Consider the following 121,466-nt stretch of genomic DNA (forward strand, 5'->3'; position numbering starts at 1 on the left):
CTCAAGAAAGGGTGTCTAAATTGACATTACATCAACAGAATAAATTTGGATTATAACAACATAATTAGTAAGTTTGTTGAAATTAAGGCAAGAAAAATAAATTTTATGAAATAAACATAAAATTTATAAATTTCATATTTATTTATTTTATTAATCATCCCAACTTCACTGACTGGTCAAGAGAACACCCAGAAATGGGCAATAAAAATTACTTTAAGCCATTTTGTTTCATATGACAGATGAAATTTGTCATGATGGTAAAAGTAATGAAGAGAAATACTAGTATCAAGGAACAGTGAAGCCAAAGTTTTTGAGTAAAATTCCAAAGTGATTAGAATTATCTCCCCCAAATGTTCATATCCTCCCTCTATTTAAACCAGTGCCCCTCAAACATTGGACTTCAAAGTAAAAAATATTTTTTATCCAAAATTACTGATTTTTTGCATAATATTATCACTAAGGTAACTATTTTTGTGTGCTTATTTTTTCTTTGCATATGGAGAATTACATTGTTCCCAGAAGCAACCGGTTCATATAGTTAATCACTGTTTCTCTCATTCATTTATTCAGTATTTACTAGGAAAGCCAAAAAGTCACTTTATATTTTTATAGCCCAGCTAAGTGAGCATGACAAAGGTATGTAACCACTCTGAGCTTCCATTTCCTATGAAAAATGGAAGTCCTCATACCCACCTTTCAGAGTTGTTATCAGTATGATAGAAGGAGACTTGACTAGGGATTGTGAACACACAATGCAATATACAGATGATGTATTATAGAATTGTACACCTGAAACCTATACAACTTTATTAATCAATGTTGCCCCAATAAATTCAATAAAAACTGTAAGAAAAGAATTGAATGAGATATCATTCAACCTATTGTATTGTATCTAGTACATAAGTACTCAATAAATGACAACCATTGTTGTTATTATTTTAGAAATTTTGTTTTTCTTAAAAATACTGCATTCCCAAATAAATGACTACGTTTTGGAATAGAGCCTTTCTGTGGTTTCTAAATCACCGGATCCACATTTCTATCCTATTTCTATCAGATATGGGGTTATGGGGAGGACAGTAGAGATAATAGGTCAAGATTCTGAGTGTTTCTAAATTTAAGTAGTTACGAAGCTCAACATTCTGAGTGTTTCTAAATTTAAATAGTTATGAAATTATGGAGTGCTTGAACTGTGAGCTGCTTGGGTCTCTAGTGCTGGGAACAAAGCCTAAGATACAGACTGGAACAGGACAGCCAATCCTTGCTGGTGTTGGCAGGTTTTCTCCCTAAAGTAGCTGGGGGAGATTGGGAGCAAAGCATGTTAAATGAAGAGTCTTTGTGATTGTCAGAGAGAAATAAAAAACATGATTTTGTAAATTCCAGTTGACCTGAAGAATTAATAGCTGGGAAAATGACTGTTTCTGGGAGAACAAATGACAGCTCATTGAGACAGAGAGAATGGTAGTCATCCCTTGGGAATGAGCAATGATAAACCAGAGGAAGTGGTTCAACTGAGCACTGCCCACGCCCTGGCCCAAAGGTTCAGTCCTGGGAGACCTCCTGGCAGCTTATTTTTCCTACATTTCTCATTGTAGAAAAAAGGAGTTGGGGGAGCATGCTTCAAGTCATTTCCTAAGATGTCAATATTTACAGAATACATTTTGTAATCTAGGTCCAAGTAAAGAGGCAGTGCACTCTGGAAAGACAAGTACAGAGCTTTCAAGACCTTGCTGAATTCCCCTTCTGTGTACTTTTCTATCTCCCAGCTTTGGGTCATCGGCAACTATGGAAACAAGGTCTGCTAAGTTTTCCCAATCATTGATAGAAATCAGTCTTTCCTTCTCTTTATCCATCCTAAAAGTCCTTGTCTTCATGCTTTCTATCATTTTCTTATTAATGTATTTATTCAACAAGTATGCAGCACAAAGAGAGATACAAAGCTGAAATATAAAAGGTACAGTCAAGATGCTTAGAATGTAGTATACAAATAAAACATGCATATATCAGAAAGATAAGATATACACAGATGAGGAAGAAAAATAAAATATTGCTATTTAAACGGACAAAAGTACTGCAGCCTTTGAAGGGGATGGCATAAAGATGGATGCTTATTTCAAAGATACCTCACTTGGGTCATTTTGGAGGTGAAAGCTGAAACCTCCTGGCTATTGGGATGAGCAGGTACAAAACCAGAAGAGAGATGAATTTCTCTGCAGCATGCAGTGAGAATTAAGAATTTACACCGCAACAAGAAGGTGGGACCCAGGAGAGAGGGAGGAGGGAGACATCAGGCTTTGGGAAGGATGCAGAGCCCAAGTATCTGATGTAGGTGGAGGCTTCAAGGGAACACTGGCTGGAAACATTCCCTGTGGTGGTGGCAGAGGGACTTTAGGGCAATGATTTCAGTGATCAACAAAAATTGTTTTTTGAGCTTTGATGCATTACCCTCTCCCTTTTCTCAGACCTCATAAAAACAACTATTCCACCCAACAAAATGATGCTAATATAGTTTGGGAAATTGAAGGATGTGGGGTTCAAAGGCAGAAACCAAGAGTAAGAACTTGGCAGAAGCCATTTGATGCTGGTTCAAGTGCAGCACCCAGTGAGGATGGCTCAGAAGATGACAACTCTTCCCCACCTCACCTTCTCTGGGATCCCAGAGGAATGAGGATGGGAGGGTTGGGCTTTGATGAATTTCCCATAATACATGGGGTGCAAACCCCAGCCATTCCTTTTGCTTGGCTCCACCACATTAGATGTGGACATATAGAAAAGGCTAAAGTCATCCCATAGAATTGTTTGTTGGGATAATGCAACAGGTTAATATGTCAAGGGCTTGGCATGCAGTCAACACTCAATGAGTTTTTGGTATTATTTGTATTAGTGTCTGCTGAGCTATGAAATTATAAAGATAGATAATACATAAGACATGAAAGAGCTGCTGAAATGATACAGACAATACGTGTCCTAGGATTTTAGAACTCCAGAGAGATTCATTCTGGCATCATTTACCAGAGAAAAGTTTGGGTGGAGATAGACTCCATGCTGGACATGGGAACCCATTTGAGACTCTGGTAGGTGACTCCAGCCCAAAGCCCAGCTCTTTGCAAAAAGGAAAAAGACAAGGCTTGTTGGAAGGACAGAAGGAGACTCATTTGGATCTGGAGCCAGAGCTAAGAACAGAAGAGCAGAAGTTAAATTGGAAAGGTAGATGGAGTATAGACTGGGAGGGCTTTGAGCAACAATCTAAAGAGAGAGTAAGGCCTCCTGATAGGCAGTGTGTGCCTACAGCGCAGGTGTCAGGGAAGGATTTTTGAGAAGGGAGCATCACCATCATAGCAGTGCTTTAAGGAAATTAACCTGACAGCGAATTAACCTGGGTGATGGACAAGAATGGAGGGGTAACAGGGACAGAGGTGAATTAAGAAATGTTCACATGAAGTAAGACCACTATCATGTGCTATCTTGGAAAATGAAGGTGTCAGAAAAATTTAAAAAGCAGGAAAAAGGAGAGAGAGAGAGAGAGAGAGAGAGAGAGAGAGAGAGAGAGAGAGAGACAGGAGGAAGGGAGGGAGAGTGGGAGGGAGGGAGAGAGAGAGGCATAATGTGGTGGAGCCAAGCCGGTATGACTGACTCTCCTCTCCTGAGGCACTGGGCTCCCTCAGAGGGGCCCCACGTTTGTGGTAAGTACTGCATGTGTGTGGGAGGCGATCTCTGAGCATCTAACAGGTCATTGTCCTGTCTCTTGTCATGATCCTTTATACGTCTCACAATTCCTCCAAAAGCAGAAATCGTTCTTCTCGGGAAAGCATCCAAATCCCACATTGAACTGTTAGGTGTGTTACTTTGCTGCCTCCAAATGGAATTTGTTACAAATTTCATTTCAAAAGCAAAAACAACAACAACCAAAGACTTTTGTTTTCCTGCTTGTCTGGTTCTAAGAGCTTTAGGGAACAGATTGGACTGTTGACCCGACCATTCCTTAGAGGTAAATCATTTTATGTACTTGATATTAAAAATATATGCTGCAAGCCACATCAGGTAACAATAGAAAAATATTGACATTAAAGAGAAACCAAACCACCCAAGTATGTTGATACACTCTGGGTTCTTCCTGACAAAGTGCCACTGTCCCAGTTGTTGAAGGGTTTGCTCTTGCTGGTTGTTAGAAAGGTATTCCCAGTTGGCTGTCTGTGCAGCTAGGATCCCCGAAAATGCTGCTTTAGAGAACTATTGAACACCTGAAATACCTGCCTTTTGCTTATCAAGCTCTTCTCCCGCCAAGGTACTAGTTTCAATGAGTTTGGGCCTCAGCACTTTTGCCCCCCTGGTAACTCTGTGTTCAGTTACGGTTTTGCACACTTTGGGCTTTGCCTGTACTTCTGCTTAATTGAAACCTGTACCCTACACAGCAGAGGCAGTTCTGTCATTTGCTTTGATGATCATCATGCTTCATTCATTTCCTGTTTTTAGTCTAAATACTCAGGGAATTTAGAAAACTAAGCAAAATAGTGAAGAAAGCAGTCTGCTCCTACACATTGCCACTACAATGTCCTAGAGTCACTGTTTTCTCACCTGACTTCTGTTTAGAAATCATTTTCAAAAAGGTGAAATCATCACTCTCATCCAAATATCAATGAACAGGAGATGGATATTTTATTTAACTCACTAATTAATGAAGGGATGGTAAGATCTTAAAAACAAGTTCAAAGGGAAATCTTAAGAGTAGACATTTATATAAGCAATCAGGAATTCTGAATTGAATTTGTTAAAATGCAGGTTGTCCCAAATACAGGTTGTCCCAAAAATGTACACTTTGAATAATTATTAATTCCAATGGTTTAAATCTAAAAAGAAAGAAACATCAATTGAGCTATCAGCTGTAAAGTGTATATTCATTTTTTTGGGGGGGACACCCTATATAGAGAGCCTAATATCATGTGGGGCCTGAAATGTCATGTTTGAAATAATCATTTCTACAGGGTGGAAATCAATGATGTATCCCCACCTGGGGGAAATTAATTTGTATTTCTATGGATAAGAATTGTTTGCAATATTGCCTGTGTAATTGCTTCACTCTGTCGGCCAGAGTTTAAACTGTGATAAAACCATAACAACAATCTTGTTTTCCTGAGTCATATGATTCCTCTTGATCAAAAAGGGGATAACTGTAAGGAATGCTCCTGCTACTAACACTAACCTCACACGTATCGCACCCTCCTGGTCCTCGACCTAGGGATGTCCTGTTGAACCAGACATGGTCCTTGCCTTTTCAGTCTACAGCCCTGCAGGCGACAAGGGCAAGTGGACTGGTTTCCACTGCTTTGAGTTAATGAGTGTTGAGAGAGAGATAGCAGGGTTTGCTAAGGAGATACATCAAAAGGGCTCAGGAATCTGACAATTATTTTCTGGAGGATGTGAGATTTGAAGGACAGGGAGTTGAGGGAGAGCATAGTTCACAGAGTGATCCCCTGGAGTGAGAAAGGTGGGGAAGGAGGGAAGGAGCAGGGGTTGAGGAGAGAGCAGGTGGAGGTGGCTGTGAAGTAACGTGGGAGAGGCAAGCCAGTGCCAGGTCCTGAGGGGCTGGAAGCCATGTTAAAGTGTTCAGCCTTTATGCTGATGTTACTGGAAGGTTTTAATCAGGCGAATCATGTCATGATGGTTGCAGTTGATAGCGATTGCTCTGACTGTGGAGAGGAGACTGAAATGGAGGTGAGTGGGAAATCAGCAAGGAGACTACTGATCCTTTAAGTCAGTGATACAGCTGTGGTCTTTGCCCACTCACATGCCCAAGCCAGCATTCCTCCCTTGCCCTGGCTCCAGCGGCACTGCTTCTCAGGCATGACTGTCAGCCAGCAGAACACAATGCAACAGTCCAGGCCTCCTGATAACACAGCTGCTTAAAACCAACACACCCATAGTTCTACCTTTCTTCCCTAGCCAGGACTGGCTCCATGGATGCACAAATCAAACAGTTGCAAATACTCAAGGCAGAAGGGGCCTCACTATTGGTTTCATGATCTGCTGTCACCATCTTGAAATCCTTAATTTTTGAATGGCCTCATATTTTTCATCTCACCCTGAGTCCCACTGATACCAGCAATTGATAGATGGTAGCCTTGACAGTAATTCTTTAAACCCCGGGGTAAAATGGCCTGAGGACTTTAGGAGCTGTTCCAAGATAAGACAGAATATCATTAGCAGTTCCAAAGACAGAACCCAGCAGGTCTTGCTCCATGCTGCGAATAGACTCTTGTCAGACCTGTGACTCGCTCTCACTAGCACCTCTGGGCCAGGACTTCTGGACAGCAGCCAGGCAATGTTTCAATTCCAAGGATGAGGGTGTTCTTGACTTTTGCAGAGTTAAACACTTGGGGAAACTTCAGGAAGCAAGCACTTGGTAAAAGGTAAAGCTAGCTGGCCCGTCAGCTCCCTGCCTGCTGCCCCGCTCATTCTCATTTTCATGGTTCTTAGCATGTTTATTCTCTTCTTTCCAGTGGCCAAAGGACAAGTTTGAATTTCTTATTTCCTCTAGGGAGCCTGGAGAGAGGCAACAGGCACCAAATACAGGAAGTCATGTGGAGAGGATCTCTTATTTATTACGGCTCCCATATTACTTCCCTTCCCCCAGCCTCCGCCCCCACCCCCAGCCACACTGAGTCTCCCAGCTCTTTCCTGCAGCAGAGAACAGAAGGCAGTCCACCTCTGCTCCCTCAGGTCTGTGGGCGCCCTGAGGATCTGGAGGCTGCTCTGGGAATCCCACCCTGTGTGGCTGTGTGATTGAATGGGAGGCCCTTACATTTCATCTCACAAAGGAGGGCCTTAGGAAGATCTCTGGGACAGGGATCAATTTGAGGAGCCTGAACACCACAGAGGAGAAAGGTAGGTCCCTGTGTTACTGTGTTTTGTCTTGCTGCCTGTGATTTGAGCTGTTCTGAAGTAGATGTGACTGTCCACCTGGCTTTTTGATTGGGCTGCATGCCTTCCACTTGACGTGGACTGATTTACAGGACTGTGAGCAAAAGGGTGAGAGGGGAGGTGGCATTTGAATTTGTACATCTTTGGATAAAGAATGTCAACCAGCATAGTACATAGAGCATGATGCTGATTATTATTCTTTTTGGAGGGCCAATCTCATTAGAAGTTGCTCTTTTTTTGGCTTCTGCTGAAGGGAAAAAGGTTTACCACTTGCCTTCCCCCCCACCCCCCAATAATGTAGACCCCTCCCTTTATTTATTTATTTATTTATTTATTTATTTTACTCTTTTCTGAGTTTTTCCTTTTGGTTAGAGGTATACTCGAGCTGACAGGATTTTCTAACAGGGATAGAAACAGGTGTTTCTAATGTCGGGGACCTATGGGTTGTGAATAAATGAACAAGAACTTTGCTCAGGATCCGGTGGACTTCCATGTTACTTTCCAGAATTTTCTGTGAAACAATTGCTCTTCCTGAAGTTTCCTGAAATAGAGTGCAAGTAGTGACCACATATGTCAAAGGGTATCTGTGAAGAATGGCTTATTTACTCTGCTGTGATCATTCGCTGCAGGGATGGTGCTCACCCCATAGCGGGCTGCTTTTTGGGGTCAGTGGGGTCACTCTTGGGGTTCAAGATAATGTGTCCACTGAGACCTGGAGCAGGGTCAAGACATTCAAATAACATTACCTATTCTCTGGAATTCCTTCTCTGCCTCTTATGGTTTTTTGTTTGTTTATTTGTTTGTTTAATTTTTGTCCTCATAGTCTTCCTCTTGGAGAAATATTTTATAGCAACTCCATAGAATATCAGCCAATTTACACTTACTTATTGAACATAGACTATTCTTCCTTAGCTTATTTAGTTCAGGTGTTCAAAATTTCTTGCCACTCATGGTTTTAACCTCAACACAGTCTCCCTCCATTCTGTCCTCCATGTCCTACCACAGGGTTCTTGAGAAAATGCAGTTCTGACAATGTCACTCTCCACAGTGAACTAGTTCCATCGTGTGCCTGCTGCCTAAAGGGCCCTCTGGAGTCAGCGGCATCAGCATCACTTGGGCTGTCAGAGGGGCAGGCTCTCCACCCCCTCCTCAGACTTCCCGAATCTGCATTTTAACCAGGTCCCTGCACATTAAACTTTGAGAAACCCTAACTTAAAGAAGGTAAAGAAGACCTTCAAGGTCTGCTCCTTATCATCATGCCCAGCCTTGCCTCTCCCCACCTGAGATTCCAGCTGTACTAAATACCTTTCATCTCCTCAGGACATGAGAACTCTCTGCCCACCTATGTGTATGGGTGCTGTTCTCCCTGGCCAGGTCACTGCCAGTCATCTTCTCCACCCAGCTATCCACTGCAGCCTGACTTCTTTCCCTCCTTCTCCCTCATCCAGTCCACCTCACGCTGAGTGTCCCTTGGTCTGTGGTTTGATGGCACTTTGTGAAATGTGCTGCATAGACCTTAGCACATTAAATGATGGTTGCTATGTTTATTTTTATCCTTGAGGAGTTACCAGTCTTTGATTTCTGAATCCATAGCACTTGAAACAATGCCAGGTGCACAGCTTTTGCTTAATCAATGTTTATTGAATTTGTGAGCACATGAATGAATTCGTTGTCTGAAGAACCCAAATTTATTACCAGATCAATAGTTTAAAGCTTTCTAAGGAGATTGCTCATCCCTCTAACATGTTCCTGCACTCTCCTTTATGAGAATTTGCTAGATTCATTTTTTTCACCAATTATTTTGAGTACCTACCTTGTACCATACCTTTTTATAATTGATTTCTTTATGTCTCTGTGGATAGCCTCGCCCATTAGGTGTTTATCAGTGCCCCTCATTCTCCACCCCTCCAAGTCAGAGACTTATGTATTTATTTAATTTTTAATTTTTATTTATTGATTGAGAGGGAGAGAGAGAAACACTGATTTGTTGATGTTCCACTTATTTATGCATTCATTGGTCAATTCTTGTGTGTCCCTGACTATGGTCTTACACATTTTTAGCAAATACATGTATACTGAGCACCTTCCATGGAAACACCAGGCTCTGTGCTAGGGATACAATGGCAAGTGGCACAGATGTGAGTCCTGCCTCCATCCAAGTCTGCTTAGAGAGGACGTACATTTTCTCATCCTCTGTCCTGCTTCTCCCTAAAAAGCATTAAAGAAAACTCAAAGTCTGATCTCTAATACATGTTGGCACGTCCAAGTACATATATCAGGAGCTTGAAGTCTGATTTAGTAAAAAGCTTTGGGGCCCTGACTTAGTCCTGCACCTGTAACTCCCTTGCTATGGGAACGTGGGTGAGTCCACATCCATTCTCTGAACCTTGATTTTTCTCAAGTGGTAAGCAAGACAGGAGCAACAAGGCAGAGGAGCCTCGGCCTTCATGTGTGCACATAGAAGACAATATCCCAGGAGCCTCTGCACTCACCTTCTCTCATGCAGCTTGATTATTTGAAGGGCGTTGTTCTGTAGTTTTCTGAGTCAAACTGGCAAAGAGATCTTAAGGGAGTCATTTCATTACTATGCCCAGGTGCTCAGCCATAGACATTAACGTTGTCCATTGGTACCTTCTATGGAGCACAATGTGGCAGTGGCTCATAGGGAGCAGTGGCCTACAGCTTCCTTTAATCCACTGGGCATTAGTTTTTGGATGTAGAACTACTTTGAAAAGGGGCAGCTGAGGGCAGAGTCAGTGTCATCCTCAGGCAATCTCTGCTTTTGGAAAGCAGCCAGGAGAAAGGAAGGAAGTAACCCTACCAAGTGGTGTGGGCAAAATGTAGAAGCTTGTAGACATAGAGCCAGTCCCTGACCCTCACTGTGGCAGAGCTGCAAAGGACTCTCTTTCTGACTACTTGCAGGTGTTTTCTTTTTCCACCTAAAGGTGTGGCTTACCCAGATTTCACCTAGAATCAGATGTTGGACATAGTATCCTTTGTCCCCAAACTTTGCACTCCCGTAGAGTGCATGATCAGCTGGGGGAAAAACAAATATTTTATATTTATTCTGTAGACACAACCACGGGGCTCGGGCTAAAGCAAACTGTTTAGACACTCCCTGCAACCACTTTCCCCCTCTTTGAGCCCTGTTGTCTTGTTCTCCTGCCACCTGAAGTTTCCATAACAAGGTGCCTCCTGGGCCTCCTAAATTCCTTGCTTCCTGTTGCGCATGCGTCTCTTGACCTCCATACCTCCTGCACACCCACCTTGTCTATAGTTGTCCTTCAGCAGCCAAAGTGGGTTTTTTTCCTGGTCACTTCCTAACTATTCAAATTAACATTAATTTCTGGCTTTTATAAAAAAAAAGACAAGAACTAACAAGTGTTGGTGAGGATGTGGAGAAGAGGGAACCCTTGTGCACTGTTGGTGGAAATGTAAATTGGTGCAGCCACTTTGGAAAAACAGTATGGAAGCTCCTAAACAACTGAAAATAAAACTATCTTATGATCTGTCAATTCTACTACTAGGTATTTATCCAAAGAAAAAGAAAACACTTCTTTGAAAAGATATATGCACCCCTATGTTCATTGCAGCTTTATTTGTAATAGCCAAGGTATGGAAGCACCTTACGTGTCCATCAATAGATGAGTGGATAAAGAAGATGTGGTACACATATACAGTGGGATATACTCAGCCATAAAAAGGAATGAAATCTTGCCATTTGTGACAACATGAATGGACCTTGAGGGAATTATGCTAAGTGAAGTAAATCAGAGATAGATAAATACCATGTGATTTCACTTATTTGTGGAATCTAAAACAAAAACAAAAAACCCTCACAAAACTCATAGATACAGAGAAAAGACAAGTGATTGCTAGAGGGGAGGGAGTTAGAGGGCCGGGCAAAATGGGTGAAGGGGTCAAGAGGTAGAAGCTTCCAATTATAAAACAAAGAAATTATGGGGATGTAATGTACAGCATAGTGTCTGTAGTCAATAATATTGTAATGCATAGTTGAAAGTTGCCAACGGTAAGTCCTAAAAGTTCTCAACACAAGGAAAAAAGAGTTTTGTAATTTTGTATAATAATGTATGGTAGCTAGGCTCATTGTGATGATCACGTCTCAGTGTATACCAATATCGAATCATTACCTTGTACCCTGGAACTAATATAATATTATATGTCATTTATACCTCAATAAAAATGAAAAAAATCACACCCATTAATCTCTATTAGTAAATACAATTTGTAGCAACAAGAGGAATGTTAATATGCATAGGAGTATTCTAGGAACCACAGATCTCAGAATGTATCTGAGATCAACCTTGACTATACCTGGTTCAACATTTCTTTTTTAATCAGAGACATATGGTGGGCTAGAAAGAGGTAGATCTGGTTTTGAATTCCCCATCTGCCACTTCTTTGAGTTAGTAATTGTATCTTGCCAAGTTTTAGTTTTGTTTCTGAAAATGCAGATAATATTTAGCTCACAAGATTATAGAGATTAATTAGCTAAAGTACTTAAAATGTTGCCTCAAGAAATACATCAGATCTTAAAAGAGGAGGCTGGCCAAGATGGTGAAAATGAGAAAAATTGTCATTTGCAGAATAGTTGAAGGAACCAGGGGGCATTTGAAGTAAGAAGTTGGTCTTGTGGCACATGAAGGCTACCCTCAAATATTTAAAGATTGACCTTGTGGGAAAAGAGGTCAACAGAGGATTGATGAGTGGAAATTATAGGGTAACAGGTTTTAGCTCAATGCGCGGAAGGATTTGCCCACCATCAGAATTGTCTAAAACTAGTGGTTTGGTGAACGTCCTGTTCTGGGCGGTGAGCCAGCACCCTGCAAGCTCATGGCCGGGGTGTTCCCAAAGGGATGCCGCACTGGGTGGGGTCCGGGTGATGACCTGAAGGTCCTTCCCGCTCAAAGCCACCAAGAGTCTTGTGATGTCAGGCCCCCAATCCAAAACTACCAAACGAAGGTCTGAAAAAAAAAATCATCAGGCTAGAGAGCGACGGTAGCTGTCCTTTTGTTAACTAACTCTGCCTATCTGCTTGACCATTTAAAACTAGGGTCTTTCCAACAACAATAGAGTTAGGTTGGACTTCCAGGAAAAAGCAAAGAAGGAATGAGAACAATGAGGCAGCAAAAGTTCACTCAAAACCACTCTTCTTCTGTTACTCTTTAACTAGATTGTGGGTTACTTATTGTGCTGCAAACCCATTCTGATTTGATGGAAAACCGACACAATTTGGCCCATTTTCAGCCAAACCAGGGTCAGGCAAGTAACAGCAAGACTCAGAGCTATACCCCTGATATCTGTTCTATTTATAAAATGGAAACACCACTATATGGATATGTATGCTTAGCCATTAAAAAATCTAATTTTAAGGAGTGCAACATAAATGGTTCTACCATCTTCTAAATTGTAGGGACTGTGAATAAGATATTTGCCTTTTGGAGAGAGAAGAGAGCTGGTTGGAGCTATCTGCCTGCTCTGAGTCAAGTTCATGGTCCACTGTTAACTTACCTTTCTTTTTCTCCTAAATGAGCCACGTTAATAACAGCCTCTCTGCCAGCTATTACCTGGAGACTTAGGGAAGGGAGAATTTTGTAACAGGGGGTCCCACACAGGTCACCCACTGCTCCGGGCCGGCCCAGGGTTCTTTGCTAATACTTTATCCTTCCTGCACTGGGAAGAACTGGCTGGTCTTGTGGTTTTGGATGCTCCCATCTTTCTGCAGTTGCTTGGACAGCATCCCAGCATGCCTTTGCTTTCTTGAACCTTGTTTTGAAATCCTCAGGCAAAAAAAGCAATCGCCCTTTCAAAGAAATGGGTATCAGCAAATGGTACATTTTGTCAAATCGAAAGGAAGCCATGATATATTTTATTCTTCACGTTTACCTAGGCTTGCTTTCTTAAAAACATTTTTTAAAACTCCCTTTGAAATGTAATCCACTGTGCAGGGCAAAATCATAGGACCCCATGCAGACCAGCATGTTTATTTTTAGGCGCACATCAGCCTGCCCAGCATAGCAAAGCAACTGCCTCACATCCAAACTCTGGCCCTGGGAATTTCCTCTAACAAGCCCGTGTTTCCGAGCATTGTTACAGTACAAAGGGCAGAGGGAGGACTGAGTGGAAGGCTCATGGTAACCCCGCCCAGAGCGAAATCTGCAACCTGTCATTGCCTCAGTCTACAGGGTCCTAGTCTGGGGTCACGATGGAGGTCACTCACCAGCAGATGCAAATGAGTAGACATGTATGATTATTTCATCTAAAAATATCCCGAGACCAGTGATGGCATTTCAGAAATAAAGGCTCAGCTTTCTATTGACAGTTGAGGATCTAACCCTTACCCGTGCTGCGAAGTGGACTCTGGTCTGGCCCAGAAACAGGAATTTGAAGATCCTGGGTTAGACTGCAATTAGTAAAGGGTGGTTAAGCATTTTATAGTAACAAAAGCACACATGTACATGCACACAACCCTGACACACACACCACACACGCACACCACATACCACACATACACTACACACCACACCACACACCATATACCACACACCACACAATACATCACACACACCACACCATACACCACACACACCGCACACCACACACCACACCACAAACCACACACACACCACACAATACACCACACACCACACACACACACACACACACACACACCATACCACACCACACACACACTGCACACATTCCACACACACACCACACCACACATGCACCCACATACACACACGAGCAGCTACCAGAAACATGAATCACCCAGATCTTTGCTATTAATGTTTCCTAGGCCAGTTTCTGATCCTTGATTTATTCATCTACAGAATGGCTGCAATAATCCTCACATCCTAATAGTTTGGACATAAATAAGGTACATTATTACCAATAAACTGACCCACACTAGATTTTTGCATTTTGGTTCTAAAATGCTTTGGAGTCCTTATGAGAAATTACTGTATAAATATTTACCAAGACTTCAGAGATTTTGTTGCTGTTGTTTGAGTTTGCTGTTTTTGTTCTTGTTCTGGTGAGTGGTGTGTGTGTGTGTGTGTGTGTGTGTGTGTGTGTGTGTGTTGTTTCTTGCCATTACAGAAAAAGAAGCCTAATCTGTTACGTAATCAACACACTTTATTAGCTGGGTTTTCACATCTTTGCCAAGCCCTCCCACTCCTGGGGAAGGCCATTGCATTACTACTCAAGGTTGTAAAGTTCAAGGTTGTGTCTGGGAGTCACTGCAGAAGATGCTAAGGTGGGTCTCCGGTCTGCATGCAGGGTCCATATCCAACCTGGAAGGGATCTGCAGTCTACATTCCAGTGGCCCCATGTGAGCATGGGGCTCCCACACAATCAAAGACCCAAGAGGCAAGGGAACCTGCACGGACAGACGCCATACAAAGGGCGGAGGGAGGGGCAGAAAGCCCTGAGCTGGGGCGGGATTGTTGGGCTCTGCCAGCAGGTGGATGTCCAGGCCCCCTCCAGGTCCACAGAGGCAGGAAAATGTGCTCCAGCCCTTCGGTGAAAATGCGAGAACACTAGTAAAAATGCTTTTATGGATTGTTTTGTTTGCAAGTGTTTATCATCAGACACTCCTCCGGGGTTCACAGGGCAGGTTGCGAATGTCCGAAGTGGGGCCTGGGAATTTCCTTCCACAAAGGCTGTGCTTCCTCTCTTTGTTACTCCTTGGAGAGCAAGTGGAAGCATTGCTAGAGATCCTTAGTTAACCCTTTCTCCTGTCCAGTGCTCCTGTGTCCTCACATCACACAAAAATCATGTTTCTGGCCTTCTAAGAAGTAGAAAGATTTTGGACTTGGGTTGTGTGCATGCACCAGCAGGTTTATGTGCATGTGTGCATGTGAGTGTGTGTATGAGTGTGTGTGTGAATGTGTGCCTGTGTGTGTGAGTGTGTATGAGTGTGTGTGAGAGTGTGTATGTGTGAGTGTGTGTGTGTGTGTGTGTGTGTGTGTGTGTGTGTGAGTGGAGAGGAAATAGGTAGTAAAGTGTTAAGTTCAATATCATAACATGCATTAAACTTCTGCATTATTTACTATACTGTGCTTTCCTACTAAAAATGCTGATCAGTTTCAGTTCCCTGTCCTCAGGACAGGACACACCTAGAATGATAGTTGTTTCTCCCCATTGGCATCTGCTTTTACTGGCTAAGCAGGGACACGGCCAGTTGAAGATCTTTCAGTCAATGAAGTTATTTACTGAGCATATGCTGCATGTGGTCTACTAGGCACTGAGAGAAAGCCTGAAAGAAAGTTTAAGAACATGTGAAATATTTAAATGCACACACACTCATGCATTGTAAGTGAGAGTGCAAAGAAGCCAGATAACTGTGTGTTCTAATCCCAGGAAGATCAGAAGAGGCGCACGAGCCCTCACCTAGCCGGAAACTAATTATACCCAGAGACAGTTCCATGGGGTCTCCAGTGTCCTTACATGTCCAAGCACTAGTGTGGCCAAGTGCATGCACACACATGGACACACACATGCACACACATGTACACATACTTCATCTCAGGAGGCAGCTTTGCCTTCTCAGAGGACACAGCTCTCTTGGCCTCTCACACCAACTCCATAAAAGTATCTGCTTCAACACCCATCTCTCTCCTCCTTTCCGGTCTCCAAGGAAGAGACAGTCCTTTCCTGCATCCAGAGCTCAGCTCTCTCCTCCTCCCACCCTCCCAATGGCCTCACTCCACTCCTCTCTGATTGACTCTTTCCCATTATCATTTCATTCTACTTAGGTCCTTCTCATCTCAAACAATACTTTACCTTCACTCAAAATCAAAATCACAATTCTAACACTTCCGATTTGAGTTTCCAACCCCTATTTAAAATAAAAAAAATAAAAATAAATGACAACATGGACTTCACAGTGAATTTAAATTTCCCTTCAGGGAGAATTTCTGAATGTATCACCAATGACACTGTGTTTTCATGCACCCCAGTGGGGTTGCCACGGCGGAGCAGAACTAATGTTTTGTCAAGGTCACCACCTCACGGTGGAGCTGGCATTGCATAAACTACCCACGGCTGCACCTGCAGCTCTTCTGAAGCCACAGAGGTAGATTTGCTGAGCTGTTTGAAGGAGACCCGGGGGGACCACAGGAGGATGAGCCTGAACACGGAGTCAGTACAAAATCCATAGCCTCCTGCCTCCCAGGAGTGTGCAGGGCAGGGCTGGGCCTTCGAGGGTAGGGCCAGAGGCTCACCCAACCCTGGGTGGTAACAGTGCGCTGCATCCTCTCTTGGGTGAAGAGGAGAAAATATATGAGCTATTATTTATTTTGAAACATCTCATCCCACTACAATGTCTTTTTTGGGTTTTTGTAATAATGTATGTAAAATATTAGTGCAAGAGAACAGTAAAATGACACTCACAATACTGGCGATACAGAGCATGGTTCAGCCACGTGTGGTCTAGAGATCACCATTGGACAACCTGGCTGGAGTGCTGGTCAAATTCATATTGCCAAGCCCTACCTGCCCTATAAAATCAGAATGTGCATGTGTGAAGGTGGGGATGGGGCAGGGAAGGGAGCCGTACGTATACACTTTTCACCAGCACCTTACATGTTTCTAAGTCACAATAGTTAGAAAACGTCGGCCAGTTTGTGTTTAGAAAAGTGTTTACACTGGTGGCTTAAGGGGCTCCTCCCTGCATTCCTCTGGGTAGGTTAATGATTTTGCCAGCTGGCTCCTCGCTGCAGGGACATCCTTCCTGCTGAATTTGTAACCCTCTCTGGGCCGCAAGTTTGGAAGAGAACCCTACCCTGCTTTGTACCATCAGGTGTTGACCTTTTTGTTCGCTTATGTCTCGGCAGCCTATCTTATCTAGGCCATACAGCATAGTGGTAAGAGCTGGGTTTGGGGTTCAGAATCTGACTTAAATACTCGGTTTGTTTGACCTCCAATCTAGAGAGTTTTCAGTCGAGGCTTGGCAGGTTGCTAAACCTTTCTAAGCTTCCCTCTCTAAAATGGGAATAGCTAACTAGTTCATAGAAGACTGTGAAAATTTAGTGACATTGTACATAAGCAATTTTTAAAAAAGCACTCGGCACAGACCCTGTGATAGATTTGTTTCTGGGCAAGAGGCAGCAATTAACAGGATTATCATCACCACCAACAATGGTGACAATAAACTTGGTGAGTTTGGGAAGCGCATGGATGATTTGTTTTTACAGACCCTGAAACAATATTCTGTGTAAAAGAGGCCCCCAAACATTCATCCAGTAAGTGAATATGTTGTAATTTATGGGTAAAAATAGTATTTTAGAAAAGTAAATATGTAAGGAAACTGATGATGTAATTAGACATGTGACTGGAAATCAGACTCTTGATACAATTCGAATAATTTTGCACAAAAATAATCTGCTTTCCCACATGTTGTTTGCAACGTCTCCTAACTTTATCAGGCGATTCTGTCTACTGCTGGTATATTTAAATTCCATATCTGCTATAAACTACTAAGTCTGTTTTTCCCCCTCTTTTTACTTGAGCCACACCTTATTTCAATAATTTCATAAATGATAACTTTCAAGAGCATGTAGGTTTTATTTATCGTTACGAATTATCCTTCAAAAAATTTTGGAATTGGTTAATGCCTATTTCCTAATTGCTGATATAGTTTAATTCTGTTTCTAACTTCAGACACTAAACCAACAAACCATGTCTACACACACACACACACACACACACACACACACACCTAATGGTTATAAATGTGGAATGTTGTTGTATTCTTAGAGAGCACTGTATCAAAGAAAGAAGAGAAAGGAGAAAGAAATATTGGCAGCCTAGAGAAGAAATATGGAAATTTGGAGAAAGAAGGGGGAGTGCCTTTCTAACTACCGAAGTATCTTAGGACCCTCGTTGATCCTTTTTGTTGCTAACAGGAAGGCTTTAATACGCATCAGGTCCTGCTCTAAGCATTTGAAACAACAATCCTGTGAGGTAATTGCACCCCTATCTCAATTTTATACAGGAGAACACTGAGGAAAGAGAGGTTAAGTAACTTCCACAAACATACATAGCTAGAAAATGGTAGAACTAAGGCTTGAACCCATGCAATCTGGTATCATAGCCCATGCCCTTCACCTCATAGTGCTCTAATAATGTGCCATATTGAGAACTTATTCATAACAAACATTGATTGAGTACCTGTACCTGATTTGGGACTAGGGTACAGGCCACAGAAGAGTAGACAGATGAGGTCCTGCTTTGGGGGTGTGGGTGGAGAGTGGGGGGAATCATAGGATAGCAGAAGGACTCACAAACAGACCATTATAAAACATTTCAGTAAGTGCTTTGACAGAGGAAAGTGAGGGGTGGAAGTGTACACACAACTAGGGTGAGTCAAAGGCAGCTTCTTGAAGGAAGTGACCTTGACTTGGACCCTGAAGGACAATGGAGTTAGACACATGACAATAAAGGAAAGAGACAGTTCCAGGCAGAGGCTGGAGAACACTGTGTTTGCAGGGCATGAGGGGGTTCAGAGCGGGAAGAGTAAAATGAGAAGCAAGTGGGAGAGAGAAGTGAAGTTGGATGTGTAGGCAGTTGCCATAATGATTTAAGGTTTTAGCTTGAAGATAGTTGTGCCATTTTGGAGACAGGACAGACCCCCCATGAAGGAACCCAGCAGCTCACCTATCTGCCAGTGTTTCTTTTAAATGTATGAGGAGCTTCTGATTCAACTGGTGGTTTTTCAATGTCAGAACCCTATGTTAACATATAATCATACTATATAAACCCCAGTGGTTATTCAACTTTGTGCACATCATAATCTGCTCTGGAGAGCTGTTTAAACACTGATTACTAGGCCCAACCCCTTTAGTTCTAGATTCCAGAGGTCTGGGTGGGCTCAAGAATCTGAGTTTCTCTCAAGTTCCAGGTGGTGCTAGCACTGGTCTGAAGCCCTCTAGAGAGCAGAATCCCTGAGTGTGAAGCCAGGGACTTAGGCAAAATGATTTAGGTCAGTGGTTGGCAAACTCATTAGTCAACAGAGCCAAATATTAACAGTACAACGATTGAAATTTCTTTTGAGAGCCAAATTTTTTAAACTTAAACTTCTTCTAATGCCACTTCTTCAAAATAGACTCGCCCAGGCCGTGGTATTTTATGGAAAAGCCACACTCAAGGGGCCAAAGAGCCACACGTGGCTCGCAAGCCACAGTTTGCCGACCACGGATTTAGGTGATTCCTGTGCGGGGGTGGGGGTGGGGTTGATTAAATCTCTTACCTTCTTTGCAGTAATGCTCCTTTGATTTTTAAATATTTATGTAGTTTTAGAAATCCTAACCCAAATATTCCTGATAATCTGTTTCACTTTGGCCTGTAAGTTGTCAAAATGTGACTTGTAAGGTTCCTTGGAATTTTAAAAATCAGCCCTCTGACACTCTTGTTTGCGAAGCAGGAAGTCACTTGTTACCCAGAGCAAACACACTCAAGTCAAGGATTTGCCCTTCCGGAGGGCTTTCAAGTTGGGGCTTTCGAGCAGGTTTCTCTGCATTTTGGAGCAATTTGAATCCAAGCCTTTAGAGAATGGACTGTGAATTTGGAGATATGAGATTGGTGTCTCTGAGTGTGGCCAAGTAGAGAAGGCCGAACCGTATCCTAGGTTGTTAATTCCTCTTGGATAGATGAAACAGGAAGAAGCAGGAAATCCAAGGGCACCTTGAACAAGGGCGGAGTCAAAGGATGGATGGAAAGAAAAGTTCCTGGGTTCTTCATGCTTCCCTTTGCTTAAAAAAAAACTACCATTTTTTTATGTCATGGTCACAAACTAAATTTCTCACACCAAAGACTCAGAAGAAAAAGGTTCATGTGAAAAACAGCATGACCGCAATGGTGAAGGTTAAGCTTCTGGTATCTACAGGCCAAATCAACAACATTCTTTAACACGTGGCCGATGAGCCAAAAGGAGGCTTCGAGGAGCAGAAATAATTACAAATCATAAAAAACCTAGTTCCTGTGTGGGGAACTTACACTCCTGTGTCTATAGCATCGAAATGCAAGTGCCATTCTGAATATCTAGAAGCATCTGGAAATCCTTATTCATCCAAAGTAGATTCAGTCCCATTAACTGTCTGTTTCATATAGAAGAAATGGGCTGAATACATATACGCTTGAGGAATTTTCAATACCACACAATTGGTTGCCTTAGTTTACCAGTGAAATTAGTTAGGAGAGCCCCTCATTCCGTATCCTGGGGACAAAGTTCAACCTTTACTGAAAGTGACTTTTGAGTTTTGAAACAATGGGTTCAAAGGGAAGTTGCTAAAAATAATTGAAATTAACAGTGATTGTATCAAAGGGAAATAAGCAGAAAACTACTTTCATTGAACAATTGACTTTTATTAACTTGCTCTTTCCCCTCGTTTGGTTAATTTTCTCATAGGGATTTTAGTTGACGTCCTGCATTGCACCAACTGGTTGTCTATTAATTTACTACGTGCCTCCACCAGTTCATGGGGCAGCCAGTGCCCTCCCATTTCCTGATGTTTTCCCCACCCCCACCTTTGAGCCCACTAAATTCCAACCTCAGCTCAGTCCTGCCCGCACTCAAGTCAGATACTTTGAACTTGATCATTCAACTGACCATTCCCACGCCTACAGATAGAAAAGAATCACGTAAAGGAAGAGTGATGAGTCCCTAAGGCTTTTGCTTTGACAGAATCAGAAAAAGGGGAAACAAAATGAAAAAATGAGGAGAATTCTGGGGAGAGGAGAAGGCCCTGAGAAGCTCTTTGTAGCAGCACATGGGTGGTAGTCTCTAGAACAATAGACTTCAGAGTTCAGTTTGCACAAGTGTCACTTAGAGAGTTTATAAATAAATGAAGATTCTGGAGCCCACCCTGAGACTCTGGTGAGAAAGTCACAGGCAGGACCTGAAAGTCCTGGTCAGTGGACACCCCCAGGGCTTATAAGCATCCTGCCCATGAGAATCGCAGGTCTAGTCTCTCCTAGGGTGAGAAGAGCAGATGGGCTGCAGGGATTCAACCATGGCTTGGAGGGGAAGGGAAGGAAAAAATAGTGTTCCTCCACTCTATTAGAGTCCCTGGCGGGATCTGAGAATTAGACTGATAGAATGAGGTTAACAGGAGAGAAGCATACACATTTGTTTAACATAAGCTTTATGTGATAAGAGTAGCCTTCATAAAGAAAGGAGGACCTGAAGAAAGTTAAACCTGACTGTTTTTATGTGAGGTTTGAAAAAGTGGACAGTCGAGAAAAGCTGTGATAGCACAAAGCGCATGTGGTGAATGTAGTAAACTGGGGGAAAGTGCACAAGACCAGCCGTTCAGATTCTTCTTGGCATCTCTCTGTCATGGCAATGAGGGTTCTCCTCTCCTCCGGGTGTAGGAAGGGCACCTCTCATCTGCTTCCAGGGAGAAGGGGGGACGGGTAGAAACCAGAGAGGCCTTCCTGTTTCTGTCATTTTCTCAAACTCCTTCAGCCTAAATGTCCAATATGCTAAGGTGCCATATTTTGGGGTATCATGTCCCAAACTCTGTCAGAGAACAACACACCTCCAGTGGCCTCATCTACCAGAACCTCACTTTCCTTATTGACAACAGTCCCCAAAATTGCTCATTATCAGTGGCCTCCTAGGTGCTTGACAGAAAAACAACAACAAAAAACAGAAATCGACAAGCGTTCCTTGCCAGGCAGTAGTGTTTGTCAAGGGTTAGAGGAACATGGGAGGGAAGCCATCATACTCAGCTCTGATTTTCTGCTTATGGGATGGGATGGAAGGTGGCAGAGTCTGAGGCTGGGAAAGAGAGGACGATGCTTTAGAAGGCACCCCAAACATTGTCATTCTCCTGGCAAAGAATTTGCAGAGCAAGCATTGGACTTGTTCTGCAGGCTTTTGGCGGTTAAAGAGTACACATGCTTGCTAAACACACAAAATTCAACTGTCATTCATGTTTCTTCACCAACTACGTGTAATGGAAAATATTTCTGGTTGTCGATGACTGCTAATATCACCTTGCAGTTAAGATGAGCATAGAAAGCACTCTGCCTGGGAGATTGAGATACACATTCAAGGCAGGAGCCGTGATTGGCCTGCAATGCTCTGTTTAATGCAGATAAGAAAAATTGAGAACCCAGCGGAACACCCAAGAACATGAGATCTGAGCTAGTGAGGCTGGGAGGGGCCAGATAAGGGTCGGAAAGGGGATTTTCAGTAACATGAAAGAAAGAGGGATGTGATGCCACCTCACTAACACACATGCACTCCTGTAGCCCTGACTCTGCTTTATGTTGCTATATAGCATTTTTGCTCACCTGATATATAAGTTATTTGTTTGTTTATTGCCTCTATTACTGTAGCAGTTGAAGCCCTGGCAGAAAAGAAAAGACTCTCTCAAAGGTTAACCAAAATGGTGTAGGCAGCCAAGTCAACAGGAGATTGGCAGGACTGAGGAGCCCTTGATCGCCTTCCTTAGGGCAGAAAGAGACAAAAGGTTTGGGTGGGGTGTCAGAGGAGCCTGGCAAGATCTGTGGATGTAGGAGAGGGTGTTCCCCAGAATCTGTGGCTGAGGATAGAGGAACACAGCCACTGCCCAAACTGTAGCCCGGACCCCCTTTCCTCTGACCTTCAGTCTCCTGCTGGGCTTTCCCCCTGCCCTTTCTTCCTATTGCCCTCCCACATGACAATGATGTGGGTTTGGGTCGTCTCCCGGGGCACAGAGCAAGGGCGGAGATGAATCTGGAGGCGAGACAGCACTCTCCCCCAACTAGAATGTAAACTTCTAGGGGACAGTGTTAGTTACTGCTTATCTCCAGGGTCCAGATGCATAGATTTTCAACAAATATTTGGTGGGAAAAAAAATGAATGATGCATGACTCAATGAAGAGACGTATTATTGTATCATGTCTCCTAACTGTAGGTAGGTGACATGATACAAACTCGCCCACTGACCCTATGATTGTATTTAGCTAAATTCACCTTCTCCTAAGGCTTTCCTGAGAAGGGCTTATTTTAAAGGGCAGGCACAACAGGCAGACCTGGATGAAAAGAATGAGGAGATACCTGGCATTTGATTACACATAGATTATACTAATAAGTTATCTAGACATTCACTCTACACATTTCTGATTCTTACTCTGTGAGCAGCTGGACTGAATTAGCCATAGATGGACCCCAACACCCTCCATCCAGCAGCATGACCGCAATGGTGAAGGTTAAGCTTCTGGTATCTACAGGTGCTGCTGTCACGGGAGGGCTCATCCCCAGCCAGCCCACCCCAGGAGGGACAGAAGGCCCAGACACCAGGCAGTCCCAGGTTCCATCCTCCCATGTCAGCTGCTCAGAGATGGAGTTTCCTGTCTGTGTAGTGGGGATGGCAGGGCTTCCTATCACGCACAGTCGTGAGGCTCGGTCAGTGTGAACACTTAGCAGTAGCCATCAGGACTGTTTCTTGTACTGGACGAGGTCGCTAATCTTGAGAGAGGTGTGGAAAGTGCTGTGGGGCTCTGCCTTCTGCAATTTGCTCCATGTTCTCGATTAGGGAGGGTCGGGAGGTAATAGCACAGCCAGTCCCCAAGCAGGGCTTCCTGCTTCCTTCCTTCAGGGTCAAGTGCAGGGGAGGCTGGTTTCCCTCTGACCCCCGCTCAGTACCACACACCACATAGTATTTTTCTTTCAGGTGGCCTGGTGGGCCTAGAACTACACACACAGAGAGAGAGAGAGCTATGCAGCTCTTCCTTCCTCCAGTCAAGGAGATGTTTCCAGAAGGAGCGGGAATGAGGGGCAGGTGGGGGACCTGGGAAGGAGAGGGCAAGATCCAGCTTCCCTTGGTGAAGATGGGAAATGCATTAGCGAGTCTTGGCATTCACGTGGCCGCCCTTCCCAAAGGGCGCACCTCCACTCCAGCTTGCTAGTGGCAAGTCCTTCCCCCCACTTTGGGTCTATAGTCCTGAAGGATGGCTCTGAGTTAAAAAGATGGGCTGATGTAAAGAGAAATGGGTGACCCTCGAACACAAAGGTCTCCATGCCTGAGTGACAGCTTAGCAGACACTAGAATCGGTGGCTCTGAGGGTGGGATGTGGGGAGAGGTCCCGCCTGGGTGCAGGCAATAAGTGGTACTTGTCTGTAGAGAACTTAAAATCAATAATAAAATTAATTAAAGTTCTTTCTAAAAAATTATTATGCGGTAGCCATCCCAAACAATGTCAGCGATAATATACTCTTCCTAAAAATAGTTTTGTTGATCTAAGTGCTAAACAATTATTGCCCTCACTGGTGAATTTCAGTAATATAACATAAGCTCATACTTAACATTTTTATTACTTATATTTTAATGGATACTGAACTCTACATAGAAGTTAAGTCAGAAAAACTCAGTTGTATACTGGCTGCTGACACAGAGGGACTCGGCTATGCGTGCTTGCTTCAGGAATAAGTTCCTAATGGCTGGCAAATATTTGGCCATGCATTATGTGTGTGCAGGCCCTCGGTATGATGGCATGTCCTTGGTCTTGAACAGTAGATTAATAGTAAGCAATGTGGGCAGGTGGTTATAAAGACAAAGAAACTGAACAGGAGTTGCTTCAATTCTGTCATTCTGTGGGACCACACAGAGTTTTTATTTGTGTTTAAAAGTTAAAACAGTGAAGGACAGTACAACCTGCAAAGTGTCATCTTTTTCTTGACAAATACACATTTTGGTTTACAATGAAATGTTTTACTGCATTTTAGTAATATTTCAAAGTGAAATGTTTTATTTTTTTCATTGTTTTAAACAAAGATTAATCAAGAAAATAAGGGTTATTCATGAAAATAGTGTTTTCATCTAAAGGAGGGGGAAGTTAATAAAAGACATGGTTCAGGTGTCAAAAACACTAGATGCCTCCCTGGTCCAGAACTACGTGTGCTGATTGCTGCTTTCTTTACCCCTCCGGTACTGCAATGCAGACAAGTATAAGTGTGTGTGTGGTGTGTTGTTATAGGTATACACATGCATGTGTGTGTGTGTGTGTGTGTGTGTGTGTGTATTTATAGGTTTAAGAGACCAGTTTTCTCTCTTTAAATCATTACACAATTCCTAGAAAATTCTATGATTTTAGACATAGAAGTATACTTATATATTGCTCTTGTTAGTTCATAGAAATAATCCCAGGGCACCTGATGTGTAAGGTGAACCTGGCACTTAGGAAGGGACCATTTCTAATTTAGACTAGTAAGTGATCCAAGGGTGAGAGGTCACCTACATGGGTGCCCATATTTAGATTCCAATAAAGGGTCCCAATCAGAGATTATATACTAAGAGTGTGCACATATTACCATGTAAAACACAGGCCAGATTTCAGTGGCCCTAAATAAAATGGAAAATGGAAGGACATTTGAGGAATTCAGGAAGAGACTAAAAATATATGTGGTTTTCCTCTCAGTGTTTCAGGTCAGATGAGGCAAACTGGAGGGGTGTGGTCCTGGAATAATCCTGTATTGTTGATATGTAGCTGTGTTTTGTGTATTATGTCTTAGCTCTAAAAATAGTTTCGAGGTCCTGAGAGGCAAACTTTGAATTATAGAAGGCAATGTTGTCTGGAGCGGTCTTGAACTTGAAAAACTGGACCCCTCATTGTCCTGGGATAGGCCATCAGAGGGAGCTATGGCGGGCTGGGCAATTCCATGCACCAAGGCGAGAGTTTGCAGGATGCTGGGCCATATCCAAGGGCAGTAGCAGCCACTGTGAACATGTTTCCCTAATCTCTTACTCTATCTATTTCTGGAAAACTCAAAAAGTACAGAACCCAGGGCAACCAGCCTTAGGGTTTATCAACTTGGTCACCAGGCTGACTAGATGCTCAAACAGACTCTTAGCATTGGCCATTACCACATGAAACAACAGACCAGTGAATAAAGAGGGCGCCAAAGCAATGCCTTATCCAAGGCTCAGGTTTGGGGAGATGGGGAATTCAATACATCTACAGGTAAGCCATCCAAAGTGAACAATTAATGCTTCTCCCCAATAATAAAGCAGGCAAGTTGTTTTGAATAGGAGCCAGTTTACCAAGTAACATGTATGGTATTCGGAAATTTTGTGCCCTTCCATTTTCTTTAAAAGTAACTTACTACAGGTAAAATAAAAAGTGGTGTTTGTGGTCTAGCAAGGTCTTGCTAACTATCAAATATTTAATTTCCCCCAAGCTGTCACAAGCTCTGTTGTTTTTCAGCATTCCATATCTCCATGCTTTTAAAAGGCACATTCTTCCTTCTCCCCATGGAGCTGAACTTCAGGAATTTTGATTAATTTTCACTTGTGCTTCACTTTCCATTCTCACCACCACTGCCCCCAACTTTATTGTTTGATTCTCATAGACCCAGGCGTCAGCCAGTCTTTTTCCGATTTCATTCTCAAGCAAACATTGTCACTGTCCTTGACATATTATGTATTCTTGGAAGGGCATTTAAAAAAGAATACATCATTCCGCTGAAGAACTTGGAGAAGTGTTAGTCCAGGGAAATATCTATTAGACTTGTAGCAGAAACTAAAGAGCAGAGACTCTGTAGGGACATGGAATGCATACTGTGGGGGGTGACAATTTTTACCCCAGGGGTGGCCTTCTCTGGTTGACCAGAAGGTAATATTGACTTATTAGTATTACCTTCACATTGTAGGTCTTGCAAAATTTATTGAGCATCTATTATGTCCTGGGAATAGCTAGCACTACTTCAAAAATTACTTCCACTCTTTGGCTAAGATAGCGGAGTATCTCCCCATACATGTAGGGGACCTCCTGTAACTATTATTAACAAGAATGCAGGGAACATCAGTGTTCACAGTGTGTTAGCAATCAAAGCCATGCTGTGCTTTTGGAAGTAAGGATTCCCCTGATGGTGTATATACCTTAGCCAGCTGAAAAGGAAATGAGAGGTAAAGCAAAATCTCCCCTTGATTAAGTTATTCATTAAAAAAGTATTCATTGAGCACCTACTATGTTCCTTTTCACAGTTACTTAGTATTTTAGTTCATATTTTCTTTTATAATCCCACCTTCAAATTAGTCATTTTAACTAATAATTTAAAAAGTAATAGTTAAAGAATAGTTTTTAAATGATCGGTTCTCATGTTTAATTTTCTTCTTTCTCAAATATGTCTTTAACCTAAGTTAATGTGTACCATATGAATAAAATTCAGGAGGTCCATGAAATTTAGAATTTCCTTTCATTAAAAACACAGGTAATAAACCACAGCAGTATTAGCGGTACCTATGATTTGTTACCAATAGAAATCACAAATATTTTTCTATCACATTTACTATGTTGCAGATCCTAAAAAAAATCTAATTTATTCCCATCATCACTTAAAACTTGTGATAGTTTTTAAACCTGTCTCATTAAATATTTTAGTTGAATAGATTGATAAAATAGTAAATGCTCAATCACATCATGTTTTAATATTTCAGTAAGTATATTTCAATAGAGTATAATCCAATGTATTTTATATTATGCATTTAAAAACACTATTCTGAGAAGGAGTCAATAGGATCTACCAGATGGCCAAAGGAATCCATGGCACAAAAGCTTTTATTTTAGTAATCCTTTCAGCCAGGACCAGTGAGGTACAAACCTTCTCAGTCTTCATATGCTAAAAATATCTTTATTTTGCTCTCATTCATGAATGTTCTTTGAAGTATGGAACCAGATGAGTTCACCCTGGAATAAAGCAGGTCCAATGGACAGTGGGACCCTGGACCAAACCTGGGGCACATCAACATTTAAGGATCAGGTAGGGGAAGAAAGGCCACCAAGAGACTAAGAGGAGGGATGGGTGGGAAGGAGGAACATCAGAAGAATGGGTGCCACAGAAGCCAGAAGAATATGAGGTTTTAGGGAGGAGGAAGTGGCTAACTCTGTCCAATGGTGCTGCAGGGTCAAGGAAGATGAAAACAGACAATGTACCATTGACTGTGGTGACATGGAAGCATGGTGACCAGCAAAAGAGCCGCTTTGTGCAATACTAGGGAAGGAACACTGATCTGATTGACTCTGGGGCCAGAGAAGAGGGCTGAGGAAGTGGAGACAAATGTATTCAGCTTTTTGTTCAAGACTTATGGGAGTAAGAAACTGTAGTCAATGGGGAGAGAGAAAGGCATAAGTCCCAGAAAGGCATTTAAAGAGACATTCTAGAACATGTTTGTGTGCGGATGGGACTGATCCAGTGCTGAGGAAGTAAGAGGAAACAAGACCCAGAGACAAGTGGAGGAAGAGGCAAGCCATCAGGAGGAGCAGGGACATGTCATCCTCTCAAACCAGAAGGAAGGCAGAAAGGGCAGTGCAGATGTAAGAGGGTTGGAAGTTCCTGCATAGGAGCAGGAACATTCCCATTTAATTGACTCGGTTTTCTCAATGCATTATGATGCAAGGCTGCTTCTAAGACTGAGAAAACTAAAATAATGGGGTTGTTGGCTATGTGTTTGTAGCAATTCCATCAATAATTAGCAGGATGATTTTATTTTCATTTTTTTAGTTCTTTTTTGTTGTTGTTGTTGTTGTTAGCAGGATGATTTTAATGAATGAACTGAATGCCCTCAAACAGAATTAAGAAATGCTCTCTGCAATACCACCCCCTCTCTATTATTCCTCACCTTTCTCTAACTTTACTGCCCTCCTGTTGTCTCTACTCTTTCCCATATAAAAGCATCTCTTTGATGTCTTAAACTAATTCATGTTTATGTACAACTCATTGGAAATGGAAAATATGTCAACCTTCCAAATGTATTTGAGTCAAAGTAGAGTCTGTTCCTTAACTTACAGTAATTTGTTTCTAAAAGTGTAATTTCAGGAATTAGAGGTGGACATGCTTTTTTGTTGTTGCTGTTGCTTCTCAAATCCTGTCACAGGGTGACAGCCAATATTACTAATGTCACCTGGTACCATATTTTGTAGACTACCATGGTGCCATTCACCACAATTTTAGTTCAACTGCATTCTAATATGTTGAAAAGAATTGTTTAACATTCTTCCATTTAGGTGCTGGAAAAAAATTGGGTATCATTTCTGGCACTAATTAAGTTTTGAACCAAGCATCATTTAAAAAAAAAAAAACACAAAAAAACAAGCACAAGTTTAACACAAGTTTAATATTTTTCTCTACTAAGAAATCATTACTCCATCTTAGACAATAGGTGTAGAGTTAAACTCCCTATCTGTACCTGTGGAATTATCCCATTTTAGAGGTGAGAGGAAAAGTATCTTAACAGTATCCTGGGAGCACAGGGGGGCAGGGAGGCAGGCACCAGAGCATAATGTTAAGAGGACTTCCTGCCAGATTAGCCAGAAGGCCACCTGGCAGCCCAAACAGACAGAAGATCTAAATTCTAATTCTATCTCTGACACTAATGGTGTTGTGACCTTGGTTAAGCCTCTCAACTCCCCTCTAACACAAGGTAGCTGGAATGAATGAGTAGAGGCCTTCTTTAACTCTTTGATTCTGATATCTCCTGGCCTGAATGACTCTTCAGCTCATATTTGCCCAGTGGTTTTGGTATCATAGTTGCTCACTAATTGACTTGATACATTCTGATGAAATTACCTCTATAATAAGAAGCAGAAATGGCAGCAAGAAGGGCGGGGAGACCTTTCTTTTGAAGTCAAAGGAAATGCTAGGGAGCTGAAAACAGTAGAGAACAATGGACTCTAACTGAGAGGTGGCTCTAAACTAGGATCTGCCAGATGCCTGCAGACCACACTCACTGTCAGAGGTACACAACATCTGCCAGTGCAGAGCACCTGCACCAGGATGAACAATTAGGGAGAGAGGTTGGAATAGGAGTGACTATCCAGAGTTCATGGACAGAAGAACACCTGTCCTTTAGAGGAAATGCAGCTTCATTCTAAATAGATTTCTTCCCTGACCAAGACAAGAAGGAATGCCCATGTCTTCAAATATCTTGCTTTTCTCCATAATACTGATGGAAGGGAGTGAAGAAGGAGAAATCATTGACACATTTTGTCAATTAATAACTCTGATATCAAATGCATCCCAGCTGCAGCCTGAGGATGACATATATCAGTAGGCACATCTGCTGCGTGGATGGCATGTCACCTGTAAGAACTAAAGGTGGGACCTGGAGGCTGGGAATGGCTCTGTGCTTCACTCTCTTGGGCAAAGGCAGGGAAGGTAGTGCTGGGAGTGGCGTTCAAACAAACAAGCAGAATTCCACTTGGAAGGCGCTTTGGGTTTCCGCCAGAAGCTGGGACCATCCCTGGAAGCATAGGAAGGTGAGTAGAATGGGGCTGTCAACGGTATCCAATGGGTTCAAAAGATGGAAGCTTTGGTATCTTTCATAGCAAAATAACCCCATTATCTTAAGTTATGTACACAAAGAAGGTGTAATAGCTCTGTCTATGGGTGGAATGAGTCCAGTAACAGCAAGTACAAATAAAACTTGAGAGGCTGCAGCTGAGCACAAGTACAACCAACTCCAATTAACAGAGACTCTGCCAAGGTATACACACAAAAGATAAGAACAAGACCATTTGTATACTATAAACCTGACCAATTATTTTTTGGTTCCTTCCTTGCATAAGGACAGGTCAGTGCCAGAGGGCAATTTTGCTGGCCGCGAAATAGAAATACCAAACAAGAGCTGACCCTGGGCCACACTGAGTCAAAAGGGTTACCAACATCTTGTTGTGAATTAAAAAACAAACCAAGACTTAACCTGCCAATACATGGAGGTCAGGGTGCTTCGAAAGGTGAAGCGTTGTTTACTTTTGCATATACTTCTGCTATGTATGTGCTAATGCTGTGGCATTGGTAACTTTGCTTGTGTGTTACACTTCCAAATACTCTTCTTTAGTAAATGAAACCGGCATCTCTGCCCTCAGAGAGCTTACGTTCTAGTTGGGGATGGAAGGTGGAGACAGCCAATAAACAAAATAAATAAGTACATTATCATATGTTAGAGGTGGTATATAATATGGAAAAAATAATCAGGGAAATAGGAGTGGGAGGGCTGAAATGTGAAATATGGCAGTCAGCTAAGTCTTTACTAAGAAAATAATGATTGGGCAAAGATGGGAAGGGAATGGGGAGAGAGACACGAGGGTGTCTCGACAAAGATAATTCCAGAGAGAAGAGCAAAGTAGGAAGACTCTGAGCTGGAATTGTATCTGGCTCACAAGGAGGTCGGCATGCTGGAGCAATGTGAGTGAGGGGAAGAGAAGTAAAAGAGGAAATAAATGGTGGGAGGAGCAGGGATGCTGATGGGGTGTGCAGGGCTTACAGGCTATTGAAAGGACTTTCACCTTGACTGTGTGAGATGGGAGTGCCAGAGGGTTGGGCATAGGTGATGGACATTATATAGCTTATGTTTTATGAGGACCATCTAACTGCAGTCTTGCACGGAGACCAAGTAGAAGCAATAATACCCAATCAAGAGACAGTGATGGCTTGAATGAGAATGATAGCAGTGGAAGAGGTAAGCGCTGCCTAAATATGCGTGTATTTTGAAGGTAGAGTTGACAGGACTTGATGGCAAATTAAACATAACGTGTGCAAGGGAAGACTCAAGGATGACTCTTAGGGTTTTGGTCTGAGTTAACTGGAAGGATGAAGATACCCTTTACTAAGATGGGAGAGACTATTGGAATAGTTAGTTTGGGAGGGAAAACTCAGAAGCTTAGTTTTGGACATGTTCACTATGAGATCCTATCCAGCATCTAAGTGGGGATATTAAGTAGGCAGTTGGATATAAGGGTCAGGAATTCAGGTGAAATGTCCCTGATAAAGATACACATTTGGAGGCCATCAGCCCAAGGATTTAAACCAGCAATTTTCAACCGGTGTGCTGTAAGAACTTTTAAAACATGCAATACCTGACCTCTTTTCCCTTAGATTATCAAATAAGAAATATGACAACAGCCAACACAACAATAGCCATCTGGTGTGAATGAATCAAAATTATACCTATATTTTTTTATCAGATTGGCAAAAAATGTAATATTTTATGGTGTATTGAAGAACTTCAGTAATTAGTTTATGTGTGCCATGAGATGAAAAAGGTTGAAATTCGCTGATTCAAATCCTGAAACTCGTGGAGATCACCTGGGAATAAGCATCAACAGAGAAGAGTTCCAATGACTGAGCCACAGCGCATTGTAATGCTGAGAGGGAACCAGCAATGGAGTGAGACGGATCAGTTTCATGTTGTCTGCTTTGGTTCATGAGCTGCGATATGCCAGCACTATGCTAGGAGCTGGGCAAACAATAAATGAGACTAGTCCCTGCCATCAAGGAGCTCACAGTAAATGCAGGAAAAGTCATCTGAATGCAGTGTGGTGACTGCAAAAGACGCACCTGGTAGTGTGGGACCAGGGAGACGGAACTCTTGGCCCAGGCTGGGAGGGCTACGAGGGTCTTTGGAAGACATAACACCTGTAGCTTAAAGAGTCACCAAAAGTGAGCTGAGTGACGAAGGAGAAAGGGCAGAAGGGCGAAACAGCCTGGAACATGCTGAGAAATACACACTTACTTGGTGCCGACATCTCTACCTCTGAAAATAGCTCTGTCTCTAATGAGGTTAGGCCCTCAAAGTGCTAAGAGACACTTCATACGAACACAAACATAGATAACACAGCCAGAAAGTTAGTTACTCTGCTTACACCGCTGCGTCAGTTGAAGTCTGCGGTTAACTTGCCACCAACTTCAGTACCTTAAAACGCAGGAGAAGGGCAGGGCTCCTGTCACAGACCACACATCTGTAGCTGCGACGGGGCAAAGTCTCCCCATCAGCAGTTAATTCTGGGTTGCAGCTGAGACCATATGGTGGTTCCATTCTTTATTTGTCTTTGTTTTCATTGTAAAGTGAGTGTGACAAGCACAGAGTGTTCCTAGCAACAAACGGACTGTGGGTGAGAGAGGAATTGCTCCTTGGGGAAGCGCCGGGTCAGCCACTTGGACGACGCCTCTTTCCATGTCAGAGAGCCAACTGCCACTGGCAACCCAAAGCAAGCCGGGGGGAGGGGGGAGCGGAGGGGGGAGAAAGAGCAGTTGGAAAAGAAGTCCTTACCTGGAGCTCGCTCTGACAGCAGGTGTTTGCTAAGGCAAGAAGTGTGCAAGTCAAGTGCCCCCACATTGTGCACCTTTTTGTAAATATCAAGGTCTGCAGCCTCCCTTTCTCCAGCTCTAGGCGAACTCTGCCCCCAGACATTTACTTCCCAAACCTGTCAGCCTGCTGAGTTCTCTTTGTGTCCTTTCCCATCGTGTTCATGCCCAGTGTCCTCCTACGTTTTCTTCATTCTTCCCCAACACAGCTGCCATCAGGTATCTACATTTATACCAACCCACTCAGCTTACTCTCAAAGGAGCCAAATCTCACGACAGAGACAATAGGATATATTTCGGAAGCATCTGGAAGGGGCTGATCAATCCACGCTGCACCTGAGGCAAAGCTAGCATAAAGCAAAGGCAAAGACAATACTCAAACCATATGCTACTATTGTTACAACAGAATTTTCTTCTCTGCAAAAATAACAGTAGCTAACACACGTGCTCACTATGTGCCACGCACTGTTCTAAGCATTTTTATGTATATTTAATCTTGACAACAACCCTGAAGTAGGTAATATTATTTTACAGATAAGGAAACTGAGGCCCAGAAAGATTCAGTAATCTGAGTTTCCGAGGAGCTGCTATTTGGCAGATCTGGAGTTTTGGGCTGTTAACGAAAAAACCATTGAAACCTGTAAAGAATTTTAGTGAGTTTATTTGAGCCAAACTGTCGACATATGCCGGGAAGCAGAACCTCAACGAATTGAGATTATGCTCCGAAGAATGGTGGGTTACATCTGTATTTATACATTGCCATCAAAGGAGGGACATAGGTGGGCTACATGAAATTCATTGGATAAAGTCAAACGGTGGGAAACCCCTGGGATTGGACAAAAAGTAAAATGATGGACACATACTTAGGTGGGTACAGGAACAATTAACAGGATAATGAAGGAATTTGAGGCATCTGTCCTGGCGCCTACCACATTTGGTTGTGCCCCAGGGGCTCCAGCAAAAGAAGGAAGTTACAAGTTACCCAGACATCTCACAGATATGTTATCTTAGAGGCGAAAAGGCAAATGGGCTCAGGAAAGAAGATCCAAGTTGATCTTTGTCAGGGAAGATAGCAGCCTAGGAATGACTGCCCACCATAACCTGTTTGTAGTTAAATATTTAATTTTCAAACCATCCTTTGTGGTTATTCCAGGTCTCTGAGTTTGCAAGACTGCCACGCAGGCCTCCCCTGAGCTTGTCAGGTTAGCATGTGGCTCCTTTCGTCCACAGGGCTACTCTTAAGTTCTGGCTATTCTGGGTTTTTAAGACCCAAGTGCTTTTCCAGGACTTACACTTAATATTAAGGATTTTTAGTGTAAAAAAGAATCTGGAATATTTTAGTCCATTTCTATAGAACAAGTCAACGCCACACATATTTAGCATAAGAAGTTGATTTGGAATATTTTAGAATATGATTTAAGTCATTTGGCTCTGTATACATTTTGATTTTCTCCATTTTATTTAGGCCAAAGGTAGTATTTTATATGGAATCAAAAGATTTATTTTTTTATAGTGATTCACCACTTTATTATAATGGATTTTAGCTACAAATAACAGAAAACCCAATTGAAACCGGAATACCAACAAGAACCTTTATTGTGCCACTAACAGTAAATGCAGAGGTAAATGTGATACCACGATCAGCCACATATCCAAGCTTACCTCAGTGCCCCCAAGGAGAATGAGGTCACCTTGCTTAGACCAATCTCTGTTCACCCCCTGAGCTCACCTACTAGTTATGCGTGAGTTCCTCAGCAAAGAGGGTCAGCTGTGGGTGGACAGCCACCATAGTCTCCCTCCCAGTGCTGCAGGGAGTAGGCTGGAGAATACAATTGAGAATCAGTGCCAAGAAATAAAGGAATGATATTTCGAAGGTTCATCCTCCTTTTCTCGAAATACTTAACTTTTGTTTCAAGCCTGAGTTCCTTTGGTGGTGGCTGACAGCCAGAAGGGAAGACAGGCAAGGCGAGGGGGTGACAGACGGTGTACAGCAGGGAAGACGTATGAGCCTAGAGGACTGGATCCCAGGTCTCCAGATAGTAATAGACAGTTCTTGAGCTCCTCCTCTATCTCAGGCTCTCACTGGTGCTCAGCAGTATTATTACCCACTTGCGTACATAATAAAACTGAGTCTTGGTGAGGACTATGGCTTGACTCTCTACAGTCTGATTCCAGTGTCCTTGCTTTAACACTACAGTGGTTTCTCTACCTACAGTCTGGGAATTACCTGCATCAGGCTCACCTGGAGCACTTACTTGCAATGCAAATTCCCTGCTCCAGGCCAGGCCTCATTCAGCAAGCCATCTGTGCACAAGGCTCATGGGCAGGCAGCTAAGCAGCATTCCCCATGCTAAAGTTGAATATGGGTGGGTGATAATCTATTACCCTGATTGGACCTTGGGCAAGTCCTCGTTTCCCCTTGGGCCTCATTTGTCTCACTTGTAAAATCAGGATGGGTAGGTCACTTCCAGATCAAAAACTGATTAGAATTCATCTTTAAACCCAACAACCTGACTACAGCCAGCCAACTGGCCCTTTTCCATGGATCTTCTTATCTTTGTATAGTAATGTTATCAAAATAATATTTGAAGTGTCAGAGTTTAAACTTTGATGCACACATTTTCGTAGAGCTTCCCTGGAAATCTGGAAGAACCAGCTGTCCCTTCTTGCAGCATATTGGAAGTTCCTGACCCTGAAGCCCTGGGAGGGGACTGAACTTCTTTAGGTCTTCTCATTCTCTAACTTTTAGGCACTGCTGGGAAAGGAAATCATCGATGATTTTCATTTTCTTTCTCCTCTGAAATCACAGTGAACATCTTTCCGAGGTTTAAACCAGGGCATCCTACACCCGTCATTAGCTCCAACCCATTCGGGTTTGCTTTGGTTTCAGTTTTCTGATTTTTTTTCTTTGGAGAAAGGAAAACAAGAGCTAGGGGCATTGGCCAAACAAGTCCGGCCACTCAGTGGTGAGGTTTCCAGATAAGAAGGATCTGAAGGACTTCCCATGGGCGTGAGGGAAATCGCGCACGCCATCCGGGGAAGGGGACCAGGAAATCACTTCTTGTTTTTGAAACAGCAGCAGGCTCTGTGGAATGGCTCTGTGAGGCTCGGAGCACAGGGAAGGGAGGCATCGGCAGGAGGGACGCCGAGCTTGGAGGCAGCTGCCTGAGCCTCGCAATGAGTCCTGTTCGGCTCTTTCTTCAGCCGTGAGGCCTTCGAGGAGACCGAAGGGCAAATGGCCTCCTAGTGGAAACCGGGAAGCGTTGAGGCATCTGGTGCAGCAGGAGCGGGTCTGGGGACTTCAGTGCTGGACAGGTAACAGGCATTTCTCCTCCTGGGGTCTGTCTCTCTTTGCAGCAAGACCTCAGCGACACTCCTCTTAAGGCATCTTCCAGTATGAATCTCTTTGCCTGATTTTCTCTTTTGTAGGCTATGTGCAGCTGTGACATGTATGTTGGATATGTACAGCTATGGCATATATATTGAATATGTGCATCTGTGGCATATATGTTGGATATGTGCAGCTGTGGCATATATGTTGGATATGTACAGCTGTAGCATGTACGTTGGATATGTGCAGCTGTGGCATGTATGTTGGATATGTACAGCTGTGGCATGTATGCTGGATATGTGCAGCTGTGGCATGTACGTTGGGTATGTGCAGCTGTGGCATGTATGTAGGTAATGCATAGCTGTGGCATGTATGTTGGGAGTGTAAAGCATGTGTAGTCAAGAGCATTGTGCAGCCTGTCGATTAAGTTGAGACTGCGCTTAGGGAGACTGAGTATCAGACAATTAGCTGGGATCTTTTCAGGATTTTCTCTATAATGGAATTCTCTTCCCTGTCACCTTTTTTTTTGGTTAATTAATTTTCCTGTCTCTGCACCAGAAAATACCGTAAAGACCAGGTCATTAATGAATCAGTACTGAGCGTTTCCATGGCTGGGCAGCCATCTTGTGGTTGTGCTGACCAAGGCGACAGCTGCAGCCGCGTGTAGCCAGAGCACGGACACTCTGTCAGCTCAGTCCGGACAAGGGTGATCTCTGAAATGTTAAGAGTAAGCGCTACCTCCCACCCACTGACTGGTGGGACAGGAGTTTGCAGGCAGCCCTGGGAAGGAAGTCAGGCAGAGTGCTGGGATTAAGAGCTGGCAGATTTGCCTGGAGCATTCGAGAAGGGAGGAAAAGTTCTCTGATGTGTGGTTGCTTGAACCTTGTTTCCTTATACACTGTAGAAAGCCAGGCCACGCCACTACTGCAGCTCAGTTTTTCCTGACATGAAAGTTTTGGTCATTTGTTTTGAATTATACACCTAATACATGAATATTTGTACTGCAGCAGAATATCCCCAACCCCCCAAGATGCATTGTTTCTTCCCTTCCCCTGAATTAGATCATCAATAGTTTGCTGTGTACCTTACTAGTTAAATGACTTATTTTCTCCCTTCCTAACTCTTAGGACAAGCCAGGGCACACAGAACAGTAAATTTTCATTGTCAAACTCATGTATTGATCCTTAAAAATATCTTCCCACTGGAAACATAAAATAATACATGGGGAGTATGAACAACTCTTTTAACACTTAAAAAAGTTTGAAAGAGTTTTACTCATTTTTACCATTATTATTTTTGTGTTGGCTTTGGCTTTAGCAATTAATGATATTAAAAACAACTTCCCATGGGTTAAACTCTAGATTTGCAAACTTGAGGTTTAGGTTTTTCTCTTGAAGACTATCAAAGGCGGCCTTGTTCTGGCAATGAAAGGGGAAAAAAAGAAAAGAAAGGAAAATTAACTGGAGAAGAGATAGACCCCTAGATTACATGGTTGGCTTGGGGAATATAGGTGAGTGTGGGAGAGACTCAATTTTTCATTTCATGGATAATACCTGTGTTTAACAGGGGTTTATGTTTATCTCTTTCAGCCTTCTATAAAAAAAAAAAAAAAAAGGTGGCTATTGATCCCTCTTTTGCCCCTTACATTGTTATGAGACAAGTGAATTAAGAAAAACAGTCACTGTTAGCAAGCCCATGTGGCTCATGGAAAGAAAGTACAAATAAGCAATGTCAAATCCAAGAATAATTGCAAAATACTTACAGTTGCTATTGGGTATTTTCTTGTCCTTATCAATGTTTCTCCACTCCAAACTCGAGGGTCATTGGCCCTGCTGATTTTGGACAATTGGTGCTGCCTTCTTAACCTTTCTGCCTTGGTGCTTCTCCCCATTCCTGGCTAATAGGATTAATCACTCCTCCTTACTGCGTAGATCCAGCCCAGACCGAGACTTCCCCTTCCCTCACCATGTCACAGGTGAAGCAGGTATCTTGTTCCCATTTTATGGAATAAAAAAAGAGATGTTCAGAGGCTGTTTGCCCAGGAACATACAAGGAATCTTTCTGGGGGCCCTGAGATGAGAAGAAACCCAGCTGCCTGGCTTTGGTCAGTGATATGAGAATAAAAGTCAGGTGGGACAGAGAATTAAAGTGATAGAATTCTGGCAGCTTTGTAGCAACACGGACTCCAGTTTTGCTGGGAATCTGTAACTAGATCAGCTATTGCCTGGTCCAGGTTTGAGCCAATTTTAACACCTGCTATCTAGTTGTATCTCTGCAGAAACCTAACCGCCCCCCCACCTCACCCGCCAAAAAGAACAATGCCCCGACACCTCCTAGGAGCAACCGAATCAGAATCTCTGGGGAAAGGGCATGGGCATGGGAATGGAATTATTATGTATTTTACTCTCTGAAGCGATTCATTTACACAGCTAGGGTTGAGAACCCCTGAGTCCTAACTGTAGGAGAGAAAATGGCTAACCCGGAAAGCAAAAGCAACCCCCGTTCCGTTCCTGTGCCTGAAAGTTGGGCCAGAAGTGTCCGCCGCTGAGAGCATCATGTAGAGCAGTGGTTCTCAACCTTTCTAATGCCGCGATCCTTTAATACAGTTCCTCATGTTGTGGTGACCCCCAACCATAAAATTATTTCCGTTGCTACTTCATAATTGTAATTTTGCTACTGTTAATGAATCGTAAATATCTGTGGTTTCTGATGGTCTTAGGCTCTAGAGCAGTGGTTCTCAACCTGTGGGTTGCTAGCAGGGTTGCCTAAGACCATCGGAAAACACAGATATTTACATTAAGATTCATAACAGTAGCAAAATTACTGTTATGAAGTAGCAACGGAAATAATTTTATGGTTGGGGGTCACCACAACATGAGGAACTGTATTAAAGGGTCGCGGCATTAGAAAGGTTGAGAACCACTGATGTAGAGGGTTCTGGCTGCTGCTGCTGCTGCTGCTGCTGCTGCGAGGAGCAGACCCCCCTCACAGCTGCCTGTGAGAGTGAGGAGTTTCCCAGCTCCCTGCCAGCGCCCTGCCTTTCGCGTTTAGATTGGAACAGCCCCCCTGACTTCACTGCAGATACTGTGGCTCCTGTGACTTGCAGATTTTACAAAATCAGATGAAATGTTCTAGGTAAACAGGATGTGCTCTCCCAGTGCCAAGTGACCGTGGGAGGTTATAGATTTTACTCAGTGTCGCTTTAACACGTTTTGTCCTGATTCCAAGAAAAAGGGGAAAAGAAATACTAATTATGCTTTGCTGATCTGCCACTTTCTCTATTGACCTAAATATGGATAGACAATAAATCAGGGCTGCTTTTGAATCATAAAATGTGGCCCTAGAACCTCTCTGCCCCGACATTCGACATTTCTTGATATAATTTAAGTTCATCGGTGTAATTGTTGCCTCCTCTATAAAGGCACTGGGAGGCCCCTCTCAGCTTCTCTGAGGTCTCCCCCCGCCCCCCGTGCCTGTGAATTTGGGCACAGAATAGGTGCTGCAAGAAAGGCTTGTTGGGTGAAAAGTATGTGTTGGCTGTAGGTACATTGTGAACTCACGAGTTAGTTACCAGCTCAGCATTTCAGCCCATATTGTATGACTCTGGTTGTGATGGTTAAAATAGTTAGAATATTGCCTGTTTCTTAAAGGTAATACAACAGTAAAAATTTTTAAATCACAGCATAGAGTGCAGGAATCTCCATAGGCGAGACTTGCTATAGAATTAAAAAGGCAAATAATCCTTTCCTTTAAGCTTATACTCTTAACGGGAGGAAAGGCTCAGGCATTGAAAAATTTAATAGCAGGCATTAATTACTGAGTGTGCTCAGTGCTCATTGCTCTATAAAGATGAACTCATTTAGTTATTCCAATCATCCTGTACCTCAGCTGCTATTCTAATCCCTGTTTTTTAGAGAAGGGGACACAATTCTAAGTAAGGTGCCTGAGACACACACAGCTAGTAAGTAGAAGAATCAGGGTTCCAGCTCAGACAGTCTGACTTGAGTCCATGCACTCATTACCATGCTGTGCTGGAAATCCACAACAGTTCTATAGAAAGACCTGCATGGCAGGGGCAGAGGAGTATCTGAGGAGGGAAACGCAGTATATTCCGGAGAAAGATGTATCACTGGGAAAGAAAAGAGTCAGCATACTCTAAAGGTGAGGAGTTCAGACTTTGGCAGCAGACTCAGCTACTTACTGTGTGACCTGCATATGTTCTTTCATTTACCCAAACCTCAGTTTCTTCACCTGTAAAGTGGGGATAATGTAGCTCTAACAATAAAGGGTTGGAAGAATTAAATGAGCTTAGTGCATGCACAGTGCTGAGCCTAATGCCTGACACAGAGCAAGGGCTTGATAAATGATAGTAATTATTATTATATGTAAGGTAAGGCTCAAAAAGGAGGAATAGAGCAGTCCAGTTGCCAAGAGTAGTATAGAAGAAGCTGAGAGATAGCAATCCATTCAACCAATAGTTATTATTAATACTTATGGCATATTTTGAAAAGGAAGGTACAATATAAGCTTGTGAGCAGGTCAGCCTGCTCTGTATCCGAGTGCTATGGAGGAAAATGTGGCACATCTGGGTTTACATGAGGTTGTGGTGATCATGCTTGCCAGGTAAATTGGCTCAAATATTCTCTGGGCATTTGAGATTTAATGTAGTATAGTAGCAATCTATGAAAAATAGTGCTGTACACAAATTAATCAGCCTGTGCTATGATCGGTTATAGGGCAGAGAAGAAAGGAGGGAGGGGGCCCATTGAGGAGATTCCTGCAGTCATCCAGGTGTGAGATGACAATGTCCAAACCAGTGTTGTAGCCAAGGGAAAGCAAGCATCAGCAGTGAGTCATGAACAGGACTTAGTGACTGGTTTGACTTAGTGCCCCCAGTCGTGCCCTCGATTCTTGTGTCTAAGGACACCTGTGGGGATTGTGAGCCAGGAAACTGGGAAGAAGTCAGCCATTGGTAAATCTGAGCAGAGGTGGGTTAGCAGACAGCATTGGGAGAGAAAGAGATGTGTTCAGTGTTAGACGAGTAGAATTTAGATTTAGTTGGAAATAGCACAGTTGGAGAGAAGCTCCTACTACTTAGCAAAGAGATCCGGGTGGAAATACAGTTTTGGGAATTGCCACAAAAATTGTTAATTAAAACAGTGGTAGTGGACAAGGTTCCTAAGAGAAAGGGTGTCAGGAGAGATAAGCCACGGATCCAGGAGAGGTTTTGGCAGGTTCACAGTGAAGCACGGGTAGAATGAGGAGGACAGAATCACAGAAGGAGGAGGGAAAGGAGCAAAAAGTGGAGCGATGAGACTCAGGAGAGGAAAAGGGGTCACCGGGAAGGAGGAGGCGCTACGTGGTGTCAGAAACCAATAAGAAACCAGGAGTAGGAGGACTAGTGAAGAATGCTATTGGGTTTGTCTTTATAAAATACTCTTATAATGAAGTGAAAACTAAAGTGAGAATGTCCAGATGAAGGAAATCATGGAATGGCCATGACTTCTCAGGGTACCTCTTTCATTTTGAGTAGTGCACACACATCATTCTTAAAGTCAAACAAAATCCCTAAGAGCGAAATGAAAATTTCAGAGACATGAAGTCAGTGGTCAAGGGTACCAACTCCTGGTCTCGGGGCATGGAGCGGACGAGGGCTGTGAAAGGAAGAAACAGAGAGTTAAAATGGCCCTACTAATTATTAAACAGTTGGGATATTTTAAACCATGCAGTAACTCCTGCCCTGAGCCTGGAGGATTCCCTCCACACCTCCGTTTCGGCCACCATGGACCCTCCCACAGACCTCTCCACTGTCTAGCCCCAGGCCTCTGCTCCTGCACAGAGACAGCTCTGATGGTTCATTATGATTATTATGAAAATACTCCAGTATTATTTTGAATCTCATCTAACAAAGAACCACCGAACTGTAAGGCTTGGCCTCACACCCAAGCCCTCTGATGCTCTCTGCAGCACTGCAGCCAGCCACAGGCTCCCCACCGCGGCAACTGGAACGCACCCCAGCATTGTTTGGCCAGGGCTGAGGGAGACCCCTCCATGGTAAATGAAAAGTAGCAAGACACAGGAGATAAGATCAGAGTAAGGAACTCAGTGTTTTCATAAAGATGGCAATCTCTGCTTAAAGGTTAAAATCTTCCAGAGATTTACAACAAGGACAGAAGGATAAAAGGTTATCAAGGCTGCACACATGTGTGGTGTGTTTTGGAAAACTTGACCCCATTGTGTACAAACAAACGTCCCTCTGTAATCTGATAGCACTGAGCCACCCAACACAATGCTGCTGCAGGACCTTATTTCAAGGCAAAGGAAAATGAAATAGAAAAAACATTTCAAGGCAGGTCTTTAATTGGTATTGTGTTTCGGGTTTGTGTTAAATAAATGTTTAGCTTATAGTTCTGCATGTGTGAGGGATGAATCATCTAATGAAATAAGGTCCGCAAAGATAAGTCTATTACCTCTGCGGTTGAAAATACAGAGCTATGAAGGCAGGCTCTTAAAGTTATACTTGAGGATTTTTCATCTGTACGTCTACAATTCAGAAGGGTGGCTATTGATGACACTCTGTCCCTTATTGCAACCCTATGCCTCATGGAGATGAGCAAAGAATAATAATCACCCTAAAATTTGCAATGAAAATCCTCTTGAAATTTGGTATTACCATCCATCATTGAGGGAAACTCTGCTTTAAATTATCCTATAGAAGTAGAATGGTATATGTGCATATCTATTTGCAATCTCTCCACTAATCTCTATTTTGATTCAGAAATACCTGTTTAAAACATAGCCACTTGAGTATACGTCTATACCCTTGAACATAGGGAAATATGCCCTTGGCTTGTTTCAAAGAATATAATAACTTGTCTAGTTAGCCAGCCACAGGCCAAGGTTTAGTAAGAGGCATGGCTTCTTTTGATATTGTCCTAGTATGCAATGCAGTTAGTTCTTCTCTAAAAGGAAAGCCATGCGTATAACTGTGTGGCATCAAGGTTAAGCAGTTTATATCTGGGATGAGCCTCACTCTTTCTCTCTTCCAACTTGCAACCAGATTTCTTGAGTTTTATGTGCTCATCACCTTCAAATTCTCACCTCTTACACTCTGCAACTTTTTCCAATATAATGTCCTCCCTCGTTACCCTAATGAGATCCTTCTTACTAAGAACATAGTATCTCTCCAAATCCAATGGGCAGTCTCAGTCCTCCCCTTCAGACCTCTCAGCACTGTCAGACATTGTCGACCACACTCTGCTCCTTGAAAACTTGACCTTCCCTGGTTCCAGCCTTTCTTCTAGCCTTGTTTCCCTCCTGCCTCTATGGTCTCTCATTCCCAAACATCCTGACTCAATCATCTTCCTTGAACAGACCTTTGATGGTTGAAATTCTGTGGGCCTTGGTTGTAGGTCTTCTTCTCTACTCTCTCTACTGTCTTCCTAATCAATCTTACCCACTCCTGTGATTACAATGACAAGGCTTGGCTTTGGCTCACCTTACCGGTCCCATCTCATACAATACTCTGCTTCCTTTTGGAGTCCCAGCCACTCTGACCTGCTTACAGCAACTTGATTGTGCCACGTGTTTTCCCACTGCAGAGCCTTTGCACATGATCTTCTTTCTGCCTAGAATCTTCTCCCTCTTCTCCCTCCAACCACCCCTTTTGTTTTTAGCTCACTCCAACTCATGTTTCAGATTTCAGCTCAATTAAAGACTGGGATACCTTCCACAAATTCCCAAGGCTGGGTCATATTCTTCTCTTAATAGGATTGTTAGACGGTTCAGCACAGAGGTTAAAATGATGGCCTCTGGAGTTAAACTTCCAAGGTTCAAATTCTGGCTTTGCCCCTTACCAGCTGTGCAATTTAGGGCAAGTTAACCACTCTGTGGCTCAGTTAATTTGACATCATACTATAAATTAGATATTATCCTAGAATCACTTCTAGGAATTGTTGTGAGGATTAAAAATTTTGCCCTAGCTAGTTTGGCTCAGTTGATAGAGCATCAGCCTGTGGACTAAAGTTTCCCACGTTCAATTCTGGTCAAGGGCTCATGCCCGGATTGTGGGCTCAGTCCCCAGTGGGGGCGTGTAGGAGGCAGCCGATCAATGATTCTCATCATTGATGTTTCTATCTCTCTCTCCCTCTCCCTTCCTCTCTGAAATCAATAATATATATATATATATATATATATATATATATATATATATATATTAAAATTTCACACAGTCAGTGCTCAGATCAGTGTCTAGTACATAGTGAATGCTAAGCAAATATTAGTATTATGATTATCTTTCTTGGTAGCACTTTCACAGTCATAATTAAACAATAAACTGAGTAATCTATAGTGTGGCTCTCTGGTCTTTAATAAAGCTCATCTACTTCATTAGACTCTAAGTTTCATGGGGACAGGGACCATTCTCCGGTTTTCTGCTATTCCTCATGCACTTAGCAAAGCACCTTGGCACTTAGTAGGATTTTATAAATATTTGTCCAGTGAATACTTGGATGAGTGGATAAATAGACTTGCTTCATATAATACTTTACAACAATAAATATAATGTGAGGAGGAAGGGTGAGAGCCTAGATAAAGTGGGTGCTTAGAGGAAGTGGGTACTGTTTATAGCTGAGCAGATCATGGGATCTATTGCCTGGACATTGAAGAGTGGATAGAATTTGAGTATGCAGTGATTATTCTGGGGCTAAGGAGAAGGGAAAAGTAGAGATTAACAAATCATATAAATGTCAGAATTATTTTGTTTTTGCCAAACACTGAGAAATACTTTGACAATAATAATTACTACCCCCACTATGACCCAAATTAATTCTCAAGTATTAGTTTTTGTAATTTTACTTTGCATGAACACTTGAACATCTCTTGCACTATTTTAAATTATGGAAAAGCAACCAGCTTCAGTAATTAAAATATGATAGATGCTTTTTAAATATACCAGCTCTGAAAAATAAAATTCAGGCCATGGAGGGCCTTGATATGAGTGAAAGTGATTGTCTTTATTCTGAAGGCAATGGGGAGCTAAATAGAAGGTAAAAGGAGATCTGGAAAATCAACCTTGTGCCCATGTAGACAATGGGGCAGAGAGGAAAGGAATGGAAGCCACTGCAATGGTGTGCATGACAGGCAGTGAAGGCCTGGACCGTGTAGTCAGAGGTAGGTTGTCAAAGGTGGTTGGATAAATATAATAGATAGCTATGATTAGATTCAGAAGCCTAAGTGAGGTTACACTGGATTTGAAAAATTATAAGGAATTTTAGACTCTTTGAACAGTAATAGGGCCTTCAGAGGCCAACTCTTATACCCCAATTTTGAAATCATTGAGTGCAGTTAACTCCCTGGATTTGTAGGTAACAAAACAGACTCAGAGAGGCAAAGTGACTTGCCCTAAGTCACACAGTTAATTAGTGGCAAAGTGGGGCTAGAACTCATGTTTCCAGTTGCCTGGTCTAGTGTCCATATAGAGAAAGTTTTCCATTTATTCTTATTGCTATACCACCAGGAAGACCTCATAGCCCAAATGATACCTATCCCCAGTAGCATAGACTGCTTGCTTTTTAATTTTGCCACTACCACATATCAGCTATGTAGCCTTGTAGAGTTATTCTTTCTTCTAACCTTCCATTTTCATATCTGAAAAGTAGTGATGATTTAGTGGTACCATAGGATCGCTGAGAGGGTTAAATGACATAAGCCTTGGAGAGAGCTGAGCACCATGCCTGGAGCATAGTGAGCTCCCAGTAAATGATAGGGATCATCATCATCATCATCATCATCACCAACAGTTACTATCCACAATTCTATTATAAATAGCTTGCCTGACTCTAGAATAATAGTATTGTCTAGAACAGTGATGGCGAACCTATGACACGCGTGTCAGCACTGACACGCGTAGCCATTTCTGATGACACGCGGCCGCTGAGGCGGCCGCATGCCGAGGATGAAACATTTGCTGCTCCTGAGGATGAAACATTTGCGAAATAATGTTTTTTCCTCAAAGTGACACACTACCCGAGTTATGCTCAGTTTTTTGGCGAAGTTTGACACACCAAGCTCAAAAGGTTGCCCATCACTGGTCTAGAATTTTAAGAATCCTTGGTTGATCTCTTGAGTTCTGACTGATTCAACCCCCAGTTGCATTTGAGACACAAAGATCTTGCTAGGCCTTAGTTTTCTCATCTAAAAAACTAAAGTGTGTGTGTCAGGTAGTTGGGAAACTTGAACTAGAGATGAATTCTAACTTGTCTTCCAATTCTGATGGTATGTTTTTATGCTCTGACCAGACATATCAAGAATTCATTTTTCAATTTTCATAAAACATATCCAGAATAAACAATAAATGTTAAGCAACAGACCAGAGTAAGTGACCGTGGTCACTCCAAAGCTCACCAAACATCCCCTCACCCCCCATGTTTAGCGTTTTTAAAAGATAAAAAATTAAAAGAGGTAATTTAAAAAATTTTATATGAGTTTGCTAGACTATGTGGCTTAAATTAATTTTCACACCATTCTGGAGCTTAGAATTCTAAAATCAAGGTGTTGGCAGGGTTGATTTCTTCAGAGGCCTCTCTCCTTGGCTCGTAGATGGCCATCTTCCTCTGATGTGTTCACATGGTCCTTCCTCTGTATTTATCTGTGTCAAATCTCCTCTTATAAGGTCACTAGTCATATTGGATTAGGGTCCACCCTAATGACCTCATTTTAGTTAATTACCTCTTTAAAGACTCTGTCTCTACAGAAGGTCACATTCTGGGGCATTGGGATTTAGGATTTCAACACATCAATTTTGGAGGGACACAACTCAGCCCATTTCACATTCCAACTATGACCAAGCCCTTTTGTGCTTCCTGGGCATGATCTCTAATCTTTATGACAATTATGCAAAATGGGTACTGTGACCCTCGTCATTCACGTCAGGAAACTTTCATCATTCACGCCAGGAAACTGAGGCTCAGTGGGGTTAAATGTCTGGACCCTAGTTATTAAGTGGTGGAGCTGAAATCAGAACACAAGCCTGTTTGGCGTCTAAGCTGCTGTTCTTTCCACTACAGGAAGGAGGGAATCACCTGAGCCCAGGGCCATCAAATTCATTCTCTTTCCAAGTTAGAGCTGCAATTGCTCTGCTCAGGAGAAGAATGTCCTCCTGAGGACCACGCTGAGCCCATGTCACAAGCTGCTCAAGGGAACGTGCACAAGTGGCTCACGAGACTGCTGAACACCACCCATTGGGATGTTTTGTTCCCTTTGAAACAGAGCTGCTTCTGCAGCTCCTTTTCTGCCTGAAATTCTTTCTTTCTCCATTAGACATTGAAGTATTGCCCATCCTTCAGGGTCTGACTAGTGACCCTGGTCACTCCAAAGCTCATCCAATGTCCCCCTGTCCTCAACTCCTGTCATGCTTATCACTTGTACACTATAAGTCACTTTGGTCATAGGCCAACTTGGGTGCAGATCTGACTCTGCTACCTACTAGCTGGGGGGCCTGGGTAGGTTCTGTAACCTGTCTGGGCCTTTAATATTTTCTCATCTCTGGGTTAGGATTAAAATGCCTACCTCACAGAGTTATTGGGAGAGATAAATAAATGAGTTGACATATTTATTGTACTTAGCACTGTGCCTGATATATAGTAGGCATTTAGTAAAAGTGTATCTTTCAAGCTTGCTTCCTTTTAGTTTATATTTCTTTAACTGTATGTTTCATGTCGTTCCAACAAGATTGAGAGCTTCTCGGGGGCAAGGACCAAGAGTCATTTCAATTTGTGAATGCACAGCACAATTTTGGGCCAATAAAAAGTAGCCTGTATTTGTTGGTCCAGAAGTGCCCAACACATTTGACGCTATTTGAGATATAGAACACAAGCTCACAAAAGAGGATTTCAGGCAGAGAGCAGCATAAGCAGAGGCAGCTGTCTCCATTTCAAAGGGCACAAAACAGCCCAAAGGGTGATGGTTACCAGTCCCATGAGCCACTGGTGGCTTCTGTTATATATCTCATATAGGCTATTGGATTGCATCCATTCATCCATTCATTCATCCAGTGCTGATTGATTGCCTCTTAAACGCATCCCCCTGAAGATTCTGTTTCTACATAGATTCTTTAGTAGAGGGAGAGCTATCTGTTGGTGATGGGAAGGACCAGGGGTGTCCAGGGAAATGTAGAAAGAGCAATGGAATGTTGACGATATGGATCTGGAGATCTCATGTATCAGAAGCAGGTGGGGTAGACACAGACTCTCAGCTCCCATCCCCCAGAAATTCTGATTTAATTGCTCTGGGATGATATTGAAACAACAAACAAAAGAAACTCCCTAGGTGTTGGTTCTGATGCACAGCCAGGGATAAAAACCACTGACGCAGATGCTACAAAAATGCTCCAGGAAACTTCCTTCCAGGGTGGTGGTACCTGGCAAGGCTCGAGGAGGGTCCATGTGCTGGGCTGGAGCTAGGAGCAGAGCCCTGGGCTGGAGGAAGCGGGGGGTGGGGGTTGGGGAGGCACATGACAGAGGCTGATCAAACATGGGCTCTCTTTCCCCTCTTACCTTCCTAGTTCCCAAGAGGAGAGTAACAAGACTGGACTCCCCAGGGAGAGGGGCCAAGGATTGCAGGCGAGCCCAGAAGGCAGAGCTGTGTAGAGCTTAGGAAGTAAATCATTACCAGGAAGAATCCCACTACTGCCCTATTTAGAAATAGCTTGGAGTCACAATTTGATGATGAGCTCACAGATGTGATCATTTTGTGAACAGGCTTTGAACTTACAAAGTACACAAACCCATTTACTCCTCTTCCTACTCCAAGTCTGGGTAGGTCCAGGCTGATGAAGCGTTTCCAAAAGAGCAGTTGATCTTAAGCACTGGCGGTTTCAAAGCTTTGGGGGAACGGTTTCCTGGCGTGTTTCAGGCCCATTTCACAATGACAGCTGCTGCAGGAGAACGTCCTTAGAGAATGCTCCACGGAACCAGACCCTCATCCTCCCAATGCCGGCTGCCGAGAATCCCGACCACTATTCCTGGCATCTGATGTCAGGGTGCTTGACTCCCCTCTCCCTAACTCCAGGGACAGGAAAATAGAGTCAGAGGAGGCCAGGAAGTTGGTCATCACCATAGGGTTAGATCATATTTCCCAGTTTTTTCTAAGACACAGCCGGCTCACATAGGTTGCTGAGTTTTAGTACAGAATGTTCAGGACTTATCATTTTAAAAGAGAAAGAAATTGGGAGCGATATCAGATCATTTTCTCTCTCTTGCTGTTCGTCTCTGTATCTCTTAGTGGTTATCTGTCCTTAACTCCAGGAATTTGGAGTAAACAAGAACCTCTAGGGGATTTATGACTAAGGGAGCGCTACCGAAGACACATTGCCGTGAATGTGCGATAATGCTCTTCACTTTTCGCTGGATAAATTTGGATTTTTGCCTCCATTAGCCAAGTGAAAGATCTACTGCCTTTCTCACAGACAAGAATAGCTCTGAGCTGGAGGGCTAGGTAAGACAAGTGCATCTCAGGTTTCCCCCCACATGTAGTAGCAACCTCAAAAGCTGACCTGATCTTCAGCCAGTATCACTGCTCTGATTGGTCAGGCCCATGACATACTGGTTGTCACATATTTTGAAATTACCTCTCTCTCAAAGGGGTGGCATTCTCCTTGCAGGTGGCGAACCCCTCACCTGCGCTGTGTGACTGATGACTGCACACAGTGGTCATCACTCTTCTGCATCCAGGGAACCCCCTCCCCACAGTGGGTCCTCCCTACTTCTCTGTTTCTATTGACCTGTGATTTTGTTGTCACCAAATGCTTCCTTTAAGTAAACAATGTTGATTTAGTCAAGAGCTGTCCTGGGGAAGGCTGGGGAAGATGGGGACAGTGGACAGTAGTGGATGGTGGCCTATACAGAAGGACAAGATGTAGCCACTTAGGGACATTATAATTCTTCCTAACTCAACGAAAGGCCAACATTGGAGAATGGTGGAAAGATATGGAGTCAGCTTGGGTCCTTCTAATACCTGAGTCCCTCCATGGGTGTCGCAAATTAAGGGAGGTTCATTAACCATTCATTTATTAAGTCTCATCCCCTGATTAACTGCCTCAGTATGGAACCAGCCAACACTAAGTTGGGGCCTGAAAAAACTTGAGTTGCCTCCTACATACTCCATTCATCCTGGGAACAGTTGCTATCACCACACTGAACCAGCCTGCCCACTATCTACAAAAGCCCACATTCTTTCAACAAAGGAGAAAAAACCTCAGGTAGAGAATTGAGCAATGAGTTGCTATGATTTCCCATCAGCAGCGCATCTGATCTCAAATATCTGTTCCTGTAACCCAAATTGCAAAGCATTTTCCAAAAACCATCGAGTTGCAGAATTTTAAAAATGTATTTGATTGCCAGGTTGGCCAATTGGGTCAGTTTACCAAGGCCTTACACTTCCCTCTTTTCGACTGGGGAAAAGGAAAAGGAGGCAGCTGGCAGCTGGTGATTGAAACACAATTCTCTCCGGCATGTAAGTGTTGGCAGTCATTTCTGTGTTATCTTGGCCACGGCCGCCTGGCACTCTCTGCAGCGCCTGGGCCAAGGACTGCCCTTCCTGATGGTTGCCCTCTGGATTCCACCAGCAGTCAGGGTGAAAACCACAGCAGACTGCGGCCCTGGAGCTCTTCATGGCTTTTAGTTGCATTTGAGTCTCAGAAAAGTCTGTGAGAGAATTAGAGGAGGTGTAATTATCCCCCTATCACAGATGGGGGAACTGAGACTCAGATAACCGACCTATTCAAGGAAACACAGCTAGTTTATAGTAATCCTGGATCCTAATCCCTACCCATTCCTTAGTCCAGTGCTCTTTTCAGAACACATGGACATAGGAAAGTCAGTAAGGAAAAAATTTCCACAAGGCAGTTTCTCCTGGTCCCCAGACCCATGAGATTTGGGATTCTTCCATCTGATAGTCTACTTTTTAATTGCCATAGTAAGTAATCTGGTCACCTAAAAACTTTGTTTTCATCACCATCATTATAAAAAGATAACTATCAAAAATCAATACATAGGCATAGCCCATGGACAATAGTTTGGGGAAGGCCTGGGGTGGGGGCGGGAGTGAGGTGGAGGGGGGGGTCAGTACTTTTAACAATAAAGATAAATTTAAAAATGATAATAAAATCAAATTATAAGGAAGAGAACAAATAATAAAATAAAAGCAATAGAAAATTTGCAAGGGGCAACAAAAATCAATACATAGGATGGGGCATATTATAATGTTAATATTCTACACTACATACTATGAGACTATAAAATGCAACTTATCATTTTATGGTTTAATTCTAGGATTTTCCATACTATGGGTCATGAAGTCAATTTAATAAAAAATTAAATTAAAAGAAAAAATAAGGATAGACTAGAATTGAAAATATCAGTGTTGCATGTAGCAAAGGTTAAGTATTAATCTCTAATCCTTTTGTTCATATATTATGTGTACTGGATCCCAAGGTTAAAATTATTTCGTACTAAATAGTCTTTCCCTTTTTCTTATTTTCCCTCTTTTTCCTCTTTCTCTTTTCTTGTTCCTTATCTCTCTCCTTCACCATGTATAAAAACAAGTACCCAAAAGTCTGCCACCTTTGTCCTATTTACAAGCACCATTGCCCGTCCTCCTCAACCCGCATCCTGCCTCACATTTCCTCGCCCAAGGGTCTGGAGCAGAGGCTGTTTTCAAGAGTAGATACCTTAACGTACCTCCTTTCTCTGATGAAAAGGTCCTTTTGTAGTGTGACCTTTGAGATAGGGTTTGCAGGTTCTCTCCATGTTTTATAAATAACTTGCTCTCTCTCTAAACCACCACATTTCCATTTCAGGCAAAGCAACTCAAACTTGAAGAAATGAAACATCCAGGGAGAACCACATTGTGCTTCGTGATCCTTGTGATTTATTCTTCCCAAGTCACAGCGACCTGGAATATAGAGTCTGTTGTTCATCCTTTGGTGAGTAAATCCATGTCTGCTGTATTTTTCCTTGTCACATTTTTCTGAGATCCTGGGAATATCACAGACAGAAATGGCTTTAAAAAATTTTAGGGTCTGTGAGAAAGTGGGGGTAAACCTAAATGGACAGTAGTGTATCTACTCATGGGTGACAACTTGTCTTGCTGTGAAATCCCCCAGTCTTCCCTTTTTAACTAAACTGCCACCCCTAGGCCTGAAGCTGTACTCTGTGAAACTGACAACAGTGACTGTAAGGCAGATTTTGAGGATTGAAAAGAATGGGTGTTCTCAAAGGATTCATCTTAACTTAAGCATCAGATTATAGCACATTTCAAAGGGTGTTCATTGTGTGTGACCATCACAGACTGGGATAGCTGAAGGGGCAGAGATATCATCAAGCTTTTTGTTGACAAATTATCCAGGTAGTTTTGTCTTTGGAAAGTTAATGGGAGTTTTTCTTAACTAAAGGGGTGATAAGTGCTGTCTTATTATTATTTTTTTTTTCTTTTGGACATTATTGGGTTATTCCTTCCTTAGCTTACTCCATGTACCAGAGATAGAGTATGTTAGGGGTTATGAATCTTAGGAGATTAATGTAATTCTGTCTGTGTTTCAGCTTCTTCCTCTATAAAACAAAGATAATAATGGCACTGATTTCCTATGACTGCTGGGAGACTTAAATTAGTTGATATTTATAAGCTGCCTTAGAACAGTACCTGGCACATATTGAATACTGTAGCACTGTTTGCTATTATTATTTCTTCTACTATAGTGTTTGTTTTCTCTGCTGATTTTTTAAGAAGATATTTTAGTGCTACTCTATTTAGTCTGTTATGGCTTCATTGGTTGATTTTAGCATTGGAGATATCTCTTTTTGCCATGCTTTTAATTCGTTGTCCATCCTGTCTTTGTATTGTGTTTGCCTGATCTTTGTCCTTTATTTTTTGTTTAGCTTTTAATATATCACTTTGCTTTAATAGTTCTTTTATAAACAACATGTGTTTAAGGCTTTTTTTTTTTCATGTAAATCAAATCTGAGTAAACCTGACTTTGATTGTGTGTATAACTTATTCACATTAATACCATATTTAAAATGCTTGGTCCTACTTTCAGGATTTTGTTTTATGACTTTATGTATTTCCTATTTTCTGTTTTCATTTCTTTCATCATTTCACCTAGGTTTTCTCTGTCTTTTTATTTTTTTATTTTTATGTCTCTCATGACTTGGGCGGTATACTTTGTGTGCAGAGTGTGACCCTGACGATTTTGTGCAGCAGTGTGCGCACATATGGTACAGAGGGAGATGCTTACATTTCCTGTGGATTCACAGGGTCAGTGCAGAGCTCTAGTTACCCCAGGCACGTGGGGAGAAAGCCAAAGCATGAGGGGTTCACAGCAATGGGGTTAGCTTTACCTCTGCTCCAGGGTCCTAGTGCCTTCCCATTGTGCCAGGTTGGCCCTCATTGCAGACGCCCTAACAAAGCCTCTCCATCTGCCTGGTGGCACAGGCTGTCAGGCGATAAGCCCCTGGCCTCCAAGTGTTGCTAGTAGAATTTGAACTTGATCTTCCTGGAAGGTCCCCTCCCTCCAACCCCCCCCCCCCCCTTTCTCACTAGATCTGCATTCAAGATATAATATCTTCATACCGCCCAAAGGCCAAAGACCTCCATAGGAGACTTGAGACCTTCTTATCAGCTTACACTGCTCTAAGCTGCCACCCAGCTTCCATGGCTGGCCTTCTATCATGTTAAATGCATAGTGATGAGCTTTAAAAAACAATTATAGTTTTTGAAATAAAATTCACCATTTTGACAATTTTTAAGTATGTATTTCAGTACTGTTAAATATACTCACATGGTCATGCAACCAATCTGCAGAACTTTTTCATCTTGCAAAACTGAAAATCTATACCTTATAAATGGCAGCTCCCCATTGTCTCCTTCCCTCAGCACCTGGCAACCACTGTTCTACTTCCTGTCTCTATAATTTTGACTATTCTAAGCACTTCCTATAAGTGGAATTGCACAGTATTTGTCTTTTGGTGACTGGCTTATTTCACCTGGCATAATGTTCTAAAAATGTATCTATGTGATAATATGCATCAGAATTTCCTTCCTTTCTTAAGACCGAATAATGATCCACTGATGTATATCTACCTTCTCTTTATTCCTGTATCCATCAATGGACACTTGGGTTGCTTTTACCTCTTGGTCATTGTGAATAAAGCTGCTATAAACATGGGTGTGCAAATAGGGGTGGTGGGCTTTTGAGGTGGATGATGTACTTTCTCAAACTTCAATGTGCACATGAATCCACCTGGGACCTTCTTAAAATGCAGATTTCAACTCAGGAAGGCTGGGGTGGGGCCCCGGATGTTGCATTTCTGACAAGTTGCACTTACCCCTGTCCCAGGGAGCACACTTTCAGCAGCAAGGCTGTCCACTCTCAACTGTGGCCTCAGCCCTGAGTCTGAAGCCCAGCTCCGACCCTCACTAGCTTTGGAAAGAGTCACTTTTCTTTATCTCCCTTAACCTCTTTCCCCTACATGATATGAGAATAAATAGTATCTCCTCATCAGTTGGTTGGGAGGACTAAATGTCGCACACATGTATGCCTTAGCACAGTGACAAACACAGAACAAGTACTTAAGATTTAGTAGTTATTTTTACTATTCTAGTACAAATAAACCGGTGTTAATTAATATGCTTGTGCGAGGAGACATTCCAACAGGATCCTTGTTGAGATAATTATTTAATACTAGTGCCTGGGTGCACGGATTCATGCACATTGAAAGGAAATTAATTAGAAGGTGGCCAGCGGGGAGGGACTGGGTGAGACGGGCCAGACACACACTGGAGCCAACCTCCCACGGCCCCTCCCTGACCAGCCGCACCTGGGGTGCGCCATGGCTCAGCTCGAAGGTCGTCTGTGGAGTGAGCGGGGTCCCTCCGGCAGGTGGGGGTCCCTTGGCCTGGCCTGGGGGGATAAGGCCAAAACTGGTTCTCTGACATCCCCCAAGGGGTCCCAGATTGTGAGAGGGCTGTTCTCAGGTGACACGCCCCAGAATAGAGTTCCTTCCTCTCTGGTTCTGGGTGTGTCACCCGAGAACCGCAGCTGCCAAGTCATTGCAGCTCAGCAGCTCCTGTATTGAGTGTCTGCCCCCTGGTGGTCAGTGCGCATCATAGCTACTGGTTGGACGGTCGGATGGTCGCTTAGCCTTTTATATATATAGATTGAGGCAAAGATCTTAAATCTGGGATTCCAGGTCAAGTCAAAGAGGAGTGAGGGACAGGGCCTTGACATGGAGGAGTGAGATCTGGCGACAGCAGTGACCTTTGAGGACCCCTTATCATCAGGTTCCATGGGAATTTTCTTTCTACACATAAAATTCACCTCTTATTCCTGACTGACTATCTACACCCTCTTCAGGCACTGCCCCACCTACGTGGTTGTTTGTAAAGTCCTGTGGAACAGGTGGGGCATTTCCTGGAATCGCTGACCTCGTGTCTGCTGGCTGAAGCTTGGCGGTCAGGAGATCCCCTCTGGAGGAGCTGGCCAGTGTCGCTCAGACACTCGTCTGGGTACTTCTAGGTGGGCAAGCTGAGGGAGGCCCGGCTGGAGGCTCTGTTATCTCGTCCGAAGTAAACATTCATCTCAGCAGTGGGAGCCCCTGGCAGGATCTATGTTCCCTCATGAGTCCTCGGCACCCAAAGTTCAAGAAAAATGGCAAGTTCTGGAGTCTCAGAGGTCCTAGAACTGGGGTGACATGAGCACTCAGGAGGACAAAGCTGCCCCCATCCCCCATGAGCCCCAGGCCAGCTGGACACACGGACACACACCACAGCTAGAGACTTCACACACGCCTGGTGTGCCCCAGCCCAGTGTCTTCCACAGCGTAAGAAGCCGAGGCTTAGAGTGAGCACGGCTTTTCCCACCAGGAAGAGCAGTGGTGGTGGGATTCAGTTCCGGGTGAGACTCCAGCATCTGCCTCATTGAAGCCCAGGCCCCGAGACCTGGCGGCCAGTCCTCTGCTCCTTCTCAAACCTGGGAGAGCGACCACTACCACGGGGGAGCTCCTGGGAGGTTTTATTGCTTTCAGTATATTTTCTCTCTGTTCCTCCCAATGATTGCAGGGCTCACAATAAAACGTAGGTTATTCTCACAAGAAGTTGTGAATCCTCATTGGACAATAGAGAGGCATGTTCCCTGAAAAGTCCCGATCATCACCACAGATTCAGGAACTAGTTCAGAAGCAGCGTTTCTCAAAGGGTGGCCTCACATGAGGGGATATGCGGTGGAAAAGGCAGGTTTCTTCACACACACACACACACCCCGGACCTGCTAAATCAGATGACAGAGAGGAGAGGCAAGTTACCCTTATGCTCACAAAGGTTTCAAATACGTTGCATGAGAGCATTGAAATGTATCTTCATCTTAGCAGACGACTGCCAGCACCAATCTTTAGCCCCACTGGGCAATGAGAAAATGACATCTCCACCGGGGACAGCTGACCAAAGGTCACTGCCAGTGGCCACCTTCTCCCGGGCTGAGTCTCCCAACCGCAGCCCATGAAGTGTGGACCGAGGAAGCTTCTGATGGCCCCCACGCCCCATGCCCTACGGCCAGGCCCCAGGGAGGAGGGAGGCTGGAATGCAGCGGAAGACCCTTCCCCTCCGCCTGGGCACAGGGCCAACGCAGGCTCCAGGGGAAGCCGGCAGGAACCAGCCCTGGGTGTGGACGCTCCTCCTTCTTGGGTTGGTTCCTCATATTCAGTGAAGCTGACATAACCTCACGGCGAGCGAAGTAGCATCTGGGCTTCTAAAATTCCAGTCGTCACCCATCACTGCTCTAGTCACTCTTCAAGAACATTTATGAACTGTCAGGTATAGTTTCTCCCCAGTTCCCAAGGATGTTAACACTTGTCATCGGAAAGAAAGGGGGTGGGAAGAGGCAATAGAGAAAAAGTGCAAGGAAAAGACAAAGTGGGTCCCTGAGACAAACCCACAGTTTTCTGGAGAATCTCCTGATTAAATGATGCTTGTGTGGACAACTGCAGAGTTGGAGCCAGGCTAGCTGGGTTCAAATCCTGACTCTGCTATTTAAGGGCTGTGTGACCTTTGCCAAGTTATTGACCTCTCTGTGCCTGTGTTTTCTCATCAGTGAAATGTGGGACATGGCAGTACCAGAGGCTGTCGTGAGAATTAAATAAGTCAGCATACATCGAGTGCTTAATAGTGTCTGGCATGGGGTGTTGAACACATCTTAGGAATTATTACTTTTGTTACCGTTATGATGTGAGATAACTAGAAAATAACAGTAGACAATGCAGATAGCAGAACGAGCTCTGCCTCGGGTAAGGTTCTTAGGTGTGTAGCGTTCATGGGAAAGAACACACTTCTGTGGGCGGGAGTTGTCTGGGGAGACCTCATAAAGGCAGGGCTCTTCTATTGCCCTTAAAGGGAGTTTGGATTGGGAAGAACGTCCACAGGGAAATCCACCTGGAGGCAGGGGTGAGCTAAGAGACCTGTTTCAGATCAAGGTGTGGTTACCAGCTGTGGAGCTGGCATTGATCCCAACAGGAAAGCCAATCAATGCCAGTTCTTAAACCAGAAGCCACCTGATGACGGGAGATGAGCTTTCCAGAGATGCAGCAAGAGGCGGTGTGCAGAAAGAGAGGTCCGTGGTCCATGGGAAAGGTACCCCCAGAACAATGTGAAGCCCTGTCTCAGAATAGCATTTACTATGTCACCAAAACTCGTTTCAGTGCTGTCAATTTATTAAGCATTTGACAATCTCCTCACGCAAGCTATTTTATCCCTATATTATAGATGAGTACTTTTATCCCTATATTATAGGTGAGGCACTGAGAGGTTAAGTAACTTGCCCAAAGTCACACAGCCATTTTGTGGCAGGGCTCAGATTTGAAGTCCATGTCTGCAGAGTCCTTGTTTTTACCTATTGTGCTTTGTCATGTAATTAACATTTATTAAGCGCTTACTATGTGCCACATTATAGTTCACTTAATTCTCATAACAATTCTATAAGGTCAGTACCATTATTATTCTGTTTTACAGAAAAGAAAACTGAGACTCAGAGAGAACAAATAAGTTCCTCAAAGTCCTAAATAAATTCCTCAAAGTCACATAGCTCGTCAGTGGCACGGCTTTGTACCCAGGCAGTCTGACTCTGGAGCTCGCTCTTGGGGCCCTGCCACAGAAAGCGACCATCGGGAGAAAAAGGAGCCGGGAGGGAGAGAATAACTCCTAAGCATGGACGACCTAAATGGCCCTAATGCTGCAGGAATACTCCCGTGGGGACAGGCGGAGTGCCAGGCAGAGGCCGTGAGACTTGTCGCAAAGGCCAAAGGAATGAGTCAGGGTTCCAGGCCTGGGCAAGTAGCACAAGTTGAGAACACCACGATTTATACTTCTTGACAGGACTCAAACTGCAGAACCCTGAGAAACTCAGACGCGGTGATGTCGTCCACTCCTGGAGCTAGAGACTGGTCTATAGAAAGTGAATTCCCAGGTCACAAGACAGTCAAGTCCATGGCATTTTCCCCACCCCTGAGTTGCTGTTTGCCCCGCACTCACTCACTGGGCACAAGGTGCTAACCCCGAATCTGCAGCCTTAAACTCAGCTCTAACGCGTGGGGCACAGGAGCAGAACGCTGTAGTGGAAAGACGTCTCTACCACTAATTGACAATTTTCTAAAATGTTCTTTCAGAGTCTCCAGGAGCATGAACTAGCAGAGGAGGAGCCACTGAGGCAGAAACGAGCGGGTATGTGAACTCTTTCTTGTCAATCACTTCTAGTGAGTCAATTAAATGATATTGGCTCTAACTTTTCCAAACAGTGTGATCTACAATTCAGTCTCAATATCTAGAAGTAATTACAAAAAAAACACGCCATTCTCTACCAAATGGCATTAAAGGAATCTTAGCAACATTCCTATGCCCCTTCCTTCTCCCACCGCCTGTGCCCGTCTCCTCTGCTGCCCTCCACCTGCAAAAGCCTGCTTCTCCACTCTCAACCCTGCAGCCTTTCCTTTTGCCGTTTTTTTTTTAACCTCTTTGATCCTCACTTATCACTTTATTTTCTGGATCCACTTAACCACTAGACTCAAGACCTTCTCCTCTGTCTCCCACTCTAATTTTCCCACTAAATTTCAAAAGCTGGTCTGGAAAATAGACGGCTCTGCCCCTTGCAGGGTTGAGGGCAGTGAGAGCTGTAAACACCTACGTGTACATGATCCTTGGGGCCCTGTCCCATGTGCAGGACCTGGGCGGGTGTCAGCGTACATCTGCAGGCTGGTTTTTCCTCGAACCAGATTCTCCTACTTTTCTCATAGGAACCTTTCAAAAGCATCATCCTGATGCTTTTCTTTCCCTGCATGAAATTCTTCATGGGCTTGCAATTGCCTTGAAGATAAAATCCAATTACCTGCTTGGTTCCTACTGGAGGGACCCTGCCTGCCTTTCCCACATGTTCTATTCCTGTCCTCTTTCACTCAGCCAGTGCCCTGCCCACCACCCCCCTTTGCTTGTCCAAGGGACTCTGACTTAAGTCTCAATCACAGGGGTTCCTGCCATGTAAGGTCTTGCATCGAATCCCAGACAGGGTGGGGCTGCTTTCTGGGTTCCCACTGCCCTTGATACATTCCCGTAGCACAACAGTGTCCCAGTGCTTTGTCATTCTGCTTCCTGTTTGTCATCCCTAGTAGACATGAGCGCCCCTGAACTCTGAGAAACTCAAACACGGTGATGTCTTCCGCTCCGTCTCTGTATAGCTGCCCCTGTGTGAGTTCAGAGGATCCGTTCCTATTGTGGAGTCTGCTGGCCTGTGGCTACAGCAACTGTGTAGAAGGTGGAACTTCTTACCTATAGCACTGTGAGGGGATAATTCTCCAGACGTGCTGTGACTCGCTCTGCTCAGTCTCGTGGTCTGAAAGACTGGCTGGGCTGCCGAAGGGAGTAGGCTTGTCAGAGGTCAGAGTGGAGGTGTCTGTTAGAGCCCTCACAGCGCAGCAACCAGACCCCACTGCTGTGAAACTAGAACCTGATCACGTTTTATCAAGCTCTCAAAACCCTCATTGGAAGGTCATACCGCTGATAACTTTCTTTTCCTTCCCTTATTTTTCTTTTCTTTTTCCTTTTCTTTTCTCTTCTCTTTCTGCTTCTGTTTTAGCCTTGTTTCCTATCCCTGTGGGATCCCCACTCCCCCTTTCTGCCCTCCTTGCTTGAAGTGGTCTACAGTACAGAGGGCACTTTCTGTGCTTTAAAAAGAGTATCATTATGGCTCTAGCCTGTTAGGCTCAGTGGATAGAGCATGGGTCCCAGGTTTTATTCTGGTCAAAGGCACGTACCTCGGTTGCAGGCTTGATCCCTGGCCCTGGTTCAGGCATGTGCAGGAGGCAACCAATCGATGTCTTTCTCTCATCAATGTTTCTCTCTCTGTCTCTCCCCCTCCCTTCCACTCTCTCTACAAGTCAATGGAAAAATATCTTCAGGTGAGGATTAACGAAAAAAATTAAAATAAAAAAATAATAAAATAAAAAGAGCATCATTATGTCTACCCCCGCTTCCTGCCCCCTGTGACAGGCACAGGGCCACAGGTGCCCCATGCAGCACTTTGAAAGACTCTTCTTTTTAAAATCAAACTATTGGAGGGTGAGTTCTAGCTCCAGGTTCCTGCCAGCTTCTTCTAGGCCTTGGCTGCCTGCTTCCCCAGGGGCAGTGGGGCACCCACAGCTGTAAAAGTAACATCTTCCTGCACTTCCTGAGGCTGTTTGTGACCCATGGCAACAGCACGAGAGGTTAGCCCTTGGGGAGGAAACCGCTTCCACTTCTAAGGGTTTGACATTCCACAATTTTTCCAGACGTGCTTTCATTAAAAACTCTCATGATGATGATAAATCACCATGAAAACCTCTTTTCCTTTATTACATGTGGTCTCTGTGCTCTCACGCCTCCAGAGTCCTCTGGGATTTGTTAATCACTCAACTCGCCATTTGCAGGAGATGGATTGGCCTCGGTACTTTTACTAAAATACTGAAATAAGAAATGGCCATGGAGCCCTGGCTGGTTTGATTCAGTGGATAGAGCATCAGCCCGCGGACTGAAGGGTCTCGGGTTCCATTCCTGGCCAAGGGCATGTATCTCGGTTGCGGGCTCCCATCGATGTTTCTCTCTGTCTCTCCCCCTCCTGCCACTCTCTCTAAAAATCAATGGGAAAAATATCCTAGGGTGAGGATTAACAGGAAGGAAGGAAGGAAGGAAGGAAGGAAGGAAGGAAGGAAGGAAGGAAGGAAGGAAGGAAGGAGAGGCCCAGGCACAATGCAACAGATACTTGAAACGTGAGTTGCAATTAAGAGTGTGACTATGAGAGGAAGCAACAGGAGGGTTACATGCGGCACATGCCACACGGAGGTGTCGGTTCTGCTTGGTGTGTGAAGTTAGCGGGCTGAAAGCACTGCGCTCCGATTCTCAGAGTGGTATTCTCCTTCATGTATATGCTCAGCACCCTTTCTGGAGCCTTAATGCCAGAAAGGCTGAAATAATGGTTCCAAGAGAAAGAAAATTCTCAAAAGGAATTTTCTTTTGAGACACTGGACCAAGTTTTTAGAGCTTGGGATAGAATTGTCTTTAAACATGGGATCAATACTCATATTTATTCTGAGAACACTGTGGACTTTTCCCTAAGTCATTTTGTTCAGTTATATAACTTCTTGAGCCCTTGATATATATTTATATCACACACACACACACACACACACACACACACACACACACACACATATCACAACTCACAGGTTGAGAACTGCTGCTGTAGAGCCTAAGACCATCGGAAAACACAGATATTTACATTATGATTCATAACAGTAGCAAAATTACAGTTATGAAGTAGCAACAAAAATAATTTTATGGTTGGGGGTCACCACACCATGAGGAACTGTATTAAAGGGTTGTGACATTAGAAAGGTTGAGAACCACTGTATTATAGAGTTGTGGAGGGGAATAAATAATATTGTGTACATATTATTTTAAAAAATGTTAATGGAGTTATCTGGGGGGTTATTTGTTTTTGTTTGTTTTAATACTATTTTGCTAAAAACAAAGTCAACTAATTTACTTATAAAAACAATATATATGGGAGTGGGGTGGGGGGGGCAATGGTAAGATATGTACACATATAATACCTTAATAAAAAAATAGAAAAAAAAAATACTGTATTAGAAAGAGCCTGAAATAGCCCTGGTTCAGAGAACTTCCCATGTAACCACTAGAGTCAGGATGGATGCCTTCACACAGGAGTCAGCACTTTAGGAAAACTGTTTCAAGACTCTGCTGGGAAGAGAAGCCTGCACAGAAGCCCCAGAGGCCGGAGCAGGAATGAGTGCACATCTGCCTATAAACCAGAGAGAAATAAGAAAGGGAGGAAGCATCAGAATTATGTCCTGATGACACCAAGAAGTAGATTCTAGACTGAGAGGCTGGCAGAGAGGAAGCCATCTGAAGGAAAAGCCAGCCAGATGGTTTGGCTGCGTGAACTGGATGAGGAGGTGAGTGCCTGCCTGGAGACCAGCGAGGAGGCTCAGCAGTGCAGGCCGTCATTGGCTCCGGCCCCTGGGGTGAGACAGGAAAGGAGCAAAGGGAGCCCTTGTGAATGGTATTTTGAGAAGTGGACAAAAGGACCTGGAGACAGATCTGCTGTGGGGGTGAAGGGGAGGGATGGTCCCGGTTACCTTCCAGGAGCACAAACCTGGGTGCCTGGGGGATGTGGAGGCCACAGGTAGAAATGAGAGTGGGAATGAAAATCTTATTTTGGAGGTTTGTCAACAAACTTGAAATTTACTCTTAAGGGTAATCTTCATAGGGGACTGAAAGTCAAAGCTACTGGTGAGAAGTCACACAAATATGTCCCCTATGTCCATTTAGGAAATTGTCCACACCAGGTTTCGTTCCAAGTTTGACTGGGAATGTATCTTCAGCCTTGGGCTGAGGAGTCCTCATTGGTTTTAATTCAGCTTCGAAAGGAAAGATCCGTTGGAGACAAGATTTCAGAAAAAGAGATCCAGGATGTCCTAACCCTGTGCGGGAGGTGCTTACCTTTGCACCTAGTCAGTGGGAGCGAGGCTCCTACCTCGCTGGGTTGCTGGCCGCCTGTGCCTTTCTGCAGCCCTGGCAGCCGGGTGTGTGGACCCTTTTGATCTGGGTCCAGAAAAGGCTATACATTTTCCAGGTTGAGAAACAGATTTGAGGGTTTTCATGGCTTTAATCCTTCCTGTGATAATAGGTGGCATGCTGTGCTCGGAGCAGGCCCTGGTGGTGGCGGAGCAAGATGAGAAGGCCAGATGCTCTCAGCCTGGTGTTTGAGTTTGGTTTCAGAGTTGACCTTTAATACCTGGAGTACTTTTTCTTTCATTCTCTGATTCGTGTTGTTTGTTTGTTTGTTTGTTTGTTTGTTTAACACTCTCCAAGGTGAGACTTAATTGAAATAGCAAGTTTTGCTTGAACTACCAGCAGACATAGGCAAAGAATGGAATCATTACTTTTTCTTTTTTAATTCTCACCCAGGGATATTTTACTGATTTTAGTTAGAGAGAGGGGAAGAGAAAGAGACAGAGAGAGGGGGAGAGAGAGAGAGAGAGAGAGAGAGAGAGAGAGAGAGAGAGAGAGAGAAGAAACATCTATGTGAAAGAGAAACATTGGTCAGTTGCCTCCCGTATGCACTCCCACTGTGTATCAAACCCAAAACCTAGGTATGCCCTGACTGGGAATTGAACCAGCAACCTTTTGGTACATGGGATGACACGCCAACCAACTGAGCCACACCGCCAGGGCTCATTACATTTTTTATAATCAGTATTATTGTTTCTATCTGCTGTTTCGGAATGGTTATGATATGCCAGACAGTTTGCTAGGGGTCTGCACTCAGTATTCAACTCCTTAACAACACCTCTGCAGAGAAAATATTACTCCTTCTTTGCAGATGAGCAAAGTGTGGCTCACAGAGGTTAATGCCTGCCCATGTAAGAAGGCATTCCACCCAGCTCTCTCTGGCTCAGAGTCCATGCTCACAGTTAAGAGTCGTAGTTCTCAACCTATGTTTCTGGCCTGTAAGATTCCATCCCATGATTCTTGGAGCCGCTTTGTAGAGCAAGGAGCAGTGGGACCACTGTCTTCCCTGCACTCAGGAAAGAACTTTATATGGGGCTGACTTTTTTTTTTTTTTTTTTTTTTACCCATGCCAGCCGTACACATTTATTATTATTATTATTTTTTTAAATTTCTTTATTAAGGTATCACATATTTGTCCTCATCCCCCCATTCCCATCCCACACCCCTCCCCACACATGCCCCCACCCCCCTGTTGTCCTTAACCGCTGGTTAGGCTCATATGCTTGCACACAAGTCCTTTGGTTGATCTCCCCCTTTCCCCCCACCCTTCCCTCCCCTCCCCCTGAGGCCCGACAGTCTGATCCATGCCTCCTTGTTTCTGGGTCTGTTCTTGTTCATCAGTCTATGTTGTTCATTATTTCCCCTAGATGAGTGAGATCATGTGCTATTAGAAATACACTTATAAGAACCGAAAATGAGACAAGCAATAATGGTTATGGTGACAGGCAAATGAATCAGTGTGTAGTGAGTTTCTTTCTGGGCCAACAGTTCTTTTGAGACCCAATTTCAATGTCCAACAGTTCCTTATGTATACATGTTAGCACTGACATTTCAGTTCTGGATGGTGGACACATTTATTATTATTCATGAATGGTCAAAAGACTTACAAGGTCCATTATTATCAGTATAGCCATACATATGAAATATCACTTAGTGACATGGAGTGACTACAACAGCTTTATATATATTTAAAAATATAGACACATACACACATTCTCTTTCAAGTGTTCACCATACACTTCTACTACACAAGCAGGAGGCATGGAGCTGCAGGAGTTACAATATACATGACATGTGGAAATATCTCAAACATAAAAACCACACTTAAGTTACAACAATAAAGTTTCTTTCTTCAAACATTTTGATCTGGGCTCAAGCAAAGCAAATAATGAACACCAATGATTTTCATAGATTAGAGGAATGAACAATGCATTTCATCCCCACCCACTCAAAAAAAAAAAAAAATGTCTACAGCAGATCTGTTTCATCCTCTGGAGATATGATGAGTCAGTAGAATGGATTCTTTTCCCCAGACTGCACAGCCCAGTGTTTTACGACACAGTGCTTCCCTCTCTCCTCCATCCACACCTACCAGGTAAGCCAGAGCCAGGGGTTCTGGTGGTTGACCCCTATGAGACCAAACCTTTTAAAATCTAAAGGGAGAACTTTGACTAAGATGCTGCCAAATTCCTACCTACTAGAATATGCCAAGAAAACAGAAAAAACAGCAGAAATATAGCCATTGCTTAATATTTACCTGCTACAGAACTATGGGGGAGAAACAAGAGAGCCAAACCCAGCGATAAAGATGCACTGTCCTTTTTGGTCAAAAGAAAGCCACACCCAACCTCATGTCTCCTGGGTGAAGTTAGCAGCCTTCATTCTTTTGCAGGTAGGAGATTAATTTATGAATCAATTTTGGCTCTGACTTTTGAGAAGCCATAATTCCTATTAGAGTTGCCGGGCAAAAGTAGTATTGTTTGCTTTAACAGCTGTGATTAAGACAGAACTGCTTGTCTCAGTTTGTGGCCAACTTTCCAGAAAGGTCTCTTTAAGATAAGTGCTATGTGGTGGGCAGTGATTTATGGGGAAGGAGAGGGGAAATCCTGGCTGGTTTGTGCCTCCTGGGCCTGCAGATAGGCCTCCATCTGTGACACGGGTGACACCTGGAATGTGCTACCTTCCACTGGGGCATCGGTGAGTCAGAAAAATTCAGACAAACAACACCAGGGCACAGGAGCCGAGAAAAAGAAAACACATTAAACTGTCTGGAATCAGATGGCCCAGGGGCAGCAGACGAGTGTGGAAGCCTCTTAACACACCCACAGAGAGGTGGGGCAACAGCCCTGTGTTTCTCCTGGTTCCTTGTAGCTGAGGCAGGACAGAAGAATCACTTTCCTGGAAGTCCTTAGGTTTGGGACAGGGGAGGAGGCAGAGATGGGTATTTCTATTCAAACTGTAGTCCTATCTGAGGCTGTGAGCAGAATATGCCCTGTGTCCCCAGCACCAAGCACAGTGCCTGGGAGGTAACCACTCAATATATAGTCAAGTTACTTATAAATCAACTAGAGGCCTGGTGCACGAATTCGTGCACATTGAAAAGAAATTAATTTGAAGAAATATCTTAAAGGCCAGGGAGGGATTGTGGGAGGTTGGCTCCAGAGTGTGTCTGGCCTGTCTCACCCAGTCCCAATCAGCCGGACCCCAGCAGCAAACTAACCTACTAGTAGGAGTGTCTGCCCCCTGGTGTTCAGTGCATGTCATAGCAACTGGTCGAATGGTTGGATACTTAGCATATTAGACCTTTATATATATAGATAAACCAAGGAACAAACCAACTGAGCAAGGGTCAGTGTCAAAATTCACAAATGCCAATGGCAGTGGGTCATTGTGTTTTTCCTCACCGTGGATTTCTAAGGTATTTATTATGCTGACTCAAATGGAGCAGAGTTTTAGCTAATTCTTCCATTTATCATTAATAATTTTGCCTTTATTTTTATTTCAAAACATATTTTGGAAATTGCACACCGTGTTCCGAAGACACATTTAATAATAATACCTCATATTTTTATAGTCCTTTAGGATTTACAAAGTGGTCACTTTCATTATCTTCTCCTGTTTGAGTCATGGCAGGTTATAATTAAAATAAAATGGACTTTGGAGTCAGAAAAATGTAGCTTCAAATCCCAGTTCTAAGATTTGCTTTCCATATGGCTTCAGTTTTGCCATCTGCAAAATGGGGGTTTGCATACTGTTCTCATGGCCCTCGAACCTAGCAGGTAATGGATAAATGGCAGCTGCTGTTATTATTGTTACTTTCGTTATGGTCACCTGGGATCTATTCGGTATCCCTGAAGAAAGAGATGAGCAAATATCAGTTCTCTCAAAGCAAAAGAGGAAAAATAAGAGTAAGCAGATATGCTTGGAGACTGCACGATTGTTCCCCCATAGGAGCACCAGCAGACGGTGTTGAAAACAAAAATCCACGCTAAAGCCAAGAACAAACTTATGGGCTCATATTGGTTCTCCAAGATCACCTCTCAGTTTCCTCATTTGGATTCGAATGTTAGATCCCAAACCTGCTTAGTCACCAGAAGCACCTGTGGGAATTGGAAAAAAAAATACACATTTCTGGGCCTCCCCCATCAAGATTCTACTTTGGCTCACGTAGGCTGAAGCTCCAAAATATCTGTGTGTGTAGAATTCCCTAGGTGGGAGTAATCATCAGTCAAGTGTGGGCGACACTGGAATAGGGTGTTTTTTTTTAGCCTATTTGGAAGAACTGACCATTTTTAAGGAGCAGATGTTTCCTTCTCTATTAGAGATCCCATACTTACCAGTCTTTGATCAGGGAGAAGTGATGCGCAGGCCAAGGGTTACTCTGAAACTCCTTTAGAAGTTAGTGAACATAAAAGGTGGATAAGGGACAGAGGGCCTTAGAGGCTGGTGCTCTTGTTAGTAGTTGCACAGATCCCATAGACTGGGACTCGCTAGAGGCACAGGAACTTTCCTCTTAGTATTTTAAGTTTTTGGCTCAGCTCCCTGGAAGATCTCAGCGGAAGAACTCACTGCCTTGGTTTCAGTGGGGAGTGATGACATCCATGAATCACCATGTGCTTTCCAGGCCCACGCTTGTTCTGCAATTACGTGTGCAAAGAGCACTGAGTGGTGGGCTCACAGGTGCGAGGTAGACAGGGCCCTCAGGCGGACGTTAATATTATGCTGCGATCAGACCCTGGGATGCAACACAGCGGATGATGAAATGGGGGATATGGATTGTTATAGACCTCATTCATCTCAAAAGCAGCTCCCGTCCAGGAAATCCTGTTTACATTCATGGGAGGAGAGTCAACTGACCACAGCAAAGAGGATCCTGGAGCTAGGAATCCTCTGGAGGGTATAAATAGTACTGCATTACTTTTCAGGAAAAAAGAATGTGCTCTAAGGCAGACCTGCCCTCCTTGCAAATATTCCAAGGGGCAACATACTGTGTCTAGAATTCAGAGCACATAAATTAAGATAGGTAGTCCCCCAGACCACCACCCTGAAGCTTGTTGTCATCGCAAAACCATTTGAGAATCAGAAAAAAAGAAAACCAGGAAATTTGAGGCAACAGCCTCAATGAGAGAAACATAGTATCATGACAGACTGAGATTGGGTTTTAAAAGTCACCTGTTCTGCAGGAAATAATCTTTATAAGGAGAAAATGCACCTTAAAGTGCATTCTTTTTTGTTGTTTTAATCCTAACCCGAGGATATTTATTTCATTGCTTTTCAGAGAGAGAGTGAGTGGAAGGGAAGGAGGGAGGAGGAGAGAGAGAAACATCAATGTGAGAGACACATTGACTGGTTGCCTCTGGCACACACCCCAACTTGGGAACGGTGAGGAGTGAACCCACAACCCAGGTATGTGCCCTTGACTCGGAATCCAACCCAAGACCCTTTGTTATGTGTGCCAATGTTCTAACCACTGAGCAAGGACAAAATGCATTCTTAATTTTAAGAAAATCTGCATTTTTACAGTTTGTGTTAATTATATTAAGTTGAATGATGCCAAAAATGAGATAATTCTCAACAAGTTTGGTGAGTTAAACCAACATGCTAAGACAAACATAGTTTGCAACTGTAAGTAAACAAACATTTTCTACCATAAACATTTATCAACTGGAATTTCCCATAGTAAACTTACTCTAGTTTAGTGTTTCACGTAAATAATCCTTGGAACAATGAGAGCAAATCTTGCAATTTTATGGGAGACATTCTTTGTCCTTTTAGAAAATAGACATAGAATTTTTCATTGTATGGTAATATATGCATCATAGGTCCAGATTTTACTTAAATTTTAAGGTAATTGTTTTGTAGGTATTTACTTATCTTTTTCTTACTTAACTGACAAAATAAAATAGGCCACAACTTGCCTTCTCAATGTATCTATAAAATTTTTTCTTAATTTTTTGAAGGTGGTTCATTAGCTTCTAACCTAGTCCATGGCTTCTGCTCCAGTTATATATTTCAGCCAAGAATGAGCCAAGGATTCCGGCAATAACAGAGAGGTGGATCTGTGACTCAACTCAGAGTCACAGGTTAAACTTACTATGTGGTGACTCCAGGCTAGATGGAGTGAGTAAGGCTATGAGAAATGAAACAGTTCCTGCCCTTGAGGAGCTTACAGCTAGTGGGCCAGACATGATGTCATACAGGAAACTATATGACACCTATATATATACTAGAGGCCCGATGCATGAAAATTCATGCAAGAGTAGGCCTTCCTTCCCCTGACTGCTGGCACTGGCTGCCCTCTGGTACCTGGGACTCAGGTGGCTTTGCTCCAGCCCCAGCTATGTCTGGAAGGACATCTGGTCTAATTAGCATATTACCCTTTTATTATTATAGATATAATAGAGGCTTTGTGCATTGGGAGGGGGTGTCCTTCAGCCCGACCTGCACCCTCTCCAATCTGGGACCCCTTGGGAGATGTCCGACTGCTGGTTTAGGTCCTATCCTAAACCAGCAGTTGGACATCCCTCTCACAATCCAGGACTGCTGGCTCCTAACCGCTCACCTGCCTGCCTGCCTGATTGCCCCTAACCACTTCTACCTGCCAGCCTAATTGCCCCCTAACCGCTCCCCTGCTGGCCTGGTTGATGCCTAATTGCTCCCCTGCCAGCCTGATCACCTCCAACTGCCCTTCCCTGCTGGTCCGATCACCCCCAACTGCCCTCCCCTGCCAGCCTGATCACCCCAAACTATCCTCCCCTGCCAGCCTGATGGCCCCCAACTGCCCTCCCCTGCAAGCCTGGTTGCCCCCAGCTGCCCTCCCCTGCAGGCCTGGTTGCCCCCAACTGCCCTCCCCTGCAGACCTGATCGCCCACAACTGCCCTCCCTTGCTGGGCTGTTTGCCCCCAACTGCCTTCCCCTGCCATCCTGATCACCCACAACTGCCCTCCTCTGCCAGCCATCTTGTGGTGGCCATCTTGTGATGATGCCATGCATGACGCCACCTAGGCTTTTATTATATAAGATACACATACACTGTCTGCTCTGCCTGCAGTGGGCATGTATGTGTTGGGGGCCAGATGCATCTAGAATGATAGCCAGTCAGCCAGCCTGAAGACAATTTGGAAAAACAATGAAGAGCTGAAGATCACTTTCATTTTACTTTCCAACTTGCCAACTTTGCTTTTGTGGAACACCTATCATATTCTGAAATACAGAGTAAAAACTGAGAGCCACGCCAGGCTAGGAGCAAAGGGAATTAACTAGATGACTTTCCCTAGAGGTCTCAAGTTTGCATAATCCATCTCTCAAAATACATGCATGTCAATTGAATGGTGTTTGAAACATATGAGTCATCCTGGTGAGTCAGGACATGTATTAGCATTTACTATTTAGATTGTTGCCAAAGCCTGCATGCTAGGTCTCTCTGCTTCTATTCTTGTCCTATTACAGTCTATTCTCCACACGGAGGGCCTTGGCCTTGGACACGAAGAAGGGTGTGGGAATGGAGAGGAAGGACAAGCTTAGCCTTGTCCTGAGCTTAGCCTGTGAATCTCTTAAATGGCCAGAGACCACTGCTCTGAGACCCGACAGATCAGTTGCCTTCTTGGTTTAAATAGTAAAGTTGTAGAGAGGATGCACCATGAGGGGGGCTTGGTGGTGGTCAGTATACAAATTCTTCTTTTCCTCTAAAAAGTTTATTAGAAATTCTTTTGTTGTTGTTGTTGTTAATCCTTACCTAAGGATAATTTTCCATTGATTTTTAGAGAGAGTGTAAGGGATAGGGAGAGGGAGAGACAGAGAAAGAGAAAGAGAAACACTGGCCACCTCCTGCATGCTGTGCCCTTGACAAGAATTGAACCCAGGACCCTTCAGTCCATGGATCAACACTCTATCCACTGAGCCAAACTGGCCAGGGCTTTGCTAGAAATTCTTAAAGACTGATATGTCCAGCATCCACATGTTCCTGTCATCACCTTTAAGTGCTAAAATGTCTACGGTGTTCTCCCTCCACCACCCACAGTAAGTTCTCACAGCCTTCTTATGTTTCATTTCAGTTGCCACGAGTCATCCTACAGCTAAAGAGTACACTGTTGATATTGAGATCAGTTTTAAAAATGCCTCCTTCCTGGATCCTGTCAAAGCTTACCTGAACAGCCTCAGTTTCCCAATTCAAGGCAATGACACTGACCCCATTGCCAACATTCTGAGCATAGAGGTGACAACAGGTAAGTAAAAGACCCATTGCTTCAGAAGGGAGGATTAGGCATATCAAGAGAAAGGCTCTCTGGGCTCCTTCCCATTAGAGCAAATTATACTGAGTAGGCAAGTACAATGACCCAACGGGCTTGACCTGTGATTCTGTCATTTCATTGCCTTCCAGATGAAATCTCTGTTGGTAAACTCTGCAGCCAGTTTGCTTATTTAAATGGTAACCTCATGTTTACTTAGTGGTTTGTTTGTTGGTTGTCACAAAGTGGTCCCAAGATATGGCCATGAAAACTACAGGATCCTTTTACCCTGGGCAATCAGTGGATATGGAAAGTATGAGCTCAGGAGACTGATAAGTAGAAGTTCCCTTCTTTTTGGCATCATAGGTCAGGAAATAGGAACCAGGTACATGCCCAGGTCAGAACTAAGACATTAAGCAGGACCTCCCAGACTATGGGGTTGGACTTTCTGGTCATTGACTCCCTTCCAAGGTCATGATAGCTCTCTTATGTCTCAGGGGATCATCACCTCTATGCCATAGCAGCTGTGAGATGTGGTTGCTCTTTATGTTATACAAGGTGACTGCTTTGTAAATTGCAAAGCACTAAGATGTGGACTTTATTATTCTAAAATAGTAACAAGAATAAAATTCTTATTTTTAAAGAACTTTTTGAATTCTAATATTTTAAATAGTCTATAACAGTGTCAATCTGCATATTGATTTTTAGCTCTTAATATATGCTGCTTGAACCTGAAAGAGCTGCCTTAAAGCTCCCTTTGGATTCCATTCCCCACCAAATTCTGCATTAGCATTAATTTCCTTGAGTTACCATGAGGTTCTCTGATCCAATGCATTGTGAGTCATCCACAATGTTTTTCAAATGTATTTGTGAAAAGGACTCTTCCATAGAACATTTCACAAAACCAGTTACGTTGGAGCAAGATAGGAAACACCTTTCTATGTCTCCACTCAGCACAGATCTGCATCTAAAATTGTTTCCCCTACTTATGGGAAAAATTAATAATTTGATATATTTTTAGTCAATTTTGTTTTGCTTCTCAATTTTTTTTTTAGTGGAAACCTTTGGTATCTATTTGGGTACTAGAAAGCTAATCTAGTAAAAAAATGTACCAATAAGTATCAAATATAAGTCATTCATTTTTGTTGAACAGGTTGTGATTGTTCACACTTGAACTTTCCTTGTGAGCTAATGTTATGTACACTCAATATAGACATATTAACACAATCTCCTTGGTTTGTCTCCCTTCCAAGGTCATGATAGCTCTCCTATGTCTCAGGGGATCATCACCTCTATGCCATAGCAGCTGTGAAATGTGGTTGCTCTTTATGTTATACAACAGTGGAGCCCCTGAAATCACACTGTTGGAGGAGGTGTGATTTCAGGGGCTCCACTGTTGATGCCATTTTAGAAACTTGTTAACCCAAGTTTACAAATTGGGTTAACAAATTTATAATTTGGATTAGCAAGTTACTCTTTTAAGATGCAAATGTCCTGGGAAAGCTTAATTTATCCTGCCAGCAAGACTGGTTATTCACTCCTTGAATGGGTGAAAACTTTCTGATAGTTAACTGAGAGAGCCTGTGGCTCAAGGACCTTAGGACCAGAGGGGAAAGCTGGGGAGAGTTGACCTCAGAAAGGAGTGCATGGGGTGGGTGAGCAATGAAGATTAGACTTATTGACCATGATACTAATATCTAAGCACCCCCAAATTTTCTCCATTCCCCTCTTCCCATGCCGCTCCCTGCCCATTCTTCTAACAGCTTACTTTATGATACTTTCAAGGAAGACATTTTTAATAATAGCAAACAAAACTAAGGGCCAGACAGTGTATGTAAAGCACCAAATAATACCTGTAATGTGGTAGGTGGTCTGGTGATGATAGCTTTTGTCATCCTCTTAAAGCAAGTTTGTATTTTACATGGGAGTCAAAAGTTCTTCAAATACTACCCCCATATCCCTCTCAAAAGAAACAAAAACAAAAGCAAAAAACAAAATAATGCTTTAGCAGTGGGATTTCAGGTCAGTAAAAGAGAGATTTTGACAAAGCGGGTCTTTTTGGCTCTCTTCAAATTCCCCCACCAATGATCCCCACCCTCACCAGCAGCCTGGACACCCTCTGATCCCTAAGCGTCTGCCCAGCTCCCACAGACTTCCAGAGCACGGGGCTGCATCAGCATCCAAGGACTCACTGGGACTCAGTTGTTCCTCCTACTTTAGGAATAATTATTTCATGGCTTTCTTTTGGAGAGTCACTCTGTTGAGCCTTTGCCCAGGTGCCCATCTGCAAAAAAAAAAACCAAAAAAAAACACCAGCTACCGGTGATTTGACTTTGGTCCAGTTTTAGAAATAAATTCAGCACTCTGTTTTCAGAGCATGTTCAGTGTCCCCTTAGTATCAGACTCTGGGCTGCTCACATTTGACATGAAATGTAAAAGGCACAATTTTGCTTGTATTTTTCATTTGTTTTCTATTGCTGTGTAACAAATTACCCCAAAACTTAGCATTCAAACAACAAACATGTCACAGTTTCTGAAGGCCAGAAATTTGGGAAAAGCTTAGCAGGCTCTGGCTCAGGGTCTCTCATGAGGTTGTCAAGCTGTCCGCCAGAGGAACAGTCATCTGAAGGCTCAACTGGGGGTGGAAAATTCGCTTTCAAGCTCACTCATGTGATTCCCAGCAGGCCTCAGTTCCTCACTAGCTATTGGCTGGAGACCTCGGTTTCTCACTCTGTGGTTTTGTGAAATGTCATGACACATTCTCATGTGATGACAGCTGGCTTCCCCCAGAGCAAGTGATGCAAGAGAGAATGAGAGAGAGCCACCAAAGTGAAAGCCGGAGTGTCTTTATAACCTAATCTCAGAAGTAATACTTCTGTTATAATCTATTTATTGGTCACACAGACCAACCCCAGTACAATATGAGAGGGAACTACATAAGAGTGTGAATACCCAGAGGCAGGGATAGTCAGGGCCCATCTTGGAGGCTGGCTACTGTATGTCAGAAATCTCTCATATTATTGTAGGCATGCCCTGGTCTAGTTGGAGTAGTCATCTTTTAGATGCCCAGGCCTAATAGCATGGTGATACATACAGGAGCCATGGGAATCTCATGCAGTACTCTTGAACTTCTCAGAAGGCCGGTATGGAGTGGAGTTAGTCTCTACTTGCAGTCTATTCATGCAAAAGTGGTGACCACCTTCTCTCTCCTCACTGTTTTGGTTGACAATAGTCTGCAGACCTACTGGAAATGAAATCTGGTGCTCCTGTGAGACAGGCTACAGGTGGCCTCAGGAACAGTGCCTTCACAATCTCACATGTCAAGAGCATGACAACGCCCCTGCAGGGCATCCTTGCAATTGCCTTAAAGGACTGCCTCCCAATGGACCCTTTTGTCAGCTCCAGAGAGGTAAGTAACTGCTCATTAAATGTTCATTTGCTGAGTGGCTATTTGGTATCAGATCAAGCAAATGTTTCTGTGTCCTGTGTGTTCTTAAAGGCTAACATGAGATTTTTAAATATTGCCCCCTTTTTTCAGACATAACCCTGAGAATGTCAGTCAGACTCAATGTGGGCTTTCAAGAAGACCTCAGGAACACTTCCTCTGCCCTCTATAGGTCCTACAAGACTGACTTGGAAACAGCGGTAGGTTTTGGTCTCACGGGCCTCTGAACCAAACAAACTTTGGGCTGCACTATTGCAGGGGTCCTCAAACTTTTTAATCAGGGGCCAGTTCACTGTCCCTCAGACCGTTGGAGGGCCGGACTATAGTTTAAAAAAACTATGAACAAATTCCTATGCACACTGCACATATCTTATTTTGAAGTAAAAAAACAAAATGGCAAAACACCCGCATGTAGCCCACGGGCCATAGTTTGAGGATGCCTGATCTATTGCATTTACTGTGGATAGTTTGCTTGGATCTGTCATAATTTATGAATGTGGATGTTAAAATTACTCCTGTACTTCTGGGATGATGAATTCAGAAGAGCTCGAATCAGTGTTCAGGGGATGATTGGACATCATCTTGACCTTTAGATGGGACTTCTTTCCAGGATAGAGTTGATTCAGATATGATTTGGTGACATGAACTCACTGAAACCTATTCAGAGACCCAAGAGCTTGATCTAGAAGCACTGGATGGTACATTTCTATTTGTCTTTACACAGCACATGGATAAAACTACTAACATCTTTTGAGCAGATCAGCCCAAGACTGGCAGGGGATGATTGGACATCATCTTGACCTTTAGATGGGACTTCTTTCCAGGATAGAGTTGGTTCAGATATGATTTGGAACAGAGGGTTCCAAATCACTCTATGCTAACAGTTCATAGGCATTCACTATTAAGCCAGATTTAAATTTACTCCTGTGAAAATAGAGACTATTCCCTGAGTGTTAACTGTGCGCCAGACACTATTGTCAGTGCATTACACTGGATGACTTCATCTCAACTTAAATGCTTTCCTTGAATTAACTTATTTGGAATAGACCATCCCAACTGATGTGGCACAAATTATTACAGGTAGCCTGAGATCATGACTTCCCTAACTCTCTGGGCAGCTGAGCTTCTACCTCAGGCCAGGAGCAGGCCGGGAGCAAACCTGAGTGTGCCACACAAATATTATCATTTTCCATAGGTGCCATGTTAGAGTGCTGATGCCGGAGAGCTCTTGGACATCTGAGTTACATATCTGGCATGTAATAGTTCTACACAGCATGAGAGTCTTTCTCAGACACACAACCACATGCAAAAGCACGTACGTTTGAGGAAGGAGAGTCACATACTAAACTCTGGATCCCACCCAGGCAGGTACCTGGTACAGAGTGCTTTGCACATTGCTTCTGTCCTGTCCATGTGACTTGCATCAAATTGAATTTCCTATAAGGTTGGTATTCAGAGGAATGAACTGGAGTAAAAACATCATCATAAACCACATTGGCGCAACCAGCGCTGCAATATGTTAAGTGAGGCGTGAGGCAGTGTTGTGGCCTTAAGAGTGTACCTCCTAGATCTCCAACTGTAGGGAATGTAATTGACCATGGCCCTCAGCTGCTGCCTCTGATGGTCATGACAGTGCTTGTTGCTCACTGCTAATGAATAAGCTCGGCAGGTCTGCAGCTTCCAGATACAGACCCATTTGAAGGCCTTCCCGAACCTTCCCAGGCTCAGTCTAGGATGGTTTCATCCAACCTTCATTCCCACTCTCTTCCACTTGGGGTCAAATGGCTCTCTCTGCCTTCCTGCTGCCTCTCCCTTATTCTTTTTTCTTGAATACATAGGTTTTTATTGATTTTAGAGAGAAGAAGGTAGAGGAAAAGAGATAGAAACATCAATGATGAGAGAGAATAATTGATCAGCTGCCTCCTACACAACCCCTACTAGGGATTGAGCCCGCAATCCGGGCATGCGCCCTGACCAGGAATTCAACCATGACCTCCTGGCTCATGAGCCAATGCTCAACCAATGAGCCACACTGGCAAGGCTCCCCCATATTCTTTCCTAGTTGTTTTCCTGAGTACTAGTAAATGTTTCTACATTTAACCTGGTGTTTGCTTTTTAGAGAACATAGACGTTCAGAGGTAGATAATAGGAATGGCTTCTTCAGAGATCAGCTGATGCCAGAGCTAACAACATACACAGGAGATTTCACTCAGGGCGAAAAGGAATATGTGCTTTTTACCCTGTTTCTAATCTTTGACATCTCTCTCATTGGACCTTGCTACATGACACTGTCTGCTTTATTTTTCAGTTCTGGAAAGGTTACAGTATTTTACCTGGCTTCAAATTGGTGACTGTGACAGGGTTCAGGTAAGAATGCTGTAATTGGGTCGTTTCTATCTAATGGCACAGACCAACACATCAGTGAAGGAGGAAAAGCCCATTAGAGGGGCGTCATCTGGGACACTCAACAGGGGCAGAATGCTGGGGCTGAAAGTGGCCGAAATACTGAGAATTGTAGCTCACTCCGTACAGAGGCACCTACTTAGAAGGAAGGTGAAAAAAGACTCGTGTTCATTCTATGCACACAAGAATTTTACCAAGATATGGGGTAAGTTTGTAGTTTTGAGAGTTCAGAAATATAAAAGTGAAATAATGTCACACAATAATGCATTTATTCAAGAAAAGTTGGCCAGCCAGGACCACAGGTGCAGGCTGCTGCAATGTGGGTGGTGCCCCCTAGAGTTGGGCACCCTGGCTGACCTGAGAGGGTTTGCACAGTTTTTCAAACAGTTGGTTGCCAATGTTAAGTTAAGAATGTGTACAGAGACAGTGAGGATTTTGGCTTCACTTGACATTAAGCTTCTCTGGTAACCCAGGGCCAGCATGGCTGTAGGACAACTGTCTGCATTGTGGCTGCCACCCTATGGCCAGCTGATGTGTTTCGTTCACTCACCCCTGCCTGGCTATTTTGTTATTTATGTTACCTGTCTGCATACAGTGGAGTGTCCACGCCCCACCTCAGGCTTTCAACTAGAGTTTGAAAACACATTGAGTTCAGTGAACCCTTCCTGCCGTTTTGTTTTCTCATACAAATAAACCATAAGGATCTAGACTCTTCCAGGTCAGTTACTGCTTTACTGAACTGCATGGTCTCTGTCCAGGCCCGGAAGTGTGGTTGTGGCATATGAAATCAGAACTACAACGCCATCCCCTGGATTAATGCACAGAGCGAATGAGCTGGTCACACAGAACCTCAACCAGACCTACAAAATGGACTACACTTCTTTTCAAGCAGTGACTAGTAGTAAGTAGACATTGCTACTTCTTTTTTTCCTGTGCAATGATTCCATTTAGATATGACAACGGTGTTTATTGTTATGCTGAAATCTATGAAATTACATTGTGATGTCCCTGTAGAGAGAGTCTCCGGTCCTCAGCATAGAGGTCTATGTGCCATCTCCCTGCCTTAGGCTGGTGCAGAGCCTCTCAACAAGTCTAATTCACTGTAGGTGGGGGAGAGGTTGCCAGGGGAGGGATTTTGCAAGGGGGCCGCAGAGCCATCTGGGTTTATGGATTTTAAAAGTTACTGTAACAGGTCCAAGATATCCAAAAAAATACAACCAACATTTGGTGCAGGTTGAGATATTCATGAAGTGCCCTGGTATTAAATAGGGGCCACTGTTATTTTAGAGCAGTAGTTCTCAAAGTGTGGCCCCAGACCAGCAGCATCAGCACTGCAGGGAAACTTGTTAGAAATGCAAATTCTTGGGCCACCCCAGACCAAGCAGGGCCAATCTGTTTCAACAAGCCCTCCAGGCGATTTGATGCCCAGGAAAGTTTGAGAACCCCTGCTTTGGATCACATCCAAAAGAGTGAGAGTCCTGGGATTTTAGATGTTCTCCTACATTTTACAAATGGGTTACAGTGCTGGGCTCTGTTGTGTTAGGAGGTGGGTGGATCTATATTGTTGTCCAAGGGCTGGCAAGGGGAGCTGGCTGGGCAGAGATTTGGTGGGCTGGAGTTTGGCTGGTAGACGTCCTGGATAACACAGGCGCATGGTTCCCAGGTAAAGGTAGTTCCTCTTCAACGTGGTCCACTGTCGGGGAGGACAGTGCAGAGAGGGCCAAGGGCACAATTGAGAGGAAGGGCACCCTTCTCAGCGGCTAGGCTGTCCTCACAGCAGGTTTGTGCTCTTTCTCTTTACATTCTCTGCTGGTATTGTTAACAGCGGATCTTTTAAAAAATAAAATATTGAAAGAGAGATACACAATGGTAAGAAAGTGCTGCAACATAAGCAAGATAAAATAGCAAAATAAAAATTCAGGACAAATAAGGGAAAATTTCAGATGAAATTTTCAGATGAAACCTGGAAAGCTAAAAAAAAAAGGAGAATAAGTGGCCTAAAAGTGTGGACTCACACAGAAGCAATTTTAGCAATGCCACATCTTCACCCCTAATATCACCCCTGAAAATTTATTTTTATTTATTGTTCTGAGGGCATAGGAGAGGAGTAGTTTCTTGCATAGGCATTCTTCAATTATTATTATTTTCCCCCCAAAATTTCAGTTGTGCTGAGAATAATCAGACATTTAAATGAATAAGATGCAGCAGCCTTACTGATCAGTGGCTGTCAGTCCAGAAATAATGGTGCTTTAGTACCCATGGCTTATTCTTCCAAAGAGCAATGAAGTCATTGGGAATGGTACTCAACTCCCCTTTCTGCAGAGGATCTACATCCATCCCTGTCCTCCTTTAAGACCAGAATGTGAGTCTGTGATGTACTCGGCCTTAGACCACGAAACATGAACTTATGTTTTGTGCCATTGGGTGCACAAACACCGCCGTGCTCTCCATAGTATTGGTGGTGTTTACCCAGAATACAAATATCAAAAAATTCAAGTGACTGCATGCTTTGTATTTGAGGGACAGGGGAGAGGAAAAGAACAAGAAAGAAAAATGCTGAGTGAATGAGTTGGTATCAGGAACCTATTTTTAAATCTGTCTTTATGAAACACAAAAGGTTCCTGGCAATCTTTAGAACAGTGCCATTGGTTTTGTCACATGTAAACCCTCTGGTGATCCTCAATTAATCAGCAGGGTCCTTTAACTAGATATCCCTTTCTTTAATCACTGCCAATAAATTTATGATCAGTTCTATACAACCATATAATCCTGGCGGTTTTACTAGTCATAGTAATTAGCAACAATAGTAATGAAAAGAGGGCGCTATTATTGTATCTTTTCTATGGAAAGCCCGGTGTGTTCCACGTATTTCATCTTCACACATTCCCTGAGGCAAATATTACTATCTTCATTTTACAGGTGAGGAAATGGAGGCTTAGAGAGGGCAAATAATTTGCTCCGGGACATATAGTAAGTAACACAAGAGTATGTGACTTCAAAGCCAGTTCACTGTGTTAACTATTCATAGGTGGCCTTGATTCCTAATGGTTGAATGTGCTTTTTAAAAATCTTAAACCTAAATAGGAACCTGAAAAAAAAACGTAAGAAATATTTAGATACCTTGACATTTTGATCAGAACCTCAGACCACCCGAAATGAATTGTATGGTGTTTGAGTTCCATGTTTACAGTGTGAAGTCTGGTCTGAGCAGGAAGCCCACACACAAGAGGCTCAGAGTGCCTCCTTACCCAGCTCCTCCCATCCCTCCCACATGGACCGCAGGAAGGACATGCACAAGACACAGCTTAGAGGGAGAACTGCCTGTTGTGTAAAATCAGGACCACCTTAGAAGGACACACAAAAATAACAAATTGTGTGTTTCTATCCAGGGGATTACTTCATGCAATGGTTCTCCAGAGTTTTACTGTGAAAACAATAACAATAGCTACTGTTCCCCTAAGTCACCTCCCAAGGGAGCTTGTAATTTTCTGCTAGACTATTTGAAATATTAAAAATATACTTGAGCCCTAACCGGTTTGGCTCAGTGGATAGAGCGTCGGCCTGCAGACTGAAGGGTCCCAGGTTCGATTCCGGTCAAGGGCATGTACCATGGTTGCGGGCACATCCCCAGTGGGGAGTGTGCAGGAGGCAGCTGATTGATTTTTCTCTCTCATTGATGTTTCTAACTCTCTATCCCTCTCCCTTCCTCTCTGTAAAAAATCAATAAAATATTAAAAAAAATATATATATATATATATATATATATATATATATATATATATATATACTTGGGATCCCCATTACTGCCACTGGGGAGTCTTAAGTGTGCAAAGACCCCACACTGGAAGTCGTGTCCCTCATGTACAAAATTGGCGGGCTCTCACTCGTTGGGCCTCAGGTAACAGCTGCCCAGGGATGGAGGGAGGAGGACGTGTTGCCTCAGTCTAGAGAGCACCATAAATGAGTTGCTGTGGCAACCTCCTGAGACCCTGTGGAGTGGCGTCTGGTGAGTAGTAGTAGTTGCCTTTATTTGCTTTGGAACCCTACTAATTCTTTTCTTTGGGTTTCCAGATGAAACCAGGTTCTCTGTTACACCAGAAATCATCTTTGAAGGGGATACGGTAACTCTGGTGTGTGAAACTGACGTTCCGTCCTCCAACGTGTCCTGGCACCACGTGGGGAGGCTCTCCGACATCCAGAATGGCAGCCGGTTCTGGGTGTACACCACCGTGCTCAACAACCTGACCTCTGTGTCGCGCCTCACCGTGTTCAACATCACTCTGGGGGACGCGGGTGGGTGTCTGCCCAATAACTCACTGGTGGGAGGGAATGGATGAAGGGCTCAGAGAGAACAGACCTTATAACGTGTAGAGAACATTTCATCTTCAAAAAGGAGTCACCAGGCTCGACTTTTCCAAATTGAAAATCAATCCCATGGCATTTCAAGCCAAGCAAGTTAGTCTTGGGAGACAAATACAGTTTTCCACATTTACTGAAGCTTAGTAGTTTGGAACCTGACACAAAAAACAGACTTATGCTCTTAATTTTTTAAAATTTAAAACAGCTCTGTTGAGGTAGAGTAGACATGTAATAACTGTGCATATTTAAAGTGAATAATTTAATAAGTTTTGATTTATGTGTACCTCTGAAACTATCACCCTAATCGGGAGAGTACGCATTTCCATCACCTCCCCTCAAAATTTCCTTGTCCTCCATTGCAGTCCTTTCTACCTGACCCTCCTTGCCCCTCTCCCTAGCAACCTCGGAGCACAAGTCTTAAACCTGACATTCTAGAATTGAATAAGCCCGTGAGAGTCCAGAGGCTAACAGGGGATCTTTTTCTGTGAATAAAGTTGGGTTGCAGACACCTGGGTCCTATCACATCTTTGTGGATTCTGATTTTGCCAGAGTTCAGTAGAATGCCAGAATTATCCAGTCTTCTCGTTCTCCAAGGCTTTCCAGGTTTTTCTTCCCACCTCTGTCACCCCCACACTTTTTACTTACCAGTAAGTAACAAGTGTGAGATTGCCTCGTGGCATCAGAAGTACCTTCATTGGCCTTTGCACTTCCTGTACGTTTCTTCAGGGCTGTTAGACCAAGTCTCAGATGCGTTTGACAATGATGTTTCTCAAAGCACAGTCATGACACATGTCACGAGGTTGTCATTCTAAGTATCAATAGTAACCAACTCATAGTAACGAATGCTTCCGTGTATTCCATGCAGGTGAATACATTTGCAAACTGACCATAGATATTTTTGAATATGAGTCCAGAAAAAAGATTAATGTGACCCCCATCCGAATTTTGGCAAATGAAGACATGAAGGTGACGTGTGACAACAGTCCTGTGTCTCTGAACTGCTGCAGTGAGATCAATGTGAACTGGAGCCAAGTGGAATGGAAGCAGGAGGGGGAGATAACCATTCCAGGTAAGAATGGCGGCTGCCCTTTCGTGGCCAAGGAAATATGGGGGATGCCGCGGGTGGGAGAGGAAATGCCCAATGGCTCTTTCTTTCTAGACTTCAGACTGTGAAAAAGTACTAGGTTTGATGCCAGCTCCCGCTTAGCCATTCTAGAACAAAATTCCAAAAATATATGCATATATGTGTCATGCTTGGATCGTCAAGATCCTGGCAGAGAAGATCCAAGAGGGAGTGACATGATGACTTAGGTCCATGGAGGCTGCTGCCTACGGAAAAGCTTGTCCCCACCTTCCTAACCTTTCCATCTTCAGCAAAGAGGGAAGGGTGAGGTCAGCACCTTTGTTACGGAGTCAGACCTGGAACTTCTCATTTCCATGTCTCTTCTCTTCTCACTTCTCTGCCTTTGTATCCACAGTTTCTCCCATGTTATCTAATTCTGTGTCTCTGGTTTGTTTGTTTGTTTGTTATCTCCCTGTGTAGACCTATTGACCTCTCAATTGTTTCATGTCCATTTCTGATCCGTTTGCTTTCATTTTAAATGAAGTCTAATTCCCTTTTGTTCTGAGATCTAACTGAAGTCCCCCACCCCCCAGTTTACACTGGTGAATGACAATGCTACTACTAATAAATTAAAATAGCAATACTAACTCTGTTTGCCATAACAGTTTGTGATAAATCAATTAAAAAAAAACTTATTACTTTTAATCACATTTTAAACTTGACCACAAGTTGGAAGCTGGAGGTTTTTTCCATCCAGTTTTCAAAAAGAAATTGAGGTCCAAATTAAATGACTTAGTCACAGTTGTCACAATAGGAGAAGGCAAAGGATTGAGACTCATTTCTAGCCTCGTGTCACAAGACCGGTGTTTATCTGGGCCAAACTCTCTCCCCATGCCTGATGGGCCAGCGCTGGGGCGCGCTGACCCGGCAGTTTGCACAGAGTCAGAGACTGCCTTCTGCCTAAAGCCCTCATATAGCAATACCCAACCCTCCCCTTTAGAAATGACAGTATTAAGTGTCCATGCTTACCCTAAAAAAATCATTCCGGTAAAGTGTGGCTTCACCCGTGAAATACATTTGTGATGGTGGAGACTTTATTTTACAAAGCCTTTGCTATCCGACTATATGAAATTATGAGCTATAAAATAACGATCGATTGGCACGCACCTCTTCCTGAGCACACCTCTTTTGTAAAGCCCATCTCAGCTGGTGTTTGTATTTGACTTTAAAGCCCCAGAAGAATGGGAAAGGCATCTGGTAAGTGCTGAAATGTTGACACTGGTATGTGTAGTCACTTCCTTGATTGTTAAGGAAGAGGAGGTGTGGGCATCCTGAAGGAACTGCCAGCTGGGAGAAAGACCTTGCAAAGTTCCTGGGAAAGCACAGAAGCTTTCCAGGGTGAGAGGTGAAAAGCGTCGCCCTCTGGCAGACGAGCCAGGAAGTCTGCGGTGCAGATGCTCAGAGACCTCTCCTTGGCCACCACTTCTTCAGACAGTCCCCATGCCCAGTGCGGGCTCAGCCCGCCTCAGAACAATGGGTTTCCTGTCACAGGGCTGGCCGCCTGGGGAGCTGCAGAAATCAGTTCTCTGATGAGTTTAGCCTCTGCTCTGGGCACCCTGCCCTTCCTCCCCCACCCCTCTCTGCAGCAATTTTGCTCCAAGTTCTACAGGTGATTTCAGAAGCCATTTTTCCAGGCCAGTAAGAAACTATCTAGCGGACTAATTCACTCCCAAACATTTGGAACTGAATGTGTTACCTCGTCTCAGTAACACGTAGTGTTATTTTCAAAACACTCTGGCAAGGGATAAGACAGAAAGAAGTAATCAGCAAAGGTAGGATTTCTAGCTTTAAGGGGAGAGGGTCTTTTGAATAGGGAGGGATTTCTGCAGTTTTTCAAATCAACAGACACCAACTATGATATTAATAATAATGGTAGCAGAAGTAATACAGTAGCCCCCCTTATCCATGGGTATACGTTCTAAGACCCCCCATGGATGCCTGAAACTATGGATAGTACCAAACCCTAGATGTACTGTTTTTTCTTGACATACATATTTACAATAAAGTTTGATTTATAAATTAGGCACAGTAAGAGATTAGCAATAATAGCCAATAATAGAATAATTATAATATATGGTAATAAAAATTATATAAATATGGTCTCTCTCTAAATATCTAATTGTACCGTTACATACAGCGTGCATAAGATTTCATCATGCTACTGAGAATGACGTACAATAAAAATTTATGAATTGTTTATTTCTGGAATTTTCCAAAATATTTCTTAATATTTTCAGGCCATCATTGACTGCGGGTAACTGAAATAGCAGAAAGCAAACTGCAGTTAAAGAGGAACTACTGTATATTAATGCTGCTACTAGTAGTAGTAATAGCAGAGGTAAAAATAGTTATTATTATTAGCGCGGCTTCTCGTTTTTCTATACCCAACACTAGCTTTGACTGTGTAGGAATGTATTGACAAGTTGGGGGAATTGAAGGGCAGCAGAGTTGATAGGGTTACCATAGGTCTTCTTAGGTGGCATGATGGTAAAAAAATAATGAAGTCTAATTCCCTTTTGCCCACAAGCTAGAATGGTTCCCAAATGAGTTCATAAACTTCTTCTTGGCCCTGCCTACCCTATTTCCTGGCTCGTCTCATGCAGATTACTCACAAAGCAATTGAATCTTTACTAGAGGGTGTCAGCCCCTTCTTGGCTGGCTGGCAGACATGTGACAGCTGGGAGCACAGAGTGACTGGGGAGGGAGGGACAGCCTCAGATTCCACCATTCCCTTCGTTGTCTCCTCTTCCCAATTGCCCCCCTTCGGTTTGTAAGCTTCTGTTATTGTGCATGCTTGTGTGCTATCTGAAATGTTAGTTTTGCAGCCAAATAGCATGAGGAAGAGATAAAGAAGTGAGACCACCCTTTTCCCTTGTTGACTAGAAATCAGTCTTGTGGTGTTCATGTCCCTTTATGTAGCCTCCATGTTTGTGTGTATTTTTCAGGGTTTTTTTTTCTTATGATTTATTTCTAGTTTCATACCATTATGGTCAGAGAAGATGCTTGATATGATTTCAATTTCTTATATTTATTGAGACTTGTTTTGTGTCCGAACATGTGGTCTATCCTAGAAAATGTTCCATGTGCACTTGAAAAAAATCTATATTCTGCTGCTTTGGGATAGAATCTAGGCAGATGTCAATTAAATTCATCTGATCTAGTGAGTCATTTAAGGCCACCATTTTCTGGTTGGTCTTCTGTCTGGAAGATCTATCCACTGATTTCACTGGAGTGTTAAAATCTCCTACTATGAGTGTATTACTATCAATCTCTTCCTTTGTGTCCATCAAGATTTGCTTTACATATTTAGGTCCTCTATGTTGGGTGCATAAATGTTTACAAAGGTTATATCCTCTTGTTGGATTGCCCCCTTTGTCATTATGTAGTGTCCTTCATTGCCTCTTACTATAGCCTTTGTTTTAAAGTATATTTTGTGAGATATAAGTATTGCTACTGTAGCTTTTATTTCCTTTCCATTAGCATGAAATATCTTTTTCCATCTCTTTATTTTTAGTCTGTGTGTATCTTTTGTCCTGAGGTGGGTCTCTCTGGACAGAATATACATGGGTCTTGTTTTCTTATCCATTCAGCTACACTTTATAAAGTGCCACTAGGAGCCTGCCTGCCTCAGGGACTGAGGCGATACCAAAGTAGAGAAGCATCTGGAAGTACTGAAGCATTCTCCATGCTGGCTGCAAGAAAGGGTCACCCTTTTTGTTTTGTTTCAGGGTTTCCTCTAGAGTAACTAAATTGGAATTGGGTTTGGGCTCCAGGCAGTGGCATAAGTTCTTAAATGTCACTGGAGATTTTATTGGGTGAAGGGGAGCAAGAGCCGTGGATTTAGTCTAATCCCTCATTTACACAGGAGGACAAGTCTCCATGACAGTGACAAAAAGCTCCCTCCTCACCCACAGCTCTTTCTCTTTCCCTTCATGTCTCTCTCTGTTCCCTGCGATGCCACAAACAAATCCGAAGGAATGCCCACCAAATTGGATTTTTTTAAAAGAAAAAGAAAGAACTTGTGCCAAGTCTTCAGTCCTGGAATAATTAGCCCACACCCTGTGCTTTCCAGTAGGACAGTGTCTAGTCTCAGGAAGCAGTGATCCCATTTCAGCCACGTGCCCTTGTCCTGATGCAGGGCGAGTTGGGGCACCTTGCGGACTCCCAGGCCTTCGTCCATTAAATAGTGGTAATGGTACCTAATTTACAAGAGAGGAGAAACACTGAGATGATCAATGTAAAATATTTAAAATAGACCTGAATGCACTGAGTCTGCCACAGTAACTATTTTCTGATCATGACGATAGCTTTAAAAACCAGCCCCTCACTTTTCCTCAGTGTGGTTGGTGGGAATTTTCATCGGATACGATCTAATCTTGAGCAGCGGATTTGTAATTGCATACCATCTCTTCTCCAGAAAGCACAGCACCAGCCCATCAGCTGCACTCAGTACCCTCCAGGCAGGACCCCGAGGTGCACAGCCCCAGGGTGTTGTATGAAATACAATGGGAACGCTGCCAGTTCAGAGTTCCCGCCTTTGTTTTCTGAGTTTGCCATCTCTCCCTCTGGAGCCTTATCTCCACTCTTTCCCTGCAGGGTTCAGCCTCACAGAACTACTGTTTTTTCCTGAGCAAGACCAGCACGCTGCTGCTTCTGTGCTTTGGCTTCCACCTGTAATGTCTGATTTAACTATAGAATTTTTTTCTTGAAGCAAAATCTGTGTGTTTGTCTAATTTGGGGTCTCCCTACCTCAGCACTATTGACAGTTTGGGCCAAATTATTCTCAGCTGAGAGTATCTGTCCTGTACATTGCAGGGTGTTTAAATACTCATTAGATGCCAGGAGAACCCCCCAGTTGTGACAGCCAAAAATGTCCCCTAATATTGTCAAGTGTCCCCCCAAAAGGCAAAATCACCTTTGGTTGAGACCAAATGTCTAATGCATAAAGCAGACCTGAATGGAGCTGCTTGAGTTAGAGAAAGGGTTGGCAGGGGAGGATGCTAGAGCCCACAATGCTTATTATCCCCAACCCAGCCCCAATTCCTGAAGCAGGTTCACAGAACACCACGTTCTCCAAAGAGTACCGACTCATACACACCCCCACACACCCTCACTGTACACACCAGAACACCACAGCCACCATTTCCATCTATGTCTTTCAAGCCTAGAGCAAATCTTCCCGATCCTCTGAAATCTTCCAAATAAAACTTCCCTCCTTTAATCTCCAGACTGTAATTACTTCTCTCTTATGAAACCTATCTACTGGATATTATAATTATTTCTGTACATATCTTTATATGCTCCATTGTTCATAGCTCATTTTCTTGCACATTAGTTTGGTGAGAAAGCTGGGCTTGAAGGATGAGTAAGAGTCAACAGGAGGAGGGAAGGATAATATTACAGGTGTGAACACATAGGATATGAAGCTACAGGCATGTTGAAGGACTTGACCTAGTTTTTAAGAAAGTGATGTAGAATCAGATAAAGAGTGCAGAGGCAGATTAAAAGCATATGTGAATAAATACATATACCACACTAAGGATATTTTAGTTTGTAAGATTTAAAGGTAAAATGAGAGAAATCAGATGATAGGGGCTGAACTTTAGAAAAATAAAATTTAAAAACTAAAAATAAATTTTGAGGTAGTGTAGCCAATAGATTGAAGGACCAAATAACCAAAAATAAAATTACACTTACAACAGCATGCAATTGGCAGATAACTGATAATGGGGCCCAGGTTAGTGACCATGAGTTGGAGTGGATAAGACAGTTATGAGATGATTTAGAAGTATAACCTAAAACTTTTTACAACTGGTTGGAAGTAGAATGTGAGGAAAAGTATAACCTAAAACTTTTTACAACTGGTTGGAAGTAGAATGTGAGGAAATTTATTTTTAGTTTTTAAATTTTAAAACTTAAGATTTTTAATTTTGTGAACTGCCATTGGCAAAGAAAAGACACATGAGAAGATACACAGGCTTTGTCTGGGGAGGAGAAATATGAGTTCCAGTTGGACACGTTGAATTGGAGATACCTCAAATATCAAATTGACACTTGGGAATTCGCTTCTAGAGGTTCCAACAGGAGTGTTTCTCTCTCTTTTAAAATATTTTTAAATTTATTTTTTAGAGAGAGAGGAAGGGAGAAGAAGAGAAAAACATCAATGTGAGAGCAGAACACCAACTGGCTGCCTCCTGCACACCCCCTACTGGGGATCAAGCCGACAATCCAGATATGTACCCTGACTTGGAATCAGACTAGCAACCCTTCAGTGCACAGGAAGACACCCAACCAACTGAGCCACACCGGCCAGGGCAAGAGTGTTTCTCTTAGAGCTAGAGTGGAGAATCATCCAAATACAGGATATAATAGGAGCCAAGGTGTGGATGACATTCCCGGTGAAACAGTAGAGATAAAGATAAGAAAGGGTCAATATCAGAGTGCTTGGGCAAGGCCAATATCCTTGGAAACACCAAGATTTACAAAGGGAACAAAGGCAAGGAGCCTGGGGAGGAAACCCAGAAGGAGGGATGAAGAGAGAAGAGAAGCCGGAGAGACTGTGGAATTGGGTAGCCACGTCACAGAGAAGGTGGTCAGCAGAATGGGGAGCATGAGAAGAAGCCACTGTATCTGGGGAAAAGAAAATCACAGGGGGCCTTAAAGGAGCACTTTAAGTGGAGAATAAGGGAAAGAAGGTAAATCACAGTGGTTTGATAAAAAGTAGGAGTTGAATGCTAACGGTGGCAATGCAGAAGCCTTGTGGGTATGAAGAGAGGATGAAAATGCAGTGATGGCTAGAGAAGCTTCCAGATTAGGAAAGTTGTTTTAGAAAGGGAAGACAAGAGCTGGCGCTGAGCATGAAAGAGCCCAAGGAAAGATTAAAGACAGAAGGGAGAGGAGAGTTAAAGGATGGCATAGGGCCTGGGGGAATTGGAAGACATTGATTTGCAAAAAACAAGTGGAGGGGTGAGCCATAGAGATAAGTAGGGACACTTGTGCCTATGAGCTAGGTGGTAATTTAGTCAAGTGGGTGAAGATGGAGATCAATTTCATGTTTGGAACAACCATTTGGGAAGCAGGGGAGAAAAGCTAGTTACATATCAATCAAAGTATTTCAAATACTGCTGATTATCCAGCCAGGGCTGAACAAGATGCATTTATGCTGGAGCTAATCAGAAGGATTATTCTTTTTCTTTAATTTTTGGAAGGTTGACAGTGTTTGAAGGATGCTTTAGGAGTTCATGACAATAGGCGATGTTAGAAGTGGGAGAGGGTGGAGTAGAAAACATTCACCAGGAGGGTTATAGAGCCATAGGCAAGAAGTAAAGGGGGCTTGGAGGGCATGGCACCTGGGAATGAAAATCAAGGTATTGAAGAGGATCTATTTTGAAGGGGAAACAGCTGCTAAGCTGAGAAAGCATGAAGTTAAAGCTTCCAATAAAGCATCTAGACTAATAATATGGAAAAAACTATGAAAACGTTTCTCAAATGAGATGAATATCAACTGTGCTAGTCTTGTGTCTTTCTCCTTTCAATAATAATAGTAACAGTCTAAGTAACCTGATTTTTTCTTTCCAGTGTAAATCATGTCCAAAGACCTTGCTTCTCTTTCTTTATTTTTTACATTCTAACGACCGTCACTAATGGAGCAGGCCCCATTCAGGCACCAGTCTAAGTGTTGTTGTTTTTTAAATTTAAATACTTTATTGTTTAAAGTATTACATGAGTCTCCTTCTTCCCCATTGACCTCTCCTTGGCCGCTCCCACCCCCCAGCACATGCCCTCACCTCCCTACTGTCTGTGTCTATTGGTTATGCTCATATGCATGCATACAAGTCCTTTGGTTGATCTCTTACCCCCTGACCTCCCCCCCCACACACACACACAGTCTTCCCTCATAGGTTGGACAGTCTGTTTGAAGCTTCTATGTCTCTGGTTCTATTTTTGTTCATCAGTTTATGTTGTTCATTATATTCCACAAATGAGTAAGATCAAGTGTTTTTTTTATATTAACTCATTGTACCTAACTACAATCCTGGGCTGTGGTTATTATTATTTCTCCTTATTTTACATTTGGAGAACCTGAGGCACAGAGCAGTGTAGTGACTTTCTCAACAATGCCCTGCCAGTCATTGCTTGAGGTTGGGATCTGTAGCCAGGCAACCTGGTTCCCAAGTCTGCAGGCCTAACCACTACACATTCCTGTCACCTCTCCACTCAAAGAGAAAAAAACCTAACTTAATAATTCTTTTTCACTGACTCGGCCTCCCTGCTACTGACTCAGAGAGTCAGCCAACTGTGACAGCAAAAGAACTGCTTGTGTCATTGCAGGGAACTCTGAAGCAGACTCAGGTTCCAGCTGCAGCAGGTACACCCTCAAGGCCGACGGGAGTCAGTGTCCCAGCGGGTCCGCCGGAAGGACAGTCATCTACACGTGTGAGTTCATCAGCTTCCACGGAGCCCGAGGCAGTAAGAGCATAGAAGTGACATTCACGTCTGTGGGTAAGGACTCTTACTAGCATTTTCACCTCCAATCCAGGGCTGCCAATCAACTGGGAATATCCATGGCCCATAAAGCAGGGCCTTCCCTGGTGGTGGGAGTGTGGTTGGGGTGAGTCACAGAATGGGGAACAGGAGAGGATTTCCCTCTGTGTCATTTCAGTTCACATGAAATCTTTAGCACAGGGAAGGGTAGGGTGGGCTGCTGGCTGCAGAGAGGGAACAGCCTACCTTGTGCCGGTGCAGAAAGTGGACCAGGAACTAGTTTCACACTTAGATTAGTCCTATTTAATCTTGAGTTTACAATGAGTCTAATGCCTCTAGTTCCCCCTTTCCCTTCCATAGTTTCATTCTCCCTCTCTTGAATTCTCCCTCCCTCCCCTGGCTCATTCCCCACCGCCCTTCCCTCCCCTGTCACCTAATCTAGGATGCATGCTTCAAAAAGCTTAACAACCTGGTACTTTGAGGTTATTTTACTGTTGTAACAAGTACTTTTTAATATTTCAATTAACTCAGCTTATTTAGGCCCCTTCAAAATAGAATTTCTTCTCCTCATATCATAACTTCAGCCCTATCTGCACAAAGAGGGCAGTCAAACTTGCTTTTCCACCCATCTTAGAAAAACAAACTATGTAGCTAAGTCATGAACGAGTTGGAGAAAGGACTTACATATAAATGGACTTGTTACTCTTGTTCACATTTCCTATTATTGTGACCTGGCATTTTTACAAAGAGCAAAGTTAGGTTTATCTGAAAACATTATTGCCATAGGTTCATGGGTTTTTTGAGCAATGTGCAGTTGTCTGTCGTGAGCGCAGTTGTACATGGCACGTCTTCACACTGGGACCTGTGTCCTTAGGTGAGCTTTGGTTGTTTTAGGGACATGCTTAGCCTCCGCTGAAAACCACTGGCCTGGTATTTGGACCTCATCTGAGAATCAAGAGAATGGGATTCACTGGTCCAGGGGCCTTTGCCTTTTCTCTCTCGCAGAAGCCACTCCACCTCAGAAAGCTATCCCGAGGTCACTGCAGCCAGTGAGGCACCGCCAGGGACACTTGAATCCCAGCTTCTAAAGGGGGCTATGGAGACCCCTGATTTTTTCTGATGGTGACTGAGGATAAGATTATACACTGATTGGAAGAGCAGGCAACCTCCGTGAGCTCCAGGCACGAATTGTTCACCTAAAACAGACAGAAATGAATGGCATTTTGAAATGTCAGCTGTGTAAAATATATGCTCCAAGAGTCAGAGGCAAAACTAGTGGGACATTCATAGAAGTTTTTATATTTGTAAAGGTCTTGTTAACATTCTCGGCGAATAACTCCTCATGAACCTATGAGGACATTCGCAGAAAGAGGAGTAAATATAGAGACTTATGGTTAGGGTGCCTATATGGCCCCGTTCGCCCAAGACGGTCCAGTGATCCCTTGAGCTACTTAAAATGTAGCTTCAGAAATCACTCCTGCTCAGTATGTAGACTCAGTGCTAGATCTAGGGGTGAAGTGCTGGGGATGCAAAGACACAGAAGAGAGTCCTGTTCTTGCGGGGCTCACATTTTTATGGAAGAGAAATATAGAAAGAAAGAAATTAAAATACAATGTGGTGTAACTGAGACACTCGGTGTCCCTTGAGGTGTCGTGGAAGAGGTTGGAGGGGAGCTTGGGTTAAGTGAACATTGCTAAGTTTGCAACCTTTTGCCCTGCTGATCATCAGGAGATAAATCCAGCCACAAAGGGGAAGTGCACGAGCACCTAAGGCATGTGATGGAAATGAGTACAGTTCAGAGCACCACCGGGATCAGCCTAGAAACAAAAAAAGCCCAGGAGCAGCAAGGTACCAATCCCGCGTTGACACAGTAGTCAGGACGGTCCACGCTTCCTGTCTCTATCTTAAATTTCACTCATGTGTTGATGGCACCAGAAAGACTAAACATTGTGCTTGTTGTTGGTTTTCTTTTGTCTGTTTTGTTTGCATTCTTTCAGCCAACTTAACAATAACCCCGGACCCAATTTCTGTTTCTGAGGGACAAAACTTTTCTATAAAGTGCATCAGTGATGTGAGTAACTATGATGAGGTGTATTGGAAAACTTCTGCTGGAATTAAAATATACCAAAGGTTTTACACCGCAAGGAGGTATCCTGATAGAGCGGAGTCAGTGCTGACTGTGAGGAGCTCGACAAGGGAGTGGAACGGTGAGTGAAAAGCCAGTACTACTCTGCTGCCCAGAGCCCTGGAAAACATGCTACAGTAATTCCCATCCACATTTCATGCAACAGCCCTTCTGGGGAAGATGTCATTATACCCATTTTACAGATGTAGAAACTAAGGCTCAGAAAGGATAATAAATACACCTAAGCCCCTATACCTTAAGTTGTCAAGCTAGGACTGGAACTTGTCTCTCTCATTCTAGAGCCTGTGCTCTTGCCATGAAGTTAAGAGGATTTTTATTAAAAGTACTTTTATCAAACTCTTGGTAGTGTTTCACCCAATTGCGGCATCAAAAATCTAGGTAAAGGATTAATAGGCCTGGATCCAAAGGAAGGAACATTTTTATTTCCTCTGTTTCTCTGTACATTATTCATGTTGGGAGGATACACAAATGTTTGGGGGAAAAAGAGAATTTGATTGAACTACTGTAATAAAAGCTGACATTTATTGAGCCCTTACTATGTGATAGACACTGTTCTAAGTGTTAAAGTGTGTTAATTCATTTAAAACAATAAACTGAGAGGATAATGCTATTATTATCCCCATTTTGCAGATGGAAAAGCTGGGGCTCAGTGAAGTTAACTAAGTTGTCTAAGATTATGCATCTCATAAATGGCAGTGCCAGGGTGAAACTCTGGCTAGTGGCTAATTCTGAACCACTTCACTCTGATGTCTTTCACTAATTGTAAGGTTAATCAGCCTGGATTCTGTGAGTTCCCAGTCTTCTTCATTTTTTCCTATGAAGACCAGGAAACATTGTAGACACAATTAGTTATTGTTTGGCTGTAGTAAAACATCAGGAAATGAGAGTATTTCTCTCCTATAGTGAACTCACACCTAGTTCTGTCCAAATTGTTCTTTCCTTCTACAGGGCAATAGCTTAGGAGGAGCCATAGCTTTCACAGTTAGAGTCATTTATTAAACATTCTCATATTCAAGGGCTAAAAAAACCTAGTCTCACCTAATTCAACTACACTTGCATTTTAATGGAATTTAAATTTCCCTTCCCTCCCAACAGAATTGAAAGGAGTTTCTTCTTGGTTTTTGTCCTGCCTGATTTCCCTCCAGCTAGTTGCTTTTCTGGCTTCTCTAGAGTTGGGACAAAGAGAAGAAATGTAAAATAAAAAATAAAATAAAATAAAAAAGAGTCTTACTAAATTGTAGGAACTCATTTTATCTTCCTGTACTGTCCCCATGATAGGTGCTCAAATGGTGGCTCATCCCCTGATGAGCCCTAATACTCAGTGGGAAAAGGTTCTTTCAAGAAACTCAACCCAAGTACTGTCCACAGTCCACTCTGCCACACCAGAAACTGGGTATGCAGGCTGCTCCTCCTGCTGCCTCCCCTTTTACTCCAGCAAGGTCAGCCAGCATCTTACTTTTAGACTTTTCTAGGTAAGAGTGAGACATCAGACATTTAATTACAGAGTACAGAGGCTGAGCTCTCCTGAGAAATCTCTCTCTCCTTCTCCCTCTTCCTCTCCCTCTCTCTTTGTGGTGCCATGGGGTCCTGAAAATTGAGGAGCCTACTCAGAGATGGAAAGAGGGGGCATCACAATATCACAGTGTTCCATCTGGGTAACAACTCTCTTTAAAGAACTTGCACACACCAAATTTCCCATTCATTCTCTGGTTAATGAAAGAGCCTTGGAGTAGGTATTGGGAACCTGTTCTGAAACCCGATTCCCCCTAACAGAGTGTATGACTTTGGATAAGCCACCTAATTATATTTGAAAGTAAGTGAATATTTAGGTGGCCCTCGGTTAGTCCTTCAAATACATAGAGCACTCAGGAGAGGAGTCTATCAAGCATTTTCTTACCCACTGTCCAGGAAGGCTTGACAGGACAACTAAGCCTCTTCTTAGTCTCAGCGAACACCTTTTGGGAGTGATGACTTAATTCCATCTCATTCTTGCTTCCTTCCATCCAGGAACCTATCAGTGCATGTTTAAATATAAGAATTCATACAGTTTCGCCACCAAAGATGTCATTGTTCACCCGCTGCCTCAAGAGCCGAACATCATGGTCGACCCTTTGGAAGCTTCAATCCCATGCACAGGTTCCCATCCCTTCACGTGCTGCGTGGAGGAGGATGAAGACTACAAAGTCACTTTCCAAGTGGACGCCCTGTCCTTTCCTGCTGGTAAGATGCCAGCTGCTGAGTTGTTAGGACATAGTATTTCCTATGTGGGGAGTCCAAAAGTTTACGCTTAAAGTAGACATGGGGATTGCTTCAGAGACAGAATATAACAGAGTGAATTCCAAAAGCCATTATTACCTTCTATTTTGCTTTATTATTCTTGGCTTGTGGCAAAATCTCGAGAGCCTGTGAGGGTGGAGAGTCTGTTTTTGGAGGGAGCCATTGAAGACAGTATTAAGGTACCTTCACAGGTCTTACACTTCCTCAACATAGCTGACCAGACATTCTGATAGGCCCTCCCTCCAAGCTATGAATCAACATACCATGAAAGTACCACAAATCCCCTTAAAAGCACAGCTGAGCAAGCAAGAAAGGAAGAGATGACCAAGCGCCGTAGAGAAAAACTAGAGATAATGTTTTAGCTAAAGTTGGGCTTCCTCGTGAGCATCTGCCAATATAAGAAACCCAGAAACTTGGCTTTTAAGGCTCTGAAGGACATGGAAGGAAAGGTCTTCCTCCCTACGCAGTAGCTAAGGCACCCCTATCCCACCAGCACAATGCCAGGACCCTCAAAAGGTGACATGCACATTTTAAAAAATAGACCAGAAAAGCAAAATTCACCTGCCAGAGTTAGCCTCGTCTCTAGGTGAGCAAAAACTTTCCCTGAGAATTATAACTGCCTTGCCCTCATTCAGGTTTGGGGTTTGAATTTATACTACCTATGTGGTCCAGGAACTCCAAACTGAAGAGGTGAAATGGTCCATTGGTAGCACCTTATGGCACTTGGTAAAAAAAAGAAATTCAAATCCTCTCTGGTAGAATGTACCATCACTCAAGATCCCTCAGGATTCCTACAAATGAAGGTCAACCAAATATGAACTCACCCCCCCCCCAATGTCAAAACACAGACACCATCATGAGCAATTTACATTTATTCTTTCAAGAATTATTCTTGAAGACCTACTCAATGCAAAACATCAAGTAGGCCATGAAAAGGAGAAAAAAGCAGTTAGGGCACATGTAGTAATATGTAGATGAGCTCATGTCATAAAAGACAATGCATATAACATTAAATATCCAAATGAACAATACAGATCAAAAGAACACTGGAAGTTCAGAAAAGTAGGAGCCAAGAGAGTCTGGGAAGTTTAGAGCAGGTTGCATGGTATCCATCTGGAATCAATCTGGACTTTGAAACATTCAGACATTTCAACATTCTGTGTTTCACATGCATACATCCAGTGCTCTCTCAATGTGCCAAACGCTGCGCTAGATCCTGGGAGGGACGTGAAAAGAAAAATAAGACCAGGTACATTCTCTTCAAGGCCTCATGGTCTCGTGGAGGAGACAGATCCATAAAAAGGCAACTCTCAACCAACATTGTGAAGGCAAGACAGGATAAAGGTTCAGGACTCAATGGGATTTACAAAGGGCATTCTGTTTGTCCCAAACTGTATGGGCACAGAATGGTGAGGTTTTGCTACCATGCATGCAAATGTGGGCTTGCTTACTTGTAGGCTGGAGGCATTTAAAAAAAAAACAACCACATTAAAAATCAATATGGCACATTCCTGGGGAAATGTTGCACAAGTGTATCCAGAGAGGGTCATTTTAACAAAATGTGTGCTTCGGAGACTCATGTTGTGACTTAATTCTTTCGATCATTCTGCCTTAGCAAAAGAAGTTCATGGAAAGCAAGTGTGCTACAAATTCAATTTCATGGCAAAATCAATAGTTTCCTGGTGTCCAAAACATGTCGACGTGTTCTGTCACTTCACTAATGCCGCTAATAATTCAGTCCGGAGTCGGTCTATGAAGCTGAATCTGGTGCCTGGTGAGAGCATTTCCAATTATTTTAAAGCGTTGTACTCATGGACAGGAATTTACCTATTTATTCACTCCCTCATTCATTCATTCAATAATATATGTTGAGCACCTTCCTATGGCATGCCTTAGACTAAGCATGGGGGATTTGAAAAGAAATAAGCCATGTTTCCTAGCTCCATGCTTGGGGAGAGACAGATGTGGTCAAGAACGTAAGTGCTAAAGTAGACTTTGTGGGTGGCCAGAAGAGGCTGCCTGGTGATAGGTGGGAAGGAAGTGATCAGGAAAGTCTTGCAGATGAAGTCATATTTCAGCTGAGTCTGGGAGGCTACACACTGCCCAGGGCAGATACGTGCCTGAATTCCAGCCAGAGAGGTTCTCATTTACTTGGGCTGTAGTGAGCCTGGACGTTGATATTTTCTGAGCTCTCCAGGTGATTCTAAGATGCCAGAGTTGAGAATACCTTGGGTGAAGGCATTATATCCCTAAGGTGCCTAGAAACCTGAATATCTCTTATTAGGATGAGCCCCTATTAAGCTCTCATTATTTTCCATGGTTTAGATATTCCAGGCAGCAGAGAGAAGTTTCCTGGGGACTGGAGGTGGGAAATAAATTCTGTTAGGAAAAGCAAGGGCAGATTAAAGTCAGATGTGTATAGAAAGCACTAAGAGGCTTTGGAAAGCCAGGGACAAAATAAAGACATTGGCTACCTCCAAAAAAGTCACTGAAAGTAAAGGGAAAAATGAATTCAAACATCAAAATTCTACCTGGGCCAGACCCCATTTCCACTTTCTTTTCTCCTCCTTTCAGTTGTCTGTTTTATCTCCACGTTTCCAATGCAGGAGAGAACATCACATGTCGAGATCCCATAATAGGTGTGGGGGAGCCTGGGAAAGTGATCCCGAAGCTCTGCCGGTTCTCGAACCTGTCCAGTAGCCCTGCGAGTCCTGTTGGCGGGATCATGACCTACAAATGTGTGGGCTCCCAATGGGAGGTGAAGAAAAGCGACTGCATTTCTGCCCCAATAAACAGTCTGCTCCAGTTGGCCAAGGTGATCCTCAAACCTTTGACTCAGCTCTTGGTGGGGTCATCTGTCTAGCTTATCATGTCTCAGCACTAAGGAAAATGGGCTTTGGGCTGGTTTGTGTTGCTCTCAAAACTACTTGTATTTGTTTCTTTCCAAAAAAAAAAAAAAAAAAAGAAAAAGAAAAAGAAAAAGGACAAACCAAGAAATGCTTAAAAATTGTTTTAAATACAAATATCAAGGTAACAAAATATGTGTTTTGCCTTAAAATCAGCCATATACCTTTACCTTGTCTTCTCGGTACCTTCTGTTCATTGCCTGCAAGGGGTAGGTAGCATTATCCTCACTACCTGCTTTCCTTTGAATAATTTTTATATTAAGCAAATAGCCCTGATATTTTAAGAAAGAGGAGCAACATAAACAAGTAAGATTGACCATTCACAAAAAAAAAGTTGGGCTTTATGCTTTTACAGCTCTGAGATTTCTTCAATCCTTAGAGGTAACCAGTAATTACAAGAAGGGACTAGCCTGCCTCTCTTACCTAGAATAAAGGTTACTGTCACGTGGTAAGGGAAAATTCCTTTCTTTCCATCAAAATAGATAAACACCACCTCATACTTAAGTCATTGAAAGTTAGAGACTCCCAAAATTCCATGAGTTACGATAAATAAATACTGATGAGGCAACTAATGGGGTTATAGCAGATGGTGACATCTTCGACAGCTGGTTCCAAATCCTCTCACCCTTGGAGGAAGAATTGAGGAAAAGAGGTGATATTAACTTATGTTTTATCTAATTTTATCTGTTTCTCCTCTTGTCTTATACCAAATTCATTAAGAATACCTACTATGTATAAAACATTCTTATAGATGCTATCAGGGTGAAGAGGCAGAATCTGAGTTGATAGATAATATGACATTAAACATATATTAATTTTGGTTAGGAGAATCAGGAAGTGCTGCTTGAAAAACTTGGCATCTGGGTTGGACCATGATGGACAAAGCATTGGAGATATAAATTATCCTAATTGTGAAAGTATAATTTGAACTCAACTTTGGGCCATGGTACCAATTCTAGATACCTAGATACATTGTCAATGGAAAAGAGGCATGCTGGCCTATCATGTTCCATTGATTTATCCATTCAACATATACTGTTGCAAACCTACTGTGTGCCAAGTTAGATATCTATACTATGTTAGATATTATGGGATATCAGAAGAACAAAAAGAAATATAACATATTTTTCACATTGTTAAGGAGCTTATAATTTAATTGGAGACATTGAAATTAGAATACAAGATGACTTTCATAGAGATATCACAAATGTGAAGTATACTAACTAAGTAAGATGAATTCTTATGCAGTCAAAGGAATAAATTTTCATGTTGGAACACTCATCAAAGTTCTTCATCGAGAAGATCTAACCTGAGTTAATTCTTTAATTTTAAATATGAGTTAGATAGAAAACACAAGTGTGATGATTACAGACAGGGTGATGATATCATTTATCATAGAGACCAGGACACTTTTAGAAAATAAAGGAAGGTCTGTTAATAATTACATGGTGACAGAAGATATATGCCAGAACTGTTGCAGGAAAATTGGGACAGTCACCCAACAGAGGAAATGATTATAAAAAGGAGAGAGTGGCCAATGTGCTTCCATACGGACCATCTAAGTATCCGCTTTATTCAACTTTAATCTAGTTTCTAACAATCACACCTACTTTTCCTTTTTTTTTTTTCCAATCAGTCATCAGGTTGACATATGTTTTTCTGTTCTCCTATGTGTGAGGTCTTATGTAATATTCCATTCTGAAGGGCACACACAGTTTAAGAGAAAAGTACGTTATTTTATGAGATATACTCATGGGAATGGATAAAAAAGGAAATTATGGATAGGAGAGATTTTGTCATGGACAGATCAGCACGATTTGATGACCAAACTGGTTGACAAGTGTTTTGTTGGTTTGTGTTGGCTTTTGTGTTGCCAGGCTTTGAGCAAGAGCCCCTCTCAGGACAAGAAGCTGCCTACATACCTGGAGGACCTTTCTCTCAGCACAGACAAGGTGGCACATGAAGTCAGTTCATCTCCGGGGAACCTGGGAGCCATTGTTAACATCCTTGATTTGCTCTCAACAGTTCCAATCCAAGTGAATTCAGAAATGATGATGGTGAGTTTGTTTAAACCTTGTAGGAGTTTGGGGGTATTGTCTTTTCACCCCTCAGGACTTGTGGTCAAGAAAGGTAACACCTCCCCATTATAGCTTCTTCTCTGTCATTTCCAGATCAGTGTCCTAGTTATGAGAGTCACATAACATGCTCTGCTACCTATGGCTTTTAGGATATAAGGGGATGTTTCCTATATTCATTTTGGGACCTTAAGAAGATTTCTTTAGTGAATCTCTGCTTTAATATCTTCATTAAAATAGAATTAATTGTTATCTTCTTTCTAGGAAAAGTAGGAATTAAATGTTTTCAGTATAGGATGCTCAAAATCAGATGTGTATAGAAAGCACTAAGAGGCTGGGAGGAAAGAGAATTCACCCACAAGAATGCTAATGAAGAGACTTGAATGAAAGGCTGTTTCAAGACATAAGGCCAGGATTTTAAAAAAAAGGGGGGGGGGCAGTTTGAGGTATTCAGGGACCAGAAACATTTAGGAGCCTTTACTACACTCTGGCACTAAAGGAGAAAGAGGAAACAGTGTACCCACAGCTGAGTGAGAGCTGCTTCCCTGGAGGAGGGCTCACTCAGCAAGAGCTATAGTGTCGGAGGGACATAGCTATTGCCAAAGATGTGCTTAGATGGTGTGGATGGGGGAGTGGGTAGTAGAAAAATCTATTTCAACTTTTTTCTTCTGCCACCATCCCGTCCCCTGCCAGTGCTTCCCACTGGCCAAACCCAACCAGGGACCAACTGGCAAGCAGTTTGGGTAATAAGAGTCTAAGGAGATTATATAGATTTCCTAGGGCTGCTATTCCAAATTGCCACAAACTGGGTGGCTTACAATGACAGAAAGATAGAGAAACTATATTGAGAGAAGGCACACATGGAAAATGACAAGTCCAAGTTTATGAGAGAATCAAAATGTTTAGCAAAAACAGAAAGATGCTTTTGACAACAACAGCATTGCTCATTTGATGCTTAGCATTTGAGAGGGTCTTTTGTGACTACCTTGTGGGGGAAATACCAGCCACCAAAAAGCCTTTACAAGCTTGAGGTTAAAGACAAAATAAAATAATTAATGAAGATCTCTGCTAGCCTACTAAATTGGCCTTAGTGGGTGGTTGAGGGTGGTTCTCACTATCACTATTGCTGAATGCTTAAGTCTCAGTCTTGGAGACCAACCCATCCTCTGCTAACTCCCTGCCATAAGAAGGTGGGTCCCAGGTCCCCACAGCCTGTGATGCCTCCTTTTCCTCTTCTCATTTCCTCTTACCTGTACCCACCCCATCAGTTTCCAAAGAGATGTTTTTTCTCTTGTGTAATTGAAAGAATTTGTTTGATTTGATCCCATGCTGTGTCAATTACAGAACGTTCTCTCTACGCTCAATGTCATCCTTGACAAGCCCATCCTGAGTACGTGGAAGGTGTTACAACAGCAACAGACCAATCACAGCTCACAGCTACTAGATTCTGTGGAAAGATTTTCCCGAGCATTACGGTCAAAAGATAGCACCGTTTTGTCCATCTCCCACACCAACGTGCAGATGAGGGGCATGGTAATAAAATCTGGCTCTCCAAAACCCTACGAACAGAGGTTTGTTTTCTCAGACTCCGACCTTTGGGGCAATGTGGCTATTGACGAGTGCCACGTGGAGAACTTGCAGCCAGACACATCTATTGTCACCGTGGCTTTCCCAACTCTCAAAACCATCCTCGCCCAGGATACTCAGGGCAAGAATTTTGCAAACAGCTTAGTGATGACAACCACTGTCAGCCACACAATAACCGCTCCATTCAGGATTTCAATGACTTTTAAGAACAACAACTCCTTAGGTGGGAAACCACAATGTGTCTTCTGGAACTTCAGCCTCGCCAACTATACAGGAGGGTGGGATAGCAGTGGGTGCTATATGAAAATCGATGGGGACAGTGTCGTCTGCAGCTGTGACCACCTAACGTCATTCTCCATCCTCATGTCCCCTGACTCCCCAGACCCTGATTCTCTCCTGAAAATACTGCTGGATATCATTTCCTACATTGGGTTGTGCTTTTCCATCCTGAGCTTAGCAGCCTGTCTAGTTGTGGAAGCTGTGGTATGGAAGTCCGTGACCAAGAATCGGACTTCCTATATGCGTCACATTTGCATAGTGAACATTGCAGCCTCCCTTCTGGTTGCTGACATCTGGTTCATTGTGGCCTCCACCATCCGGGACCATCACTACGTACTCAATGAGACAGCCTGTGTGGCTGCCACCTTCTTCATCCACTTCTTCTACCTCAGCGTCTTTTTCTGGATGCTGACTCTGGGCCTCATGCTCTTCTACCGCCTGGTTTTCATCCTGCATGATTCAAGCAAATCCATTCAGAAGGCTATTGCATTTTCTCTCGGCTATGGATGCCCTCTTATCATCTCAGTCATCACAGTGGGTGCCACTCAGCCTAGGGAAGTCTACACGAGGAAGAATGCCTGTTGGCTCAACTGGGAGGACACCAAGGCTCTGCTGGCCTTCGTCATCCCAGCACTGATCATCGTGGTGGTGAACATGACCATCACTGTTGTGGTCATCACCAAGATCCTGAGACCTTCCATTGGAGACAAGCCCAACAAGCAGGAGAAGAACAGCCTGTTTCAGATCACCAAGAGCATTGGGGTCCTCACGCCACTCCTGGGGCTCACCTGGGGTTTTGGCCTCGCCACTGTGTTCCAGGGAAGCAATGCTGTGTTCCATATTGTGTTTACCCTCCTCAATGCCTTCCAGGTAAGTTCTGAAGTGCCAGTCTTGCAGGAAGTATCTAGGCAGGTGGGACAAGTTAATGACAGAAACACAAACAGGAGTGGGAATGGGGAAGGATTTTAGTTCAGAGGAAGACCTAGCCCTAAAGAGCAGTAATCACAAGAACTCAACGAGGTAGAAAGGACACGTTCCTCTGTTCCCATGGAACCTCAGACCTCTTATCACCTGCATCATAATTGAGTTGCACATGTGACTCTCTTCTAAATGCCCTGGTAGTACAAGTAGGAGGAGAGTCCCTTCCCTACACTGGATTTTGCTATTTACCCAACATTATCTTGATGCCATCTATTATCTCCTAAAAGAAAAAATCCTCTATTAAACCAAGTAATTGCTGCAGTTAATTGCCACAAGCATTAAATGAGATCGCTCTTTGAGAGGTCAGGGACATCTGTCTTATCTATCATTATATCCCTAGTGCCTAAAAATGACCTTGGCCCAAAGTATGTGCTCAAAATAACCATTTGACAAATGAAATGAATGCTATGCACCACATAGAATGTTCTCTGGAAGCACTTGCTGAGGAACGACAGAATGAATGTCTATGTAAGGTGGGCATTCTATTGTATTATACTAAAATGGAAAAAGACACCCTCTTTGCTCTCCTGCAGTGCATAACTGGTGGTGGTGAACATGACCATCACGATGGGTTAGAAAAGCTTCAGCCGAGGTACAGATAACAAGCCTTTAGAGCACAAGGAAGGGAGTGCTTAATTCTGATCTCACAAGTGGGTGAGTAGGAAACGCAGGCCCCCATGAGCTGGTGAGGAGGTAGGAGGTCTGGAGGAGAAGTTGAGACAACACCCCTGGATGCTTATACCGAGACTATGCAAATTCTATTTTCTGCTACTGGGCCCAAGGCTCCAAATTATAGAGCTCATGTCTGATGACATTTATAATATGCCCTGACTAGAAGGAACTGATTATTCCACCCCATGGCCCATCATAACTATGTGAGGGCTACTGTAGGCATAAGAGGTATGTCTAATAGCATAACCATCAGGACCTCCACTTCACAATTGAGGGGAAGTAAGGAAATAGAAAATACCCTGATAACATAAAAGCATTTAAAGTCCCTGGTGTGGACCTACTGCATGTCTTTTAACATCATCTACTGGGCTCACTCCATAAGCACAGGTGTGGGAAGAGGTAGTACAAATTCAATGCCAGGTTAGCAATACTTTCTACTTTACAGAACAATAGAATATAATTGAAATGCACTTATTCCCAATTCTTTTTTTTTCAGGGATTATTCATTCTGCTCTTTGGGTGCCTCTGGGACCAGAAGGTAAGACCATGACAATTTCATGCTCCTGGAAAAGTCTGAGGTGCACGTGGCAAGTAGAATTTATGATGGCTTTTTGTTGTTGTTGTTTTTGTGAAACAATGCAGGTACAGGAAGCTTTGCTGAAAAAGTTTTCTCTGTCAAGATGGTCTTCACAGCACTCAAAGGTAACTCTTTCCTTTGTAGAGACTTTTGAAAAACCCTCTCCACAACTAGTTTTAGCATAGATGATTCCAATGTTTTTGCTTCTCTCCTGATTCAACCTATTAAGACACTATGGAACTATCATTAAGATGCTGTCCTCACATCTTTAAACAGGGGACAAATAGCACAGATAATGTCAATTGGAGGTTAAAATCAAATTTCAATTTTCAATGAGAAATAAACAGGGAGTGTCTGATGAGACTCGGGGTAGTAGAAAACACAATTTGAGAAATAACAATGAATAGAATTTTCTGTAATTTGTTTTGGAAAATAACAATTGCACTCAAATGTATTTCCCTGTTTACACATGTCAGAAGATACTAAACTCTATAACAATAAAAAACATTTGAAAGTTATTTTCCTAATACTGGTGATGATATTCCAGTGTCTCATGGTGCTCCTGCTTGACTGGTTTTAAGGAGAAGTGCATGTTTATCCCTGCTCTCACGTTGAAGTGGGATGAGAGATATTCAGACAGGCACCACTAGAGGGCAGCAAGTGAATCCTACTAGAAAAAAAGGAGGGCCTTGGTCTAACACATTTTTTTCTCGTTTCTAGTCAACATCCCTAGGTTCGTCGACACCTGTATTTTCTATGAGTTCTCCAATATCAAGAAGATTTAACAATTTGTTTGGTAAAACAGGTATGTAGTGACCCCTAGATGCTCCATGGGTTGATCCAAACACATTGCCCTGATGGGGAGACTCAAACCCCTGCTTTCCCAGTCCCCACTTCATGACATTTACTATACAATGGCCTCATTGGGGGCAGAGCTTAAATACAGGAACTTGATTAGATTTTCCCAAACCACCAGGAGGCTGGTACAGAGGGTAACTTCCTTCAGTGGAACAACTAATAACTTATGAGAAATAAGATTTGGAGAATCTAGAAAAGTCTGCAGACAGGTGTCTGTCAAAAGGGTATCAGCCTTAATAATGGAGACTGTAAACTGCCCGCCTTGTCAAACACAGACCACTCTTCTATTCCTGTGAAATGCAACTAGGTGGGTCATATTTCTGGGCTGTGGTGCAGCAGAGAATATGTTCAGAAAAGCATATTATTGGAGCCCATGCCCCGGTTCCTTTTCCCTTTTCCTTTTTTTTTGGGGGGGGGGGGAAGTGCATGTTTTACACGTTGACATTTATGAAATTACGCATATGTGTAAGAGGGATCCCCAAGTCAGCTATGCTATCAGAAACATGCACAGGTAAGTGTCCACCTTGGAAGCACACAATAAATAATATTAACGGCTTTGGGAAATGAGTCTCAGCTGTTTGGCAAGTTGAAACTCTGTGCCATGCCACTACAGTCTCCATGAAAATAAGCAGCACAATTCCTTCCAGCTTCTTGAAACCAACCAGTTCTCACAAATGTGGTATTTCGGGTTTCAGTTTGAGGCATTACACGAAACTGTAGGGCATTCGCTTTTGATTTTGAAGGTCACGAATTGGACCTGCTGAGAAGGGATGAGACCCTCAGGGTGTGTTATGAAATGATTCCACGTAACATGGAAGGCCAAGAAAAGCTGTCCATTGTTTCTGAATCACACAGACAAAAGCTGGACTTGGAGCAGTTTCCGAGGTCCCAGGGCCTGGGATTCCCCATCATTGCCACTTGGTAGCCTCTTGGGACAGAAATGCAGCTCCTGATGACCTCGTTGAGGGGTCCATAATCACTGTGACTTTGGTTTATGTTGCCAGCAGCCCCACAGGGGCCCCCAAGCAGTGATGGAAACCTTGTTAGCAGTGGCAGTTCACCAATCTGATGGTAGGGTGGCCACTGTGTCCCTTCCCTTGCTCGACACATGTCCCCTACTCTCCCTGTGCTTAGTCCCGGCTTCCTGCTGACACAGCCTGTGTGGTGGCTCCGGGCGCCCTCCCTGCTGCACTCGCTCTCAGCACTTCTGGTAGCATCCCCTGACTTCTCCTCTTTCCTGGTCTTGCTTTTTCTTCCCCTGCAGTTTTCTCTTTTCTTTCCATCTCTCCCTTTCTCCCATCACCTTCAACTCAGCTTCCAGACCCTTCCCAAGAGCTTCCCCAAGTCACCCCAATCCAAGGGGACCAGGAGGTTCCCTCCTGTGGATGTCCCATGCATGTGGTGGCATGTAGAGGGCTGCCCATGTGGAGACGGCTCTGTCCTTTGTAGAAATCTGGCTGCTGGTGTGATGGGAAGTAGTTAGTGCTTGTCTTGTCTGCTGCCACGCACGCTTGAGAATGACAGTTTTGTCTGTTCTCGGGCACTTGAGGAGGGCGGCATGGGTTTGATTCTGGCACGGCGAGCTTACCTGGCTCTTGGACTAGAGCTCCCCCTCGGGCCTTAGAAGAGGTCCCCCTCTCCCACCACGTGATCACCCAGGCTGGTCTTTTGGGCTAAGCTGCTGTTCTGTGTTTCAGGAACCTACAATGTTTCCACCCCGGAAACAACCAGCTCATCCTTGGAAAACACATCCAGTGCTTATTCGTTGCTCAACTAAGAACAGGAGAATCCAACCCATGTGACTCTCAGGGAACAGTGGCTGTGCTCTGAAAAAGAGATCCTTTCCAAGCCCTGGGTAACACATCCCTCCACAGGCTTCTGGGAGCTGATGCCGAAGAGACATTTTCAGTAGGGAAGAGCCTTTCTTGTGTAAAGACGGACGAAAAGTAATTGTTCCATTTATTTTGCTGCCCCACCCCCACCCTTGGTGTGATACCAAATGTGTATAGTATTTAAGTGAAACTCAACTTTCCCAAAGCCCAACTATCTGTCTATATTGTAAAATAGAATTTGAAAGAGACATTCTCACTTTTCACATGTTGGCCACAAAGATAAGCTTTCATTAAAATAATAAGTAAAAATGCTAGTACCTAGGAAATACTTCAGTGAATTTAAAAAAGGAAGGAAGGAAGGAAGGAAGGAAGGAAGGAAGGAAGGAAGGAAGGAAGGAAGGAAGGAAGGGAGGGAGGGAGAGAGGAAGGGAGGGAGGGAAAATAAAAACAACATTAAGAACCACATTTTAAGATTTCCATGTTCATGATCTAACACAATTACTAGACAATACAACATTGAGAATTAAAAAGTGGCTCAAAAATGCAAACTGAAAGAAAGCCATGGGGAAAGTTTAATACCTTCCTGGTATTTTCTTAGCAAAGAGAGGGGGGGAAAAGAAGTGAGAGCAAAAAATAGAGAGAAAATTACATCATCAGGATGCTTTCAAGTGGATAATAATATTGACCAGAAATTGCATGGAAGGAGACATGATCCTACACATCTACTTTTTTTTTTTTTTTTTGCATTTAAGGTTTGAGCTAAGTGGAATGAGTATGCAAAGAAAGTGTAATAGCCATCCTTTATCTGATCCAAGCAAGTCCAACTGCTGATTACATTTTATAGTTTATAGTTTTTTAATAGCTTATCAGAAAAGCCTTATGTTTTGGTTTGTTCCACATTTTGAAAGCAAAAATAAAAAAAGCGTATTTTTTATCCATTAATTGCCAAATGTGATATATTGCACTGAAAACAGATCCCAATTGTCATATATTATATGTAACAGCTTCCAGGTACTTCTCTGTGCATTATAGACTAGATTTTAATAATCTGCAGCACTGTATATTACTGTTATTGTTACTATGGATCTAGTGGGCTTTGGTGTATTGTGCAGCTCTCTGTGTATTAACGCTCTCAGTCTTTAAGTCTCCAGACCAATATACATGTAGAGTTTTGTACAGTGTAACTTGTGTTCATTCCAACCACTTGGAAATCTTCCGGAAAGTTCTACAGCTGGCTAGTCCAAGCTCTCACTGACACTTCCCCTTGATGAACAGATGGTGGAGGTTTTCCTAAGAATTTGATTATTTGTGATTTGTGTGTGTGCGTGCCTTTCATATAAATACAAATATTTATTAAATTTGCATCCATATTAAAGTCAACCATGTGCTGCAGCTACAGCAACCATATATTCCAACCAAAGTCATAATGAGACAATAAAATGTGGGACTCCCTGGGAAATGGGGCCCAGGGGCTCCTCATTCGGACCAAGGACCTGCCCACCAGGAAGATAGGACAGAAAGGGCTGAGATGCAACAACCATTAGTTTATCAAGGTTCGAAAGAGTTTTCTTTTAATATTTTAACTCATTAAAAATCTCTTCCTTTTCATTCTAAAGTTTACCCTGGCTTTCGTTTCTTCATGGGGAGTGGGGTGGGGGGGCAGGTGGAACAGATAGAAATATTAACAATGTTTAAAGTAAATGAACTCTTTATTTCTACATATTCACAAATGGCCTAGACATCGAGTTCCACGTTTGTTGAGTGTTGTCACTTCATTATTCCAACGGAATAGTTCATTATTTAAAGCCCCTAAGGGAAATGACCATCAATCAGGCTACACCATTCTCCAGGGCACAATCAACTGTGGGCAGGGCTCAGCACTGACAAGTTGGAGGATCCGCTAAAGTAGAATTAGACATTAGGGAAAGATTGGCTTTGGCTGATCGGGTCCTGGGGTTTTATCAGGGAGAACAGAGGCAGGGGTACACGCAGTGTTAGCAAGGCCATTTTGACACGACCAGCCAAGGAAAGCAGAGAGCTGGGGAGGAGGCTGTGGTTCTCATGTTCAAAAACACAATGGGACCAGAAACACTGAGTTCCAGCCACTTCTGCAGGGCTCCTTTGGGAATCATTGAGTTCGATGTTGTGAAAGGAACCTCTGTAATGGCAGGAACCTTTGGCAGCGTTCCATAGAATGTGAATATGGCCATCTGCCCACATTCGTTAACTAAGGCACGTTCCCTTACCACACACACACACACACACACACACACACACACACACACACACACACCTGAGGCATGCAGTGCCTCCCACCTCGTGAGCCACAGCACTGGATGCAAATTCCAGAAAAGCTATGTAAAAAAAAAGTTGGAGAAATAATTTTTGGTTTTCTCTCCCACCTGCAAGATACATAGTTCAAGCCCTGCTCTTGGCCAAGAGTATCCTAAACTGAGCAGTAGAATTCAAAATTGTAAAGGAGCACAGCCATGAATCTGTAACTGTATGAAAGTGAGCAATTAATATAAACTACAGAAATATTCTCTGGGAAGATTGCAAGTCCAGTGAGACACATCATATCTCTTTTTATCTTTTCTATGAAATGTATTGGGGTGACATTGGTTAACAAAATTATTCAGGTTTCAGGTGCACAATTCCACAACACATCATCTGTACACTGTATTTATTGTGTGTTCACCACCCCAAGTCAAGTCTCCGTCCATCGCCATGTATCTTCCCATACCCTCCTTCCCCTCCCCCATCCCCATCACGTCACCTCTTGAATGAGTCACATGTTCACCATCCTTTTCCCTGTTTCTTATTGTTTGTGTGGACAAAGAAGGGAATGAAGCATTCATGGATTGTTCAGAAGTAGGTTGCTCTGGCCAGAAATGAAGTAAAACAAAGGAAATCACAACCTTTTGTGTTTGTGTAAAGAACTTCAGAGGGGCTTGTGTTGGAAGGTTAAAGAAAAAGCTATGAAGAGAAGAGAAAGATTATAGCAACCAGTACATGCAGATGCAGGGGCGGAGTTACTCTGAGGGGAGTAGAACAGGAAGTCACAACCATTTGAGAAGAGGAAATCGGGGTGGTCGTGGAAATGCCATGTGGGTGGAATGTGTTTCATGTGTGGCATGTGATGGTAATGTCACACGGCTTCAGCATCCCGAAGGGACAGTCAATCACTCAGGCCAACAGGAACCGGATTCCCCGAGTGTGCAAAATCGAGGAGGGGCTTACGGTGGATAGTTCTCTCTTATGTATTTTCTTTTAAGTCAATGAAAATATTGTCTCATCATTTCAAAGATGTTAGCTTTGAAATGAGGTGCTATAGGTTTCGAAAATTAGAATTTAGGATTTAAAATCCTGTCTTAGTATGCCAGCACACAGTTCTGTTTTCCTTTCATGCTTATAACAATAAAATATTTTACAAGAGCTGGTAAAATACATAAGTTGTCTGCTCTTTTGCAATCTGTTACTGTTGCTGTTGCTGTTTCAGGCGTCGTCCTCCATGTCAACCACAATTTAACTCCATTATCCGCACAGTGAATGATCCCTTCCATTTCCCAGGCTTGGGAGGGAGAGGAGGGGGCGGTGCCTGAAGCTCAACCACTGAGCTTAGTTGACAGACAGCTGATGCCTTTTCTCACACCATCCACACCCCCGCTCAGCATGTGGATCCCAGAAGCTTACAGAGGGTTTAAACAGGGGTCCTTGAAGTAACGCTTTTTAGGACCTAACTTTGTGGGAAACAAACAAACAAATGTTTGTTGTAACTGTTGTGTGTGGTCTGGCTGGGACCCTCATGGACAGCTGAAACAGAACCCTGGGAGTTGTTAGCCATAGATATTTCCACATATCTCCAGTATTCATTTTCTATTGCTGTGTAGCATATTACCACAAACTTACAGGCTTACAACAACACTCATTTGTCATTGCACAGTGTCTGTGGGTCAGAAGCCTGGGCATGGCTTAACTGTGTCTTCTGCTCAGGGTCTTTCCTGGGGGTCCACCTCCAAGCTCACTGCTTTTGGGCAGAATTTCATTCCTTGTGGTTGTAGGACTGAGGCCCTCAGCTTGCCCTGAGCACGCCCTCAGTCCTACAGGTGTCCTGCTGTCTCCTGCCAGGGGCCCCTCTCCACAGTAAGACAGTTTGCTTCTTTAAAGCCAGTAGGAGAGTTTCTGATTTAACTCTCTCTGATCCCTAGATTCTTCTTTAAAGGGCTCACCTGATTAGGTCAGGATCATCCAGGATAATCTCCCTTCTGATTAATTCTAGTCAGGTGATTAGGGACCTTAATTACCATCTGCAAAATCCCTTCATCTTTGCCATGTAATATAATTTACCCCGGGGAGTGATATCATATACACAGGTCCTGCCCACAGTCAAGGGGAGAAGGTTACGCAGGATATTTCATCAGATTGTTTAAACAAACCAACAAAGCGAAGGACCCACGCTGCTCTGCAGAATCTGTGAGAGGCGTTGGCTGTGACCTGTAAACATTTATTTATCCATGAAGGTCATCACACCCACAAGGGTCTCTCTTGCAGCATCAGTAAGGAAGCTCTCATCCTGCAAATATTCTGTCTGCTGAATATGCAAATGTGAAGAATGTCACCTTTCCCAAAGAAGTGGCTTGGAAAACCTCGATTTAACCAGATGAGAAGAGGCACACCCACTCAGGAGCTGACAGCCTTCCTCAGCAGGCTGTGTGTCTGGGGGGCCAGGTTGAGCGAGCCCAGGAGCTAATGTGCCCTTGACAGTTAGGCCGGCAGATCAGAGACCGATCCACACAGGTGCCAGCCAGGCTCTGAGCTTTTATACACCTGACCTCCCAGTCCTTAGAAATAAAGTCAAAATGCCCCTCTCCCACTGGGCACTTCTCACCCTTCAGACCTCCCCAGAAAATGCTGCCACCTGCAGCCTGCATTGCATGCCCACAACTGGCCATGGATCTCTTATGGGGTTAACCCTTGGCCATCATATATTTGCATGGGTCAGGGCACCTTATCTAGAGTTCCCTGCTCATTTGAACAGATTTTTTTTTTTCTTTGTAAGATGATGTTACATCATTTACAGGGAAGATGTGCATTTTTGTATTTGGAAGACTTCCCCCCCAGCTTTATGACATTTATACTTTACTAATATAGACAGGGAGAGAAGCATGCTTCCTATAAACACTTTATAGGAGAGTGAATGCAGCTTGCTTTGAACTACTCAGGAAGGCCTTGAGAACTGCACTGTCTAATGGAACTAGAATGTGAGTCACGTGCATTTTCATTTTCAGTAGCCACATTTTTTAAAAGTAGGTAAAATCAATTTCAATAATGCATTTTATTTAACCCAATATATCCAAATCATTATTCCAAGATGCAATTAATACACTGATTCATGAGAGAATGTACTTTTTTTTTTTTTTTGGTACTAGATCCAGAGTGTGCTTTACACTTACGGCACACCTCAGCCTTGTTTCCATTGCTTAATTAGCCACACGATCCAAAAGCTACTGCACTGGACAACCAGCTTCAGAGTACAAACCAGGAACAAAGGCTTTCTGCTACTCACAACCCCTGCCTGCCGCACACAGCCAGCAGGGTGGGGAAATACAGTGAGAACAGGCCTGCACCACATCACCCGGGCTGGACTATGCGCAGGCTCTATGCATAGAAACCCGGCCCCTCCGAGCCCGCCTGAGAGCCACACTGACAGAAATGCCCCTCAGGGATTGCTGACACGCACAGGGCCTTGGCCCCAGAAAATCACAGTTTCACATCTTCCCCAGGAAGGAGGAACCGCCTGGAGATCCCCACAGGCCTTCTGTCCTGGAGGACGAGCTGGCTGTGTCCTTCTTGCACAAAGAGCAGGGCTCCTGCACCAGGCAGATGCCTTTACTCGCTCCTGGGACCCTTCCCTAAACTCCCGTGGCCCTTGGTTTGCTCATCTGAAAAATAAGGAGCATTCTCATCACCCCTCAAGGCTGTTGTCAGGCTCAAAAAGCAGAGTTTGTACAAAGATGTTTTGTAAACTATCGAGTGTTGTGCAAATAACAGATTATTTCCACATATCTGTGAAAGCAGACAGAGGCTGACCCCAGGGGAGCCATGGGGCAGGGACATTAAGCCCCCTTGTCTGTAATGAGATTCCAGGGCAGTTTAAGGCCAGTGCCTCGGGGTCTTCAGAAGGGCACTGGATCCAAAGGGCACTGGATCTGGCCCTCAGGAGGGAGTGGGGGGGTGCTGGAGAAATTGCTGACTTTGAAGATCTCCTTCAAGCTAATTCTGTATGTGATGAGCTGACTTTTCTTACAAGGCCTCAAAGCACACATGTAAATAGGCAGAGTTTTAATAATGTTCCCTAAAGACTTGCCTTCACACTGACCTTTTATGCTTCCCTCTTCCTTGCCTCAGAATGCTGAGTCACTGGTCATGACTCAGCTTCTAGCTACCCCACCCAGAGGGCACATATCAGATCCCTGTTGCCCAACAGTATAGTCTGAGGCCCAGGCCTGTCCCCACCCCAGGTGCCTTCAGCACCCCTCTGATCGGTGTGGGGGGGGGGGGAGGGAGGGGGCTGTAACTACATCAGTGCCCTTCAAGCTCAGGCCTGGATACCAGATGGCCCCAGAAGATGAAAGCGTGGGGAAGCAGGAAAGCCTCACGATGGTGATTAGTGAGTTCCCAGGAGATGTCTGCTCTGAGTAATGCCTCTCCAGCACCAAATGGGTCCACATGCAGACTTCCAGGTGCCCCTTTCTTCCAGTGGTACCAGCAGCAGCGTCATTCAAATCCCACTCTGCCCTCAGAGACTCTGATCAAATTATCCCTCATCCCTGCAGATGCCAGGAGACTGGAATTGGCCTCCTGGACTGGGCTAGTGATCTCGTCACCCTCCTCTGCTCCCACTGGTGGTACTGAAGACGTGGTGCAGCCTGAAGCACCCAAGACTTCCTATCGCCCAATCTCAGAGGCTAGGGTTTCCCCCACCTCAATCTTTCCTCTTCCATGCATGGACAGCTATCCAAGTTTATCCTCAAGCACATTCTAGAGAGAAAACAATTCCCATAAGCCTTCTACTCTTAGTGAATAGGTGCAGACAGAGAAAGAAGGAAAGATGGGCTCCATGCCGGAGCCCACCCCATGCCAGAGCCCTGGTATTTATCTCCAAATACCCCTTTCCTGTGTGGGCTGGACATGGCTTCCTAGAATAGAGATACGGTCCTCGTGGGTACTTTAAAACTGATTTTCTAGACTCTTTCATGTCCCTTTTACCCATAAACTTTGAGATGAAGAGTTCAAAGGTCACAAGTATTCCCACTGCACAAATGGCCATGGGTAGGGGATACGTGAGACCTTTCGCACCCCAGGGTTCTTATTCTTTAATACAGAGCCAAGTCCCAGACGAAGTATGCTGGTGACTATTCAAATCTAAACAGACAAACCCAGGAGCTCAGGAAAAAGGCTTTTTCTCAGCATGAAAAGCAACAAGAACTGATTGGGGAGGTCATGGGAAGACTGCAATTGCAGCCCATGTCCCTACAGTCAACAACACAATCCCAGAATGACTTGGGGCCTTTTTTGTAACCAGTTTTGATTGGTACCATCCTCTGTCCTCCACCCTGCCAAACAGTCCCCACCCCCCCTAGTGGTAGAAAGATGTGTTTGGTTTTGATTAACCGAGGAAAATTGTACATTCATTTACCGCTCTTCTGGAGCTGGGAGCGTTTCCCACGCCCAGGGGAGCTCTCTCACAGCTGTCCTAGTCCGAGCGGCCCTAACCAGCTGGGCTAACGAGTGACAGCTGGCCTCCAGCCCTGATTCTCAACATCCACAGGCTTTTCCTGAGGCTTGATCGCCACCTGGTGGTCATTAAGAGAGGCACCTCCTCTGGGTCCTCCTGGGTAGAACCTCAAAGGCAAACAACCTTAGGCCTGTGGGCAACATGCCCCATGGGAAACGTGCAGAGAAGTCATTTTGAGCCTGTGAACAGAGTGAAGGTGGAATCAAGGCCTGTGAGATGACAGAAACAAGGAATGAAAGAATCTCTTTTGCTTCCCACCTCTTATCCCTTTTACATTATGGTCCTTGCAGGAGGAAAGGAAGTCAGAAAGGGAGGCTAGAGGTATGGGGTGGGCAAGCATGCCAGTCACACAGTTTTGGTGAACAAGATGGCTCTCCAGCCACATGTTCATTTCTGAAATATACCAGCCAGGATAGCTCCCTCCTTCTGTCTCTTTCCTCCCCCCCCTGACTGAGTCTTTTTTTATGGAACCAAAGGCACAGCTTAAAACAGCTGCAGAAATCACCTGATCCCTTTCCAGGTGGTTTGAGGGAGCAAAATGGGTGCCTTCCATGTTTCATGGGACTTCTACACTTATTCCATCAGTACAACTTCAAAAGGCGGAAGTAGGATGGTCTGGTTCCTTTTCTAATTCACCCATAGAAAACTACGGCTGGGCTGGGTTTTCTTTTGCAATCCATGTTGAATCCGCAGCTGTCCCAGGGCTATCTGACACACCAGCCCCCAGCTGAGGCCAGCTGGTAAGTCTGGCCTTGGGACATGCATGCCTGCCAAAGTGTGATCCAAGAAGCCCAGGAGAAGCAAACAGTACCAACTGCTGAGAGGGCCGCCCTTGGGGCAGAGGGACAAGCTGACCTGATCTGGGGTAATGAGACAGGCAACTTGTGACTGGGAGAATATCATGTGCCTCTGGGTATTTGCTCCTAACCTCTCAAAATCTCTCTCACACATTTTCCCTTATGTTGGACATTCCTCTAACAGAGGACAAAATCTCAAGTTGAAATGGGGCTAAACATACAGAAACTTCTGGGATAGGTACATGGCAAATGAAATGCAATTTATCCACCAATGATAGCTATTTAACTATGTTCACTACCATTTATAGTGCTGTCCTCAGCTCTTCATGCATATAATCTCATTTAAGCCTTACAGCAACCCTGGGTTGAGTAAATTTGCTTTTTCTCTTTATTTAAAGGTGAATAAATTAAGCACAGAGAGATGAATAACTTGCCAAGGTCACACAGCTTAAGAGTGTTAGAGCCACATGTTGAATGCAGAATGTCTGACCTAGAATGTGCATGTCACCACTACACTCTACTGCTTTTCCATACAACCTGATGCACATAGAGCCTATAGTGGGGAGGGTTCAGAGGACACAAAATCACAGAGGGAGAACAATGGTGATGGGAAGGGTGGCGAAATTAAGGCATCTCCAACCTTCATTTCACATTATAATTTCTCCCAGGGGGCAGCCCCAAACATGATGACCAGTGTTCTGGGTAAACTGTGGTGTCAACTCACTTCCTCTTGTCATCACTGATGGAGCATGAAAGGACTCCTGCTGTGTTGCCTTATTGAAAGCAGATCTCACATCAGCCACCTAGTTCAGTCCCCAAATGGAGCAGCTTGATGTCCATGCCATTTTCATCTTTAGTCTTCATCCAAATGAGCTTCCATGAGGCCCCAGTGGCTGGTGGTGTTATGTTTGTTCTTGCCAGAGATCTACCGAGCATTCTCAGACTGTTGGATGTCATTTAGCCACAAAGGAGAAAAATATGATTTCCCAGAAAGGCAGTGTTTCAAAGGCTGTGTTTAAACACAAGTGGAGAATTGAGACATTTGTCCTAATAAACTTGGCTGCATCGTGATTTTCCTTGTGTTGCAGACTGGAGCAGTAGCTGATTGGCTACTTGAATTGTCTGGAGTTTCTGCTTCACCTTGTGGGCACATGGGCCTGTCTTTAGTACTGATTGACAGCCAGTTAGTGAGTATACTGTACAGAGCATGGGATCTGGAGCCAACACCTTGTGCTTTCCAATTGTCACTCACCACTTCTTGTTTTGTGACCTTGGAGGAAGTAACTCTCTTGTGACTCAATTTCCATAATGTAAAAGGGGATGAAAAGGATGCAGGTTGCTGTGAAGAGTTGTCCTTATAAAAGGCCCAGTAATTATTGAATGAAGTTATCCTTTCTTATGTTCTATCACAGATCCCAGGTTTAAACACAGTCACTACTCAAAATCACAATACATACACCCTCCACATTCTTGCATTTAATTCATGGTTAGGTGTCTTTGAAAGGAACCCTGAAGATACATGACATCCTAAATCATCATTTTAACAAGGCTTGAGTTTAACTCGTGCCCATTATGAAGCCAGAAGTCATTTAACAAATGAGTGAGCCTGGGTAACTTCCCGGTGTCTGCATCTCAATTCGGCTTTGGTAATCTATGGAACACAAATATTTCTTAAAGGAATCTCATTATTTCCCCTGGCAATGAGCCAACTAGGTGCTACAGCAGCAGAGTCGACTGCTGTGGGAAACAGAACCACAGCTCAAACTAGTTTAAGCAAGGATGGACATTTATTAGCTCATGTACCTAGAAAAGATACTAGATTGGCACACCTTTGGGTAGAGCTGGATGCAGGAGTTCATTGTTCTCCCTCTCCCTTTCGAGGCTCTGCCTCCCTCTCTGAGTTTATTTCATTCCATGACAGATCTTTGAGGGAAGAAATCTATGAGGTCTTTTAGATTAAGATCTAAAAGGAAGAACAGCTGTTTTCTTCCCCATCTGCCCATGTATCGTGGCAGTGCAAGGCATTGTGACTGATTGAGTCTGAGTCGCGTGCTGACCCTGCGGAAACCATCATATCAGAGAGGAGTATGTTTTCTGTGAGCTACAAAGATGCAAAATAACAGAGGCTTAAACTGCAAGTTCATTACTTTAGCACATAAGTGTATGGCTAAGCAGTCCAAGACTGGTATGGTAGACTTGGCTCCACAGAGTTCGCAGGGACCCAGTCATTTATTTTTGTTCTGCTTTTCCCAGGGTCACCTCTCAGCCCCACAAGGCAGTTCCCACTCTGACCATCCTGTCCCCTTATCAGCCTTTAGAACAGAAGAAGGAACTAAAGGTGTATGCACCAAGGCTTCTTAAAGAAAACTTTCCGAAGCTGTCATTCAACATTTCTGCTCCCATTCTATTGGCCAGAACTTGGTTACACAGCCCCACCTACCTGCCAGGGAAGGGGAGAGTGTAAACCATATTCTGGGTAACCATTTGACCTGCTGGGATTTGGAGATTCTATTGTGAAGAGTGGATAGAGAGAGAATGGATATTGGTGACCATTTTTGCCTGGGGCTGATAATTTGAATGTCTTACCTGCCTCTCATTCTCGCCTATCTTCCTCATAATCCCACTTTCCTACTCTCTTTTATTCTCTTGACCAGATAGAAATCTTTAAATGTTACTAATGATTTCCACTAAGCTGTTGACTCACACATGAGTCAAAGTCTAGGCCCTGAGGGAAGCTGTGACCCACATGAGGCCATGTCCAATCTATTTCTGGATTCCAGGACTCAAGCTTGGCAAATGTGAAAGATGAGAGAGATGAGTCTTGTCTTCACTATCTTGACCCATCTCACTTTTAATCTCATCTCTTACACACTCACTTGTATACACACACACACACACACACACACACACACTTGTTGGGCTCCCAACCCATGTCAAATCTTTCCATCATTTTTTTCCCATGTCAGTACTCATCAGAGGGGACCACCATTCCACTCTACTATTTCCCATCCCTCATTTACTAGGGTTTGGGATAGTTTGCTAAACAGTACTCATAACTATCTCTATATATAAAGAGCCAGGGTCCCTAATGACCAAAGGTTCTCAACCTAACACCAGAAGTCAGTGCTGGGTTGCTGGTACAGGGGCAGCAACCCAGCACTAACTAGGAGAGAAGCCTGTAGAGAGAGAGGCAGGGTCTGATCTGCAGCCTCAGTGGCAGCTGTCAATCAGCCATTGCCTCTCTCTTTCTCTCCTGGCTTCACTAGCAGCAGTCTCTGTTTCTCTCCAGGCCTCCTAGGGGCTGCTGATTAGCCCTGCCTCTTTGATCAGGCCCAGAGATAAGCCCAGAGACACTGACTGGCATAGAAATCGACCAATCAGAACCAAATCTGGGTGAAGTGCCAGGAGCCAATGGCTGCCTAGGAGGCAGAGCTTTTATTTATTTATTTATTTTTTTTTTTTTTATTGATTCCAGAGAGGAAGGGAGAGGGAGAGAGAGATAGAAACATCAATGAAGAGAGAGAATCATTGATCGGCTGCCTCCTGCACGCCCCCCACTGGGGATCAAGCCTGCAAGCCAGGCATGTGCCCTTGACCAGAATCAAACCCAGGATCCTTCAGCCCTCAGGCTGATGTTCTATCCACTGAGCAAAATCAGCCAGGGCGAGGCAGAGCTTTTGATGCTGACTGACATAGAAACTGACCAATCAGAACCTAATCTGGGTGAACTACGAAGGGAGAACCTAAGATGGGGGCTGAGGAGGGTTTTAAGGGCAACAGCTGTTTGGTGTAAGGTGTAAGAAAGTGGTTCAATTTTTTCATGACCGGTTTGGCAGTACAGTGCATATGGCTGGCTATCAGTCCAGATATAGGAATTATGTGTTTTTGTCTGCCAAAAGCATCTCCTCCTGCTGAAAAAGGCTCCCCGCCTCCCATTTAAGCAATCTGATCCTCTATAATCTATCTATACTAATAAAAGGGTAATATGCTAATTAGACTGGGTCAACCAGCCATCTTCTGGACATCCGACTTCCTTCTGGACAAAGCCATGGTGGTGGGGCCTGAGGCAGAGGCAGTTTGGGGCAATCAGGCTGGCAGGGGATGGCAGTTGGGGGCGAGATCAGGCCAGCAGGAAGTTAGGGGCGATCAGGCTGGCAGGGGAGGGCAGTTGGGGACAACCAAGCCAGCAGGGGAGGGCAGTTCGGAGTGAGATCAGGCTGGCAGGGGAGGTTAGTTAGGGGTGAGATCAGGCCGGCAGGGGAGGGCAGATAGGGGCGATTAGGCAGGCAGGCAGAGGCTGCTAAGGGTGATCAGGCAGGCAGTCAGAGGCAGTTAGGGGCAATCAGGCAGGCAAGCAGGTGAGCAGTTAGAAGCCAGCAGTCCCAGATTGTGAGAGGGATGTCCGACCGCCAGTTTAGGCCCAGTCCGGGATCGGACCTAAACTGGTGGTCAGACATCCCCCAAGGGGTCCCCAATTGGAGAGGGTTCAGGCTGGGCTGAGGGAAACCCCTCCCCCCCATGCACGAATTTCGTGCACTGGGCCACTAGTCTACATATATAAAACCCTAATATGCAAATAGACTGAATGGCGGAACAACTGAACAACTGGTAGCTATGACATGAACTGACCACCAGGGGTTGCATGCACAACATGGCAGGCATCAGCCATGGCAGGATGGTGGAGCAGGTGAGCAAGGGCCACAGACCAAAGCAGGTCGCTCTCATTGGGGCAAGCCTCTGGCGGTTACTGAAAATTCTTTGCTCCTGCGTGCCACAATCCCACCTGTCACTTGCACCTGCTACTGGCACCAGAGCTGCCGCTCGCACAGATTAGTGAACTGAGACTAAGAGTTTAAATGATTTTCTTAAAACTGCGCAGTCAGTTAGATGGTCAACCCTAGCTTGCAGCTGGGGTGCCTGACTTCCACACCCATTTCCATCCACTAAAGCAGGTTCTGAGTGTGGCCCCCACACCAGCATCTTCACATTACCTGGGGGAGCTTGTTAGAAATGCAAATTCTTTCTTTAAATATTTTTTATTAATTTTTTTACAGAGAGAAAGGGAGAGGGATAGAGAGTTAGAAACATCGATGAGAGAGAAACATCGATCAGCTGCCTCCTGCACACTCCCTA

General features: G+C 43.6%; 1 protein-coding gene across 4 annotated transcripts; it reads left to right on the forward strand.

The window, feature by feature from the left end:
* Positions 1–6,618: 6,618 nt before the first annotated feature.
* ADGRF5 (adhesion G protein-coupled receptor F5) lies at positions 6,619–111,173 on the forward strand. 4 transcript variants are annotated; one of them, XM_079780858.1, is made up of 23 exons: positions 6,619–6,882; positions 52,201–52,326; positions 59,054–59,108; positions 71,561–71,731; positions 74,967–75,143; positions 75,273–75,379; positions 77,488–77,546; positions 78,341–78,483; positions 81,654–81,875; positions 82,807–83,010; positions 91,396–91,566; positions 93,277–93,396; positions 93,546–93,755; positions 95,702–95,914; positions 97,587–97,745; positions 98,578–98,786; positions 100,755–100,934; positions 102,297–103,688; positions 104,968–105,009; positions 105,114–105,173; positions 105,769–105,853; positions 106,911–106,977; positions 107,604–111,173. In XM_079780858.1, exons 2-22 carry the CDS (start codon positions 52,225–52,227, stop codon positions 106,973–106,975), a joined length of 4,146 nt encoding a protein of 1,381 aa, XP_079636984.1. In that variant the 5' UTR covers positions 6,619–6,882; positions 52,201–52,224; the 3' UTR covers positions 106,976–106,977; positions 107,604–111,173. The 4 variants fall into 4 exon arrangements, with proteins under 4 accessions (XP_079636984.1, XP_079636982.1, XP_079636985.1 ...); XM_079780856.1 differs by lacking the exon at positions 106,911–106,977 and having other exon boundaries at positions 6,621–6,882; XM_079780857.1 differs by lacking the exons at positions 6,619–6,882; positions 106,911–106,977 and adding an exon at positions 36,038–36,328.
* The last annotated feature ends 10,293 nt before the right edge of the window (positions 111,174–121,466 follow it).

The sequence above is a fragment of the Cnephaeus nilssonii genome (genome assembly GCF_951640355.1).
Source record: "Cnephaeus nilssonii genome assembly, chromosome: 9".
Taxonomy (NCBI): Eukaryota; Metazoa; Chordata; class Mammalia; order Chiroptera; family Vespertilionidae; genus Cnephaeus; species Cnephaeus nilssonii.

Bases quoted from the DNA above. Each gene is read 5' to 3' on its own strand.
- ADGRF5 (XM_079780856.1), top strand. From the start codon at position 52,225: ATGAAACATCCAGGGAGAACCACATTGTGCTTCGTGATCCTTGTGATT. The intron at 95,915-97,586 runs GTAAGATGCCAG...ATTCTGCCTTAG, and splicing joins CGCCCTGTCCTTTCCTGCTG to CAAAAGAAGTTCATGGAAAG. The intron at 98,787-100,754 runs GTGATCCTCAAA...TTGTGTTGCCAG, and splicing joins GTCTGCTCCAGTTGGCCAAG to GCTTTGAGCAAGAGCCCCTC.